This window comes from Equus quagga, chromosome 11, assembly GCF_021613505.1.
Source record: "Equus quagga isolate Etosha38 chromosome 11, UCLA_HA_Equagga_1.0, whole genome shotgun sequence".
In the NCBI taxonomy this organism is placed as follows: Eukaryota; Metazoa; Chordata; class Mammalia; order Perissodactyla; family Equidae; genus Equus; species Equus quagga.
The window spans coordinates 91,387,873-91,530,438 of record NC_060277.1 but is presented as its reverse complement, the minus strand read 5'-3'; the positions used below and the strand labels follow the sequence as shown (position 1 = coordinate 91,530,438).

The 142,566-nt window shown below is 46.9% G+C and overlaps 5 protein-coding genes across 12 annotated transcripts in view; 2 read left to right on the top strand and 3 right to left on the bottom strand.

Annotated features, from left to right (window-relative positions):
* Positions 1–5,222, top strand: part of ABI3 (ABI family member 3) — a 9,893-nt gene extending 4,671 nt beyond the window's left edge. The window contains exons 2-8 of one of the 2 annotated variants that reach the window (XM_046676809.1): positions 45–212; positions 1,276–1,452; positions 2,877–2,962; positions 3,146–3,241; positions 3,427–3,581; positions 4,114–4,251; positions 4,549–5,222. In XM_046676809.1, the coding sequence (XP_046532765.1) occupies positions 45–212; positions 1,276–1,452; positions 2,877–2,962; positions 3,146–3,241; positions 3,427–3,581; positions 4,114–4,251; positions 4,549–4,712 (984 nt within the window). In that variant the 3' untranslated portion in view covers positions 4,713–5,222. Of the gene's footprint in view, positions 1–44; positions 213–1,275; positions 1,453–2,876; positions 2,963–3,145; positions 3,242–3,423; positions 3,582–4,113; positions 4,252–4,548 lie in introns of both variants that reach the window. The other variant, XM_046676808.1, reaches the window with a different exon arrangement.
* A 168-nt stretch (positions 5,223–5,390) lies between these two features.
* Positions 5,391–12,353, bottom strand: PHOSPHO1 (phosphoethanolamine/phosphocholine phosphatase 1). Of its 4 annotated transcripts, none has more exons than XM_046676811.1 (5): positions 12,053–12,353; positions 10,818–10,903; positions 8,874–8,985; positions 7,909–8,021; positions 5,391–7,106 (listed from the first exon to the last, which is right to left on the bottom strand). In XM_046676811.1, the coding sequence occupies exons 3-5, from the start codon at positions 8,916–8,918 to the stop codon at positions 6,224–6,226; spliced, it is 1,041 nt and encodes a 346-aa protein (XP_046532767.1). In that variant the 5' UTR covers positions 8,919–8,985; positions 10,818–10,903; positions 12,053–12,353; the 3' UTR covers positions 5,391–6,223. The 4 variants fall into 4 exon arrangements, with proteins under 4 accessions (XP_046532767.1, XP_046532768.1, XP_046532766.1 ...); XM_046676812.1 differs by having other exon boundaries at positions 12,074–12,353; XM_046676810.1 differs by having other exon boundaries at positions 12,184–12,353.
* LOC124247237 (cuticle collagen 34-like) lies at positions 12,273–27,855 on the top strand. The gene is made up of 2 exons (XM_046676311.1): positions 12,273–12,556; positions 27,381–27,855. Exons 1-2 carry the CDS (start codon positions 12,273–12,275, stop codon positions 27,853–27,855), a joined length of 759 nt encoding a protein of 252 aa, XP_046532267.1.
* A 20,179-nt stretch (positions 27,856–48,034) lies between these two features.
* ZNF652 (zinc finger protein 652) lies at positions 48,035–100,228 on the bottom strand. Of its 4 annotated transcripts, none has more exons than XM_046675128.1 (6): positions 99,901–100,228; positions 63,915–65,073; positions 61,314–61,461; positions 60,841–60,956; positions 60,232–60,376; positions 48,035–52,217 (listed from the first exon to the last, which is right to left on the bottom strand). In XM_046675128.1, the coding sequence occupies exons 2-6, from the start codon at positions 64,815–64,817 to the stop codon at positions 51,706–51,708; spliced, it is 1,824 nt and encodes a 607-aa protein (XP_046531084.1). In that variant the 5' UTR covers positions 64,818–65,073; positions 99,901–100,228; the 3' UTR covers positions 48,035–51,705. The 4 variants fall into 4 exon arrangements, with proteins under 4 accessions (XP_046531084.1, XP_046531085.1, XP_046531086.1 ...); XM_046675129.1 differs by lacking the exon at positions 99,901–100,228 and adding an exon at positions 98,961–99,882; XM_046675130.1 differs by lacking the exon at positions 99,901–100,228 and adding an exon at positions 96,697–96,715.
* Positions 100,229–127,320: 27,092 nt separating this feature from the next.
* Positions 127,321–137,987, bottom strand: PHB1 (prohibitin 1). The gene is made up of 7 exons (XM_046677247.1): positions 137,921–137,987; positions 136,616–136,730; positions 135,090–135,251; positions 132,432–132,574; positions 132,154–132,270; positions 129,810–129,905; positions 127,321–128,470 (listed from the first exon to the last, which is right to left on the bottom strand). The coding sequence occupies exons 2-7, from the start codon at positions 136,701–136,703 to the stop codon at positions 128,258–128,260; spliced, it is 819 nt and encodes a 272-aa protein (XP_046533203.1). The 5' UTR covers positions 136,704–136,730; positions 137,921–137,987; the 3' UTR covers positions 127,321–128,257.
* Between the last annotated feature and the right edge of the window lie 4,579 nt (positions 137,988–142,566).

Genomic DNA, 142,566 nt, shown 5'->3' with positions numbered 1-142,566 from the left:
CAGTGGAAGATGCTGCCCTCAGACCAGGGCTGTGTGTATTTCAGGCCACAGACAAGCGGAAGGCACTGGAGGAGACGATGGCCTTTACCACCCAGGCCCTGGCAAGCGTGGCCTACCAGGTGGGCAACCTGGCCGGGCACACACTGCGCATGTTGGACCTGCAGGCGGCCTGCCTGCGGCAGGTGGAAGCCCGCGTGAGCACCCTGGGCCAGGTAAGGGGCATGGGAAGGCTTCTTGCATCGGCTCCCAGCTCTTCAGCCCCAGCTGAAAATATCTTCGGATATTTTCTCTAGCAAAAGTGCTTTCCCGCCTTTCTCCAGATGCCTGAGTGCAACACAGAGGCTTGGCACTTCCCAAGCATTTTGAGCCTTCGTATCTCAGCGGCCATGTCTCAGTGTTGGGCCTTGCTGCCCCACCAGATTAGGAGCTCCCTGAAGGCAGAGCTTTTTCTTTCTCTGAATCCCACCCAGCATGGCAGAAAGCAGGTTCTACCAATCACTGTGGCTGCAGAGTAGAGGAAAGAGGCACATGGATCCTGTTCCCAGCTAAACACAGGCGGTAACTTCATAAATGCCCTAGACCCAGAGTGCTTGCTTGGCAAGGTCCTCTTCAGCCCCGGAAGCACTGCCATCACCATACAGTGCCCCCCACCCATTTAGCATACACACCCTCCTCCTTCCTTCCTGGATCCTTGGCCGAGGAATCGCCCCATGAACCACATGCACAGATCCAGTTACACATGGGCCTGGCCTGCACATCATCCACGTGTTCAATGTGGGGTGTGTCTTTTCCTCTGGCCCCAGCAGGCCAGCGTTCCCACCCTCTCTAGGCTGTACGTTTCTCCACAGAACATCACAAGAGGAAGTTAATTCACTTATTTGTCCCCCAAAAGAGAGAGCTGATCCAGCCACGAATCCCAGCCACCTCCCTGTCACCCGCTCTGTTCCGAGCCAGCCGAGTGCTTGAGTCTCTTCCCAGCCCCCCCCCCCCCCCCCCGGGATGCTGTGTTTTCTCTTTTCCTCTGGTTCCTGCTCGGCTAATAATAACCTTCATTTTCTTCCACCAGGAAGTTGCTCCAAGTAGTTCCATCCTCTCCTGGCAATTCTTTTCCCAAGTGCCGTGTGTGGCCTTGGGGACAGAACTCACTCTTTGTCTAGACCTCACTGCCTCCCAGGGTCCCTGTCCCCACCCCAAAGTCTCTGTCCTCTTCCTCCCTTGAGGGGAAGGGTGCTGTACAGAGGCTGCCCCACTGTTACCCCAAACCCTGTCATCCAGATGGTGAACATGCATATGGAGAAGGTGGCCCGAAGGGAGATCGGCACCTTAGCCGCTGTCCAGAGGCTGCCCCCCGGCCAGAAAGTCATCCCCCCTGAGAGCCTACCTCCCCTCACGCCCTACTACAGGAGACCCCTCAACTTCGGCTGCCTGGACGACATTGGCCATGGGATCAAGGTACAGAGATGAGCCCCTCCCTTCTCCACAACGCGCCCTCTTCTGCCTCATGGCTCCCTTCTCTCCAGCTCCCCACTTCTCTTCCACATCCATTTTCTTGTCCTAACCTGCAGCCCCTTTCTTTCCTCACTCCCTGAGGCCATCACCCTAAGTCTCCCTTACTCTCCAGGTCCTCCTTATGGGAGGAGCCCCTCCTCCTCCTTAAAAGTCCTCATGACCCTCTCCCCCACCCTAATAACTGGCCTTTACCCTGTACTCAGACAATCTGCTGAGTGACATTTGAACACCCCCGCCCTGTGGGTGCTAGGCGTGTGTGTGAGGGGAAGAGAGGGAAGGGAGGATGTGGGGGTGTGCATGAGAATGGCTCCCCAGCCACATGAGAACAGCGACTTCCTCTGTCTGGAGGTTTGAGGTCACAGCACTGAACAGTCACCCCAGAGCCCCTGTTGGGTGGGAAGGGGCGGGGATGCAGCCACCCAAGGGGACATAGCGAAGAGAGGGGAGCATAACTCTGGCATTCTATCCTCAGCCCACCTCCCTCTGAGAGGTGAGAGAAGATGCACACACACAGAGACACACACACTGGATCCCATTTTGTCAATTCCTGTCCTCACACTGCAACATTTCAGATTAGACTGAAGCTCTCCTGTATCTGAATGACCCTCTGATATCTTCAGCATACCATCTCCCCAAAAAGGGGGCACTACACTCCCTCCTTCAGTCACCAGGCCTCCCCACCAGTAAGTTCTTCCTATTGTCCAACTTAAATTCTTTATGCTTCAGCTCAGGTCCCGCTTGTCCCTAGTGAAGTATAGTGAACAGGGAACACCATTCCCCCTGAACCCACTCTTGGGCAACCCCATCAGTGACAGAGGTGCTGTCCCGCCTGGGGGTTTGCACCTGGTCATTTCTACACTCTACTCTAAATGTTCTGCTCCTCTCTGTCCTGAACTCCCAGAGTCAGTTCCACAGGCCTGCAAGGACAGGTGGGACATTTCTAAGCACCGCGGTCCTCTCCTTTCCCCCACTCCCTCCTCAGCCTGCGCTGGGGTTGAGGTCTAATCAGATTAGTGACCACCAAGCTGGGCACTGAGAAGCTTGAGAAGCGGGGTGGGGATGCTGAGCCCACTCAGCCGCTGAGGCTATGCAGAGGAAGTGGCCTGCAGACCGTGTCTGTGCTCCGAGGTTTCCGGGCAGATTTGAGGCCCAGGCCCCAGGGCCCAGGCGCGGCAAGAGGGGGTGGGGTGGAGTGGGGTGAGGTGGGGTGGGGTGGGAGAGGGGGCTGGGAAGTGGAAGTGGGAACTTGCTGTGCCCGCCCTCCCCCTCCCAGTTCTTGTCCGCCCCTCCCCCATTTCCTCTCTGGGATGAGGGGGGCTATTGGGGGGGCCCCCATAGACGTCAGCCCCGCCCCTGCTCCCCCTCAGGATCTGAGCACGCAGCTGTCGCGGACTGGGACCCTGTCTCGAAAGAGCATCAAGGCGCCTGCCACACCCGCCTCTGCCACCCTGGGGTGAGACCCCACCGCGATCCAAAGCAGCCCTACTCCGTCCCGAAACTCGACTCCCCCACCCCCTCAACGCGGGCGCCAAACTTCCTCTTACACCAGCTGCCCCCTCCCCGCACCCGACCCCTGCTGCCCAGAAGCCTTCCTCCTGCCTGACGACACCCCGCACCCCACCCCCCCGCCCCCCAGGAGACCGCCGCGGGTTCCGGAGCCCGTGCAGCTCCCGGTGTTGCCCGATGGCAAACTCTCAGCCGCCTCATCTGCTTCTTCTCTGGCTTCGGCCGGGTGAGCCCAAGTCCAAGTGTGGGGTGGCGAGGGGAGGGGTTGAGAGGGGCCTCCTGCCAATTGTCATGGTGACTACTAGGGTTGAGGGGACTCCGGATCACAGGGGCGGGGCCAGTTGGGGGATGCTGAATTAGGGATGTTGTCCTCCAACCTAGCTGAGCCCCGCTTTCTCTGGTCTTCAGCAGCGCCGAAGGTGTCGGTGGGGTCTCCACGACCAAGGGGCAGGCAGCACCCCCACCCCCACCTCTCCCCAGCTCCACGGCCCCACCTCCTCCACCAGCTGCCTCTGACATCTTCCTGCTGCCCCCTCCGCTGGAGGAACTGCCCCTGCCCCCGCCAGGTAAGGAGCTCCGCCCTCTCCTCCTAGCTCAGCCTTTCTTACCTCCCCATACTCCTCCCCACCCCACCCCTCTTGGATCTAATCGGACCCACGTCTATGAAAGGCTTGTCCACGGGAGAGAAAGGAGAGGAAGCCGGCAGAGGAACTAACATAACTTGGCACCTGCTTTATACCAGGCCCTGGATTTGAAGCTTCTCATCCGTTTTCTCACTTAAACTTAACACCCTAAGAGGATCTTCACATTCCCATTTAACAGAGGAGGAAGCTAAGGCTGAGAGGTTAAATTCAGTGACTTGCCCAAGGGTCACCCAGCTAAGTGGCAGTGTCTGACTTACACTGTTCAACGTTTTAGTGTTTACTGAACACCTGCTACTTGTCAGAGGCATTGTGGGAGGACCAGGATGGGCAGGGCTGGAGGAAGATTACATAACATGGGGAGAGCCTGGGGCCCTGCTCTTGAACAGTCAAGTTTCCTGGGGCTGGTGGAGGGGTTCCCTGTGTCCCACTCACAGCCCCTCTGCTTCCCTCCCAGCCCCAGAGCTGCCCCTGCCCCTGGATCTGCCCCCTCCTCCACCTCTGGATGTAGATGAGTTGGGGCTGCTGCCTCCACCCCCACCAGGCTTTGAACGGGAAGAGCCCAGCTGGGTCCCTGCTACATACTTGGAGAAAGGTACCTGACTCCTGGGAATGAAGGGCACCAGGGTTCTCCCTACTCTTCTACCCTAGAGGCATTCAGCCCCCCACCCCCGCACATATTTTCTCATGAAATGAGCAAGTTGAGAGCCACTGGCCTGGTAGATATTAAGTGAATTGGGGAGGGGTCCCAGGACTTGGGAGAAGGACCGTCTACCCCACTCCCTGCAGCCTTCTCCCCTAGATGCTCGCTAGAGTCCAGTATGCGGGCCCCTGCATCCCTACGATGGGGCAGGACGAACATCTCACAGCAGCCTCTCCTCCTGTCCTGCAGTGGTGACACTGTACCCATACACCCGCCAGAAGGACAACGAGCTCTCCTTCTCTGAGGGAACCATCATCTGCGTCACCCGCCGCTACTCCGATGGCTGGTGTGAGGGTGTCAGCTCAGAGGGGACTGGATTCTTCCCGGGGAACTATGTGGAGCCCAGCTGCTGACAGCCTGGGGCTCTCTGGGCTGCTAACCCAGGTTCTGCCCTGAGCAGCCTCTGGAGCCCCAGGCCAAAGCCAGCTCCAAGATCAAGGCTGGACTAGGTCTGCCTGCCTCTTGGGCTGTGAGCTGTGTCCGCTCCTTCCCCCTACTGCGGTGGGAAGGGGTCCTGGGGAGAGAGAGGAGGTACCCAGAGGCCTGCTCCAGACAGGAAAGAACTGAAAGCCAAGGAGTTTGGTGACCTTGTCCACAGAGGACCCCCTACTCTGTGCAGGGCGGGGTCTCCAGCTGCAAGTGCCAGCTTTGAATAAAACTCTGACCCTCTTGATAATTGCCCTGCAGGGCTAGGGGGCAGAGAGGAGGGATTGAAAGGCATCCCAGTTCTAAGGCTCCTGCTAATTACGGAGCCACCCTCTGCCTGCCGCTAGCAGCAGTGTCTCTCCCATCTCTTCGGTCCTCATTAAGTGCCCTCTGCACTAGACCTCTGATGCCCCTCAGCAATGACTGACTGCACCTTGTTCTTTTGCCTGTTGCCTGCTGTGTGTTATGTGTTCAGTCTTGGTTCCTGAAGCCGGGCACTCTCCAAGAGTGGGGACTAACTCCCTCACTTAAGTGGGGCTCTCTGAGAGCAGAGACCACCTCACCCTCACCCCTTAGACTGCGGCGCGAGAGATCTCAGTCACCTCTTCCCCCTTCACCTCCTTTATAGCTCTAAAACATCAAAGAGGGAAGAGGGGCTTGGGTTTTGCTGGCTCTGCTTTAAAATATCAAGGCCTTCTGACCCACCGCGGAGGTGGGGGGCGCAGAGGGCCCAGCCCGCGAGGCGACTTTGGTAAAATCCCTGGTCTCTTGCTGCATAGACGAGGCTGGGGTGCGAGGAGACACTGTCGCACGCTGCGAGGTCCCTTGCTGGCCGGACAGTGTGCTACCTCGTTCCACCACCAGGAGGCGACTGTTCCCTCTGGCTTTTTTTCCTTTGGGGATGCTGGCGGGGTGGGTGGGGGAAGAGAGGCAAGAAGAAAAGGGATAGAGGGTGGGGTCGCGGTAGGTGAAGCAGGATCTAGGCCTGGGGCCTTGGGCGGGGAGCCGGGTGCAGCCGGGAGGATTTCGGGATCTGGAAGAGGGGAGGTTACACGGCCCGAGGCAGCTGTTAAAGCAGCGGGAGACGTTTCTTCTCTCCCCTCCCAGGGAACCCAGTCCTCCCAGTTTGGAGGACAAGGTTTTTAGAAACACTGCTGCCTTCCCCGGTATGCGCACCTCCCCGGTGGGGCCAGACTCCAGAATAATTGTTTTGCAGAGGAACTGGGCGGGGCAGCCGAACTGGGTTAACTGCATAGATAGGGGCTGTCCGAACTCCCGCCCCCAGCCCCCAAATGGACAAGCCCGGAATTCCAGAAATTCCCAGAGGGACACACCGAAGCGAAAGGGAAAAGGGAATTAAAAAAACTAGGTTTGTCTTTCCCGATCTCCCCACTCCTCGCCCCTTCCCCGCCCGGGCGCCCCCCGCAGGCCGCCGTCCTCAGGACGTCTTCAGCACCTGCTGCAGATGCACGCGCACGTCGGCGGCCGTTTCCCAGGGCACCACAGTGGCGCGGAAAGAGCTGGGCTCGGCCTTCTGCGCCTCCTGGATAAGGCGGTGCATGGGGTACCCGCGGCGCGGGAAGGCCACGTCGCCGCCCGCCAGCAGCCCCGTGGGGCAGAAGTCATTGGCGCCGTCGCCCACGTAGAAAAGGCGCTCGAAGTGCACGCCGTCGTGGGCCCGCTCGCGCAGGTAGTCGCTGAGCACCTTGTGCTTGCACATGTTGGCGGGGCAGCGCGCGCAGCTGTGCGTGTGGAAGGGCCGCAGCGTCAGTAGCCCCCGCGCGTCGGGCCCCGCCGGGTTGCTGAAGATGCGGCGGAACAGGCCGTGGTGGCCGGCGGCGCGCAGCGCGCTCTCCACGCCGAAGGTGTTGGCATCGGAGATGAGAATAACCTCGAAGCTGGCGCCCTGCTTGGCCACAAACTGCAGCAGGTCGCCCATGCCTGGCGACAGGGGGATGGCCTCGTAGATGGCGCGCAGGTCCCGCGGCCGCACGCCCTGCTCGCCCAGGTACTTGAAGACGCGCTGCATGTACTCGTTGTAGAAGCCCTCGCGGTAGGTGGCACGCAGGCTCTCCGGCAGCCGCTGGCCCGGCGCGGCGCGCACGATCGAGTCGTCGCTGTTTTCGTCCACGATAGTCTCGTCGAAGTCGAAGGTCAGGAGGAAGCGCGGCGCGCCCTGCGCGGCCATCCCGCCGTCCTGGGAGCAGGGAGGAGAAGAGCAGGAGGAGGAGGAGAGAGCAAGCGAGAGGGGGCGCGGCGGGAGCCGGCCCGGGAGAGGCTGGTTAGCGGGCCACGGCCAGAGGCGCTGGCACGTCCAAGACCTGAGGAGGACCCAAAGCTGGTTAACCTAGGCGGAGTAGCCAAGGCCGCCGCCGCCCCCCGCCCAGCCTTCCCTGCCGCCCCTGCCCCCGATCCCCCTCCCTGACCTCCCTTCTCGGCACCTCTTAGTTAACTGCGTTGGAGTTTATCCTCAGAGGACCATCCTCCTTCCGAACTCAGAAGGGCATCCTTGGCACCTGTTTCTGCTACCCTCATCTGGGGCCATTGGGGCTTAACAAGGGTCAGCTTAAAAATGGGGAAAAGCAGCTTCCAAGGGGTCACCCCTTCGGGGAGGTTTCTGGACTAGACTGTGCTAGAGACTTCTAGTGACTCCTGTTGTTGGTGTAGCTACCGGGAGGGTGGAGGGAGCTCTCCACTCCCTTCTTCCCTAACATAGTCAAGGGAACCACCCATTCACCCAACCGGAGCAGCCTCCTCATTCCCCTCTGGACCAGGCCGAGCTGATGGCAGGTGGGACTGTGGTGGACAATAAGAAGCCAGGCTCCAGGGAAGTCTTGTTGGCACCGTCCAAGACATGTGGACGATGAGTGCCGGGTCCTCAGGCCTGGATAGGAGCTAAGGGCTGGGCCTGGAGAGTTAGGTGCCTGGGTGTCTGTCCTGGCCAGACAACTGGATTTTAGCTCTTGGAATAACCAGGTAAGTGAATTGACCACACAAGACTCAGGAAGGCTCTCTGGGAGCTGCTTCTAGCCAGATGGCACTGGGCAGGGGTCTAGGGATGGGATACAGCTTCTCTGGGGAGTTTTAGGACCCTGTGCTGACAGGTCATCACTAGTCACTTGCCAATTCCCTGTGTCAGCGGGTGGGGTTTCTGCCAGAGTCCGAAGCAGGCGGGCAGCAGGAGAAGCAGTGGGGCTTGGGAAGGTAGGAGCCTCCCGCACCAGGCGGCGACATACCTGGGAGACAGGTAAGAAAGAGGAAAGAGAGCAGCAGTGGCTGAAAAGGCAGGGGAGGAGGGAGCAGGTAGTGTAGACATGCAGACATGAGGCAGCAGTGGGGAAGGAGGGGGCTAGGAGGAAGTCATGCTAGGGGAGCGCAGAGACAGACTGGACAGGAAGACGGAGTGGGGGTGGGGAGCTCCAGGAAGTGTAGATCTTGGGCCAGAGTCATGTTGATGGGGGCCATGGGAGAGGACGGGGGACAACAGGGCAAGTGTGAGGGCACGAAGAAAGGCAAGCAAATGGAGACAGCAGAATCCCTCGGCAGCCTGTCCCTCCCACCTTTGCCTGACAGCAGCTGTAGGGGACAGAGGGGCAGAGTGAGCAGATCAGGTCCACCTTCAGCATATCCATCACACTGCCTTTCTCCCTCCCAGCCTCCCACCCCAATGATCTGAGATGGAACCACTCTTCTTTCTGCTTTCTTCCTAACTCCCTCTCTAATATTCCTGTGATGTTTATGGCCGAGCACATCTTGTGAGACAGAAGTCCAAGCTCCTCATTTCAGAGTTGGGATTTGAACCTGGCTATCTGCCTCGCTAATAGAACCATCCCTTTGACCTCAACCCTAGAGACGCTCTCTGCTCTCACCAACGTCCATCTGGGTGTCTCAGTGGCCCAGCACCACTGGAGTTGAGGATGTAAAGTATCAGGACCCCACGCCTGGGAAGGAAGCTTCCAGGGATTAGTGGAGGCCCAGTAGAGGGGAGGGAAAGCCTAAAAGGGGCTCAGCAGGGCTCTTCCCACTCCGGGATGGGAATGTAGGGGCTGAGGCCTCATCCTAAGAGACCCCTGGAGGGCCCCACTTACCCTAGACAGGCATCGGAGGCCAGCAACTGGAAAACACCCACTCATTGTCGGTGCATCACCCTGAGCAGCACCTGTAGGGACTCCGTTGGCCTCCAGGCGTCGTCCAGAGCTCCTGACAACCACACAAGGTCCGTGTGAGGGTGCCCAGTCATCTGGCTCTGTTTCCACTACTAATGCCCACCTGGCCCCATCCCCTCTGCTGAGCCCCAGGAGCCACTCCCAGGGGCTCCGTAAAAACAACCCCTCAAACAGGCATAGCACTTACAGACCACAAAGCCCTTGCTAGGCATCCTCTTACAACCCCCTACAATGCTGGAGAGGTTAGGGATGATATTGATGGAGACCCAGAGAGGGACACCGACTTGCTCAAAGGTCACCCACTGTAAGTGGCAGAGACAGATCTCAAAACCAGATCTCAGAGTCTGAGACCAGAGCTTTTTTCTCCAGTATGACCACTTCCCCTTTCTTGTATGCGGTACCTCACAGTTTACAGATCACCTTCTTTCATATTCTCTCAGTGCCCGCCACAGTCCCATGAATGCAGCAGATGAGAAGAGCTCAGGGAGGCAGAGCCGGGTTCATGAACACCTGGCCACAGCCTTGCCTGCCCTCTGCCCTCAAAAGGGAAGAGGCAGATGACCAGGCTCACTGTACCCCAGCTGGGGGGCCAGGACCCCTGGGCACCACAGGTGATCCGGGACTGGCCTCCCTGGTGCTTTCCGGGGCCCAGGAGTCAGACAGGAGAGTCAGGGTGAAATTTCTGCCCGACTTTGCTGTGTGGCTTTGGGGACAGGTTTGGCTTTGTGGGCCTTCACCAACTACAAAGGACACACCTACAGCCCCTAGTGCCTCCCTACACACACCCCACCCTCCACCCTGGGGTGACACAGAGACCTGAGGCAGCTGGGACAGGTCTGGAAAGAGCCAGGAGACTAGACCAGGGAAAGGAGCAAAGGTCTGGCTGGCTGCTGCCCTCTGGTGGTGACAGCAGGTGACACTGGAAACCCCTCTGACTTTCTCAAGGTGACACTCTCCCCAGAGCATCCCAGGACAGCAGAGGGAAGCTACTGCCCACAAGACAGAGACTGGGACATCCCAGGAGCAGGGCACAGGTCGGAGGGCCTGTGGGAGGGCCTCTCTCACCTTCCATCTCGAATTACCCCCTCCCTCCCCACTCAGACCACCCGTGCATTAAACCCTGTGGTAAGGATGGGATGTGGGTCTCAGCCTTTGCACTAAGAATTTTTAATCTAGGAATTGGGGGAGGTGGCCAAAGCTGAACGGGGCAGTGGGCAAAAAGGGAGAGGAGAGACACGTCCAGGAGAAGGTGGGAGCGAAGGGGAGCGAGGCATGGGACGCGGGAATGGCATGTTTTGGAGGGTGGGAGGGCTATCCCCAGGCCCCATCTGGAGGCAGTTCCAGCCTTCCAGAGTCCTGGCTAATATCACACGTCCGCCCTGGGCCAGGTGAGTCTCAGGAGAAAGGTCAGGGGATGCCCCTCCCGCTGTAAAAGCAAACAGGACGGACACGTGCCGGGCACGGGGCACAGCGAGGGTCAGATGCAAAGATGCACAGGGCCTCTGGCGCCACCCGGAGAGCAAGCTTCCTTGTTTTGCCCTTGTTTCTTTGTCTTTCTTTTATTTGGTGGAATATTCTATTGCAATATCATGCTCAAAACTTCCCATTTCTCATAGCAAAACACATAAGTTATGTTTTTTTTTCATCTAACAATAGTATTTAGGGAAATCGGTTAAACATTTATTGTTTGGTGAGTTGCCCTTGTTTCTTTCAGTCCCCAGAGCAGAGAGCCAGGCATCCTGAGTGAGTTTCTTCCCCTGGAACCTGAGAAGGCCATGCTGTGACACCCCACCCTTACAGTATAGTCAGAGGGACCCGGGGTCCCGTGGGAATCTGGCCCCTGTGACATTCAGAAAGGTTACTCACCTCTGGCAGCTTTGTCCTGAGTGATCAAATCCTTTTGTGGTCACCAGAAAGAGTCCCTCAGAGAAAAGGGGGACAGGATCTCCGAGCTTCTCGCACAGGATAGAGCAGAGGGGAGAGCGGGTTGCTTAGGGGCGGCAGGCAGTCCCTATTCTAGTCCAGTCCCATCTAAAAGTGGCGCCTGCCTCCCTGACCCCACACAGGATCACGAATTCCTCCCTGCTTCCTCCTGCCTTTTACACAAAAGCTCCTAGATGACATCTATGGGAATGGGCTGGGAGGGTCCCCTGGGGATGGGGGAGGGAAACGGGCCTCTCTTTGGCATCAGCCCTAAGTTTGAAATTCCCCTCTTAATGGATGGAGCCCTTGAGACGGTTTGGAAACAGTTTTCCACCGGAAATGTGCAGGATGGGGATGGGGGAGAGGACCCCAGAGATACCACAGGAACAAGCTGTCTACCCAAGACCAAGTCTCCTTGTATCAATCACTAGAAATCAGATTCAGCCACTAAGCTGGAATTCTCTCCCTCCCTGAGATAGCACTCCCAAACTTCACCGTGGTCTCTTCCCTGCTCACGACTGCCAGCAGCAGATAGGAAAAACAGAGGCCCAGAGAGGTCAAGCTAATATCCTGGGGGTCACACAGCATCAGAATCATATTTAGAACTCAGGGGTCTCTGGTGCCTCTTGGGAAAATCGCAGCCAGAGCTTCCTCTATTGCCCTGGAGACTCCCTTAGGCTGTGAGCTTGCTGTCCTGACTAGCTGGTGGCGATGACCCGCAGTTATGGGGCCAGCGAGGAAGCTGGGACCAGGAGTCACCTCCGGGCTCGCCCTGCCTGGGTGAACAAGCCGGGAGGGGATCCTCACTGGGCAGGGAGGTGGCAGCTGCCGGTGGAGTTGGGGGAGAGATATTTTTAGAGGTGGCTGGAAAGCAGGCTCTCTGGCACACCCCCAGCTGGCGGGAGCTTCGCTCCAATGCGGGGCGGGGGGTGCGCAGCTCGGGGAGCCGAGGGGAGCCCAGGGGACTCGTGGGTGGCAGGGAGCAAGGAGGCACAGATTCCTTCGCTTTGTCCGAGTACGGGGAGGGAGAGATACCCGGGCACCACCTTCCTGGATAGGGGAAAGAAGGGGGACTCATTCCTCCGCTCCAGGGACGCCCCCGCTGACACACGCGTGAAGGAGCGCCCTCAAACTCCACACAGCCCCCACCCCACACTGGGACCCCAGCCCTCCCCTACCTCGGAGAGCCCAGGACTCACGTGGGGAGCGGCGGCGGCCGAGGTCTGCCCCGGCTGAGTTTGGATTGCAAAGAGTGGGAAAAGGGGCTAGCTGAGGTATTTGGGCGCAGGATGGAGCTAGGGGTGCTTACGGGAATTGGGGGGGACGCGGTGTCTTAGCCACCCCCGTATTTCTGGGCTCCGGCTCACGAGTCCCTCCAGTCCCAAGGGGCCGTGGATGATGTGCGTCTGGGCCGTCCTCTCCGCCTGCCCCCCATCCCCCCGGGCCGCCGCCGCGTCCCCTTTAAATGCCCGGGAGCCGGAGCCGGAGCCGGAGCCGCGGCTAGCGCTGCGGCAGCCGCAGCACCCGGGCCCTCCGCAGTCCCCGCACGTCACAAGCGACTGTCCAATCACGGCGGCGCCGGCGCACATCAAAGGGGCGGGCCGCCCGCGGGCCACGCCTCCCGGCTGCCCCGGAGACTCCCGGAGCGCCGGCGAAGGTGGGATGGGACGCAACGGGAGAGGGTAGGAGGGCGGAGAGGGGGCGCACCCCTTCAGAGGAGCGTGGTGGGGGCACCTGCCTTAGGGCGGCTGCGGGGCTCTCCAGAAGTCCCCGCCCACACACCTGGAAGTGCCAGGGCTGTGGACTTTCTCAACCGCCGCCTTCAGGGCTCTGATCTCTGAGATTTGCAGAAATGCACCCCCACCTCCAGCCCCTCGTTCCGTTCTTGGCTCCTGAGCCAGGTGGTAAGCACCGGTTGACCCAGCCCAGGAAGGGCAGTTCCTCTGTTTCTCTCCCCTGTGTGCCCTCTGCCCTCCAGGCGGAGCCACAGCGCCCCGCCCCGCCCTGCCCTTGGGACACTCCCCGGCCCCCCACCCCCACCCCCGCCCGTTACAGGTTACAGAGGACTGCCGGCCGGGAAAGGGACTCTCCCACTCCCCTACTCTGTCAACAGGGTTGGGCGACCGCCCAACAGTTTGCCCCTTTGCAAGTGGGGTTGTAAATAAAAAACCCACTTTCTCCTCTGCTTCCTAGGAGTCCGTTCCCAGCCACACTCCCCTCCTCCCTTTCTGCCCTCCCAGCCTGGTGGGGAGGAGAAAGAAAGGCACACTGGACTCATGGGGTCACAAAGGGGCTGTGTGGGTGGGGAGAACGGAGGTGCCCCCAGGCCTGGGTCGAACTTCGGTCCTCCCTTGGTCTCCCCGTGCTCCACTCCTCGAAGAGAGCCAGCGAATTTCAAGGCCCTGAGTGATCTGGAAGCTGATGGGGCTGGAAACCAGAGAGGGAGCCAGGGTCAGCAAGGAACTACCCTCATCTCTGTGCTGGGGGCTAGGAGGGCATTAATAGACACGACAGATGTGTGCCGTGTTTCCACATGTGCACAGGGGAACCAACGCTTTAAAGCTGCAAACCTGCTCCTTAAAACCCTTACTGACAAGTAACTCCCAGCGCCCCAGCTCCTGAAACGGGCTCGCTGCCCCCCTTCATCCCACAGCCCTGCCTTCACTCCTCACCCTTTCTTCCCACTCTCCAGCACACCCTGCTCTCTGCTCCGGACCTCCCTCCTCAGGAACGTGCCCGCCCCATTTGCTGGGCAAGCTCAGCCCCCACATCATCTCTTGCCCTGTTACATATCCGCAAGCTCCTTTTATTACACTGATCACATGCGTGCTGCCAGAGGACACAGTAGTGATGCGGGGTCGGCGAGCCAAAGAGTCGAAAGAAAGATTTCTTGGACTCTCAAGGTCTGGCAGTGGTGCTCTATTATTTAGAGAATAGTACGGGATAGCATGGGGACAGGACCCATGGGCAGTAAAGAGTTGCTGCATAGGGACAGGACCCATGGGCAGTGAAGAGCTGCTGCTGCTGCCCTGAGTTGAGGGTTAGGGCTAAATTTATAAGGCACGGGTACGTGACTTATTTTTACTGGAAAAAGAAAAGATGATGTAAAAAGTCATTAAATGATTTCAGTGCAGATGGGGTCTGGTTATTGTGTGGTCATATAACTTTAGATACGAATCTGGTCATATAGATCGGCATGTAGGCGAGGATGCCCTGGGCTTCTCTCCCTGGGGCAGCCCTAATTCATACTATAAAAATCCACCGGGTCATATAGTTGGGCATGTAGGCCAGGTCACCTTGGGCTTCTCTACCCGGGGCAGCCTTAATCCACATCAGTAGTTGCTGTAAATACTTTTCCAGGTGTCAATTCATGTAATCCTCACCACCCTCTGCAGTGGGCATGGCTCATTTTACCGTCAGGAAATCAAGGCACAAAGAGTTGAGCTAGCCCAGGGTCACCCAGCTGGTAAATGGTAGAGCTGGGCTTCCAACCTGCTCGCCTTAACCATTACCCTACACCGTCCCTCTCATTCGGTGTCTGCCACCCCTCCTCTCCTGTAAGCAACTTGAAGGCGGAGACCATGGTGATCTTATTTATTAACGTCCCCTTAGTCTCTAGCATATAGACCCTGACACACAGTAGGCCTTAGATGTTTTCTGTTGAATGAAACAAGTCCCCTGCTGGGTTCAGCTCCACCTTTGTGCTGCATTTGTGTTCCCTCATTTAACCTTCACACCGCCTGGGTCACTCCAGTATTATGCCCATTTTACAACAGGGAAATTGAGACTCAGAGGGATCAAAGACTTGCCCAGGGCCCCACGCCCCCAGGAGGCACTATATTCAAATCCTTACCCTTTGATGCAATTAGTGACCCTTTCAACCTTGTTTCCAAATTCAGTGGTGGGGGTGGGGGAGGGGTGGGCAGACGATGTCGTCGCTGCCTACAGCGAGTTCTTACCGCCCAGCTCTGCCTTCCAGCGATGGGAACACCAAGGCACACAGGAGCGCCATTGTGCGACAAATGGAGAAACTCCTCATTTCCCCTACACTAAGATTTGCAGGACACAAGCCTATCTCTCTTTAAACTTTCTCCTCTCATCGTGCCAGTGAGTAAGCAAGTTGGGTGATCAGCCATGTGCCTAAAGATGGGGACAGAAAGAAGGGGAACCCCACCTCCCACCCCCACCCCACCCGCATCCTAGCCCAGCAGGTTGAGGCCTCTGCCCAGCACACAGATTTCCTCTCCTCCCCTGGGGTTCACCTTCACACTCAGTTCTGTCATTCTGGCAGAGAGCTCGTGGGGACAGAAGTCATCTGAGGTGACAGGGACAGGAGTCTCTGCTGAACCCTGACTCAGGCACCCAGGGATGGAGCGCTCCAGCTGGTCTTCACAAAGAGGGTGTGACTCTTGCCCAAGGTTTTCAGGTTAGAGCCAGTGAGTCCAGGAATGTGACCTGGTGGTGGGAGGGGCAGGGGTGAGAGGGAGGGGCAGGGGCGGGCAGGGGGCAGATTGCACAGTTGGTCCCTACACTCCACCTGGGGAAGGATTGTGTTCAGAGCACCGACTGGGTGTGTAATCCCCACAATAACCCTGGCAGATGGGGTTTTACTCTTCTCATTTTTACAAGTGAAAAAGGAGAAGCTTGGGGACATTAAGAAAGTGGCTTGCCCAAGAATGCTGTGTAGCAAATGGCAGTCAGCCCCAGATGTCCAGGTCTGCACTTCTCTGTCTGAAGAAGGCAAAGGTCCCTCAGGGATCTGGTGACAGTTGCAGGTGGGCTTAGTGGAGACCACCAGGAGTGTCCCCATTCAGACAATCCTGCAAGATCTGTTGTAGGGCCTTTGGGTCTGAGGCCTTGTGCTGGGACTTAGCGACCAGGGCTGAACAAATCTCTTTCCTGGTCACTCACATGGATGGAGCACCTGCTGTGTGCAAACGGTGTTTTAAAAGGCTCCACTCTTCATTCTCACATCAACCCTATAATCTATGAATTCCCCCACTTTACCGATGAGAAAAATGAGGCACAGAGTGGTATGTCGTTTGTCCAAGCTCACACAGCTAGGAGGTGGCAGAAGCAAGACTTGAACGCAGGCAGTTGTCTGCAGAGCTACATTCTTAACCAGAACATCACATGGCCTACCTTTAAAATTTCTCAGTTCTGAGTTGCCCTTTATTGGATCTGAATAGGCTGCCCCACCCCTACCTTGGTCCTGGGAAGAATGTGACAGTGACACAGATCAAGGCTCAGATCTTCAGAGCTGGCTCCAGCGGTAGCTGGGGACAGTCTCCTGCTCTCTGCGCCATCACTGCAATGCAGTATTCTTTTGTTTGTGGCGTCTTCCATTCAACAAATGTTAACTGCCTCAGGCACCGGGACATGTGATACTGAACAAGACACAGATCCTGCCCTCAGGGAGCTCACATTCTAGACCCAGCCATGCAAACAGGTCTTCCCAAAAGAGCGTCAGAGAACAACTGGCAGATCTGCCTGACCTGTGACCGCCAGGGCAATTCTGTCTCGTCCCTCAGCAGGAAGGCAGCTGGGACCTGAGGTGCCTCCAGGATAAAGAGGAGACTCATAATCCAGGGGCCGGGTCCCCCTGGAGATGCCCCATCCTGCCCACCCTCCTTTCCTGTCCCACCCCGACTCCTGTTCTTGGTTGCTGCTGCCTGCCCGGCCCTCTCCTCTCCGCCTCCCCCCCGAACAGCCCAGAGACGCGGTACGGTGCTGCCTTCTCCCCTCTCCCCACTCCCGCCCGCCGCTCCCAGGCCCTCTCTACACGGCTCTCCCTTACTGACAGACGGACGGAGCTGGCCACTGTCCTCCCCGAGCCCCAGCAAGGATGGGGAGTAATGTGGCAGAGGGAACAGGACAGAGCAGGGAGTGAGCAAATCTTTTCTGCTACCTGACTGACACAACAGGTGACGTAGAGACAGCAATGCCCCAGAGCCCTTTCTGGGCCAGGAAGTCCTTGCGATCTGACTCAAATTCCACTTGCTGGGGTTTTTCCTCTCATTTGGCTTCTGAGGCACACTTCTTCTGTGTAAGAGCTTTCAGAGACTTGAACTCTGCCACTCCAGTTCCTTTGTCTTTGCAAATGTCACGTCGAAGAGAACAAGACGATTTAGTCTCCCCTGCCTTGTGTCCCTGGTTGCTTCTCTAACTGCATCTCATGTCCCTATCGCCCTCACTCTGTGTGCTCCAACCACACCAGCTTTCTTTCAGACTTTCAAATGAGCTACCACAGGCCCCTTGCACTTGCTGTGGCCTCTGCCCAGAGTACTTCCCACCCCATCCATGGCCCCTCACTGAGTTCAGGGCTCAGCTCATATGTCACTTCTGAAAGGACACTTGCCTTGCCCACAACCCCCGTCCCACCCTGAGATCAGGACCTCCCTTTACACATCTCCACGGCACCCTGTACTGCTCCTGGTGACGGATTAATATCCACATCCCATCAGACCGTCAGCTCCAAGAGGGCGGGGCCCACAGTGGGTTTGCTCCCACGCTCCTAGCACACACATTGACCTAGAGTAGCTGCTCAAGAAGTATGTGTTGCCTGAAGGATCCTGTGATTCTCAATCTCGTCTCTTTGTGCAGGGCGTGGCCTCAGGCCTGGAATGAGACCAAAGCAAGCTGTCCCAGCCTCAGTTGTGCTGAACCTGGCTATCGGACTGTGGATATGCTAACAACAGACAGGGCTGGCAGCTCAGGGTGCTTTCACACCTTTCTCTGAGCAAACCACCCCACCCAGGAATCTCCCCATCCCCAAGGCCAGTCTGTGCTGACGGGAGCTGGTTGATATGAACATTTAGTTCCTTTTTCCTAAATCTAGATGCGTCCGCCAGAATAAGAATCCTACCAAAATAAGAGTGCCTCCTGTTTTCAGTAGGCATTGTAGCTTACAGAACACTCTCTGTAATTCACATTATTTTCCTGATGAGGAAAATGAGGCTGAGAGAAGTTAGGTGACAAGTCCAAGGTCACACAGTTGGAAAGGTGGTGAAGGCAAAACTTGAATGCAGGTCTCTGGAAGCCACCAGTTCCCCTGAGGCAATGACACAAGGGGAGAAGATGTGGGTAGCAAACCAGCAAAGATGCCAAGATTCTGGCCTTTTGGGCAGTTGACTCTTTTTTCTTCATTCATTCATGCATGCATTCATTCATTTGTTCAGAACACACGCTCCAGTCATCGCCTTCAAGGAGGCCACAGTCTATGGTCCATCTGTGAATGGCCTGATTATATATACTTTTTTGTGTTTACGTCCAAATGTTTGTTTCACGTCAACTTTCAAAAGGTTGTGACACCACCTCCCCACCCCTCCCTGCAAAAAGATTAAGATCCACTGGTATGACGCATGCTACTCAGTGTAAATAGACAGCAGTCGTGTGCTCATCAGTCCTGCCTGTCTGCCAGTCTGTCCTGCCTGTTTGGATGACTAAGGCCCCAGCACGTGACCGTCTGTGGCTCAAGTGATAAACCTGGTATCTGGACCACATGATCCATCCAAGGCACTGCCAACATGGGACAGCTCCTCTGAGCCGCTGCTCTCAGAAGAGCAAACCTATATAGAAACACACAAACACACCCTCACACACCTCTCAAACTGCTCCTGACGCCACGGAGGAACTTTGGTTTTTCCCTCCCGTATGAGTACACGGTACTAGCACACAGTACTGCCCATGACGGGCATTCACTGAGGGCTTGTGTGTGTCAGACACTGTGGTGCTTCCATGCTCCTCTCTTTTCACACCCACAACAGGCCTGTGAGTTGGGAAACTTGCCCAAGGTCCCACGGCTGGGAAGAGGTGGAGTTTAATTGTAAGAGGGCGCTGTGGAGGCCGGGAGGGGTGTGAGGAAAGCTGACCGTGTTTGGCATCCTGCAGGGATGGAGCAGTGGGCAGGGCTGTTAGCTCCCCATGAGAACTGAAGCCCAGACCACGCATTCTGCTGAAGTCTTTCCTGCCCTTGTTCATTCATTCTACAACTATTTCATGGGTGTCTTCTACGTGCTGAGTATGTATTGGGAATTGTGGTAGCCAGCCTCCCAGATGGCCTCGATGATGCCTGCATCCTGGCGTCCACACCCTCCTGCAGTCCCCTCCCACACTGTATCAGGGTTGGTCTGAGTGACCACTGGCATTGGGCAGAAGCAAAGGGACATCTCTTCCAATATAGGTTATAAAAAGACTGTGGCTTCTGTCTTGGGGGCTCTCTCCCTCCCCATCTTTTTCGGATCACTTGCTGCAGGGGAAGCAAGCTGCCATGTTGTGTGCCCTGCAGGGAGCCCCAGAGGCAAGGAACAGCGGTCTGCAGCCAGCAGCCAGGGCAGACAAGAGGCCTGGCACCAACCACGTGAGTGAGCTTGGATGCAGACCCTCCTGCCCCATTCAGGCCTGGAGATGACTGGAACCTCGTCAGGATTCCTGGCTCCCAGAAACTGCGGGAGATAATATAACGATAGTCTTAAGCTGCTAAATGTTTAAGGTCATCTGTTATACAGCAGTAGAGGACTAAACCAGAGATACATCTGTAAACACAATCAACATTACACTCTATAGAAAGGAGACAGAGAAGAAGGAAGGGAGGGAGGAAGGGAGGGAGAAAGGGAAAGAACCCAGTATGTCAGATAGCAGTGAGTGCTCTGGAGAAAAATAAAGGAGGAAGTGGGATGGGAGTGAGGGAGGTTCAGTTTAAATAGGGCGACCAGGGGAGGTCTGACTGAGAAGGGGCCAGTTAAAGAAAGACCTGAGAGGGTCAGCCCGGTGGCGTGGTGTTTAAGTTCAAACGCTCTGCTTTGGCAGCCTGGGGTTCACGGGTTCTGATCCCGGCGCAGACCTACACACTGCTCATCAAGCCGTGCTGTGGCAGTGTCCCATGGCACAGATGTTAGCTCAGAGCCAACCTTCCTCACCAAAAAGAGAAAAAAAAGGACCTGAAGTTCAAGCCCTGTAGAAATCTGAGGGGAAGAGCATCAGGCGGAGGGAAGAGCAAGTGCGAAGGGCTAGAGATGAGAGCATGTCTGGATCATGTGATCCACCCAGAACGCGCACTTGGTGTATCTTGCTGCTAGATTGATTGTCCTCACCAGGCCTGGCTTTCTTTGGCCACCTCGTCATGTGGCCTCCAGGAGCAGGGAAGTGGCGTGCTGAGCCCCCACTGCTCTCTTGTTCTCTCCCTAAAAGCCCTGGGCCCTAGCCCTTGGCTCCATGGCTGTATTCCTGGGCGTGAATCACATGCTCGCAGGAGGTGGAAGGGGCAGCAGTGACCATATTTCCTACCCTCCATCTGGGGCAGATGATCTGGCACAAATTCAGGTGAAGTTGCAGGATGAGAGAAATGATGGAGGAAAGGCAATTTGGATGCAGGAATAGTCAAACTTCAGCGGCCCTCCAGTAATTTATGGGGATAACGGGGACTCATCTGCCGCCAGCCTCGTTGCTGTAGTTGTAGGTTATTCTTCTAGATTTCCCTCTTTGGAGCCAGCAAAATACAAAGCATGTCTCCGTATCACAGCAGAAAGTGCCAGAATAAGCACTTGCCCTGCTGTGTGCGATGCATACCCGCCTTGCCCCCCAGTCACAGATTTGTTGCTTGTAAGCGACCCATGGCCTGAGGACTCTCTCTTTCTGTGCTCTCCTCCCTCTCAACCCAAGGAGGCCTGCCTTATCCTACAGAGCATCCCAGAGCCCCTCAGGATTCCCTCCCAGCAGGCCTCTGGCCCTGGCGACCCTATTTTTCAGATGAGGATGGACAGACAGTGCAGCAAGCCTGAAGTTACGCTTAGAGAACAAAGGGACAGAACTCTGAACATGAGGCTTTCTGGGAAAATGAAGGGCACGAGGTAGCAACCCCCCTCAAGAGACCCCCTCATCCTGGAGGGGCAGAGGAGCCATTCATTTATTCATTCATACATTCTTTCAACAAATTTTTCCTGAACACCTGCTGTGCCAGGACTGGGCGAGGTGCTGGTCAAACAACATAAGCAGACAGAGTTCCTCCCGTGGGAGGGCTTATAGTCAGCTAGGGACATAGACAGGTGCATAGGCAAGGGCCTCGTGGTTCCAGCGAGCAGGGGAAGGACACCCCTCCCAGTCCAAGGAGAGGACCAGGGAGGCATGAGTATATGTGGTGATGTTGGGGGAAGGTTCCATGAGAAGTGACTTCTAAGCTGAGACCTGCAGGATGAGTAGGGGTTCGATGAAGAGGAGAACTGTGTCCAGGCAGTGGGGAGGGCTTGTGCAAAGGTCCTGAGGTGAGAGAGGTGGTAGAAAAGGCAGAGGGTGGAGAGTCTTGTGAGTTTCATCCCTAAGGGCCATGGGGAACCACTGAAGGTTTGGAGCTCAGGAGTCACACAGTCACACTTGTGTTTTAGAAAGATCACTTTCGTTGCTGTTATTGACTGCCCCTCTTTTCATGGCCCTGTGGCTGAGCAGGGGCCTTTGGGGAGACCACAACCCAGGCAGACCCAGTCCCCAGGGTGTTGGGGGGATAATGACAGGCTCTCCTCTTCTCTGCACCCTACCTGCCCTGGCCAACTTCAGGGGCAGGTCCTGAGGGCTGCTATATTGGGCTCCCATGGGTTCCATCCTGCCTCTGCCCACATCGGGCCAGCTTCCCCCAGCACTGAGGGGTCATTTATATCTCCAGGGTGGCAGGGCCTCCTCCCCAGAGCCACGGCGCCCAAGATAACAGGGCAGCCTGGGAGCTGTTTACAAAAAGGCAGTCTAGCGGGGGGTGGGCAGGGCCCCTGGGAACAGTGACTGCTGCCACAGATAGCAGTTCGGGTAGGGAAGCCTGTCTAAATTACAGCTCCCAGAATAGAGGGGCCCAGAGGGAGGGCCGGGGCATCCTACCAAGGAAGCACTGGCAGCCTGCCAGGCTCGTCCCGGCTCCAGGCCCTGCCGCAGGCGGAGGCAGGGTGACCACACGCGGCGGGCGGGCGACGGGGGATGCCATTCATCCGCAGCCAAGGCAGCAGGGCAGCTGAGAGGCGGGCCAGGAGGTGGCAGGGAGGCTCCTAGGGGTTGGGAGAGAAGCAGCCCCGTGTTACCTTCTGGATGGGGTGAGGGTGCGGAGGGGAGGGAGAGGCTGAGCTGAGGGAGGGGGTGACATCTTGCCTGTCCCTGGAGGAGACTCTCTGTCACACGTCTCTGTGGACATTTCACATAAGAAGTGTGAGATACTGTAAAAATAACGAGAATGACAGGCATAATAATAGCAGTGACGTGTCAGGCGCTGCTCTGAGCAATAACATCCATCACTTAGTTCACCCTGCAGCTCCCCAGCATGGAGGTATTATTATCCCATTGTGTAGATGAGGAAACCGAGGCCCACAGGGGTCAAGTACGTGCCAAGTAGAGCTGTGAGGGGTGAACCCAGGTCACGAGCCCACGTCTGTCTGACTCCAAAGGCTGGGCTCAGAGTCGGGATCTGTCTGGAGCCTTCACCTCCCTGGGTCTCGGTTTCTCATCTGCTACCTGGATCATAGCTCTGGCCCTGCATCAGCCTCCCAGAGCCGTTCTAGGAATCATGCGGGGACAGCGTGATGTGCTGGGAAGAGCTTCAGGTCCGTAGGCCCGGCTGAACTGTGTGACTTACCCACTCCAGGCCTCTGGTTTCTCATCTGTAACACGGGGATCATTATAGGTACCTCACAGGGTCCTCTGAGAATCTGAGGAGAGTATATATGGGAGAAAGTATTTGTGTCTTTGAAGGCAGACTATAAATCAGGGAGTGCCACATTGCAAATGGTTGTTATGTGGAAGCTGAGTATTTACAAAGGCAATGATTTCCAGTTCACATATGCACAACGTCCCCGAGGAGCAGCCTTCTCTAGAATGAGGAATAACCCCATCGTTTCTCCTTGGTGGCTCTTCACTCTTCCTGTAAGTGGTGGCTCAAAACGGGGCACACCTGCGTCCATTTTCTATGAGGATTTGCCGCCTTGAAACTGTATTTCTTCAACTGCTTGTACCCGAAGTGCTGATTTTCAGCCAAGTCTGGGAAGCACCCCCATCCCCAAGTTCCCAGCGCTAGCTGGGGACTGGGCTGGGGTGTCTCCACACAGAGACACAGGCTTGGCCCTCGATGACCCTTGTCCCAAGGCTGCTGCTGGCTTTCTGAGCCTCCTGCACTCCCAGGTGCGTTACTTAATGTCTCGCAAGATCCTCTAGTCGGCCCAGGGGAAGTGTCGCAATGAACCCCAGACACTAGAACTTGCTGATTCATCTGGGAAGCCAAGGGCAGGTTAAGGGCACTGAGTCTGGGGACAGGAAGGGACACCTGGCTGGCAGCCTCACCGCCACTCCCATCATGCATGATTGCCTCCTCTCTCTCAATCCCCAGCCCAGTGTCTGTGGTGACTCAGCACCATGCAGGGAACCACGTCTTCCACCTCCTCCTCCCAAGCCCTGTGGTGCTCCCTCTCCAAGGGACCTCCCCTCCTGGGGGGGGGGAAAGGTCTTCCCCTCCCCCTCTAGGATCCTCATCATCCACCCTGAGGAGCCGGTTCGACTTGACACCTGTACCTTCTAGCGAGATTTATAATTGTGCTGTTATGATGCTCATGACACAGTGAAATTGCACCAGGACGTAGCCGTCCACAAAATCAAAGCTCTGGGCCAATGTGAGCACCCCTCTCCACCCTAGGGAGGATTCTGCAGAGAATCATTAAGAGGGAGTCACTCATGCTTTCATTCATTCAACAAATGTTTATTGCGTACCTACCACGTGTCTGGTGCTATTCTAGGCACCAGGGGCACAGACCATGATTGCCCTCATGAAGCTCACATCTAATGGGAGAGGAAACCAACAAGCAAATATATAGAATGCCAGGCGGTGGTATACGCTATGGAGAACATAAAGCAGGCACTGAGCGTCGGGCCAGGGGTGTTATTTCACCAAGGACAGTTGGAGAAAGCCTCGCGGGTCAGGTGTGGGGCAGAAAGATCCAGCTATGCAGACACCTGAGGGAAGAGCCTTCCGGCAGAGGGAACAAGCAGCAGGAGGCCAGTGTGTGGATGGAGTCCAGCGAGCCAGGGGGGCCACTGGAAGGACCGAGTTGTTATTCATGGAGAAGCAAGTCTGAAGGATGGAACTTCTTGCTGCGAAGACCTAAACTCTAACCCAAGTCCCTTAAGGTAGTTAAATTAACGGGGGTTAAGGGTTCAGGTCCCGATCTGGGGCTTCTTTGACTCTGACCGAGTCTCCAGTGAGCGGCCCAGCTTCCCCTGGAAGGCAGTGTCTCCTGCAGATCCTTTCTGCCCAGCCCCAGCCTTTCTCCCGCCTCCACCCCAGGCCTTCTCTCACCACCGCCCATCCAGAAACCACTTACCTGCCTGCCCACCTGCCTTTAGCCCTCACCCGGCACACAGCTGCCCAATGTCCTTATCATTCTTTTTATGTCTTCTCTCTCCAGCTATATTGAGAGCAAAGGGAGGGTGGGGACTAGTTTTAAACCGCTTGGAGTTGATTGCGCTGGACATGTTGGAGGGATCCAAGAATTATGCTTGAATTGATGGGGATGTGGATGCTCAAAGCAGGTCGGCCACCTCTCTTCTTAGAGACACGTGGGCTCCAAGCAGCCTTCTCCATGGGTACAAGAGCCCTCCATGGGTTTGAGGGTCACGAGGACCGGAGTTTACCAGGCTCTGGGGGTATCCAGGGTTGACACGGGGACAGCTGAGCTGGAACTTCCGATTCCTTCCTCCCACCTTAGATTTGACCATCCAAATACCAAATTCCTGTCACCTCCAGGATGTCACCTAAGATGAGGCTGTGGTCTTTCAACCCCTGGGTTCTAAAGAGGTGCCACAGGGGCCGTCATAAGGCAGGGGAGGCTTGGTGAGTGCCCCCACCCCACCCCTCCCCCACTTCAATAGGAGGAGGAACTCTGCTTTGATTTATTTCACATGTGTGTTCCCAGGTGTGATTTCATTTCAAAAAAGGATGTGCTGCTAAGGGCACACACACTCGTGCACACAGTCTGCAAAATGTTAGTGTAGCTGAAAGTGTTGCAAACTCTGGTTCTAGATCTGGCGTGAATTTGATCAGGTTTGGCCTCCATCTCCTCTTCTAGAAATAGGCACATACAGAAATATCTTTCCAACCACAGGATGATAGCTGTCAAATTCTTCAAAGCAATGTTCTCCGGCTTTAATGTTTGAGAGCTGGGCACCGGCCTCTGGGTTCTGACTGCAGTGGTCTGTAGACCATGTCTTGACAAACATGGCTTTTTAAAAATTCCTGAAAGAGAATATTTGTTTTCTGGGAAGATATATAAAAAATGAAAACAAATGGTTACCTCTGGGGACGGGGATTGGGAGGCGTGAGGGCAGAGGAGGGGAGTCCTTACTTTTCACTGTCTTCTCTTTTGTACCTTTTGAATTTTGTACCACATGCACGTGTATTTGAACCATATACATGTATAAATAAATGTAAATTTAATTGAAAATAAATTGAAAACATTTAGAGTATTACTCAAGTACAAGGTAAAAAACCAAACACTCCGAATATGACCACTTGCTGTGTTTCCAGTGAAGCTGAGCCACGGAAAGCCAGCCAACTTGTTCCTAAGGCCTTTGCAAAAAGTCACGCAGGGTGACCCAGAGACCCCAAGAGAAAGGGACAGGGGAATTGCTCGGCTGACTTCTCCCTTAGGTGCAGCACCCAAGCTGGGTGAAGGGTGGCAGGTCCTGAGCTGCGCATGTTTCCCTTAAGGGAGACGCCAATGATGGCAGAGATGTTAAAACCAACCAAACCAACCAACCCACTACACCAGACGGGCAGTGTGCCGCCTCTCCACCTGAGCTCAGGCAGCATGGCTGTGTATGCTATGAAAACCGCCTTGAGGTGTTGTGCTAAGCTGGGTACTCGGCTCTCCCCTACCTGCAGTGCCCATTCCTCCACGGCAAACACCATGTCTCATTCATCCTGTGTGTCCGGTGCCTATGCCCAGCCCTGTTTATGGATCGGATGCAAACACCTGAGGAGAGAAAGGCTTCTCCTAGCTTGATGCTAGACTCCAGTGTTACTGCTGCTACTGCAGTTCACAGCATACAGATAGCCTCCCCTTCTACTCCAGCCGAGCTTCCTACCATCCTGGAAAACAGTACTATTATCTTTATCAAACAAACAATGAAATGGTCTTGCGTCTACCATCTCACATTTTGTTGTGCGCTCTTGGCCAAGTCACTTCACTTCTTTGGTTTTGTCATCTGTAAAATGGGAGTCATTGTTTCTGATATATCCATGGACCAGGGAACACTTAAGGATGCACAGGTCAAAGAGGCGACATGGCCAGGAGCAGTAAGGACGCGGCAGAGATCAAATTCCAACCCAGCTTGTGAACTGAACTATTTCTGCTGCCTCGCCAGCCTCACCCAGGGCATTGCAGGGGTACTTAGAAAAGGTTGATAAACATTCATTTTTCTCTTCTTGCTTTTGGTTATCATTACGAATTTGTTAGGAGAGAGGGGACAGGCAAAGGCGTATCTTTATACTTATTAAATAAACCGTCATTGAGTTCTATGTGTACAGGTTCTGGGGAGGTAAGTATAATTATAATACAGAGAAAAGGAAGAAATGTACCTGTTTATGGCAGGCTGTTGCCTGTAGAGAAAGTATCTGAATTAGAATCCTGGAAGATCAGTGCTGGAAGGCTTCTTAAGGGTTCAAATAATATGGATGAGGAAACTGAGGCCCAGAATGGGAAAGGGGTTTGCCCAAATGAGAACACTGAATTGGTCTTTATCCAGATTTATTAACGAGACAATAGAACTATTGGTCCTTAGCCTCTGATCTTAATGAAGTGATGCAGCGAAAAGTGGAGGTGAGGAGAAGACAAGAGGGGAAAGGTGGAGTCCTCTGTAAAAGGAAGCTGGGGAGCCCAGAGCAGGACGCAGGACTTTGGTCCTCCCTCCCTCATGGCTTGGAGATGCTTGAAGCCTGCCATTCCCTCACCAGAGGACGCAGGCAGAAAAAGAGGGAGATTGGCCTGTCGCATTCTGAGCCCACCAACGGAGGGCCTCCCAGAGCTTCACTCCAGGGACCGACAGCGGAGCGATAGGAATTCTCTCGTTTCTATGTGTTGTATCTCGCGATGTGCTTTTGGCCAAGTCACTTCACCCATTAGTTTTGCCATCTGTCAAATGGGGTCATTGTCCCAGCCACATCGCAGGCCAAGATGGCATAAGAGGATCAAAAGAGAGGAGCGCAGAGGCAAAGTTATTTGTGCCTGGCTTTTCCTGAAAACAGAGTTCACCCCCGGCCCCCAGGACCTGTCCCAAAGAGGCGTCTGGAAATTCAACAGAGCCAGCCAGTCTGGGAGCTAAACAATCGGCAGCCCCGACGCGGGGATCCGCCGAGACAGAACAGCTATTCAAACGGCGGGGGCGGTGAGTGGGGGCCCGAGCAGCGAAATGTGGAGAAAGAAGCGCTCCACACGCGTCCCCTCCCAGCGCACACGCGTTGCCATGGCCGCCCCCCCGCCCCGCGCTTAGCTCGCCGCCCCCACGGGTCCCCCAGCCTCGCACGGGCCTCGGCGCCCGCCGGGCGTTCCCCTCGCTTCCTGGTTTGTGGTCGGGGAGCGCGGAGCGTGTCACGTCCAGGAAAGAAGAGTTCGTCTGCGGCGGGGACCCGGCGTCCGGCAGGCAGCGGCCCCCGCCCAGCCCCGGCCACGCCCCTGCAGGCGCCACGTCCCGGGCCGGGCACAGTCGCCGGGAGGGACGCCCTCCCCCGGGCTGCGCCGGGCCGCAGCGGGGCGGGGCCGAGGAGCTCTGCGCCCGCCACCTGGGAGCCCACGTCCCCGCCGCGCGCACGACCCAGGAGCGGTGCGCCCGCCACGCCCGTGATCCGGGAGCCCTGTCCCCGCCGCGCGCACGATCCAGGAGCGGTGCTCCCGCCACGCCCGTGATCCGGGAGCCCCGTCCCCACCACGCCTGCGACCCTGGAACCGTGCGCCTGCCACGCCCGTGATTCGGGAGTCCGCCACGCCCGCGCCCTTTCCCTGCCAGACATGACGCTACTCCGAGCACCAGGCGTCAGGTCGCAGTGGGAGGGCGCATTGTCTTCCACTGACCTCCTTTACAGCCCTGGACACTTGCTCAACTGAGTTGGCAACTTGAGGGCCAAAAGTCAACGAGGGGGAAGGTGCTCAAACAACTTCAGCTGGGTCCCCGCCTCCGCTGCCTCTGGTCGGGGCTGAGAGCTTTTCCTCCGCACTTGGGTAACACTCCCCCTGCCTCTGTCTGAGCCAATCCTACGACTATAGGATGACTTCCTGTGGCGGAGGGAGTGTGGAGAGCCTACGGGTCAACCGTGTGCATTTTACTGATGAGCAAACCGAGGCCCAGAGACCTAACTTCGAGGTCAGGTCCCGCTGTAAGTTAAGGCCCAGCCTGACCCAAGCCCGGCCCAGGGCCCATGCTCCAAACACTCTCCTACCTTACCTCAAATTAAATCAAATCTGCTCTGGGGCTAAGGATGGCCAGAGTTTTTGCCAGGAGTGGTTTGGCTAAATTAGTGAAATGCCAGAAAAATGGAAAATTTCTACTAAAAGCTTCCTCCACGGGCCCAGAGTGTTATAAGCGTGCACCTACTGGCTCCCCAAATCACCTGCACAACCTTGTTTGACATTTGCAGCCTGGCAGCAACAGGCCTCCCTGCGTGCCCCCCTCCCTGCCCCCCCCCCCCCCAATGGCATTTTCTTCTCTGGTACCTGGAAGGAGCAGAAATGCCCGGAGACCTGGTTTGACCTCCTGTTTCCTGTGTTTTTTCTCTGCCTTTAAACAATGCCCAGAGCTGGGAGGGTGGGCGTGGGAGGGGGATTTGATTTTTCTATCCTACACCTCTAGATGGGGTGCTTCCATTCTCCCCACAGGCAGATCTCAAACTGTGTCTCGTATTATATTTAGACATCCTTCGTTCCCAGTCTTTCTGGAGGACTAATTTAGCCACTATCCAAACACGCCATGGCAATGATCCAAACCACACCTAGGAGGACCCTCTGCTTAAAAATCCCACATCAAAAGTGTCTCTTCCTAGATCCCTGCCCTGCCCCTAAACAGTTCAGAGAGGAAATGGCCAGCTGCACCAATGGTGGTAGATTGCAGACCTTAGCCTGGTCAAGACTTTTTTTGGTCAAGATAACCCAGAGGGGGAACTGAGAAAGCCAGCCAAGAATCTGGGCCAACCTTCAACTTGGGTGTGGTTGAGCAAATCACTCAACTCCTCTAGATATCCTTTGCCTCCATCCTCCATTCCCTTGGAGACCACTCCATCTTCTCACCTATTAGAAAAACACCCTCTCCTAAGGACACTGTAATGACAGACCTCAAAATGCTTTCAGATGACTGATCTACGCTCATGGAAGGAAGAGAGTCACATCTAACCCCCAAATCCTTGTCATACCTGTGTACATGATGTACACACGCAATTTCTTTTTGTCCAACTCAGAGACCAACTAGGTTGGGACGCTTGGATCAAGCATGCTTGGTTTGAAGGTTTAAGAATCCTGGGTCTTTCACCTCTCTCTGCCTCTCAGGCATCAGGGCCCTGGAAGTGAGATTGGAGTAATCACAGACTCTTAAATAAGGAAGCCACCTTCAAGATCACCCAACCTAACTCTCTCATTTTGGAGTGATTCCATAATTGTATATTGAGTACTTGCCATTGTATAGCTAGAAAGATGAGATGATCAAGACAATTCTCTTTACTCGAGGAGCTCACAATAGGACTAGGAGACAAGTCTGCCACTAATTATAAACAACATGATAAGAACTGCGACAGTTACGTGCAGAGTGCAGGAGTGACAGAGGAGGAGGGACCAGCTCTGCTTGGGGCAGAATCAAATGCGCGGAGGAGGCGATGCTTGAGCTGGGTTTTGAATGATGAACAGTTGGCCCAGAAAGGTGGGTTGGGATGGAAGCCGAATTAGGACTAGAACCCCGTTTTCTAGGCTGATGTTCTTTCCATACGTGGTCACTATTTCTATCACCCTGAGGTGACTTGCTGGGGAAGCTGGAGGCCTGAATTCCCAGCTGCCTGAAGCGGGCCACTGGCACAGCAGTCTGGGGAAGGCCATTGTTATGCTCAGCCTTGACTCAGCATCCGTCACCAAGACCAGCCCTGCCTGGGCAGGAGAGGGAGGCAATGAGAGACAGGCAGACAGACCATGCTGGGCAGCAGCCGTGAGGATGTGAATCCTTCAAGATCTCGGCATAGCCTGGAGGGAAACCAGGGGCTATTTGTTCCGTTTATCGTACTCAAGGGGAGGAGAGGTGGTTCCCATTTCTCTCTCCATTCATAGGCACCAGAAGTACAGCCTGGTGAATCTGAGCATTTGATTCCCGATTCTCTTTGTGTAACTTATCCACTAGTGAAGAAACTGCTTCCCAGACTTCCTTCCATCTGGCATGGGGTGCTCAGAGGATGCACAAGACACACTCAACCCAGAATGGCAACTTGCTGCATTAAACATGCCGTTATAGAATGAGTATCCTTAAAAATGAAGTTGGCACCTATTGCTCTTTTTTGGATCAGCCTTTAATGTTGCTTCTCCTCCGTTAAAATATGAATGAATTAGAATTTGTATATTATTTTGAAAGACTAGAATAAGAGAAATACTAATATGCAAGCAAAAGGATGAGAAGGGAGTGCTTGCAGGGAGGTCCTGGGACCGACTTCCTGAGGGATGCAGCCTCAGCTCTGCCGTGAACTTGCAGTGTGGCCTTGGGTGGTCACTCCTCTCTGGTAGTCAGTTTACTCATCTAAGAAATGGGAGGTGAGACTCCAGGGAATGTGAATCACGGAGTTTTGACTTAGAGAGTTCTGGTTCTTTTTTTTTTTTTTTGAGGAAGATTAGCCTTGAGCTAACATCTACTGCCAATCCTCCTCTTTTTGCTGAGGAAGACTGGCCCTGAGCTAACATCCATGCCCATCTTCCTCTACTTTTTATGTGGTAGGCGACGCCTACGACAGCATGGCTTGCCAAGAGGTGCCATGCCCGCACCCGGGATCCGAACTGGCAAACCCCGGGCCGCCGAGAATCGGAATGTGTGAACTTAACTGCTGGGCCACCGGGCCAGCCCAAGAGAGTTCTGATTCTTGAACCTAAAGCCCACCTGCCTGACTTTATCCCTGTCATGTGGAAACGAGTGTCTCCTGGTGATTGTCTTGCACGTCAGTCTAGAACGCCCAAGTGGAGGAACGAGGCTAGGGTGGAGGAGAAGAAGCGTGCGCCCAGGGTCCAGGCCTGGGTGAGGACGTGGAGAGTGAGGACTGGGAGGGTGGGGGACAGGCAGAGGGGCCTTATGATGGTGAGAGGGCTGGTCTGGAGGAAAGCAGAGGAGGCAGGAGGGGCTCTCGACTGGTCAGGTGGCCTTAATGGAGCCTGTCCTCCTGTCATTCTCACAAACTGTGCTTCAGCTCGTAGGGCAGCTCTTGGGATCCACTAGAGTGTGTCCCCGAGTTTGCTGGAGGTTTCATATGCTCCACCATTGGTCTTCCGAAGCCCCAGCTCCCTCCTGACCCATCCTTGGGGTCTAGTAACTTGGATCATAAAGAGGTGGAAAAAACCAAATCCTTTGAAAAGAGCCCTGTTCTTTCGTTCGGGACAGTGGGTGTGAGTGTTAATAGACCCAACCCAAACATGTCACATCATCCCCAAATACATAATTCTATTCATTCTCCTTGTGGTAGCGACCTGGGAGGAAAGATGTGGCTCTCTGAGGGCAAGGAAGGTAAATAAAAAAAAGTCTTAATTTGTAGCTAACTGATGTTTGAAGTTCTAATTTTGTAGCTCTCCAGGACGAACACTCTTCTGTGGTCCAGGATCGTCTGGGGTATTATTTGCTAACCCAAGCCACCATCATTCACCTCAGCCTGCCTCTGTTCCTGGCCTGTGAAAGTTCTGCCACTCCAGGCCTGCACTGGGCTGGCATGTTCCCCATGTGTTTGCTGGATTTTCATCCGCCACTGTGCTGGCCCCAGGTAATGAACATCCTCTCACCTGGGCCCAGCGTGAGACAGAGAGAACCCCCCAGCTGTGAAATCCCTGCATCAGTCAAAGAAGCTCAGTGGTTTCCTAAACTGATTTTCACAAAGTCACAACCAGAAAGCAAGAAAAGTAATTTTCACACACTGGATACCAACTGTTCTCATTTTCCAGTTCAGCATTCCTGACTCCAGGGGAGCATCTCATTACTCTGACTGCTCAAGCTATCATTTCTCTGCTTTCTCCCTTTCAGTGTTTGACCTGGTCACTTCACACATAAGGGAATGTAGGGGGCTGTGCTTCTGCATTCTTCCTACAGGGACCCCTGACCCCCACCCCAAACATCAACACCTCTCCGTTTACCCAATGTCAGTGAAACTTGTCAGCGAAAGTCTTCTTCGGATTAATCTGTATCCACCCACTCAGGCTGGCCACACTCTGTGGTTACCATTCCTGTCATCCATTGGCAACATTACAAAATGTGATTTACCACCATCTGTGGTTATTAACACATACTGGGCATCAGTGGGCAGCACAGAAGACTGGCCCAGAGAGTTGAGAGCCTGATAGTTTCCTTCTTCCCCAGTCTTGTCTTTAACATCAGGTCCATATTAATGGACACCACACAGCAGGTGCTTGGGACCGGTAAGCTGTGGCCTTAAGTCAGGTTCCCTATAAAATGGTGATTTGGAAGCAGGAGGCTTACTGCCCACTCCCATTCCCCCTTTTTCTTTATAAGCCCGCAGATAGTGATGCTAGCGCAGGCCCTGTATCAGTCAGGGCTCTGCCAGAGAAACAGCGGGAGATGTGTATGTGTGTGTGTATATAGACATAGATTTCTTTATCTATATCTATATCTATATCGAGAGATTGATTTACTGCAAAGAACTGGCTTCCACAATCGTGGGGGGCTGGCTAGACAAGTCCGAGATCCATTAGTGGGGCCAGCAGGCTGGAACTCTCGGGCAGGAGCTGATGCTGCAGTCCACAGTGGAATTTCTTCTTCTTCAGGGAAACCTCAGTGTTGATCTTAAGGCCCTTCAACTGGTTAGATGAGACCTTCCCAAATTATCAAGGATAACCTCCTTTACTTAAAGTCAATTGACGGTAGATGTTAAATAGCATCATAGCAACACCTAGATTACCGTTTGATTGAAGAAGGGGACTATAACCTAGCCAAGCTGTCACATAGAAGTCACCGTCACGGGCCCTGTGGCAGGAAAGACACACCCACACCCAGAATATGTGTTGATTCCAGTCAAGATGAATTGTTACCTCATTCAGAGTGGAAGGGATCCAATGTAATCAACTTGTCATCAAGTGGCTAGTTGATCTCTGAGGAATGATGGCGCCATATCAGGGGCATGGCGCTGGTCTCTTACCAGCAGGTTGGTTGGCGGTAGCTAGATGACTCTTGGTGAGTGGCAGCCCATGCTACTTGGTCCAGTTATAGTTGTCATTCCCTACCACCATGGATCTCCATTTGGGCACTGGGTTGACCAATGACAGAGGCTGGCTGATGTCGACTGGCCCGGTTCATCTGTCTACTTAGCTGTGTAGTGCATCTTCCAGGGTGGAGGCTCTCTGATAGGCATTAATGTGTAATGTGAAGATTTCACATTTCGCGCCCATTCCCGGAGGGCCTTCTGCATGTCTCTTTACCATGCCCCTGAGCTTCCAAACTTCATTTCTCAAGCCCCTGGACAGCTAGTCAAGCCACTTACCACTGTGCATATCTTTGTTATATTGTTACCTCAGGCTGCTTCTCTTTCCACACACAGCGAATGTCCAGGTGCACTGCCCAAGCTCTGCCCACTGAGAGGGTTCTCCCTCACTGCTGTTTTTCAGGATCACCCAGAGAAGGACCATAGGACAGCAGTAGTCTATTCCCAGCTTGCATCCACCAACCAACTCATCTGTGACCCAAGCTCTGCTTTTTTTCTTCTTCCTTTAAATGACCATAAAGGACCCCTACCTAGCCCCTACTCCCATGTAGCCACCATACATGTAAGCTAAAGGAGAGGAACCAGTGTAACAGTGTGGGTGACACAGGCATCTGGACCACATGCTTGTGTAGCTTATTCACACCTCTTGCTTGTGCCCTCTATTTTTGCTCCAGTTCAATCCTGGAGATATTCCTTGCCTCTTAGAGCACTGCTGGGCCCACCTGACCTTGTGAATTGGTGAGTCTGACAGAATCGAGCTCGAGATGGGAACACGGATGGCCATGGGCAGGTGTTCTGTTTTTACCAGGGGCAAGTGGCATTCCAGGAGCGATTTTGCAAAAGGTTTGTAATGATCTTATGCAGATGGTGTGGACCTGCTCCAGACCCTATGTGTCTACATAATTCTCCTATTGAGGCTTGCCATAAACTCCACATAATTTCGTCACAGATACCTCTAATGCCATGGTCGTATGGCCCTTATCTGCCAGGGGGTAGGCCTGCTTGACCATGGCCTGGACCTGCCAAAGAACCCTTTCTTACCCTGGACCCCACTCAAAGTTGGCATCCTTTTGTGCCATCAGTTCTATGAGTTGAAGCAGCATTACTAAGTATGGAAAGATGCCTCCAGAACCTGTAGAGGCCTACAAGGCATTGCACTTCTTTCTCTGGGGTGGGAAGTGCAGGATAAAATAATTTGTCCTTTATTTTGGATGCCCTAGATCACTGGACCTCTAGACACTTCGCTGTTGTGGCAGGCCCTTGAATCTTCTTAGGACCTTCCACCATCTAGACTACACATGTCTTAGCAAAGCCTCTGAAATACTTGCTACTTCTTGCCCATACAGTCTTATTAACATAATTTTATCAATGTAGTGGATCAATGTAATGCTTTTCAGGATATCCAGAGAGTCAGGACCCCTTGGACTGTGTATATTATATCAGAGGGCGAGAGGGATAACACAGGTGGAAGGGAGGGAGAATAAGACTGTATGTATATTTTTTAATCCATCTAAAGGGAATGTAAGTTTTTTCTGATTCTCTTTGACGGGGATGGAAAAGAAAGCATTCAATAGAATCAATAGCCATAAACCACGTACCCGAGGCCATGTTAATCAGCTTTAGCAAAGATACCACATCCAGCACAGCAGTTTTAGTGGGGCTGCTACTTGTTGAGTTTGCAGTGGTCCATTTTAATCCCCTAGGCTCTGTCTGGTTGTGCAGGGGCCAGCCTGGCGAGTTTAATGAGGATACACTGGAGACTCCCACTCCTACCACGCTCTGTTAATCAGCTCCACAGTTCGCTACAGATCAGCCACCTCACTCCCCTCAATGGACATGGCCGCTCATTATGATGATTGAACCCCCCTTGCTTCTGATGTTTACGTGCTACCGTGTAGCCTCTATTATGTAAGGACCCTGTCATCCCCATTGCTATTAGGGAGTCTAATTCTATAATATCAGCTCTGGCCCACAGAGGACAGACACATGGAGCTTCTCAGTTGATGATGGTGTCCCCCTCACCGGAGATTTCTTATCCTTTTGATAAAACCAGTGTCCTCCAGGCTCTCCTGTGGAATACAGTTAGCTGTTCAATTTGCTGACTCTCCATAGCATATCCACCAGAGCACACCCACTCCTCTGAGCCTTTATTTCTTTGTCTTCCATAGCAGTTTCAGCTTTTCTTCTTCTCTTAATATAGACCATTGCTTTCTCCCAACTTCTGACAGCCATGCTACTATCATATTAGCATCATCTCCTGGGGTCTCTGCTAGGGTCCTTTACCAGAATGTTCCCATGTTAATAAACTGTCACTTATCCAACCTTATACCACCCTATACCCCTTGATCCAGTCCTATAACATTGTCTTGGCTTCTGTCAGTCCATGTTGGCTAGGTCCTGAAACTTCAGAATACAGAGCCTGAATCCATCCAAGTCCAATCAAGAAACAGAGATCACACAGTAATTTGAAAAGGCAAAGTTTAATACATAGACTAATGAACTATATTAGGGCATTGGAGTAATGAAGGATTGGCTAGTAAAAAACAAAGAGAACTTGAGAGAGAGTAGAGCAATAGCAGATATAGGGAGCAGCCACTACCCCTAGTGCTGAGATAGAGTCCCAAGGAGAAGTCCACCCCAGGGCTGAGATCCAGATCTCGTAGAGAGGACATAGGCATGGCTCACTGGATGGCAGGAAAGTTACTGTGGTGCTGAGCAGGTGGGACTTGCTGGAAATTTGCCCTGCAGAACTCATCAAAATCTGCCCTCTGGGATACCTGGGAAAGCCATGCATGAGGAAGTGTGTCGCTGGAAGCAGTCCACTGTGAAATTCCCTGAGGGGAGTGCTGGGGAAGGCTACTGACCTCTGGGTGCTGCCCACTGCCAGGCTCTAGAACTGGACAATCGAGAAGCTGCCTGTGCTGCAGAAGCCAGGAGGTGGACAAGCTGCAAGAGGCTGCCAAGAGTAGCACACTAGAACTTGGAAGGAAAACTCCTTTCTCTTGCACAGTTTCTCCATGGCCCTCTAGTGACAAAGGTTAACATTGTGCCAATTGGCAAAGGAGAAATATTTAAAGGGCTTAGATCCATTCTTACAGAGCAGGCGAAGGAGGGCATATTTGGAGCTAAGAGGCAGACACTGACAACAGGCACAGTCCTTCTCTTCCTTTAGCGAGGCCAGCACTTCCCTGGCTAGGTTATGTTGTGACTTGACTAGTGATTGGTCTGGTGGACAGGAGAAGAGGTAGGGTCGATCCAGAGAGGTGTGCAGTATTGCGAGGTAGAGGCCTCTGCGTCTTCTTTAAGCGAGAGGGGAACATTGGCCTCGTGCAGGGAAGAGTGAGCCACTTCTGCAGGCCCAGAGGGTTCAGGGGGATCTGGGACTTCCCGGACACAGATCTCCCTATTACAAATCTCAGGCTCCCACTCCTTCCCAGCCAGGCCCCTAACCTTATCATAGCAGGCCTGCAGTGGATGAGGATTCGACTTTATCTGGAGCCCTGCTACGCTTATAATGAAGTCCTGCGCCTGATCCTCAGCTTTTCTGCTTTCTGGCTGCAGGAGATGAGAATTTCTCCTTTTGTGCTACCAAGGCAGTTCGTTTTCTATCGCTGCATAAAAAACTACCACAAACAGCTGCTTAAGACAACATCCATTTATTATCATGCAATTCTGTAGGTAGGAGTCTGAGCAGGGTATCAGGCCAACTGTGCCATACAACATAACATCATCATGGGAGCAGACTCTCATCAGATGAACAGGCTCCAAGGGTTAGGGTGTGCAATCTTGGGGGGCCAATTTTAGAATTCTGCCCACCACAGTCCACCGTCTGACCCCTAAAATGCATCCTTCCCAAATGCAAAATACATTCACACCCCCCCCCCAAGGTTCTCAAGGGTCTCATCCTAGGATGAGAATTTGAATGAGAAATTCAAAGTCCAAAATTTCATCTAAATATCATCAGCACAAAAGTCCAACGTTTTATCATCCAAATCAGGTGCACATGAATCCCGAGTATAACCCATTAAGTACAGCTCCTGGGTGCAATTCCTCTCCATCGATGGACTTGGGAAACTAAAGAAATAAGTCATATGCCCCCAACACTCCCAACAAACAATGGTGGGAGAGGTATAGGACAACAGTTATATTCCGGTTCAAAAAGGGGGAAATCACCAAGCCAAAGCAGTTTCTGAATCTATTCAAGCAAACTCTATTAGGTTTCAAGGCCTAAGAATAACCTTTCATGGCTCTTGACTCTGCCTTCTGGGCTCCTGGATCCACCCTCTGAGTCACTCTTCCTTTTCCATGAAAGATAGCACGTGTTTGCAGCTGAGAAATTTTATTGACCTTCTCCCTGCCAGTAAAATTTGGGGGACCCAAAAGCCTTCTTTCGTTCTCTGTCTCTTTCAATCCAAGCTCATGGTGTTTCTGCAGGTATAAATTTCTCAAGAACCTTGTGGGCTTTGCATGGATCGCACCCCAGGACTCACTCCATTACACAAAAGTCTCCCCCACACATCCTTCTGGGACAATCCCTTCTCTATATTTGCTTCTGCTGAGAAGGCTAAGGGGCAATACCCATTAAGGTTCCTGGAGGCTCCCTGGTTTGATTGAGATCTATGAAGAACACCCTTGATATTGAATGGTGTTCCCCCAAAATTCACATGTTGAAATCCTAAGCCTCACTACCTCCAAATAAGGAAATAGGGTTGTTGCAGAGGTAATTAGCTAAGATGAGGTCAACCTGGAATAGGGTGGACCCTTAATCCAACATGACTGGTTTCCTGATAAAAAGGGGAAATTGGACTTAGACACACACAGGGAGAATGTCATGTGAAGATGGAGGCAGAAATCGAGGTGATGCTCCTACAAGTCAAGGAATGCCAAAGATTGTCAGCGACCCACCAGAAGCTGGGAGGGAAGCATGGGACAGATGCTCAGTCTTCAGAAGGAAGCAACCTTTCTGATGCTTTGGTCTTGGTTGTGTAGCCTCAGGAACTGTGAGACGGCACGTGTCTGTTGTTTAAGCCACGAGTTTGTGGTCCTTCGTGGGGGCAGCCCCAGCAAACTAACGCAACCCTTATCTCTGTGACTGGCCTGTTGATCTTTCCAAAGTTCCAGCCAAAGGTTGCCACATTCCCGGGCTTTTTTCTATGCTCGTTTTGGGCAGCCATTTCTGAATTTTAGTATCTTTTGGAATCTGGACAGGCTGAGAATTTCCCATATCATGAAGTCCTCGTTCCTTTTTGTTTAACAGTTCTTCCCTTAATTTCTATCACTCTTCTTGCATTTTACTGTAAGCGGCAAAAAGAAACCAGGCTTTCTTCGGCTAAATAACCTCGGCTAAATATCCAGGTTCACTGCTTCTGAGTTCTGTTTTCCACATAACAGCCAGACCCGATTCTGCTAAGCTTTCCACTGCTCTGTAATAAGAAGCGCCCTTCCTCCAGTTCCAGTAACATATTCCTCCCTTCCTCCTGAGCCCTCACCATCAGCATCTTAAGGTCCAGGTTTCTACTAACAGTCTGTTCATCAAGATTGAGGCTTTCTCTCAGGCAGTTGAGGATGTCTCTGTAATTTTCCTCACGTTCTTCTGACCGGCAGAGTCTTTAAGGTATATATTTCTACTAAAGGCCTCTTCAAGGCAATCTAGGCTTTTTCTATCACGCTCCTCAAAATTCTTCCAGCCTCCACCCATGGCCCAATTCCAAAGCCATTCCCACAACTTTAGGTATTTGTTATGGTACCCCCACTTCCAGGTACCTGCACCTGTTTTAGTTTTCTATTGCGGCATAACGAATGTCACAAATGTGGTAGCTTTAACAACACAAGGCCTGCTGACTTTGACACTTGCCTTCTGTTGGTGATTAAACACCCTCGGCCATTCATTATCTTTCCCTAATGCATCGATGGTGCTCACCAATGGTCTTTAGAGTCCACTGTGTTTAGAATTAGTGCTTCCCCTAACCTCTCAAAAGCCTGTGATGTTGCACCACCCCACTTCTATAGGTTCACCACTAGTGAGTTTGGACAATCGTACCACTTCAGCATGAGAGGGCTGTCAGTTCCACCTGCCACTAGTGATGGGGTCTTCGTTACCAGCTACCCAGCAAGGGGCCAACGTCCCATTTTGGAGTCTGCTTCCCTGAACCAATCCTGGCACCAACGTATTAGATCAGGTTCCCTGGGAACTGACTCGAGTATTGAGCATCAAGACCTGGAGAGTCTTCCAGGAAGTAGGATTAGGCAGAGGTCAAGCTGGGCACAGAGTTCAACTGTGAGGCCTTCACGACAAAGGCCTCAGCTTGTCTCACAGGGAGTTCAGGAGAGGGTGGCGCTTCACAATTGCCCCGCCTCGAGACAACAGGTCCGGATCTTTATACATCTGCACTAACAAGTCATTGGACGGTGGGCTTCCCTGGGGAGGGGAGGAGGCGTGACTTTGGGGGAGGTAACTCTCTTCAGCTGAGAGCAATTCCTGGAGAGGGACTCAGCTGAGAGCTGTTGGCACAAACACTCTGGAGCGGCTGGGAGAATGAGCGCCTCACCCATGAAGAGGGGAGAATCTGGGAGGCCCGCCACAGCATCCGCCACAATTATTGTTTTCTGGAACTCCCAATAGTGAATATTTGTATTTTGTATTAATTGTCTGCATAATAAATTACTCTCAAACTTAGCAACTTCAAAGAACAGCCATCGTCCCCCATTTTCTGTTGGCCATGCATCTGAGCTGGGCGTAGAGGTTCAGGGTCTCTCATGAGGTTGTCATCAAGGTACTGGCTTGGGCCACAGACGCTTCAAGACTCTGCTGTGGCTAAAGAGCCACTTCCAAGCTCACTCACGTGGCTGCTGGCAGGCTTCTGTTCCTGGCCACGTCCTCCTTAGGCTGCCTCACTGTTTTCGTGACATGGCAGCTGGTGACTGTAGAGCGAAAGACCACGCCCAAGAGTCTTTTCGAAAACTAATCTTGGAAGTGACATCATATCACTTCTGTCATATTCTATTCCTTAGAGCATGTCACTGAATCCAGCCCAGTTAACGGGGAGAGCATTACACAGGGGTGTGAACCCCAGGAGGCGGGGATCATCAGGATCATCGGAGCTGCCTGTCACGAATGCTACCTGCCAAACACTGGGCTGAGCATTCTCCCTGCATTGCTTTATTTAATCCTCACCACGACCTTAAGGGAGCTGCTATTAATATCCTCTTTTGCAGATGTGGAAACAGGCTCAGAGTGGTTAAATAACTTGCTCACAGCCACATTAATGACTGTGTAGGAGAGAAAAGATTGAGCCCAGGTTTGTCTGTGAATGAGCCTGTGTGTTTGTAACACTTTGAGTGTACTGTCTCCCTCAGTAACATCTGGGGAACGATCAAAGTTGTTGCAGAATATTGAGGCCAAATAGGGTGCTACTACGCTTGAGGACAGGGACTGAGGGCGAGATGCACCAGTCACAGGGCTCTGAAAGCAGACCCTTCCTAACTCAGGAAGTTCAGGAATAAGCCTGGGAACACGGAGGAGCAGGCCAGAAGATGGGGTGGAGGGGAATTCTGAAATGGTTGCACTGTTGGTGAAATCAGCTGTGGACATGAGGAATCCCTCCATCCTGTCCAGTTCATAGTTTCTAAGTATAGATTAGAAATAGAGGTATCAGGCACCTAGAAACAAATGAGCTAAAACTGTTACTCGGTTATGGCCAAAAAGGTTAAGATTCTTGCCTAAGGGACTGTGCAAAGCTACAAGCTCTCAGGAACTGTTAGACCTAAATCTGAGGCTGTTCCAGGTTATCTACCACAGTGTAACAAATCACCACAAATCTCAGTGGCTTGTAAGAATAATTTATTTCTAGTGATCCTCTGGGTTGGCTGGGCAGTTACTCTGCTGGTCTTACCTGGGCTCCTAAGCATGTATGTAGTTGAGGGCCAGCTGAGCTGAAGGGTCTGGGATGTCCTCATCCGCGTCCGGAGGCTTGGCAGGGAGAACTGGGGCTTCTCTCTCCACGCAGTCTCTCACCGTTCGGTGGTCCAGCCCGAACTTCTTCACTTGGCAGTCATGTTCCGAGAACAAGGGCAGAGGCCGCGAGCATCTTGAGGCATAGGCTCCAGAACTTGCACATCATTTTTGCCACATTTTATTGGTCAAAGAAGTCACAAGACCAGCCCAGATTAAAGGAGATGAGAATGGCCACCCTTACTGGGAGCTTAACAGGAGGAGGGGTAAAGACACCCTATAAAAGGGTGTGAACACAACGAGGTGGGAGCTGAGGGTCATTATTATTACCATTTACCATGGAGACCTTGGAAAGGGAGTTTGTGTTTAAACTGCAGGGAAGGAGTTCTCTGGGCTCGGTAGCGGCACTGGGTCACAGGCCCTTCGAGAAAGGGCTGCCGCGTGCCTGGGACTGGATCTGTCTCCACTGCAGGGCGCTGGAGTGAGCAATGGCCAGTCTGTGCAGGGAGCGTCCAAGTCTGGACCCAGTGAGCAGCAGAAACACGTAAGAATTAAGATGTTGGAAGATCCAGTTAAAACAACCAGATTCTACCCGAAACTGAACTCAGGCTGCTGTTGGAATAAAATAATACATATATATAGTACTCTAGAACAGGATTCTTCAATTGCAGGTAGGACTTATTAGTGGGTCTTAAAATTAATTCAGCAGTTCATGATCAATATTTAAAAAAACAGAATAGAAAATATGTTGGATAGCCAAGGAATGGGAAAATACATTTCTGACTATGGGTCCCAGTAAAAGTTTGAAAGCCACTGACCTAGTATATTTTGGGGTGAGGGGAATATCTACTTTATACCTAGGAAAAAAGTGTTAATATCAATATCCAGTCAGTTACAAGACAATGGAAAATAAGAAAAGTAATTCTATGATCTAGGTAGCTTAGTGCCATTCTAAGAGGTTTTAAACAAATGGAACTTTGAACAATAAGATTTCCTTTCTATATACTTAACTCCCTCACTGGAATCCTTACAACAGGACAGGATGGAGCCTGAGCTGGAAAGGCTTGTGGCAGAAAACAGCTGATCTTCCAGTTGGCTGCAGTAATAGCTCTGAGGGCCAGCCTCCCACAGGATCTCACCAGCTGACGTTCTACCAGATAATTATTTGTTTAATGTCGAGTTTCCTCCACAGGAACACATGCCCCACGAGAGCAGGGATCCCGTCTTGTTCACTACCGAACAAGGGGCTAGGGCAGCGCCCAGCACATACGAAGCCCTCAATAAACATCTGTGGACTAAACAAATGAGTGCCTGAACGGATGGGATGGGGGCAGGAAGAGGAACCTCACCCCAAGCGCCCTATTTCAGAATTACAGCTCCTCACTGAATGTACTTTGTAAGCTATTTCCATCTGTTATTACTTTTCTTCAGACGGGTTCAGACCCAGTCATGACCCTCTTCTCAAACAGTGTTTTCGAGGATCTGCTCAGATTATTGCTCAGCTGGACGCAGCACTGTTACTGAAAGCAATCTGCACTGAGCCAGGCAGCACTGAATAAAGAGAATGAATCACTGATCTGGCCAGCAGCCTCGAAAACAGGTTATCCTTCAGAAACAGGTTTGCGGGCTGGGCAGCCTCTACCAGGACTAGAGACAACCGATAACACCAGATCAGGATTGTGCATTTTACGAGAAAAAGATAACACTGAGCATGGAGACCTCAAAACGTTGTCAACTGAGGATAAGGAAGAAACGAAGTGAAGAAAGACACACAACAGAGATGACTACGTTTTTTTTTTTTTTACTTCGAACATTAGCATTAAGGTGGTTACCGTACACATCCAAAGGCCCAGCATCTCGGAAATAGCATGAAGTGGCACACCTTGTACCAGAGTCTCACAAGAATAAAATAGACAATGCTACATCGAGTGGTTAAAAATACACAAAAAAGTAGTTTTAACAGTCTATAAATTTTTTATACTTAAAATCATGATTGAGTTGAAATAAAAAAGTGCATTTCAATTGCTAAAAAAATAATATTGGTATAGTTAACACAAGGGGGGAGATCAGTACACTGAGGGATCTGACAGGATGCTGGAGAAATGGTGACTCAGGGAAGCTAGGCTAGTTTGGGGATTGAGGAGGGGAGCTCGGTTCCGTCTCCCTGCCGTTCCCTGGGGCCACGCAGCCCTCCTCTCCCCACCATCGTTCCCATCTTAGGAGATCCTGTCCTACCTACCTGCCACCTCCCCGACTGAAAGACTCCTCTAAACTCCTCTGCAGCGTGACAGGTACCTGTCCTACACACCAGTCCAACTTGCCCTTCCGTTGCGTCTTCGCAGAGGTAGGAGAGGGACACTGCCCCCTTCTGGACTTGACACAAGTACCCCAGCCACATGGCCTTAATCCTTACGACCTAGCAGGCAGAACAGGGACCAAGCAGCTTCTGTTTCGTCAAACTCCTTTGGACAAATGTTCAACATTCAACAACAAACTTTGTAAACCTAACCCTAAACAACTCCTGGCAAGCAAACGGGATTTTCTTTTCTTTAAGAAATGAGGAAAAGTGCAAGTGATTTCAGTACTGTCGGGGAAAACAAAAGTAAAAACAAACACGTTACACCTAGCCACCTGCTACCCAAACCAGTCACAGCTTCAGTTTCGCTTTTTGTCGAGTGTTAAAGTTACACGTGGATACCTCTCTCTACCTGTATAGCTCGGGGCCAGACGTGGCTAGGAAAAGGAGCCAGGCGGACATCCGTTCAGAAGGCCACTCCAGGCGCAAACGCCTCCTGGCCCCCCTGCGTCAGTAGGTGCAGTCTGCTATTGCCCCTTAGCTGATTACTGACCCGCCTATTGTGAAGAAGACGCTGCAAGGAGCACCAACGAAGCTCAAGGTCAGAGAGCTGATGAAGGTTGGGAGCCCAGGACAAGTAACTGACAGAGAGGGAACACAAACTGAGTTCTAGCCTGGAGAGGTGGTGCTGCAGGGCTCCTCCTGTGGATCAGGACACAGGGTCTGGCCCAGGACTTGCTGGGCCAGACATCCATCTGGAGCAGAGAAGGTGAGAAGCGTTTCCTCATCCGTGCTCGACTTACCCAGGCAGCTCTTAAGCTTCTCAGAGATGTGAGGGCCCTGTGCTCATGGTGGGGTCTGGAAAAAGTAAGGATGGTCCCTTCCTGCTCTGCGTTTAGCACACAGTGGAGCCCCCATGGGAAGGTCCTGGCTTCCTCTCAGGGCACCGTTATTTTCAAAGGCTAGTGAAGACGCCTGACTCACCCAGCCCTTTCTTCATTTGCATCATGAAGACTGAGCAACTACTGGACTTAGTAATAAGGGAAAATGGCTTAAAAACCAAGATCTATAAATAAGCACTGAGCCAAGAGAGGATACTCTATAAGAGACTTAAAAGGGGGATCTTTAGAAGGTTGAGAATAAAGAAGCTAAAGTACTTTGTTGCTCCCTTGTGGACAAAGCCAGTACTGCTGATGGAATAGACACACAGCCTGGGTCAAGAAATGAATAAAATATATATTCTAACCTGTAGAAGATTGAGAATTCATCTGATTTTGAGAGGCTGCATATATATCCTTGAGGATGGAAGTTCAGAAGTAAACACCAAAATTATGCCACACACTTTTCTTACTTTTGAAAAAATCAAATGAGTTGAATAATCAAGCATAGAAAAGATATTTGTAGGAGGATTAGAGATTCTAAAAGAATAAAATATTTCCCACCAACTTTCCAATGCAATTAAACACAGCCTTGAGTCTTTTGCAGGATGTAAGTTGGCGTCTCTGTCCTTCTGATCACAAGGTCCCTTTTCACCTGTAAAAGACAGGCAGGGAGGAAGCTGTGTTCCTTCAGAGGAGCTGGATATTCAGAAACAACTTGATCCTTTGGCACATCCAGTACAGAGACAGGCTCTTTGGTTGATCAAGACCAACAATGCAAGTGTCAGATTTCCTTCTGAAGTTAAGCAAAATTCAGCTTCTACCCCTTCTTGTCCCATCCTCATTTTCTCCATGTCCCCAAAAACGTTCTCAAGTGACTTATCCCTGATCTCACCAGAGAAGCTCAAATAGTGTGAAAGGAGCCTGGAGCTAGAAAGTGGAGGAGACCTTGCTCGGGGGCAAGGGCCCTCTGATACTTGGGCCAAACGTCTCCTATCACCGAAGACATGAAACGAGCCAACGGTGGGCGTCAGGGGGGCGGCCCCTCTGCGCGTGAGCACATGCGGCTCTCCACTGTCGTGCTGCCTGCGACTCTGGAGAGAAAAGCCACGGTTTCAAAGTGGTTACGATTAGGAAGCCAGTTACTTCCTAAAAGAGGCCAACTTCTAGGTCAATAATGAGGACTATCAAGGCAAATTAAAGCGAAAAGTATTTAAAACAACAAGAAACTCTTGTTCCTTATTTCTATAGAAATCTACCATTTGCATTTTGTAAACTAGTCTTCCCGTTCCAGCCAGTGAGCCCTTCAAATGTCTTGAATTTACCCATTATCAAACATGGCCAGTTCTCACAATTTTGCTGTCTCACCAATAACATACTCTTGCCAGACCAACAGGATTATGAATTTATTAACAGCTGCCTTCTCAGACTCCCACTTCATGTGGTTATTAGCTAGTCTTGAAAACCTGAGTATTAGTAGTATTAACTTTAAGGAAAGAGGAACAACATTTTAAGTCAGAAAGGAAAGATTTTGACTAAGGCCAAAATACTCAACTTAATAGCTTTCATTCACTTTAAAAAAATGCAATCTAATTTCCTAATTTTAGAGAGTTCTGTTTGTCTTCAGTTTTGGAAGAGAACTGAAAGAGAGCAGGCAACCTGTGTGAGGCATACACTTCAGTTCTGACTGTGAAATATTAGCCAATTGCTAAAACAGTTTCATCAATAAGGTGCTCGTATCATATGGAGAACACACTGCAACCCCCTTTTTATTAAATCCTTCATATGTTATGTCTCAATCTTATTTTTAAATTAATTAGATGAGAACAAGTAGGAAAGAAAGTAGCTGGAAGTCTCTGAGGGACGGGAGCCTAGGGGGCAGATGAAAAGTCAGTAAGGACTTCTGATAAACCCAGAGAGAGATTTTAAATTAATTTGACTACAATAAAATTATGGGTACAACCTTGCAAAACGTTTCTGGACGAGAGAAGCAATATAGGAACAGGGGATGGCAACAGCAGCATTCAGGATCCTGAATCAGAAAGAGGGGGCCTTCGAGAAGACTAAGATGAGAAACACAGGCTCACAAGAGACACTCACTGACCTTTCATTTTAAAAGAACTTCTAGCTTCTGGTGAAAGACAAGAAGATGAAGAGTAAGATAAGGATACAATCTTTCATCACTAAAGATACAATATGTGAAGAAATAAGATATAAATAAAAGTTAAAAATGTAATCTAAAAATGACATGGGGGAACAAAACAGAAATATGTTCAAAATTCTCAGCCAAGGTTTTAGCTAGTTTGTAGAGCCAACCCAATCGGAAAAAGGGTGAATTCCAATACTCACGGAGAATGAAATAATCAGAGGTAGGATTTAGAGCAGGAAAAGAATGTTCCAGGATGCTGGCTTTTTGAAGGCACTCAAGAGTAGAGTGAGAGAGATTGAAGCTGTAGTGAGATACTAGAGGATTAGAGGGAAGTGTATACTCACTTGTCTGTCAAAGGAAATAAAAACAAGTCCAGGGACATTGTGACAACACATATATTACCTAGTAACACACCGAGGAACAAGGTAGAAATCCACTTTATAAGTAGTTTCTTACAACAATATAGCTTCTACTTGGGGAACAAGAAAGAGAAGTTTGTTTTCCAGATACGCAACTCTGCAAAATAGTTTTGACTTAAATGAAGAATTTGATAAATGGTACATTATCTGGCTCTTTAAACAAATTTACTGAAGCTAAAGCTTCAAAGTTGGGACAACCAAGGAGTTTGATTTTCCTTTGAATCTTGCAAAACCTATCCTCTAAGACAAAAAGATCTGCTCACAAAGTCTATAACAAGTCTGGAGTATAAAAGTATCGCTATGAGAGTGGGTATATCGATGGCAACTTTTATGGCTTCCATAGAAAGTGTAGAGAGGATCTCTAGTTTGCTCTATCGAGGTAGTGTCCAGGGTTGGAAGGTCATCGTCATTTAGTACAAATGCTACAGGTGACAGAAGCAGGCTAGCTCGGGTATCATTATTGCGTAATGCCACTATCTCTAACGGCTAATGACCTTTCATGCCTGAAAAAATGATCTTTTGGGAAATTTCCTGTCTTGGTTCAGGCAAAGGAAAATTAAAACCCAATATTTGTTTGCTCAATTTTATAGCCTGAAGAGTTCCAAGTGAGTAGATTTTTGAAATGGTGGATAGGTGATAAAACTCTTAAATGTCACTTATCCCCTTTTTCATTAAATACTTCCCGTACAGTCTAAAACAGCATCGAAATGTTCATCACGTGGACCAGCAATGTAACAAAAGTTGTCTCTTCTATACAGTAGCTCAAACAGAAGGGTTTCTCTAACTTCAGTTTTCCTTTCCTTTTTTTTTTCTCAAACAATAAAACCCCACCTATCATTCTGTGTTTCACTAACTGAAATCTGCAAGATGGAGTAAATATATATACACCTACAACGGATTTCTATTTCTGCTGATCTCCTCAAAATTTAAAACTTCCAGTGAAATCAAAAGTAAGCTAAACATACATATCCATTCAACAAACATAAAAACTGAAAAAAACTTTAAGAAGCAGAAAATTCAAAGTTTACAAGCATCTCTTCAAAGTATTTTGCCTTCAGTTAGTACACTAGGGACAATCAAATTATAGGGAGCACTCTAACCACAATGAAAAGGTACTTCCAACAAATGCAGTTTCTAGAAAGGTGGTACGACTATGGTAACGTCCATGCTCAGTCGTTAGTTTAGAACAGTTAATGTAAATGGTGGACTATAAACGTATGTGTAACTGATTTGCAAGGGTTTCTTTGAACTACTGTAAAGTTTTATGTGGAGACCTCCTTGCTTGCTAAAAATAAGACTCAAATCACAAACATACGTGGAAATGAAGCCACATGCCTTTAAACTCTTCATCTTATTTTCTTCATTCAAATTTAAAAATCTCACTCAGTCGGAGCCTACCTGACTCAATCTGAGAAAGCAGCAAGCAGCCTTTCATTAAGGATAAGGAAGAGTTTCTATTTGAATGATAAGACTACGAGAAAAGAACAGAAAAATGCAATACAAAAAAAAGCAATGTCAACTCAAGAAAGTCCTTGGGAATTTTCCTTAAGTAGGTCTTAACCCTAGTAATCATACAAGCCTTTCACCACAGTAAAATTAAGGAATGCGAAACCACCTCAATCTGACATGTATATAATGCTGAAATGTGGCCTTTGTTGTCTTTAAAAGACTTGTTTGAGTACAGATAAGGGCTGAGAAACTGAAAACTCCTCCAGAGTTCTTTTTTCATAAGCAGAGAGCAAGTAGGTAATAAGTTCTGACGACGTCACGGGGTGCTGTACTGTATATGGGAGGGAACACACCACGTAATGCAACTTTCATTTTGGCAAAGGACCCCAATCACATTTTCAACCCTGAGTTTGAGTCTTAAGCATGTTAAACCTGATGCACATGAATGTTTAAGGCTTAATCCTGCAGTTCTCATATTCAGAAGTGTTAATGTTACGGATATTCTTAACTCATTTCATTATTCATATGTGATATGACACTGATGAGGAGTCATGTTCTGAGCAGTCTTCCTGAAGACCACAGATCCCAAGACAGGGAAGGTATACTTATCTAGGAAAAAAAAATTGCAAGGTTCCAGATTATTCCACAAGACATTTCATTAAGAACTGTATTGTATGACAACGCTGATTTAAAAAAAAATAATAATTCTTTTTTGCTTCTGTTAAGGGTGGTGGTGATTATTTGCTTAATACTGGTTTTCCTATGTAGCAGATATTCTCTTATGGCTATATTCACTTGAATGAAAAATCAAAGATGACTACCTGAATTTTCCAGTGTATAATTATAGTACACCTCATAAATGGTTGATTCAATGGTCTCAAGTCTAGAATTCAGAATTGCTGCCTGATATTGTAATTTAATTAGGACAAGATAAGGTATAACCAATTAACTAAGCTGCAATTTACATCTTTAAAAAAATCATTTTAATAGTACAGGCTTGGCCATGAAATAATAATATGCCTACATAAAGGTACAGATCCACAAACTTGTCATGGAATGCACAGGAGACTGGGAGTAAGGGGGAGCAGCCACTAAAGATATAACAGTCATAACAAGGAATTAACTTTCCTTATTGGTTTGGGTACCGGGGTGTTCAAAGAATGTGTATATATATATATATATATATATATATATATATATATATATATTTAAAATGACATTCTTTAGAAATTACATCCAAAAACAGGAAGAAAAGTATATGTCTTGAGATACTTTTCTGCCTCATTCCAAAATTTTCCTATGCTCATTATAAAAGACAAAGGCAATAATCAAAGGAAAAAATTTGGAAATATTAAAGCAAAAAGCTAGCAGAGAATGCGATATTTTTAAAATAGGGACTAAACCTCAATTGAAAGAGTTCCATTTTTTCCTACCACAGAGCTCATTAGCTGGAAAAGTGCTTGAAGTATATCTGCACATTTAATATAAAAAATAAAAAATAAATAAAAGCCAGGGTTCTGATTCAGGCAATGATTTAAGAGCCTGAGGAGAGAAAACTAAAGAAACTTCAAGATTAAAAAAATAGAGAGGGAGGGAGGGAGAGAGAAAGTAGGCGAGCTTTGGAACTCAGTTCTCTCAGAAGAAAAAATACAAAATTTTTAGCTATGCTGAGTCCAGATAAATTTGATCAGTTAAACATAACCCATATGTTAGCCCTTCTCTTCAGCCTTTCTATAATAAGCTCCTGATTTATCGTGCTCTTTAGAAGTTCCCCAAACTTGAAAAAATGACGTGCCTAAGGGTACTGGGGATGCTGCTCTCACCACCCAGCAATGCTGCTGTCATGCAACTATCTGCAGGGGACGGGGCAGCAAAATGCAGGAGCTCGCCTTCCCTCCCGACAGCAAACAGCGCAGAGTGGTGGACACATCCACTGATCTCAGAGACATTTTAAAACTCATAACCAATTTGCGTTCTCATCCAAATTTCTCAGCCACCATCCACAACATCATGTTTGTGATTTTAGTGTGCTATTTTTTGATAACAATTCTAGAAAAATAAAGCAACCTCAAAAAGAGCAGTGTATTATGAGACTTCGATGTGTCATCCCATGAAGATTGGACACGAACACAGTTCTGAGGGAAGTGAGAGTCAGACGTGACGGAGATGAAACAATCTCCATCACTTCCTCCTCTTGACAGCGACTGGCTTTCCCCAGATTTTCAAAACATGCAAGCTTTAGGTGACTGCCCTGGAAAAGGCCCAACCCTCTGCAAATGATTCCACTGAATGGACCAACTGAACCAATGAAACATGGAGGACAGAAGCATGTCAGTGAGCCTAACAGACACTTGAGTGTTAAGTAGAGATTAAAAAACTACCAAGGACTTATGCCAAGTTCTGAAAGCAAAACCTCATTTTTGCAGTAACCTGGTCTGGAGACCCTCCCAGATACATCTAGTCTCTGAAGCACCTTTGAGTTGTACGGATGTAAGAATAACTTTGAACTACAGAAGTTATATGCATCTTTAAGAATCACATTTTGATGATTATAAAAATTTTTTCTATTTTACAACATAGGTCCAGCTACACTGAAAAAATTACACCGCTTATTGAAATACATTTCATTTTAGAAACAGACTACTAAAGAAGTCTATACAAAAACTCTAAAATAATTTCTGTAGTAAAATAAAGAGTGCGTTAGGAGAGCTACACAAAGAAGAAAATTTCTGTCTTTCTCTATAATGCTTGATATACTGTGAAATGTGGCTAGCTCAACTCTGAAGCCAGCACCAAAAGCTGAAAAGAATTCATTACGATACACAGTGATACAATTAATGCTCTGGATTAATCTCACAGCCTTCCCGATTAGTACAAAGGAAACCGGGCCTGTCCCCTCTTTGAGGAGAAGTCCAGGATATAAAAGCAAGCATACCTCATCAGCTGATATGAAATTATAAAATTCCACAAGTCTGAGTATCTGAAATTTATAAAAGTCACCAGAAAATGCAAGCACATTGGGCTTTAGTTCGGTGGTTCCCCTGGTTTGGACGGCAGCCCCTCTGTGAGCTCAAGGTGGTCTTCTTGTTCATTCCCTTGGATGCGTTGATTCCCCAAGACAATGACAAAGCTGTTGGTGGAGGCCGAGAAGAGTCCGACAGCTGCAGAAAGGCTCACCAACTCCCTCTCTGCAAGCTCACATGTGGGCACACGACACGTGGAGAACACACTGAAGGAGACGGATGTTAATGATGCTGTGCTGAACTGTTCTTCTCTGCCAGGTGCCGAAGAAAGTTGTCCTCACCCTGGCCTCTGTGATTTAAAGGCTCGCTCTTAAAGAGCGCTGGAGGTGGGGGGAGGTGTGGGACCGGAGGGATAGGAAGGTGGTGCGGGTGGTGAGGGTGTGGGTGGATGTGGAGGTGAGAGAAGGAGTGGGGGATGGGCCGAGGGGGAAGAGTGCTTATAGGATTCATATTGATTGGAGGAGTTGGGGTTGTGGGTGTGTTCACTACAGAAGGAACTGGGGTGGCTTGGGAAGTTGTAAGTGGGATCTGGACAGCAGGCGGCACATTCACGGGGCTGGTCACCCGAAAGCACTTCTCCTTGTGGGCCTTAAGCATGTTGGAGAAGCGGAACCGCTGGCCACACACATCGCATGGATAGGGCTTCTCGCCTGTGTGAGTTCTGCGGTGCCTCTTCATGTTGGGGCGGCTGGTGAAGCTTTTGCCACAGATTTCACAGATAAAGGGTTTCTCTCCTGAGATGAACACAGACACAAAAAAATGATTAACATACTGGGCGGTAATTATGTGCTCATGTTACTCTCCGTATTAAAAACGGAGATTACCACTCCTTTCCCTTATGATATCTTATACTCTAAGAGTCATAGAAGCATCTCCCAAAGTTGGGACTTAAATAAGAGCGGACACAAGTCAAACTTACATACAACCTACCATTTGGGCTTGGTTAAAAAAAAAGGAAGGCCCCTTCAGGAATGATCCTTCCTGTCCTACATGAAGAACTGTTCCAATGGCTTTCCTGTGCTCAAGGGAACTAAAACCACAGATGAATCTCTGTCTCTACATTTAGGCAAAGTTAATCTGTAAGCAATTTCTGACATTTCAACCAAAAGTAAGACTTTGCTGAAAATGTCCTGTGGAACAAATAAGTCTCTTCATGTCCACTCACACATAATCCTTAGCATGTGGCTCGCTCTTTGGTACCAGACTTGGAAAATACTGGGCTGACTCACCCCACAACACAAATTTCACACTGCACTGTTTCTCCACGGGAGTGCTGCTGGCATTTCTGCAGACAATTCTTCATTATGTGGGACTATTTGGCACATTTGAAGAGCACTCAGCACTCCTGGTGCCAGCCTACTAAATGTCCCCAAAAGACTCTGACAACCAAAAACGTCCCCACACCATTTCCAAATGTCCATGCGTGTGGGGAGGGTTGGGGGAGGGCTACTCTTCTGGGTTGAGAACCACTGGGCCAATGAGTCAAAAAGGAGACAGAAATCCCACAGTTCTAAGGGTAACTTAGGGAGGAAACTAGCTTTGGGTTCTAAAGGTTCGATTTTTTTTGAGGTAACACTGGTTTATAACACTATATTAATTTCAGGTGTACATCACTATATTTCGACCTCTGTATACACTATATCATATTCACCACCAGAAGTCTAGTTTCCATCTGCCACCAGACAAAGGTCTCCCCATTTATGCCTTCTGCCCTCCTCCCACCTCCCTTTAAGGACTTAATCTTTCAGCCTCCTAACTTTCCTTCAGACTTATCACTTAGTTCCATGCTATGTCTGTCTGGTTCTATACCCAGGCTATAGGGGGGAAACAAAATGATTTTTGAACGTACTTGTCCATTAATCACTTCACATGGACTGCTGTGGTGAGGTGTGGAGTACCACGCACGTGTGCCTCAGTGGCCACACGCTTGTACTTATCCACCCCTTCCTCCGTTCTCAGCGTGCAGAGCTTGTGTCTTTACTGTGGCTCCTGCTACAAGAGACTTTGCTCTCACTTCACTTACTGCCCCCCGTCTGTCTAACAGATGTCCTTATTCTACTCTGGATAACAGAACTACTGTGTACTGAGTCTCACTGTGCGCTCGGCACTGTTCTAATCACTTACATCTAGGAACCTTCGGTGATCCTCACGGCGACAAGCCACAGACCACAGACAGTATAAGGCAGGTATGTTATTATCCCTATTTTACTGATAAAGAAATTAAGAAACTTGCCCAAGGTTCTACAGGGCGTGGAGAGCCAGGATTGAAAACTCTGCAGTCTGGCTCCAGAGTCTGCGCTTTGACATGGAAACCATAGCGTTTCCCGCCTCAACACCCTGTACATTCCTGCATACACAAAGGGATGTTATTTCCTTACTGTTTTCCTCCACTTTGGGACCCGTTCTTATACTAGCAGCAAACACCTGTTTACCTGTACCTAGTCGTTATTTCCTCTCTCTGCCTTTGCAAACCGACATCTCTTGTTGCCCTCCTTCCATGGAAGCCAGAATAGCCCACGCTTCCCTGAGAGACTGGATTAACAGTCAGGAGGGAGCCGTTTTCTCCAAAATCACCAGGACTATTTTCTATCATATTTTTGTTCTCTCTCTGCTTTTCATTATTCAGTAACTGCCGCTGCGAGGATCTTCACTGTGATTCATACTCATCCTTCTAGATAAGTTCTGTGCCCAGCTGTTTTCCTTCCTTTTAATCAGTTTCCTCCAACTACCTTAAAAACTTCAAACTACGTTAAACGGAGTTGACTAAGTCAATTATGGTATACCTATCTAACGGAAAGTGCCATTAAAAATTTATAATATTTTTACACTTTTATAAGATTATTATACTTTTATAATAAGTATAGAAATGTAACAACATGAAAATCTATAATCTATTAAGATTACAGTCTATTAAGTAAACAAGCAAGCTATGGAAATGTACGCAGGGAATTATCCACTTTTAATGAAAAATATAGAGAGAAAAAATATGGAAAGAAATATAACAAATGTTACCAGTGATTATCTCTAGGTAATGGGATTATGAGAGATGTTTTACTTTATTGTTTATGCTTATATGTACTTTCTGTTTTTCTAAAATAAACATGACTTACAGTACAATAAAACGTTTTCAAAGCACACCTGCTTGACAACCTATCCACTCCCTGGACCCCTCCCACTTTGACTTTCCAGAATTAGTATTCTTCACTCCCAACAGCCCTAGGAGACAGCGTGAAAGAACCTAATCTTTGAATTATTAGTCTAACGTGAGCCAACACTCTACAGCTGATTCACTAGTCACTTCTTAGGTGCACTAGACGCTTTATCTGCAAACGGCATGTGTTCATTGAAAGTTTACTGAATGTATGGACACTTAACTTTCTGTTATGTGCTCAGATCTCTCTAATCATCTCTCATTTGTAGCCTTCTAGGCTATAATGATTTGCCATAAAAGGACCAAAAACTCTAACTGGCCTACCAAAAACCTATGGATTCAAATTAAAATGGATCCTTTTCACTGCTTAATAATCTTTTACTCATTTCTTGATGTCTTACTAAATTTTCCACATTTGTTTTGCCAGATGTAAAACCACAATCTCACCTACCTCTAACTCTCATTATTCATTAGGTCCCATCTCCTAATTGTGCTAATAATTAATGTTAAAATTTCCCTGAAACTTCAAGGTAAGATTACAATGAGGCTATAATAAGGAAAAATCAAAATGTAACATTTGAAATCAACCACCTGTACAATGGCCCACTTTAAGGAGGAGCAGATAAATGGGTGGCTGAGAGATATACTAACAGCTAACTCCACCAAGCTAACTAGAAAAGGGCGTCTATCGATACATTTGAAGATATGACCTGCTACATATAGATAAGGCTAACCTGATTGTAAGAAACTGTATTGTAATGAGCCTGAAGAAAGACCATTATAAATGAAGACAGAGAATCTGCAGGGAAGATAGAAAAGAGCGAGGATTTGGCTAGTTAGTTGTCTTTTGCACTGTTCAAGGGAAAAAGCAATCTGGCCAATGCACACAAGCATTCCAGTCTGCTCAGGACGAATCTCCTTGAGCAGCATCAGAAGTCCATATATCTATATATCCAGCCTAAATCTCTCCAACCAACTACTGGATATTTCCACTTGAATGTCCCATAGATATCTCAAAACTAACAAGTGCAAAATTAAATTCATTATCCTTCCTGGCAAACCTGCTACTCCCTCCACTATTCTCTATCTTGATAAATGGTATACAAGCCCAAAATCTGGGACTAACCCTTGATTCTTCCCTCCTACACCACTGATATCCAATCAATCACCAAGTTCATTGACTCTACCTTGTCTATCACTGTAATTTCATCCACTGCCGTTATCATAGTCCATATCATCACAATCATTCACCTGGATTACTGCAATATCCACCTGACTAGTTTCACCATCTCTATTCTTGCTCCCCACCCTCCAATCCACACTGTAGCCAGAGTGAACTTTCAGATAGTTGTGTTGCACTGTGCTTAAAACCTTTCAAGAACTTCCCACTGTCCTTAGAATAAAATCCAAACGTTTTTACGTGGCTTCTGTTTTTTGTGTGTGATGTGGTACCAGCTTTCTGCTCTCCAGTATCTCGTCTTATCACACCCCTGCCCACCCCAGCCCCCAATCCATGAAACTCTGGCCAACTTCATTTAGTTCCACATGCTTACTACGCTCTCATCACCAAACCACTGCTATGCCTTGCTTGTCTATCACCCCAACCTGACTATAAACTGTGTGAACCTAGGGACCATTTCAGTCTTGTTAACTACAGTAGCTCCATTTAGTAGATTACTAATTAATATTCAAAAATTAATATTTGTTAATTCTAAGACATGCATTTCCCCCTACATATTAACATCTCTGAAACTGACAAATACCTTACTATGAATGGCACATCATTGTTTAATTTGCAGTATTTCCTTAGACGTATATAAATTAAGTTTGTCTTACAACTGCTGGCTTCTTGGATTCAGTGAAGTATGGTACTCATTAAGGTCATTCAGTTACTTCCTTTGCTATAATTCCCTGTCCCTGACAATTTTCTGATTATAATTTAGCTTCTAATACAGATTTTTCTTTAGGCAAAGAATATGCTCACCGAAGAACATATGCGTTCAGAACCACTTGCCACTCAGCCTTTTCACTGTAAATTGATAAATTAGCAATTTTATTTCTGTATCATTAAGACTATTTAGCACAAATCAATCCCTCTGATCCTGATCTGCTTGAGTACAATGACAAATTCTGGAAGCTGAGAGCGACATTCTGGGATGCCGCTTTTTGCCCTCATGATGTCCTGTGCATCCCTCCATTTTATTACTTGCTACATTAAATTTACATCAGAATCATTAAGTCTGTGGTTCTGGAGTCAAACTGCCTTGGACAAGTTACTTAACCTCTGAGCTTCAGTTTCCTCATGTGAAAAATGAAGATAATAACAGGTTATTGTGATAAGTTGAAAAGACAAAGAAAGTGCTTAGAACAGTATCTGGCACATAGCAGACACTCAATGCATTTTAGTGCTATTATTATTATTATTATTAACGACCATCACTATCATTGGACTTTAACCTCCTTGAGGGCAAAACCCTTAGCCTGGTACACTAGCACTGTGCCTGGTACAAGGAGAATCAGCCATTATTCTGTGTTGAACTCACCCCATGTCCACACCATCCTAGGAAACCCTGCCTGAGGGCTGGTCAGCTTCCCTAGATAAGATCTGCCTCACTTCTCTTTAACTGCAAGGAAACAGCCCAATCAATCTCAGTTTCTGCAATGGCCTTAATCCCCGCCAAAACACACTCTAAATGTGGTTTCATCCAGTCTGCAAAGAGCTATCCCTTTTCTTCTTTAAAGCTAACCCTTCTCCTTGTGTCTTCTCAGGTACTGCTGTCATCCTTATTTAATACCGAGAAACCAAGCAGAGGCCTACAGAAGCTGCATAATTCACTTAAGGTCACACTGCTAGTGGGTGGTAGAGCCAGGTCTGTCCAGCTCCATCATCCAGCTGCTTTCCCAATTTGAGTATTATAAACAATATTAAAAGGCAGGTGACAAATCAGGGGAAAGTATTTTAATATCAGTGTTAAACAAGGTGAGTATACATAAATATATATAAAGAGCTATTATAAACAATAAGAAACAGTCAAACACTGAAATGGAGAAAGATGAAAACAGAAAAGGCACAAGCAATTTGGAAAAGAAAATATATTGACACCCAACAAGCATATAAAAAAAAGTTCAAACTTACTTAGCAATTAATTAAGTGCAAATTAACACAGTAAGAAACCATTTTTCACCTACCAAATCAGCGAGGACTTTAATATTTAGGCCTGGAAGGGGTTGGGGAAATGGGTATTGTCCTGCGCAGCTGGTAAGAGTGTCTGTGGACAGCAGTTTTGTGACACACACCACCACGTCTTAAAAATGCGCACATTCCTTTGCCCTAATAATCCCATTTCCAGGGATTTATCTTAGGTAAATAACCATGGATGTGTTGGCCACAAAGTTGTTTATGACAATATTATTTATAACAGTAGAAAAACTGGAAACAGAAATAATCTCAGTGTCCAACAGGGCACTGATGTACAGGTAACATTGATGAAATGAGACAATGTATGTGAAACACCTGACAGTGCCGGGCACACGTGTGCATAATAAGTGATGGCTTTTATCACAGCAAATTTATAAGAAGGAATATTATACAACCATTAAAGTGATATTGCTGTTAATGATATAATACAGTAAAATACAAAGGTTACAATAGAGTATAAAGACCCAATTTTTGTTTTATTACTATATACATGAGCTCATAAATACTCACGCATAGTATCTACCTATATGTGTATTAAGAAACTAAAGTTTTTAAAGAAATGTATGCCAAACTGTTAATAGTGATCTCTCAGTGATAAGATTATGGACCATTTTTATTTTGTTTTCAATTTTCTAATATACTTTTTAAGTATGTACTAGTCTTTTAACGAGAAGGATAAAAATTTAAGTGAATTTAGGTGGCAGTATTCCTTTAGAAGATCTAGGAAATGTTCAGCTTGCCTAATTGGTAAAATGAAGAAGACTTATTTTATTCAGCAAATACGTTAATCATGAAATATACACTTTAGTTTTATATTACGGACATTTAAGGGTCTGAAGAAAGAAAGACAAGAAGGAAGGAAGAGAAAGGGAAGGAGAAGGAGAGGGGAAGGAGCAGGGAGAAAGATGCACAGGAGGACACAGAGAAGAGAAGGTGAGGGCAGAGGCTTCAGTGGCTGGCGGTTCCTTCCAATCGTGTGACAAGCATTTGCTGGCACCACTGCGTGCCAAGCGCATGTGTAAATGTGATACAGCTGCCTTCAAAACACTTATTTTCTGTACTTCCATAGTCTCCTGCTGAATAACAAAAAACTGAATCCAAAAAGGAACTCAGTTAGAACTAAGAGCCTATCCAAGAGGAGACTTTGTCAAATACTCTGCCACAACCTGCTATGTGTTCACTTAAGCCTCAAAGTTATCATTACCTTTTAAGGTGTAATTTACTGAATGAAACTTCTCTCATGACTCTTCATCCAGCCTAATCCTTAAAATCTGACTGGGAAAGCAGCCCATCACAAAGGCATTTTTCTTTGGACTTCAACAGAGAAATGGAACTAAAGAGATCCAGCCATGGGCAGAATTTCCTCACCATTAGTCAAGCAAAAAGAACAGCGGGCTAAGCGAGATAATCTCTCGTGGTTCTTTCTAGCTCTGCTACTCTGTAGACTAAAAGAACCAAGAATCCTATGATTAGATTTTATTTAGAAACCTGAAAAATGTTTCATACTGTTCAATGTGTGCAAAGACAGCTAATCCCAGGACAATGCGACGGAGCTGAATGATACGGTGTTTCCAGGGGGAGCTACTATTTTTAGCCAGCTCCCTGGAAGCAGGATAGTCAAACGCCTACAAGATTCAAATCCATGCAAGGAAGCACACACCCCTGAAAACACAAAGTGGTTCAAATATTATTTAACCTCATTTGATGGATGTGTTCCTGAAAAGTAGTGAATTTTGGCAAACCGAGTCCAATCAAGTTTTCAGAACATTGGGGAGGTATTCTACTTGAAGCAGTCAGTGTCTTCCATTTTTTAAAGGTCCAGAATCCTTTCCTTAGAAAAATAACATATGCACATACACAAAACAATTTTTATATAATTTCAGGAGATCTTGTGCCCCAAGTAAAAAGTCCATTGTCTTAAAGGAACCTGCAGTCAAAAGGCACTAACAAATAATCCTTTTAAAAATAAACAGGGGCTGGCCCCGTGGCCGAGTGGTTAAGTTCGCGCACTCCGCTGCAGGCGGCCCAGTGTTTCGTTGGTTCGAATCCTGGGCGTGGACATGGCACTGCTCATCAGACCACGCTGAGGCAGCGTCCCACATGCCACAACTAGAAGGACCCACAACAAAGAATATACAACTATGTACCGGGGGGCTTTGGGGAGAAAAAGGGGAAAAAATAAAATCTTAAAAAAAAAATAAAATAAAAAAATAAACAGAGTTACGAAAGCCTAATTCTTCAGTATTATAAATATGTGCTTTTATACATCAGGTTTACTTAAAGTGTAATTTGCACTTAGAATGCAAATTTGTGGTTCCGATTTTTACACAAACAGACTCACAGGTGATCATCGACGAGTGCTTGAGACCCATCCGTACCTTCCCCAGGGAAGTCTTACCAGTGTGTGTTTTCATGTGTTCGTCGAAGTACTGCTTCATGTTGAAATCCTTGCCGCACCACTGGCACATGAACTGCTTGTGCCCAATGTGGATGCTCATGTGGGAGCGCAGCTGGTACTTGTACTGGAACCTTTCGTCGCAGTTCTGCAGTGGACAAGGCAGAGACGTGTGAACACCGAGCGAGCAGCTTTACTTGAGCCCGCCCTCCATAGTCTCTGGGGCTAGGGTTATTTTCCAAACTCAAAATAGAAGCTGTTGGTGCCAACTATTTGGCTCTGCTATACTTCTGCAGTTGAGTTGTTAAAAAAAGGGAAGTTTCCCCATACAGTTATCACTGAAGTATACCCAACTTATCTGAATTACTGAGAAAAGCAAAATAACTCATCCTGTGTTATTTCCAAGTTTAACCTAATCTAAGAAAGTTAACAGTGTGTTAACAATGACAGTTCTCCACCCAGCAGGGCCGTAACACACCACTCAGAGCACACGCCTGATGGTTCTGGGGACGGGCAGCTGCGCCTTGGACCGCAGCACACCTCCCTCACTGCTTCCCCAAGGACACGAGAGCTGGCCCCGAGGCCTGAGCCCGCTGGCAGCACAGTCCTTACCTCGCATCTGAAGGGCTTCTCTCCGGAATGCTGCAAGGAGTGCACCTTGAGTGACATACTGCGTTTGAACGATTTTCCACAGGTCTCACATGTAAATGGCATGTCTTTCGTGTGTGCTGCAACAGAGAACACACTTACACTCTAAGTCCGCCAAAGAGCTCAAACTGAAAGAGACAGGTGTCCTACAGTAGGGTAATTATGCCATCTTAATTTCCTACACTCTAATTTGCAGGCTTTAATAGAAATGTTCTGAAGAGAAAAATAAATAACAACGTTGAAAAGAATCCTGGGTGTGGAAGGCCACACCATCCAATCTGGTGCTGCTCACTGAAGACATGCGGCATTTAGTTTCGACGAGTCAAAACCGATGGAAGTCAGGCAGTTCCTCACCTCCTGCCCAATCCAGAGCATCAAACACACCCAAGAACAAGGGGGATTACAGGTGTGAGAGGAAAGCAGCGGCAAACACTTACCAACCATGTGTTTCCGCACATGAGCCATGGTATAGAACTTCTTCTCACAAATTTCACAGGAAAACTTCTTTTCTGCATATCCGTGGACGATCTTGATGTGTTCATGAAGGGACCAGAGTTTCTTGAATGATTTGTTACAGGAAACACACTGAGCAGGATAAATAGAAACACTCTTTGTTTATAGGCGCTTGCAGAAAGCCATACCTGCCTGCTGGCAGATGAGACGGACGTGCTTTAGATTCGCGGCACAAGGCCAGAACCCGAACAAACGCTATTCCTCCATGGAGTCCTGATTCCAACACCAGCGTCTGTATGTGCTATTTTCCAAGGGGTGTATTTTAGAGACACTTTGGGAGTATGAAAACAATGGCAAAAAGTAAGACAAAAAGAACTGAGAAGTTCCACTAGTATCAAAGAACTGTCCGCTCTTATCAAGGTAGTATTCTATCTATGAAAAGAATCTTCCGGCTTTTTTTAATATACAGATAACCAAGAGCGGCTGCCTCCCACACATGAGTCACAACGCAATCAGCAGATGTTTACCAGAGAATACAAACTAATGTTAAATTGGCATAAATAAAAACAAGATAAAACAAGGGACTTATTAAATGGTTATAAATCTGTAGAAGTACAACAACGTTTCTGTACCTTAGAGAATGCATTTGGAACCTTCACCAACACACACTACTGAGGTTTTATTACATTTTCCCGAATCTCCTTCCCCCGGCAGAATTTAATATAACCCCTACACTGTTCACTTCCTTCTCCCTTTTCCCTTACAGCCCAGCGCCAGGTCTCCCCCACAAGCATCTATAGGAAACACACGCAACACTGCTCGTTCCTTGTATTACGACTCGTTAACAGTCTAGAATATCAGGCATAAAGTATATCAAAACGAAATACTTCTGATTAAAGTAAAACAGTACTAGAAAGTTCTAGGTAATCATCAGACTCTGGGATACTTAAGGGAACAAGTTGGTATTCACCATAAATAAAGATCGCTGAACATCACTGTCACTTCAGGAAATGGACTCAGAGAAGAGTTAAAAAGACAGACCTCTGGTTGGATGTTGCTCAAGGAAAGGGAAGACTACTCCCATAAGCCAATTTTTAGGGAAGGATTTTAATTTTTACTTGCTCCTAGGTCACCAGGATTATTAGGATCTATACAGAAGAACAAAGCAGTGTTCTTTAGGAATGTAGAGAGAGATCATTTAGCAGAATCCACAAAACCTAAACACAAGTTTAAACACATTTTGGTGAGGAAAGTCACAAAAAAAAGGATTTACTAAATGTTTTCTTTCCTGTGACTTACTAAAAAAAACTGTATAACTATAGAAACCGAATAACCATAGAAAGATCAAGATCCACCTTTTCAGCAGACTCATTAGAGCACCCAGGTTCCACCCCTAGGGGGCAGCACCACATCACACCCCCTTTGGCCTGACCTGTTGCAACCAATTCACAACCCAGCAGAGCACTGGCAGTGACTGGAGGGGACGGCGCCAGGACTCAGTCGTCTTTCATTTACCCAGTGTGTGCCAGATCAAGTCACAACTGACAAATCAAAAAGCAGTGAAGTTTTAGCCAATGTAATTTATACATTTTTAAAAGTCACTTTAAAGTAAAGCAATGATCTCAGTTGTTGATTAAAAGCAAGAGGAAAAGCGACAAATAAGGAGCACTCCAAATTAGGAGCACGCCAAGAAACAAAGCAAATCAAAACAGTTCCATCTTTTAAAAGAAGTATAGCTCAAATATGGTACAAAATATTTCTATCGTACACATTTTATAGAGATATTAATAGACTTACCTTTTATGAATACTCATTAATATGCATTCACATGTGCAAGCAAATGCAGCTCAACATAACTCACTCAATATAATATAATTAGCACACCTCTTAACCTATCACAACATAGTCCTTCCAAGACACCGGCCTGATTTGAATATCATGTTCTGTTACCTTAACAATATGGTACAAAGCTTTATGGAACCCTCCTGCCAGGTGGGCAACATTTTCAACCAGCTCAGCCTCTGTTTAAAGTTTGCATATTCCCATGGGCTCAGCCTCTTGACAAATTTAGTGTTGTCATCTCTCCACTGGTAAAAGCAAACTCACTCCTGGAGATCTTCCATTTCCTCCGGTCTGAGTCATTACGGTTTTTGTCCCCATCAGCTGCACTAGAATCTGGCATCCTTTTAAACCTAGAAAGGGACCTCTCTCTACTCCTGACCTTTGCTCACTATCTCCCGCTTTGCCAGAGAAGATGCCAGAATGAATTATATTACATGTCCTACAACAGTGAATCTCAGTGCAAAGTCGGTGTTGACTTTACCTCCTGGGCAATCACCTATAACAGATCCCCCTTCTAACGTGCCTGGGTTCCCGCTAGTCCAGCGTCAGCTAAATTTAATGCTTTGAAATAGAATGTTAAGCCTGGGTTTTGAAAAGACCAAAGGAGGAGCTCTTAGAGAGATAAATTGATGAAATCTGTCCCTTCAGCCTCTATCGTATTTATTTTCTTGGGCAGATACCAGGTGAGTCGGAACAGCCAGGTTCTATCCTGGGAAGTTTGCCCTCTTGGTGATGAAACCTACCTGAATATTTTTTTCACAGTCTGTTTGCTGGTGAAGGGACAGCTCACTTTCCAGGACAAACTTCTTGCCACACTTATCACAAATCTGCATGCGCCTATGAGTAACGTTCATGTGCTTCTCCAGGTACCAGCGAGTATTAAACACCCTGGGGCACTTCTCACAGGTCAGAGTCTCTTTCTCTTCACACTTAGCTTTCTGGACTGGTGCTTTGGGCTCCTTTGTGGCCCGCTTCTTACGCTTAGGTGGCTCTACACTCTTCCTACGACCTCTGGTAGTTCTGGGAGTAGGGGAAGCGGCAGCTGCAGCAACAGAGGCAGCTCTCCTCGTCCTCCTTTGTGTAACGCTGACTTTCTCCACTATCTTCTCCTTTTTCTTCTGCCTTTCGTTCTCTCCATAGTCATTGCTGTCATCTGTGGCCTCTTCCTCACTCTCTTCCTCTTCCTCCTCACTGCTTGTCTTAAGAACAGGAGTCTCTTTGGACTGAGAAGAGACACCCTTTTCCCCTTTAGACACATTTAACGTTTGATTATTAAGGTTTACCTCCACTATGATCTGCTCCCTTTTGTAAGAGACCTCTTCGTCGTCCTCCTCTTCTGTGTCATCAGAGTTCTCCCGGTCGCCTTTAACAGCATGCACCTCAGACACTGCTCTTGTCTCCCTGAAATACGGCTGTTCCTCTGTCTCGTGGAGATGTGGTTTGCTCATCTTGGTGTCCACTAACACAGAATAAGGACTTCCCGATTCCCTTTTGTACACTTTGGTGGACAGGTCAAGTTCCTGGTTGGCACCATGATAAAAGGTAGATGGCACTTGACCACGACGGCTATCTTCTTGTGCCATCCCTGCTACATGCACAGCACAGTTTTCAACCAGCTCCTGACAAGAGCTGGCTGTGTGGCTCATTGGTAAGTGGCCCAATTTATTAAGCGGTGCAGGCTCTAGAGAAATAGCTTTAAAACAGGGTAATTATTAAGACTCAAATATTTTTCCATCCACAAAAAATCACTCAAATGAAAAAAAGGTATTCCTGGAAGCTGTGTGCAATTCTTCCAGTGTTGCAGCACCAAAGCATAAGTCAAAAGGTTTGGTATTACGGCAAGAGCAGAGCACTAGTGATTTTTCTTTTGAAGAGAGCTGCAAGTGACTTGGAGCATCTTACCTACAAAGAAAAACAAAGAGGACAAAAGATCAGATATCACTGTTTCCTTCTTACAGCATGCACTTACATCATACAACAAACATAGCTTAACATGATTAAACTCTGCATATATGCAATTCTTTAAATGGTTCAGTGGGCCATTATGTTACTGAGTTACATGAATTCAACAAACATTTGTTAGAATGTAAACTCTAAAACAGCAGGAGTCATCATCTGTCCAGTTCACTGAGATAGCCCATAGAGCTCAGCACAGTGCCTAGCACTTAGAGGTGTTTGGTATGTATGTGATGACTATACAAATATCTACTACTGCGTAGCATTCATTATCCTAGATGCTATGGGACATACTGATATGGCAGAATATACGCTCTTTATCCACGAGGAGTTTACAGACTAGTTGTAGAACATGTGTTGTCCGTGAGACACTCAAGAGCTTTGTGCTGGCTGGCTTTCTTTTCAACATCAGTCACCACCATCCACCACAGTGAGAGCTCACAGAACAAAGGGTAGGGAGCTAGGCACTGTGAACCAGGAAAACAAAGCTGCTAATTGACACAACTACAGAAAAGAGAGAAAATGTCCCTAGCCTTAAATAATTTAGACGATATTATTATAGATCTTATTGTTTTCAGGTTTACTAAACTAATTTCAAAGTTGCCAAGTATTTTAAAATTTGTTCTATGCATAGCTCACTAGATCCACTCAATAACCGGGTGATTTTTCATGTGTCAGTTGCACAGAAGTCTAAATTCTAAGAAACAGAAACCATCAGGTTGATATGGTTCCAAGAAAAATAAAACCATCCATTAGAAAAAAAGATTAGAAGGGCACATAATTTGCTCTGTGACATAGCTCACACTGCTGCTTAGTCAACCACCTAATCTCTGAGTCATACGAATATTAAAGCGAGCACACACGGGGCCTAGCTGACAAGGGAATGACACGAGCACTTACCGAAGGCCTGTTATGTGCACAGGCACTGCAAAGGTGCTTTTTATCTATTATTTCTATTTAAAACCCTCCGCAAAACTTTGGGGTTGATTTTTAAACTCATTTTAAATTTTTTATCAAAGTGATTACTTGGGGGGAAAAAAAGCATACGCAGTTTTCAAGTCAAATGTACTGGCAGGTTTATAACAAACTTCTGCCTGCTCCATCCCACCTAAGTCCCACGCCAGAGACAAAAACATTCAACTATTTTAGCTGTCCCCCGTCCCCTTCCCCCAGTATTTGCATATTTCTAAATAATGTGATGTTTCTATTTCTTGACTTTTTTTTCAATTTTAGATATCACCACTTGTCTCCCACTATAGTTTTCTCACCTTATTGTTCCCAACTCCTCCTTCATTCTCCCAATATAGTTGTTTCACAACTTTTTGCTGTATTTATTGCTTAATTATGACTGTAATTTGTAGTTCCCAACTATTTCTATCATTCCCTTGCCACTGTTTTCTCTTCCATTTTCTTTGTCCTTATGTATTTATTCTTTTAAAAAAAACTATTTTGCTTTTATTTCAGTGGGATTTCAGAGAGGAGTGGTGATAAATGCCCCCATGTTTTACTTGACATCTGAATAGATACATTTATACTTTTTTGGATTTATAAATGAGAAAATTATGCCTCTAAGAGGTGAAATAATTTGTCTGAGACCATATATCTATGTCTGACCCCGGGTCTGCCAGACTCCAATGCTCATGATCTTTCTATTTCTGCTGTGACAAATGACACTCCAAAATCATTTAAACTCAATTACTCCTGGTACTACACATCTTTTTTCATCAAATACTCTCATACCTCATATTTTAAGTAGGGAAATCCTAGTAACTTTATTTTGCATGTGCCAAAACTTCTGACCCATGGCAATAATGTAAACTACTACAGGTACCATTAAATAAACTTACTCACATTAATTATCTCAAATTAAGCAAGGGAAGAGAGACAGTAAAATTCAATTAACCAGCAAAAGCTGGGAATTAAAAATCAGGAAGACGAGAAAAATAAATGAAGGGCAATCCTCTGTGGCAGTCACTACAGGCTCCTTCCAGATGCTTCTGGCCCTTGGCCTTCTGGGCATGCAGTGGGACTGCACTTTCTAACCCTGTCCCCTCCCCGACAGCTGGGTGGGGCCACGTGACTACTTCTGGCCTGTGCATCATGAGTAGAAGCAGAAGGCCACAGCATTTTCTAACCCATATGAGACCCCCCCCAGATCTCTTTTCCCTCTGCCACAGGGACCAGCAATCTTCGAGGTGATGGCTACTATCACTGCTATCCCTGGGTGACTAAAATGACCTACAGGATATCAACAGTGCAGTGGATTTTTTTTTTTAAAAAATTCTTTTCTATTAATTCTACAGAGTGTGTTTTTAAAGCCACTGAGATCTTGTGTTGCTTGCTACTGCAGCATGATCTGGCCTATCCTAGCTGATACAGGTAGAGTCCAGAAGTGGGGTGCTGCCTCATCAAAAAACCTAAAATATATGACAAAGGCTTAGGAGCTGGGTGGAAGGAAGAAGGAAACAGTTATCGGAGGCTAAAAGGACAGCAACTTATACTATGCAATGGTGAAATTACTGGTGAAACTATCAGCTACTTATCTCAGAAGGTAGACAATATGCCACGAGAACTTACAGCTCTAGTGGGAAAACGGGCTATTAAGAGAGGGTGTTGGCTACTGTTGGCTGCATTAGACAAATTATTACATGAAATAGATGACTTCAGAAAAGAATTGATCAGTTTACAATCAGGAATAAAAGGAGTCCAGAAAAGTCAGCAATTCATAGGGGTAGAAGAAGCAGGTACCTAACATGAAACTAAGAAGGCCTCTGAGCCACAGATGCTGCTCAGAACTCAGTCTCGAGGCAAGGGTCACGCCAAAGATTTGGCCTTCACAACCACTGATAAAACCTCCCAATTGATCAAGGTGGTGCCAATAAAAAAGCTGGACCAAAATGAGGCTCTCTTACCAGAGCAGTGTCTCAGTCTACTTTGCTACAAAGTGTATTTCTCTCACGTGAATTAGTTCAAATGCTGGTAGTAAAGAGGGAAACGACATCTGTATGCAAAACAAAAAGTCATGTTGGTTTGTACGAGATTCTCCCCTGCAAGGTAATGTTTGAAGTGACCAGGAGAAGGCTTTCTCACAATTAAAAACAAAAGCTTAGCAATAGATGAAGACCTTAAGAAAAAAGCTGAACAGCCTACTTCCGTACCTTCCTTCAATGCAAGTAGTGGCCGGCTCAGCTGCTTCATGAGCCACTACGCACACTTTCCACTTTCTGTCTGGTGAAGCTGAGGGTATATGTTTCCCTTCCTGTGTTTAAAAATGAAAGCTTTTAATCGCTGAGGCCCACATCGTACCATACATCAAATTTTTTATTGTAATGAAACTGGTCTGTACTGTAAGCAAATGTCTTCAAGACCCCAATCTCAGAGCAGGAAACCACCACCCAGGGGATTATGTCTGCAGAGGTTCAACGGACTGATGCTGGGTGCATATGCAGGTGGAGGCTTAATATGCTATTTTTATTATAATTATTGTTGTTTTTATCAGTGCACTGGTTACAGCGTTACACAGATTTTAAGTGGTCTGTCCCAACCCCATTTTTCCCATAAGCCTGTTTACTTTAGTGTACAATTCTGCAGAATTCAGGAAAGCATACACGACATTATAGCAGAAATACCTGTACTCAAAATTAAGTCAAGGAAGAAGCATGGGACGAATAAGACAGAGCTATACAGCAAATCTAAGACGTAGGTTTAGAGAAGAACTGTGGATGTGGTTAGGGCACATGGAGCTGACTGGAAACAAATAAATAGAAAACCAACTAAGATTTTGAGAGATGTACTGCCAAGAGAACCACCAGCCTGGGCTACAGAGGCTGTGACCATGCAAGACTTAAAATGGCCTTTGGGTCCCCAAGCATCTATGGCAAGAAGTGGGCTAAGGAAGCTGTTTACCCCCCTAAAGAGGCATATTCCTCATTGTCCACTTCAGATACAGCCAAGGAACATAACAGGAAAAAAAAGGAGGAGAAGACGGTCCAAGAGGATGAAGCTAGGGAGCAAAGAAAGAACAGACGGGGAGTTAATTTCTAAGAAGCCCAATCAGGACCCATTCGAGACCATTCTTGTGGCCGTCTCAAGGAGTGCTCAGAGGGATTTCAAAACCTGTTGCAGTCCGTTGACTGCCATATGTCTCCTATTCGTCCTCCCTTCAAATGGGAACGTTTAGGTTTATTATCCTGTCACTACGCACGATTGTACGGTGTACGTGGGGCCAGCAGATCATTTGTCAATTTCTTTCATAGGTCTCTGGATCAAGAAGAGCAACATGTGCACCCGGTGCAGAGTCTACTATGCATCATCTCATGAAGAGACCACCAACCATCACCTTTGCATCCCCCAGAGATCCTGGACTTGGACCTTGATGTCATGATCAGATAGGACCTTGGAGTTCCCTACCTTGGGGAGGAAGTGAGTGCATTGTGCCTGTGAGAGAGTAGACTGACTATCTGATGACCAAAACAGGTGCTGTTTATCAAGTATTTTCAGCTCTCTGTCTCCCTGGTACAGGCAATGCTGTGTGTCCTGGCCTCCCGTAGTTACTTGAGATTTTGTGACTAGTTCTGGCCAGGATGTTGTGAAATAAGCAGTATGAGTCACTTCTTTCTGAGCCATGGAATTTAATGCTAATGAGAGACCCTCTGGACCTCTTCTACCTCTTAGCATCGTGATCAGTAGTGTACAAGAAGAGCGGTTATTCCATCAGCCTGGATCACTGAGTGACACAAGCAGAGCTCCCCTGCTGATCTATCACGGCCACATAGTAAAAAAGAAATCCTTCACTGTTTTAGGCCACCTAGACTAGGGGGTGGTTTGTCACTGCAGCATAAGCAGCTAATGCAGTCCTTTATGAACATGTATATGTACACATATTACATATGTCAGTTACTAAGTGAAAAGTTATAAAATCAGAAAGACAAAGGGCTGAATTCACAGGGCAATTCTTTACTTAATAAATTAGAAAATAAGACTATTTGTTCTTTTAAAAAATTAGAATTAAAGTGCTTTATTCTATTTTACATCATGTGCACATATATGCATTCCCATATGAACCTAAAAGTGACATCTCACCACGATTAAAATCAGGAAAATTCACAGAAACACCAGTAAGTCACATGGTCACAATAGAAGACGCAGTCTAACTGTTCACTCTGAAGCACTCTTGGGCTTTCCGCCCACATTTTACTTCCTTCATTTGATTTTGGCACCTTTTCCCATATGAGTTTTGGTGATAATCTTCTTTTATCCTCTTTCCAAAGAACTTAAAATATCTCCTAAGGGCACAAAAGAGTAACCTTTAAAAAACCAAAAACACGGTACGGAAAGTACAACCTCGCATGCTCCATTTTCCAACTCCTAATGTGTACCCCCAGTTCTAACTTACTTAGTATAAATCATCGTAACTTAGCTTTTTCGAAGACTCTCTAAGCGAATACATTGAGCTCTAAGAACCTGAAAACAGAAGAGTCAAATAAGAAATAACCCTCGTTGATATAAAGCTGTTTAAATTCATCTCTCATGACATTAAAACAACCCAAGTTCATTTGTTTTTAGAGATCTTTTACTGTTTCATAAAACAAATTCCAAAATAAAGTGGGTCATTCCTTAGTGTCTTGCTATAACTAATGCACACAACTTAGGAAAAAATGGAGTGTGTATGTTAGGGGGTATACAAATTGAGGGGCAACCAGTCCTGGCACTCTAAAAGCTTAACCAGCTACTGGGAAGAAAACACAATTTTAAGAAATGAACTAGAGAAAATATGACAGCACATACAAAGAGAGTAAAATACTGCTTCCAGAATGTGCTTTCAAAGCCATTTTTTCCAAGTGAACTAGAAAGTAAGTTTACACAGTTTTCAAGAGTGTTTATTTAGTTTTAACAGTAAAACAATTAATTTTGTTCCCTGAAAAGTTTTCATAGTTAATTTTTGATAAAATCAACAGGTTTTCTTTTTCTATTAAAATAAGCACCTATGCATCCTCCTCATACGTTAAAAAGATTCCATTTGGGATGAGTCTCTTCCAGTAGAAAGGGCGGCCTTGTAAGGCAGGTCCATCTGCTTGGTCCACTTCCTTCAGAACCACTTCCACCGACCCGTTTCCAGAGCTCAAACTACACATGCGCCGCCAGACCCCGCTCCTGCTGCATGGAGCGTTTTCTAAGGCATACAACCATCTATGAGGATCAGGGCAAAAGTCAAAATGCCAAGGAATGGAAAGGAACAAGGAGGGAAAGATAAATGCAGATCAGCAAAGTTCTTCCAAAAAAATGATCCTCTAGGAAGAATGGCCAGGATGACATTTGGGTCTGTGATAGTAACGGTCTGATACTTGATTCAAAGCTTTGCGGCTTCTGCAGGAGGCTACTCACTTCTTTCTCATCAGGAAGCTATGTTTGTGACACATTTGCCAAATAACAGCTAATCTCAAAGTCTGTGGATGGTCAAATAATTATTTACCAACTACTATAACGCTTACTATGAGTCCAAAAAGAGCAGAAATCCGAAAGTTTAGAAGAGAGAGAAATCACGTCTAGTTGGGGAAATCAGGACTGTTTTGTGAAGGACAGAAGATTTCAGAAAAGCTTGAAGGACAGGTAGGTTTTAGACTGACAGAAATGAAGGCAGAAAAAGTCACTTCAAGTGAAGGAAAATCAGAAGTGGGTAACAGTGGGGTATATTTCTGAACAAGAAACAGTTTATGTTGTTTAGTTTTGCTGGAACATAGGGCTTGTGGAAGGGCGAGATGGCAAGATAGCTGAATTACTGCCATACTGTGGTCAACTTTGAAGGCTCGGCTGAAGAGTTTGTAGTTAATAAGAATGACAAGATAGGGGCCGGCCCGGTGGCGTAGCGGTTAAGTGCGCCCGTTCCGCTTTGGTGGCCCAGGGTTTACCGGTTTGGATCCCAGGTGCGGACATGGTACCGCTTGGCAAGCCATGCTGTGGCAGGCGTTCCACATATAAAGTAGAGGAAGATGGGCACGGATGTGAGCTCAGGGCCAGTCTTCCTCAGCAAAAAGAGGCGGCTGGCAGCACATGTTACCTCAGGGCTAATCTTTCTCAAAAAAAAAAAAAAAAGGAAAGACAAGATAGAGCATCAAAGGTTTTTAAGGAAAGAATATGACTAGAGTTGTGTTTTAGGGGTCAAATTATATGACGGCAAACAATTGTAGGCCTATATTTAAGTATATCTTTGAAACATATATAATAAACATACAATTAAGCATGATAGAATAAAGTAAAATACAGTAAAATAAAATAAGAAATTGAAGTAGAAAAAAATAAAAGTAGTAGGCCAGCCCCACAGCCGAGTGGTTAAAGTTTCATGTGCTCTGCTTTAGTGGCCTGGGTTCACAGGTTCAGATCCTGGGCACGGACCTACTCAACTCATCAGCTATGCTGTGGGGGCATCCCGCATACAAAAAAGATAGAGGAAGACTGGCACAGATGTTAGCTCAATGCTAATCTTCCTCAAGCAAAAAAAAAGAGGAGGATTGGCAACAGATGTTAGCTCAGGGCGAATCTTCCTCATCAAAAAAGAAGTAGGAAAGTAAGATAATACCAGGAATTGCGACAAAAACAAAATAAAAGCACATACCATTATATACTAAATCCTGTATCAGTACTGACTAAAATAAAATTTAAAATATCCAAATTGTAATTTTTAAAACATTTTTTACAGGAATGTGCTCCTTATGACATAATTACTTAATTTCTCTACCTAGCAATTGAGTTTAAAACTCATGTCCACACTAAAAGCTTTATTTTTTTCTTAATACAGTAGGTTCCACTTGCCTGAAATGACTGAAATCTCACCATGTCCTGTCATTTCCTTAAAAATAACCTCTAAGTACAAAACCTTTCAGTATACCTTATGGTGTACACCAGAGGTCCAAATTACCTCCCACGCTCAACTGCTGTGTAATTTTAACAAGTGTAATAAGAATCACTTAGCCCCTCTGATCTTGTCCTTTTACATAAAACAAACCATATTATTATGGCAAAGAGTGTTCGACTAAACAGGCTTAATGATGGAACCAATAACTAGGATTCATTTTTAACCTAAGTTCTGGTACTGTCAATACTTAAACTTGACCAATCTATACCTCCATCTGTCAACCTGAAAAGTGGGAGCCAAGAAAACAAACCGCAAAACTGGAAAGCTTGATAAATTCTACTCTCTGATCTACAAAATGCATATGGTAGAGGTAATAGTAACTTGCATTTATATGATGCTTTATAGTTTACATAAAGCACATTTATCATTCATTTGTTAAACACTCATTAAGTGCCTATTGTGTTAGGCATTGTAGGAAGCCATCAAGGTGTTCAAAGATCTAACTGGGGAGGCAGACAGGAAAACCAGTAATCACAATACAGTGTAATAAGGACAATTGCAAAAGACAGCATAGCACAGTGCTTAAGAGCACAAATTCTAAAGTCAGAGTACCTGCATTAAAAATCTGGCTCTGACACATCCTAGCTGGCTGGCCTAGAGCAAATTAACCTTGCTATGCCTCATTTTCTGTATCTGTAAAATGGAGATAATACTATCTACCCCATGGGATTGTTACTGGGATTAAATGAGTTAATATGTGTAAATGCTTTCAAGAGTACTTAGCAACAGTAAGCACTATAAGTGTTTCTTAAATAAACATACCTAAACATATCATGGACAGAGGCCATGTGGAAAAGGAGAAGACTAAATGGGATAAAAGGTGGTGACCATGTCAGAGGAGCTTTCAGAGATGAGATAAAGCTGGAGCTGGTCTTGAAGGATAAGCAGAAGTCAGAGAGACACAGAGAAGGGAGGTAGGCAAGTTGCATACGAGAAACACTATATAAAAAAGACAGGAATGAAATCACATAGGTTTTGTTTATCTTATTTAAGCATCACTGCCCTACAATGACTCGGACTGTAGCTCCCATTTCACAGCTGAGGCTCAGTTTAAAAACTTTCCCAGAGGCAGCCCTGTTGCCGAGTGGTTAAGTTCGCGCGCTCCGCTTCCGCGGCCCAGGGTTCACCAGTTCAGATCCCGAGCGCGTACCTGTGCACTGCTCATCAAGTCGCGCTGAGGCGGCATCCCACATAGAAGAACCAGAACAGCTTAAAACTAGGATGTGCAACTATGCAATGGGGCTTTGGGGAGGAATAAACAAAGGAAAAAAAGAAAACCTTTCCCCTTTCCCATTGTCATTGCTGGGTGACGGTGATGGAGCAAGAGCTAGAATTCTGGTTTTCTCACTCCTAGTCCCAGTTTACCCACTGTCTCTGGTTGAGCTAAATGGTAAACAACAATTATCTCAAAAGAGGCACTTAGGCCTTGAACAAAGAATACCTATATGATACAAAGCAAAAAAATAAAATTCCAGACTAGTTAGTATTCAAGGGTCTAAGTTTTATCCTTAGCTAGTGAAATCCACATCTCCCTTCAAGATGCCCTGAATGTCAGATTGATTCAAATAGATATATTTCAATCTTCAATTTGATCCACCTGAAGTTTGCCTTTCACAGTAACCACTTCTGACACACTAAAGACTAAAAATTTTAATTGTTTTAGTTTATCTTTTAGTTCATTTTCTTGCAACAAAACTGTTAACTTTCCAGTGGATGAAATCTAAATAAATTTGTGGACTTTAAACTTGGTGTGTAATATGGAAGCTATAGATAGAAAATTTACAGTGAAAAACGTTCTACATCCCAGGATCAGCAACATACTTAGAAATATCCTTCAGTGCCAAAGGTGCTCCCAAAATCCACCGGGGACGCACTAGAAAAGCTACCAAAAACAACATGTAAAAGTCACCTTTTCAACAAACAAAGCCTCAAATGACATATACCGCTGGGCCATATTTTAGATAAACATTATGAAGTGTTCTCAGAGGCCTATATTGTATATAGTTGAAAAAACATGAGATTTAACACACTATCATCTAATAAAAGTTAATATGTCAAACAATTCTTCTTTAAGCAGTCCATCTAATCTATTATCTGTGAGAAATGCCTGTCACCTTCAGTTTTAGACAAAGCTTTTATAAAAATAAAATTTCACTGTAGTTTTTTACACATGCATTTAAATGAGACTGTCATTGTGTTTCTTCAATAACATGCAAGTGAAGCTAGTAGAAGAGGACAAAGGAGAGGTCCTCCTCCTAGTACTACCTAATTACCTTCAAGCATCAGCAGTCTCCACATTTCCATATAAGACAATAAAAACTAACGTGCATTACTCATCACACAGTTGGCTTAAGCAAGCTTAACTTTCACCAATAATCTCCTGGGGCCAAAGAAGAAATCGAATACTAAGTAGGCTACACTGTAGGACCTGGATGATCACAATGTACATTCAAAACATCTTTCTATTATTCAATGCAATTCACCAAAATCATCTACAGACGGGAGAAAATAATTTAAAGTAGTTAATTTTAAAGATTTTATTTTCACTTTTTCTCCCCAAAGCCCCCCGGTACATAGTTGTGTATTTTTAGCTGTGGGTCCTTCTAGTTGTGGCATGTGGGACACCGCCTCAGCGTGGTTTGATGAGCGGTGCCATGTCCGCGCCCAGGATTCAAATCGGCCAAACCCTGGACCGCCAAAGCAGAGCGCACGAACTTAACCACTCGGCCACGGGGCCGACCCCCTAAAGTAGTTAATTTTAAAAGAAGGGTAAGAGTTTTCAATTAGTTATCTTTTCCGCTGAAATCTGACAGTTAAAGTCTAGGCTTCATGAATGCTTAAATAAAATTGAGTGCCTTATAAAAACAACTAGAAGATATCTACAAGGTACATCATCTTGGAAGGTCTGTCCAGCCTGGACCAAAGCGGTTTTATGGAATCCAATTATTTAATGTGTTAGTTCACTTTCAGAATGTCATTATTAATTGATATCCAGCCAACTAGCTTTATCAAAAAAAAAAATCAGCGACTTAAAAGGGTTTCTGAATGTTCCCTTTCCTAATCTCCTAAAAGTAACACCTTAGGTTAGAACTTGGATATACTTAGCAGGTACGGACATTCACGCTGTGGCTACCCATAATGTAAACCATACAAGAGGCCTGTGTCAATTTGACTAGATCATTGTGACCTTGAATTAAAAACCCATTTAGAAAATGAAAATAATTGAGAAATGCCCTCATTACATTCCTATATTTTACAAAAATAAAAATCACAAATGCTTTAGATGTATGAACGGTATCAGGGAATGCTGGAATTTAGTTTATCTATTTGATCTACCAAAAGACAGGATTTATTGTTTTCTCATTAACAAAAAAAATTTGGATACTTCAAAAATTAACAATTGGGGGAAAAAAGTTTAACTGAACTAGTCTTAAACCAACAGGCATAAAAAAAAAAATAGTCTAAAACAAAAAGACTTGAGACCAGATGGGCAGATTTAACCCAAACCATAACACACCCAAAACACGGCCAGTGGAAGAAGAAAAACTGCCAACACGCCCCCTGCCTGTTCCCTCCCAGAAGTCTGTATATGCCTCTTCTTAGCAGCAATTCTTAAACTTTTGAGAATTTTTGGAAAACTACAGATCTTCTCTCCCAGAAAAATGAACACACAAAAGTTTACATGCAATTTCAAGGGGTCTGCCCTTTTCCAGAAATCCATCCATGCATCCCGTAGGGGTCCAAACCCCAGGCGAAGAGCTCCTGTGGGAGGGCAGATTGTACTTCTCCTGATTCCTAATGTACCTTTAGGCTACAATTGCATGATCCTATTTATACGAAATGGTCAGAATAAGCAAATGCATGGAGATAGAAAGTAAATTAGTGACTGACAGGAGCTGGGGGTAGGAACGAGCAGGGAGTGACTGCTACTGGATTCCATGTTTCTTTTCGGGGTGATGAAAATGTTTTGGAATTAGATACTGGAGATGGTTGCACAACCTTGTGAATATACTAAAAACCACTGACCTATACCCTTTAAAATCGTGAATTCTATGGTAGATGAATTACATCTTAAAACAAAAATAATAAAATGAAACAGGCTCTCTGGACATAATAGTCCAAAGGTGGTCTGAAGCAATAAGATTATCTGAGAATTATGATATTTTATACAAAAATGGCATTATTGATTCACTGGCTAGGACATGAACTACGAACGGGGCTCTAACAGCAGGGATGCCATGAGCCTGGGTGGAAAGTAGAAACACCTGCAGTGCTGGGAGTCGGAGGATCTGGACGGGCTCTCTTTGGGGCTCTTCCATGCTTCTTTTCCTCTATTTTCTCAACCACACACTTAACACCACTGATGTTTGCTGTGTGTGGTGATTGTTTCCACTCTCTTGCCTAATTCATCTGGTCACCTCCCGCCACACAGTAACTCCCAAACTGTCCGACATGAAGGGCTATCATATACTCCCCTCTCCTCCTGTCCAATCCCCTGCCATGTTCCCATGGAGCACCGTCTTTAAAAAACTGTAAGCATTTGCATTTAGGTCATACTTTTTAATTTTTACTAACCAAATATCAAAAACAGGCTATCATAACTTTTTTGGTTAGACTGTCCAGCTTTACCATAATTTCTATTTGACTTTTTGAACACTAAAATTAGCTTATAAATCTCAGGTTGGGGACACCTGGGTTAACGGAACATATTATCTACAGTTTTGAAATAAGGGACTGAGCCCACAACTTTAACCATGATATAGGTAAGTTTTTCCAAAAACAATGCAGGGTCCACCATACTTTCTCAGGGTGGAGAGAGACACAACTACACTTAACACCATTCCTTGAATGAATCTATTCAATCTTCTGGCTTAAGCAGAGAAAGTATTCAAGGCAATACGCCAAGTGGGATGTAGAAGAAATCCAGGAAGCCTCAGATAGCTGCCATATCTATTGCTATCTTACTTTTTTTAATGGTCCTTTCTTTTAAAACATAAGTGTAGGCTAAGTGAAACAATACCAGGTAAGAATGCCACAACTGTGTCAACATGAAAGGCAGAAGTGCCCACCTACTCTTAAAGTTGTTGCATAGAGCACAACTTCACTCAGCAGAGACGTGCTACCTTGGATGCTGGCAAACTGACCCAGTGCATCCTCCCTCCCTTTTGGGAAGCACAGGTGAACTCTATAGAGAAGAGGTTGGTTACTGGAGTTTGGGTTGTTACTCAAGCTGTTAACCACACTGAGTTACGGTTAATGAATCTTCGTGAGACATCCAGTATACCCTAGTCTTGGAAGTGATGGGACTCTGTTTACTGAAACTGCTGTACTCAAACGTGGAGTTTATTTGTGAATGCCCAGATCTCCTTTTTCCCTCCAAACACCTTTTTAATTTTTTCTGTCCATAAAGGTGAAGTCTATAGGTCAAAAGGGTTTATATACTAAGCACTTCGGTCCAATTCCTATACTCTACTCTTCATTCACAAGCTTTGACTAGCACCTACATATAAAGTACCAAGAGTCTAATGTAAGGAGAAGATACTTACTTACTCATTCCTTCAAATAATTATTGTATTGGCTCTAACCTTCACAAACTTAAAATTTGTTTGGGGAGCAAGAACTCTACAAAAAAAATGTAACAATTGGCAAATAAAACACATGGCATTTTTTTTAAAAAAGGTGCCATATAATTATTTAAAAGGGCAAGAAAGATGTAGAATGGATAGGCTACGGAAGCCCCTGTGAAGAGCATGAGATCTGAGCTAGGTCCCGAAGAATGGGAGGGATCTGAAAAGACAGAGAGGAAGTTAAAAGACATGTTGAGGAGAAGGCTATGTGAGTAAAGCCATCATCATGAATAAGCACAGTATACCCAGGAGGGGATGAAGACGCAGGCCTAACCAAAGGAATCTTACTGGGATTAGTAGGTGATAACACTATAAACACAGCATATGGACAGAAAATGGAGGGGTTTGACTGGAGGGCTAAGAAATATGAGCAGCACTGAAGGTGGCAGAGAGAGCCAAAAAAAAGGGGAAATCAACAGAATTTGTTCATTAGATGTGAAGGACAAAGAAAAGGATCAAAGATGATTTAGACAATCTGAATTTCCGTTCCTGTATCTACTAAGAAAACACAGGTGGGAGAGATGAGAAGGAACATATTTTTTATTACTGTTAAGATAATCAGCCTCAAACTCAAAGATAGTATCTAATTCTATCTTTTGCACAGTGACTAGATAAGGTTTTGGCTAAATATTGCTAAAACTTCTTTACAATGACAACTACTGCCAAAACCTTAAATCTAAACCTCCTTCAAGATTAGACTCCTCACCTTATCTTTCTAACCTCATTTCCCTCCACAAACCCTATGCACCAGCTTTAGGGTCTACTCAATGTTCCCTGGGCACGCCATATAATTTCTCTATGCGAGTCATTAGTGTATTCTGCCATTTTAGCAGAGAATGCCCTCATCTCCCTCCCGAACAACTGAATCTCACTAATCTTTCAATATTCAGTTCAAACACCAGTTGCCTCTTTCTGAAATTCCCCAGCCTCTTTCAATTCTCCTGTGTGTATTTCTGCTCTACTGCTCCTACCTCTATTATACTTATTTCATTCTATTTTGTATAAAAACTGCTTTATGTTCACATTCCCAGTGCCAGTGATGGGTTTGGAGGTGGGCCCATGACTAAGTTCTGGACAGTGAAATTGAAGTGGAAGTCTGCTGGAAGTCTTCTGAGAAAGATTTCCACTCTTAAAAAGCATAAGAAAACAATAACCACCACCTTCTGCTGGATGTCATCTTGTCTGGATACGATGCCTGGAACTGTGGTACCCATCTTGCATCCATGATGAGAACTGACCAAAGGATAAAGCAGACATGTCCAAGATGGCGGAACAGACAGGTGGAAAGAACAGGAGTCCTTGATGGTGTCGCTAAACCACAGATTTAAACCAATCCTGGACTGAGGCATCTTGTTACTTGTAATGATACATTTTCCTTATTTTCAAATTATTTTAAATTAGACGGCTATCATTTGAAGCTCAAAGCATCCTAATTTATACTGTCATGTTTGAGATGCAAATTAGACATGTAAGTAGAGATGTCAAGTAGTCAACTGGATAGAAGAATGTGGAGATCAGGGGAGAAGTCAGGACTGGAGCTACATATTTGGGAGACATCAGCATATAGAAAGAATTTAAATTTGGGGCCTGGGAAGACAGGATCAATAGAGAGAAGAAAGCTTTAGGGCACTCTAAGGGCAGAGAAGGAAGATCCAACAAAGAAGAGAGAAGAAACTGACAGTAAGGTAAGGGAAGCACTAAACTGCAGTGCACAGAAGCCAAGAAACTAAACACTTTTCAAGAAAGAACTGGTCACCTGTATCAAATGCTGCTAAAACACTGAGTAAGACAGAGAAATGTGACCACTGAATTTAGTGACTGAGTAATTCCTTGACAGGAAGCCCCCCTTGTCCTTCCAGCAGCCTCCTTCCTGGAAAAACATGGGTCTTGAGTTAGTATAATGGCTAAGGGCTCCGACCTGGGCTGAGTTCTGGAGCTCCCACTCACTAGCTGCGGGGCCTACGCAACCAGCCAGCCGTAGTGTGAAGGGGAGGGAATGGAGGCTGAGGAACAGAAGCTGGAATGGCACTCGAAATAGAGAAAAGGTCTGAGTTTGGTTTTTAAAGATGGGAGAGACTTGAGTCATGTTTAACTGCTGATGGGAGGGAACACCTCTTACCACAAAGAACTCCATCACAAGAAAACATTCTGGAATTCATTGTACTAGGAGGTTAGTTCATTAAGCTTTTAAAAATTATATACAGAAGAAAAGTATGATAAAGCCACAATCTTAAGCTCCACCTCATTTCAGAATATTATCAACCAAAAGAAAAAAGACAATACATTACAACATGTAGTAATAGCAAACGGTAAATGAAAAGTGCCTAATTTTCTCTTGTCTATACTATAAAGACGATACCAATACTACAACACAGATTCAAAGCGCTAAGCCACAAAAGCCCAGATATTTTAAAAGGAAATCTATAACACAGCTACCTAAAACTACTTGGAACATCCTCCTAAAACATGTCCTTTCAGTCTTCAATACTTTCTCAAATCTGAAGTATTTTTGCCCTTTGGTCTTATTGAAGAAATATGTTGTCTGGAGATAAGCTCTCTATAAACTTGGGTACAAGAACCACATAAGAAAATATTAAAACATTTTTATGTTCACTTCAGGAAATTCTAAAACTTAAAACCACTCCAAATTAAAATACGACCACTTCAAAGAAGAAGGGATAATTTCAAAGTTAAGACCAAAACAGCTTTTGATACAAACCACTTTAGGCTGCAGAAACAGTAACCTAGTTTCATTTTGAGTGTAGGGTTTGTTGCCCTCAAGGGATCTGCAACTTTCGAGAAAGATTTTTTCATTAAACGCCAGATAACAGGTAAAGCAGAGGGGGGTAAAAGAAATCAATACATCTTCATGCTACAACACAGCTCAACTCTTCAGATTAAAGGAAGAAAACCACGGTCCTTATGAACAACACACACACACACACACACACACACACACACATAGATGTATCATACCGACAAGCCTCTGTTAGTTATTGGTGACATAACACTAAAATTTTAACTCAAGGCTAAACTATGGAACATACGGCAATTTAACGATCTGCTTGTGAGAAGGAAAAACCCCTTAGAATCACACAAAATTATTCCTATTTGCTCCCTGGCCTGACAACTGGTCAGTAGTAACCCTAGCAGGGAAAGCTGACGGAAGATGTTCAAACATATAAAGGTTTTTTCCACATAGAATTCTAAATTACCTTCTCCCAGAATATGGTTCTCTATATTGAATTGAGTGACCGCATATTTCAGTAAGACAAAAATCCCAAACATGCACTTTCTGAATGAACAACCTGTTTCAAGACGTTATCTCCCCATAAACTCCAGAGAAGTTACTTTTAGGGTATAAAATAAATTAATTAGTAACAATACACACTTTAGATGTATATTTTAATGGCACTGGAATGTTTAAAAAACGAACCTATGAACAGCAAGGGCACTGAGCCCAAGAGGAAGTGAACAGACTCCTTGGCTTGTAGACAGATGAGTAGGTGGAGGAAACATTTATGTGGGGAGGATGATTTTTATACAATGCTTTTCTTAATCTAAAGAAAACCACAGCTCTTCACAATGTATGTGCTATAAACAGATGCAACAGGTCAAAAACCTGAATAAACACTTGTTTGCTTGCTTGCTTTCTGTTTTGTTTTCAATAACTTTTGACATAACCCAAATCCAATGAGTAGTCAAGATAATCAAGCCAACATGACCCAGCGGGTGGCCCAGTCAGAAGCCTGGGGACACATGACTAAGTGTAAGTCCCTTCACCCATTTATGCTGAAGAAAAGATTTTAATTAGTAATGTGGATTTTTATGTCATATCTTTAAATATACTTCCTTTACCAAAACCAAAGAATTTTCACACTAGTTTACATCAATGCAAATTTTCTATCACCACTTTCCGCAATATCTTTAAGAAACACGGCTACGGCAACCAAAGATAGTTCTGATCACAGAAACGTTGTTCAAGTAGTTTCTCCCTCCTCCCTCAGCTCCTCCCCACTAAAAAAACAAATTTACCTAAGAATCCCAAAGTTCTGTCAAATAAGTAGTAGTCTTTTATAAATGGACAAAACTACGGCCCACTAGTTAAAATGTGAGTCAGAGGGACTCTGAGCGAGCAAGAACTAGCTGGGTATATAACTGCTGTGCTCTTTTCTCCTGTAAAATGAAATCCGACCAGAGGATAGGCGACTTTTTTTGGAAGTGGAGGTGAAGGTTGGTGGTAGTATCTAGATATTCTAATGTTTTTACAAGGAACATGTGTTATTTCTATAATAAGCAAAACAACCAGTCCTAAACGTAAAGAATAAATGAACTCAAATTCATTTTCAACGTAAAAAGATCATTTAGATGCAAGTGTTGATGAAAAAAAGTTGAAAAAAAAGTACAAGCATAATGTAAGCATAAAAAACACTTAAAGTCTGCACCAAGCCTCAAAATATCAGCAGACTTTTGGTAACATTCAACAAATATTTATTGAACACCTACTGTGTGGGGTGCCACAGACATAACTGTGAACATGACAGATACGATCCCTGGTCTCAGGAGGCTTACAATACTGCAAAGTAGTTTATAAATAGGGTGACCATATGTCCTACTTTGATAGGCAAAGTCCTGGTTTATACCTGTTTCTCCCAGAGCAGTTACTAATAATGTCCCTACCACGTCTCCCAGTCTGGACAATAAATTATATGGTTACCTATTTAGGTGAAAACAAACAAACTACTGTTCCTACGGGGCTACATGTCTGTAAATGTATTCCTTTCTTTATTCATTTTATTCTTATTACACATTAAATTTTCTTAAATTATTAAAAACAACTCATTTTAGACATTCATCTCACTTTCTTTTTTTAAGATTTTATTTTTCCTTTTTCTCCCCAAAGCCCCCCGGTACATAGTTGTATATTTTTAGTTGTGGGTCCTTCCAGTTGTGCTATGTGGGACGCCGCCTCAGCGTGGCCTGATGAGCAGTGCCAAGTCCGCGCCCAGGATCTGAACCAGCAAAACCCTGGGCCGCCGAAGTGCAGCACGCGAACTTCACCACTTGGCCATGGGGCCGGCCCCCATCTCACTTTGATATATACCTTTTATACAATGAAATGAAAGATCTGCCTTAATCAAATAAGAGGAAATCAAAATCTGATTTTTTTTGAAGATTGGCACCTGAGCTAACATCTGTTTCCAATCTCGTTTTCTTCTTCTTCTTCTTCTTCTCCCCAAAGCCCCCCAGTGTGTAGTTGTATATTCTAGTTGTACGTTCTTCTGGTTGTGCAATGTGGGATGCCACCTCAGCACGACCTGAGATCTGATGAACGGTGCCATGTCCATGCCCAGGATCCGAACTGGCGAAACCCTGGGCCGCCAAAACAGAGAGCACGAACTTAACCACTCAGCCCCGGGGCCAGCCCCCAAAACCTGATTTTAGCACATCACAATGCAGAAATAAATCAAATAAGTAAAAAGTAAAAACCTTAAAGAATACAAGCCCTTTGAGGGCAGGCAGCTTTTTCTAAAATAGTACTTTAACATTCTAGCCTGTGTCTAGCTCAGTACTGAGAACATATTGTGGTTTCCACATATTTTCCCACCAAAAGGAAATGCACGAGGTGAATCTGGAACATCTTGTCACAATGGAAAGCAAGGAAGCCATCAAAGACTACCAGGGTTGTGTCAAAGAGACTCAGGAGCCAGCCTGATAAGCTCCTAATGGACAAAGGTAGGACAACTGAGTATCAACAAGGATTAGTAACAGTGGTGGAATGAAACACATCAAATACACTTAAATCCACTGGTCATTTTTAGAGGACGCTAAGAGAACCAACTCAGTCTCTCGAAAACTGCTAAGTGCAGGGCAAGAATCAAGCATTTGGTCTGCCATTCCTATCAGTTCTGTACCTTAAGGAAAATACTTGTTGAGGGGAAATTTCTTTCTGTAGTAAGCATTCCAGGTAATAACTGAAGAAGAAATTACAGTATTAGACATCATTTTGAAACCCCTAATGAATTAACAGACATAGGCAAAGATCATTAATGGCTGCTAACAGTACCAAAAAAGAAGCCACCAGCACTGTATGTCTCCTGGTGGAATTACATGCCACCACCTATTAAATAGTTCTACCCTACACCCACAAGAAAAACTGAACCTTAATCTGATCAAATCAGTAGATCTAAAGCCCAATTTACAGGAAATAAAAGGGGTTGAGGAACATATTAAATGACACCACATAGATGCAATTAGCAAAATCCAGACCATGGGAAACTATACAACAAGTAATCTGGATTCGTCAACAAAAACTGCAAGGCAAAAAAAAAAGAGAGGAAAGGAAGGAGAACCCATGGATTTAAAGAGACTTAACAGACACATTCACCAACTACCCTTCTTCGGATCCTAATTCAACCTTCTAGCATATGTCTGAATGTTAAAAAAACAAACAAAAAACAATTATGAGTCAGCTGGGAAACATAAACACCAAATGAATACTTAATGACATTCGGTAAGACTTTTAGAGTAACAATGGCATTGTTGTCTTTTTAAAAAAGAATTCTTATATTTATAAAAATATATATGTATATATGTATATATAATATGACGTCTAATTGCTTCAAAGTAATTGGAAGGAGGGGAGCGTAGTGAGGATGGATATATAGGAAACAAGATTGGCCACGTATTGATAATTGTTGAAGCTGGGAGACGAGTATACTAGGTTCATCATACTTTCTTTTTTTTTGTATTTGAGTATTTCTATAATATAAAAAGATTTTTTTCAAAAGCAGTATTACCTCTTTGGAAAGATCAGAAAGAATATCATAGTTTAGAAACATACAGGACATTATAACCTGATAACAATGAAGAGAAAAAGTATTTTATAACAACTACAACTAAATCTAAGTTAACTTTTTGATATGACTAAGGAATTACAGACAAAGTAAAACAAAGTGAAAAATCCTTCCGTATTATGACTATATTTAATTTTCTCTTTATGCAGCTTACATTTCATATCTCTAAAACTATAATGTAAGCAATATGGTATACTTATGATTTAATAAAACTTTAATCCCAATTATGCTATCACATAATGATCAAAAGTATAAAAGAAAAATTAAACATGTTAGAAGTAAAACAATTTGCCTAGTAAGACCATCACTCAGTCAAGATTAGAGTCCAACCTTCTGGACAGTAGCCACTACTGTATCCCAGACACAAATTCAACCTTTAATTTTTCAAGGATGGAACAATAAAACCAAACCAAAACTTCTTTGGTTTTCATGTGGAACTCACTATGTAGATCTGGCTACAGGTAAGGTGTTAGATCTGTATTGCTCGAGCGCATAGCTAATGTTTCAGTAGGCTCTGGTATAAAAGCTGCTTTCTATGTGCTCTCCAGCTAAAATACTACACATCACGTTCCACCACCCTCATATACATAGGTCCAACTAAGAGACCATTATCCAAAGAATATGTTTAGAGAGAGAGAGAGTTCAGAGCGAGCCGAAGACCGTTTTAGATGGTTTTCTGAATTTGCTGTACCATGGAGTACCCAGGTCTCTCTTCCTCCTCAGCCAGCGTTGTGGTGGTGGTGTTACCGTAAGCACAATGGTCTGAGGCATTTCACTGAATAAAACTCAGACGCACGCACAGGCCACAACCACAGCTCTCACCGTTAAACGAAAACCATCTTCCTCCTTCCCTGGTTTGCTCCCTCCATCCTGAGTCAGCAAATATCATGTATCCTCAATTCTAAACTGCACGTTTTTTTCTAAAACAAGAATGCTACATTCTTCTCCTCAGTTCTAGGATGGTATTGATTTGAAGTTCTTATTTTATGGCCAAGTCTGTGGAAGATCCAAAGAAAGCAGCTACAGCCTCTGACTGAGGCACCGAATCTCATGTTCACTTCTGGCTGTTCCCTCTACCTTACCCCAGTATCTGATGAACCAAGCCCTGTTTTTAAAAACTGCCCCGCCCTCCCTGTTCCAACTGCTAACATAACCTCCCAATACCAGGCGCTCATCACCTTATACACAGATTCTAACCTTTCTGACTCCCTCTTTCAAACCACTTTACACAGTGATCTTCTGAACTACATTTTCCTAAAGAATCTGGATCATGTAACTCTCTAGCTACAAAACCTTTCTTGGTCTCTGGAGCCTTGGAATAAAGTACAACTCCTTATTAGCAAAGCATTCAAAAACGTCCCCCCATCTGAGCCCAACTGACTTCTTCAACAGCCAGCTGACGTGGCTCCCACGTCCTCCTCTCCCACCGCACATCCTTGGCTTTTTCTACCTCTAAATCTTTGACTATGCCATTCGTTCCTTCTACCTGGGACACCCCCTCCAACCCCGCACACACAATTATAAAATCCTAGACATCTTTCAAGAGCCAGCTCAAACGCACCTTCTTCTTGAAGCGTTTCTTGATCACCATTTTTGTTTCCTAGAATGCTTAAGGATTTCTTTTCTTTTTAAAAAATATGGTACGCTAATGGAAGGAATACTTAAGAATTCCATTTAGGCTGGGAGGAAAGTGATTTTTAAAAATCCATACCTACTTGATGTTGCCAATTTCTTCCTCCTCTTCCATAAACTAAACTGTTTCAAGGAATGATTCAAATGCACATAGTGGGTTTGGATGCCATCGTTTGCCCCAGGAGGGGTTCTTTACAGTAGCGAGTGCTGAGTGAAAAATACCCACGTACGACTCTATCCTTAACAGTATTCTGCCTCAAGGCCAGAATCTTCCTCCTTCAAGAACCATATAATATTTAAAGTCCCTCAGAGCCAGAAATTATGGACAGTGAAACCATCGGCATACTAGACTCGTGACCATTACTTAAGATTAACAGTCCAGTTCATTCCCTAGTAAATAAAAGGTGGCTATTTTCCACATGCTCCTGGAGACAGGGATTCGTAACTGTGCTGAAAAGGGTACCACTGGTGAAGAGCTACACTCATCAATGTTATAAATGTTTCTGCACAGAGCACAAGAAGGGTGGGGAAAAAGATCTTCAACCCTACCCCAAAAGGGCCTTGGGCAGAACTGTCTGTGAATGTCAAAAGATAACTTTCAAAGGTAACTTAAATTTGTTTAAACAAATACAGAGATCTTGATATATTATAAACAGTATATACATATGTACAATGCATGACTAAAATTTATCTATGAACAGATAGTCAGTCTTATTTAAGTACAGAATTTAAAAGCCTGATTTAGGGGCCTGCCCTGGTGGTCTGGCAGTTGAGTTTAGTGCACTCTGCTTCAGCAGCCAAGGTTTGGTTCCCAGGTACGGACCTGCACCAGGGCATGGACCTGCACCACTGCTCCATCAGTGGCCACGCTGTGGCAGCAGCTCACATGCAAAATATAGGAGGACTGGGAACAGATGTTAGCTCAGGGCAAATCTTCCTTAGCAAAAATGAATGAATGAATGAATGAATAAACAAATAAATAAATAAATAAATAAAACATTGATTTAGGACATTTCCAAACAGGAAAAGGATATTAGTTGAAAAACTACTGAAATCTGAGTTAAATTTGGGGTTAAGCTGATATAGCAATATTGTAATATATTGGTAATATACCAGTGTTGGTCTCTTAGTTTACATAAGACTTTACAATAAGGGGAACTGGATGAGGGGTATTCACGTATTCTCTTTGCAACTTTTTTGTAAATCTAAAACTATTCCAAAATTTAAAATTTGAAATTTTTTAAGAAGAGAACCTACTGGGATAACACAAATTAAGTTATAACCACTTTAATTAAAACATTTTATTCGAATTTAAAAAGTTGCTTTATCAGTTTATTTTTCTCAAGGCATTGTTTTTAAACTGACTTTTTTTAAGCTTTGAAGTTTTCTCAGGTTTACGTGGTAAGGACTATCAATTAGCAAATGGGCTGGATTTTTTCAGCAGGATCCACATACAAACATGTAGATATGTTTTCTGGCTTAAATCCCCAACTGGCTAATGCCAAGATAAGCTAACTGACTTCTGACACTAACTGGCATGGCCAACTAGAGCTCGTAATGCTATGTGAATATGGAATAACCTTCCTTGGAGCAGTTCAGTACTATTTTCCTAAGTGTGAAATGTGCACATTTTTGGATCTCGTTATCAAGAATTCAGCATTAGAACATATTAGCAGAAACATAAAAAGATACGTATACAAGGGCATTGATTACAGCACTATTTAATATAACAAAAAACTGGAAACATAAATAACACACAGACTTACTGGCATACTATGTAGCCATCCAAATCATGATACAGGTTTATATTAACTGACACAGAAATATGTCCAGATGAAACAAAAAGACTAAAGAACATGTGGGAAGGAGATCATGCAATCTCATTAGGTAAAGCCATGCTTGCACGTATATGCACATGGACATGCATGTTGAGAGCTATCTCAGAACAGGGCTCAGGGTGGGGAAGGAGACACTGCTATTTTTTTCTTTATATTTTTCTGTAATCTTTAAATAGTTTTAAATAAGCATGTAAATTTTTAGAAAAATAATAAAGCTATTCTTTTTAATGCTATATAGAAACAATTTCTTTCTCACTCAAATGAGACACTAAGGAGAAGTACCTAAACGTGTAATCAAAAAAAAAAAAAATTGATCCCTATTATGACAGAAAATGGCAAAATAGTTATTAAACTTACTGTAAACTATAACCCTAGAAAGGTAAAAACATCAGACACTAGCCAAAAAGACTCTAGGTTGTCGATGTTAACTGCAACATTAGCTACACAATTTTAGCATATAGACATGACACACACCATCACAGTATTATTATGTTTAGCTCCAAAGGATAAATTATAGTTATAAATATCTAGTTATTTCATATGGATTCTGTTTATAAATATGTATACTGCTTACAACGTTTGCACTTTAGCTGACCAGATGAGTCAATAGATTTTTTTGCACAAACACTAATCTGTCCTCTTGCCAAGGGTGTCTCTTTCCCTACCAAAGAACTCGGGAGCTGTAAGAGAACTTATAATGCATTCAATATTGTCTATTATATGAGAGATGAGAAAACAAGAGGCTCAGAAAAGTTAAATGGCTTCTCTAAGGTCAACAGTTAGCTGATGGCAGAACTGGGTCTAGCACCCAGATTCTGGTCATAAGTCTCAAAATAAATTATTTCTACATACCTATGAGAATGGCTAAAATAAAAAATATTGACAATATCAAGTGCTGACAAAGATGCAGAACAACTACTGGAACTTTCATATGTTTCTGGTGGGGGTGCAAAAGAGCAGAGTCACTCTGGAAAACAGTTTGGCAGTTTCCTCTAAAGTTAAATATACACGCCGCATGACCCAGCAACCCCACTCCTAGGTATTTACTCTAGAGAAAAGAAAACTTATATTCACCCAAAAACCTGTCCATGAATGTTTATAGCGGCTTCTGTTCCTAATCATCAAAACCTGGAAACAATCCAAATGTCCTCCAACTGGTGATAATCTGTGATACATGCACACGATGGAATATTACTTGGAAATAAAAAGGAGCAACTGTTGATACACACAAAAACTTGCATGAATCTCAAAGGCATTATACCCAGTGAAAAAAGCCAGTCTCAAAAGGTTACATACTGTATGATCCCTCTTATATAACTTTCTCCAAAGACAATACTGGAGTAATGGACAACAGATGAACGGTTGCCAGGGCAGAGGATGGGGAAGGGTATGAATGCAAAGGGATGGTAAGAGGGAGTGTTCTGGGGTGATGGAACTGTTCTGTATCCTGATTGTGGTGGTGGTTACATGAATCTATACATGTACTCATATTCTTAGAAATGTACACACACGAAAACGTCAGTTTTACTGAATGTTAATTTAAAAATTAAAACAAATGGGGGCCAGCCCCTTGACCGAGTGGTTAAGTTTGTGCGCTGTGCTTCAGCCCGGGTTCATCAGTTCAGATCCTTGGCACAGACCTACACACCACTCATCAAGCCATGCTGTGGTGGCATCCCACATAGAAGAACTAGAATCACTTACAACTAGGATATACAACTATGTACTGGGGCTTTGGGGAGGAAAAAAAAATTAAAACTGACTTAGTCTCTGGTTTCTAAACCCAGAAATATTTATGAATTTTTAAATTCTATTTTTTAAAATTAATTTTCAATTAGCAAAATAAAATGATCTAATGGGTCTTTTCTTACAAAATCCCAATGCCAAGAAAAGAATACATTCAACTTGGCAGGTTACATAACCTTACTTTGTCTCTATTTCCCTGTTGGTAAAATGGGGTAATAATACCTACTTCAAAGGGTTATATGAGGATTAAATGGTAAATGCTATGTAAGGGTTTGTTAATAAACAAATAGACATATACACTATATCTAACTTTGGGTATAGAAACGAAAGACACCTCCAATCAAGTAACTTCTAAAGTTCGTCTCTGGAGACTGCTTTCCTGATAGAGCTGTCTCTGAAATACAGCCCAGCCCAGAGTCTGATTTTCACACAGGGGTAAACTACATTCACTACAGAGTCCTTGCTGTATTTTTATTCTGTAACCACTCTACACAAGTAACTTATTGTTTAAACCAGGCTCTGTGTTAAAGAAGGTTAGACTATAGAAAAGTCTGTCTACATATTCATTAACCCTCTCAGTTCTACCTAACTTAATGAATAGACAGGTAGACAGTGTATGCATGCGTGCATGTGTGTGTTTATGAAGCAACAGTAGGTGTACCACCTATTAGAAGACCATAGCTTAAATGCTGGGCAGGAGGAGGATCCAACCTCAATCCTTCCAGAGGTTCGAGTAGTTAAGACTTACCCGTCTATATGGAGCAAGTAAGGTCATATATATATTGATTTCCTTCATGCCACATTTCTTTGCTCTCTACCTCAAACTCATACCTCTAAGCATAGCTTTTAATTTTATCACTTCCCCCACCCCCATTTAACCCAGTAAGCATTTGCTTAGCACCTACTTCAAGAAAACGTTTTTTGTTAAGCACTATATAAGGCAGTGATTTTCAAACTGCCTGTCCCAGTCCAATCTTTAAAAATGAAACAGAAGAATGAAAAATAAGAGACTGCCTCACAGATAGTAAGGGTCAGTACTGCCTCACGAAGCTTGTGTTTCGGGTGGGGGTGGGGGTATGAACGTGAGTGACACCCTCGGGCACACACACGCTGCTTCTTACTGTGGATCATGGTCAGAAAGTCTGAGAAACAGTGCTGCGGGGAATTAAATAAACAACAGGGCTCGAGCTAGAACAGTCTGACCCTGCAACAGCTGGCCTCTGTGGACACGTCTCGTACTGCTCGCCGCACCACCTGACTTTAGAGACATAAGTCATCTCTAAAGGAAAAGAAAAATCTGACTTTCCATTTGAGGTGACCAAAAGGTTGAGGAGAGGCTGGAAGGCAGAACAAACTCTCTGTTGAATACTGCTGTGATATCTGACAAGTTGGAATAGATGCAGAAGACCATACCTTCTTTACTACTACCTGGAAGGAAGAAACTAGCCTTTTGAAATTAGAAAATAGTTTTTCTACTATGCATATATTTTCCAAATTTAATTTAAATATTTTCTCACTTAGCAATATTAAGGATTTTTTTAACTTACCATATTATACAAGATTTAGACATATTTTATGTCAAACAACCAAATATTTTCTTTTAGAGCAGAGTAAGATATACATTAGGATCATAAAAGTAAAAATGTATCTGCTTTTGAAAAAACTACACCCCTAAAAGTCTTTGCTTTGATAATATATATAAAGACTTTCTCTTTGTGAATAGCCTTTTAGATAAGAGTTATATTCCAAGATAATCTGGCTTTACTCACTAGGAGACTATAAATAGCCTATTTTTAAAAAGATGACTCCTCCACTAAAACTATACCAAAATCAGTCTTCATATTTAAAATCCACTACTATTTAGAAAATTATGTAGCTTATTTCTTCTCCAGACTAGATAAACTGAGTTTCACGTGCTAAATCTAACTAAGTCAATGCTAAAATTGCTACCTGTCCAGTAGCATCAGTTTAGGCAAGCTGCTTTATAGCAGGGGCTCTCAGCCTCAGCACAGCTGGCATTTTAGACCAGATACTTCTCACTGTGGGGCACAGTTCTGTGCACTGGAGGATGTTTAGCAGCATCCTGGGCTCTACCCACTAGATGCCAGCAGCACACCCTGGCCCCACTCGTGACAATTAAAGATATCTCCAGACATTGCCTAATGTCCCCTGGAGGCAAAATCACCCGTGGTTGAGAACCACTGCTTTACAGGTTTATACTTTAGTCATTATTTCCATGTTTGGGCAAAAAGAGGGGGGAAATGACATTACTGCAATTAAAGCAAAAGATCTGATCAAATGCAGTTTTTAATAGAAACGACAATGCCTTAGCAGTTGTTAAAGTGCAGGGGTACACACAATTACGTACCACCAACCAACCGGTTGACAAGTCTAACAAATTTCAAAGTACGCAAAACAAGGTTCACTATATTTAAGTAAGTTCTTCATGTTGCTATTTGCTTAAAACTTTGGGTTTCAAAAAGTTTGAATATACAGCCATTATAAAAAGTACATTAAATAAAAACTTTTAATAATTAGCAATGCAAGAAGGATTGTGATTTCAATCTTACGAAATGAGTCAGTAAAAGAAATACTCAGCAGTTACAAAAACAAATCTCTCAAGAGTTGTAATTATTTTTAACACATTTTCCATCATTTTTAACCCCTCTTTAATCGAAGGATAAAAGAATATGGAGTTTGCTCTTAGGTTGACTGGGGAATTCTCTTAATACTGTGAAAATTCCAGCTAGATCTTTGAGAATGTACTAAAAAAATGGTTTGAAGTTATTTTGCCCCACTAAATATTTCAATATTTTCTTTAAAATAGGACACTATAGTTTTCCTATAGATCAGCTAGGGGATACTTTTCAAATTAAAAAAAATTATTTAATAGGTATACATTCACATGGATCAAAAATGTTAAGTACAGAAGAGAACATAGTGACTAGAGCAGCATTACTCACAATAGCCCAAACCAGAAACAACCTAAATGTCCATCAATGGTAGAATGAAAAATAAAGTATGACATACGCATATAATGGAATATTATATGAGAATAAAAGTAATTATTGTTACACCAACAAGATGGGTGAATCTTATAGTTTTGAGCTAAGGAAGCACACACGAATGAGTATATACTGTATTCCACGTACATGTCGCTTAGAGAGTTTCCATAGCAATCCATCAAGAGTTTCCCTCATTCTTTTTGTACCTATATAAAATGTATTCTATTGTATGAATATACTCTAATTTATTTAACCACTTCTACATTGATGCACATTTAGGTTTTGCTGAGTTAACTTAAATGAATATATCCTAAAAAGAAAACTGTAGGGCTCTCTCCCAGGAGGCTCCCTCAGGCACGGTAACGTCAAACCCCAGCTCTGGTAGTGTATCAACACAGGAAAGATCCCTGGGCATCTGAGTCACAGTCTTAAGAGGAATTGGGAAAAAATACAGATTTATCCACAAAATTGAGCTCAAACGCTCGTTGCCACCCCCTTAAAAAAAAACAAACAGAAACACTTTACCATGTGTTTCAATACTCATAGGCCACTAATATTACTTCAGATATACTAAAATGATACATTCAAAACAGTTCCTAAGGGTCTAGTTATCAATCTCATTTTGTAGGTCACACGGTCTAATTAGGAAGTTACATTCCATCGCATCCCAAACTCAATCAAAATTCCAAAGCTGAAAAGCATAAATGTGTTACAGACTATACTCCCCACTAGCATCAAAGATGAAAGGAATCACCCAATGCCGTGCAAACGCCATGCATCTTTGGGAAACCCAGCTAAGAGTCATAACCCCGTGGTGCCACATGCACAGTAAAGACAAGAAATCAGACTTGGGAGCCGTTCTCCGCATCATTTCCATTTCTGTTCTCTTCCAATGATCCCTTCTGACCACGCACTGACTGGGTTATCAAGAAACTGACAGAAGCAACTAGCTATCTGCTAGACCATTTAATCAGAAAAAATAATAGTTAAAAAAAAAATAGCACCCACCCCCCCCATCAAGAAAAAGTTTACTTAGCAAAATGTACTACAGTCAAGAAAAAAACAGATAACTCAATCATCTAAGTTTTGTTTAGTCAGCCTGGGTCCACATAGAATAAGTGCTGCTATTATTCTATATTCTGGCCAAGATTACGTTTTTTCAAGAGTCCTGCAGAAATCTAAGGCGAGTCTAAGAACATTATTTGCCAATCCCTCTTTATCAGCAACCCAATACTAGCGACTGATTCCAATGATGGGCAAGCCCGTAGGTGGCTCAATAATAAAAGAAAATAAGGATTAGCAGATTCCCTTGAAGTAAACCCCAGTGCATTACTCATGTGTCTCCCTTATCTGAAAAGTCTCTAGGTAACTCTAGTGGGTTCACAGACTTATCACAGCGATATCCTGCAAAAATGACAGAAGAGTTTAATTCTATAGAACTCAAGAAATCCTACTTTAAAAACTCTATGCACTGAATAAAACTATATTCATGCCCTTGAATCTACTTTTCAAAGAAATCGATCTCTTAAACTCTGTTTAAAAAGGAAGTAGATAATGTCATATTTTACCTTAAAACTGCCTTTTTGGCTAAAAACAAGGCTAGGAACTACACACACAATCCATAAGCATAGGTCTAAAGTGGAGAGTCGACAAAATCTGACAGGTAAAGGGACCTTATTTTCCTCTCCTTTACCTACCAAAGCGAAAATGTCTAAGGTACTCAAACCTGCAGCCCTAGTAACAGTTTATGATCTAACCGCAGAGGAGCAATGGGAATTCTTGAAGAGAAAACATTCACCAGAGTTTTTAAAAATCAAAAATAACTGCTATGTAAACAAACAGATTAACTAAAATAAGCATCTGATGTCTTCACTGATTCTACCAAGCACTTTACGGATTGCATTAACCATGAAAATTTATACAAGGCTTTGCACGTGATTCATCTCTGGACACAGAACTCATTGAGATATGTTAATGTACTAAAACACCCCTTTCACCACATAAGCTCTGAATAGGCTTAAAACAAGCACAGCCTGTGGGTAACACTGTAGAATTTGGAGCTAAGTTTTATTGTCTCCACCAAGTTCAGCCAGCCATAGAGCAACAAATCAAAGTTCCAATAAGCACACTGCACCTGCAAGACTTAGGTATGCTCCAAGTCAAATATTTGCAATTTTTTCAGCCCAAATCTGCACAAATGAAAGCATGCAGATCACAGTGCCAAACTTCTAAATCTTACAAGCCAAAATGATCCGTAGTTTCACTCCCGCATCACCCATGTCTTAGCATTTATTGAGTCCTTAATACGTCCATGTGCCAGGAACTGTGCTAGAAGCTTGCAGGTATTATCCCTAATCCTCATAACAAATCCCATTCTGCTGACGAGGAAACTGAGAACGGAGAGGTCAAGATGACTTGCCCAAGCCCATAAAGCCAATAAATGGTGGAGCTGGGATGCAAACCTAGTTCTCTGCCTGGCTCCAAAGAACTGTCTTCCTGATCTTCTTTCAGCTAAAGTCACTAACTGCAACACCAGTTCACCTCTATCGAAGTAAATTCCAGTGCTGTCTGAAATGATGACAACAGCTGAGAAAAACATCATACCTAAAACCATAGCACAAGACCCAAGAGGTCCCAGCAAGGAAATACTGTCACCTCCTTTGGAATAACTAGTTCCAATGGCTATGATTCAAAATACAAGAGAATCCACAAGTTTTTTCTGTTGTTGGCTGTCTCTCAACTGACTTTTTAGAACAAGGGAAATGAAACTCAGGAGTACATTCACATTTTTGGTGAAATTAACCAAAACCCTTGAGAAAAGGGTGGGTTTTTCTTAACAATTCACTTTTACAGTTTACTTCTTCGACAGGCTTCAGACACTCAAAAACAAAATCACATCAGTAGCATTACTAATCAACTTTTTTCTACAGACTTGAAAAGTATTTTTCTTACCACACTACAAGATTACTTCCCATATTTAAGAGCAGAAATGGAAACAGCTCCGGGTGTCACGAATCAGATCTTGAGGCCACAGTTGCAGAAAGTAGGTGCTGTTTCCCTTGAGTAGGAGCTGCTGAGCTGAAACCTCCTAAGGGAAGGGTGTCTGAAGAAGACTGCTGAAGAAACTAAAGCAAGCTTGTATTAATGAGAGTGAGCTGCTGGCACCACTACTCCTTAAGCGTTTCATTGCTGTGCAATTGTTTTCCAGTTTCCAAGTTCTGAATCTGGCAGAGAGAATGCTGCTCTCACAGCCATCTGTGTTACATGATCAGCTGTTGTGTGGTGTGTGGGTGTTTAAATAGGTAAGCGACTGGTTAGAAGAGGTTCTGCAATATTAAATTAAGGAAGCACAATGTCCCCTGAGATTTTAAAGATCTGTCACATTCAACGCTGACAAAGAAAAGTAACATATTTGCAACTTTGAAAATGGTTTGGGTTTAGGATAGGCAAATAATTTCCGACAATAAAACTTCAGGCATGACATGAACAAAAATATAACCTGTAATGTAAGCCACTTCAAGCATGTTTATTAGATAATAAAAATACATGTTATTTGCAATCTCAGCGTGCTTTCAAACTCTGTAGCATACACAGCATAATTATTAGAATGAATGCTGTTCTTCAGGTGTGTGGAACAGGTTCCATGCAAGATTCCAAGGCTCCTTTGCCTCCCAAAAAGCTGTTCATACCATGAACTCCTTAGCCTCAGGACCCCCAAAATGCAAAAAATATGAAGGTCTCGAAGGATTCTTTAAGTGAAAAATATCGTCAGAACCGTAAGCTCCTGGAGAGCTGGGGACTGTGCTTCCTGAATGCCACTGCCCATCATGGCTCTATCGCAAGGTGGAATAAATGTCTCTTGATTGAAATATGATCAGAAGGCAAAAGCTGGGTGCAGAGTGATCTAAATCAGAATAGCTGATATGTATCCCCTTGTTATTGATAGAATGGTGTCACCTCCCTAGTTCTAGATTCTAAACACAGGGATTGACTGCCCTAACTACAATGAAAATGCTTCCATTGAAACACAATTTAAAAATGGATGATTCTGACGGTAATTCCACCCGGAATATAGACACGAAATCACACTTAACAAAGTTGAAAAAATCTTCTTCACAAAGGAGGTGCTCTACTACAGGAATCATAAAGTCTTCTTTTAAGAGATCAGATCAACCTCAACCAACACTTAAAGATGCCAGATAGGCATCATGAAACAGACCACTGACGCTGCTGTTGAAATCTGCTACGTTTAGAAAACAGTGCAAGGAACACTATCACTTGGTCAAATTTAGACAGATTACTTTGACTCCAATTTTAAGTTTTTCTGAAACTCACATATATCTCCTTCACAGGAAGACAGGGAAAGGATACCTAACAGTTACCTAACTCACTGTAATCAAAGAAGAAAACACAAAGATACATATATAATCTACTTTGTTGCTTATTGCTCAGGAGCCAAGTAATGCCAATCCTTAAGAGGAAACAAAACAAAACAAAGTAAAACACAAAACTCAAGTTCCTTTCACTTTTGCATAAGACAGGTCTTACCCCGAGGTCTCAGAACGGGCTTCAAGATGACCTTAAATGCAGACAAAATCACGTATGTCTATTTCAGGGAGAACAGGGCCCCAAAGAACGGCTAAGAACCGCTGAAGCAGACATTTCCAGGATCACTAAAACTCATCCGTGAACATTTTAAACAGAATTATACTACAGGTAGTGCCTATCTGAACGCATGTGCACAGTCCTGATACAAACCACCAAGCTGCCTGCCAGCACTGCCCATCACAGTACAGCTCACCACTCTCAAATCAGCCCCACAGGGGAACATCACCTGCGTTCGGCACGCGCACACACACACACACACACACACACACACACGCCAGCCACAGCAGCTCTCCATTCCCTAAGCATACACATGTTGTCAACAAAGCATGTTGCTAGTTGCCATTCCCAGAACAATACGGGCCTGGCCATTTCTGGAAAAAAAATACAGACATTCTTCCCAAAATATTACCCTATTTATTTACCATGCCTTGACCAAAGATGTTAAACATTACTACAAAACAAATAAAATTCCCACGCACCCTATGTACCTCATTAACCGGGGAAAAAAAGCATCACTCAGGTATTACTGAGGGTACACGGGAGATGCACATAAGATTAGTACTATGAGAATGAGGCTTGAACATGAGGACAATCAAAGATAGACTCACGCAGGCACATCCTGAGAACATGGTTGTGGAAAGCACCCTTTTCCAAAGGCAAAAGCACATTCCTTTGACTGGCACAAGCCATTCCTGACAATGGATTCGCGATGACAGGGGTTGCTCTGCTCGGCAATCAGGAAGTGTGTGTGTGTGTGTATGTGTGTGTTGTGGGGGAGGGATGTACTAGATGCCATCAAAGACTGGCCCTCTTCAAAGAGCATATGGGATCTTAAACCGTGAAGACAGACTTCGAGGGTGAGGCAGGGGCATTTATCATTTCTACTGGATTTATCATTTCTACATTCTCTCGACAATGAACAGGTTATATGCAGATATAACGGGGGTGTCACTACCTTTAATGTCTCTCATCTAACAATCTTAAGTAGAGCCTGATTGGAGGGGAGGAGAGGGTGGGGGTGGAGAAAGGTCTGCATTACCCTCTGGGGTGAATGTTGAGCGGGTGTACACTAGATGCATTTTATCTCGGGCGGCACAATACTCCCGGGGGCTGGAGGTTTGAGCACAACCGCAGGGCGGGGGAGGCAGTGGGTGTAAGCCACCAGCTGCAGGGCACGAGAATGCTCGCAGGAGGACCGGTGCAAGCCTCCCCTCGGCCCGCTAACCCGTGCAACCCCAGCCTCCCCTCGGGCCTCGGGCGAGCAGACTTTCTCTGCAAAACTGGAGCCCAGCCCGGGTCCGAGAGAGAGGGCGCGAGGGGGCAGAAGCGGGCGCCCCGGGCCCAGGCTCGGGGCCAGAAGAGCGCAGCGCCCCGGGCCTCCGCGCCGGATGGGGGCTGCTCCGGCCTAGCGCACGCAGCTGCCTCGGCGAAGGGTTATCCCGGCGCCCAGAGCCCTGGCCGGCCCGGCGGGCTGCAGAGAGGAAGGGCTGCGGCGAGGGGCGCAGCCGCGACGCTGGCGTGTGCGTGGGGGCAGGGGCTCCTACTCACCCGGGCCGGCCGCCTCCGCCTCCGCCGCCCCGACCGCCGCCTCGGCGGTCCATCCCTGCGGCGGGGCCCTGTAGCCGCGGCGCTCGAGTAACAACCGCCGGCCGGGCCGGCCCCTCCCCCCCGCCCAACGTCTGTCCTCAGGGCCGCTCCGCAGACCCGGCCTCGGCCGCCGCCGCCGCCGCCGCCGCCGCAGAGCTACGTGGCCGCCGCTCCGACGTCTCGCGACTCCCTTCCGAGCGCGCGAGGGCGAGCGGGGCCGGCGGGGCGGGCGGCGCGCGGGGAGGGAGGCAGGGGAGGGGGTGTGCGTGTGTGGATGTGTGTGCGGAGAGGGGGCAGGGAGGGAGGGCGAGCGGCGGCGAGAGCGCGCGCGCGCCCGCGGCCCTTTCCCTCCCCGGCCCCCCCCGCCCAACAGGGATCCCGACACCTCCCTCTGCCCGCCCCCCTGGCATCCCGGCCGCTGGGCGCGGCGGCGCGCATGCGCAGCCCCTCGGGCCGCCCCGGCGCACCTTTTCTCCCTCCTGCCACTGTGCGAGCGCCCCGCCGCCCACAGAACCGCCGACTCCCGCTCCACCCCCGCCCTCCCCCCACTCCGCCCACTCCCGAGCGCCCAGGTAAAGGCGTGGGCTGCGCGTGCGCACCGCTCTCCCGGGGTCTGGGGGCGTGGTTGCTGAAAGGAAGGCAAAACCGAGAAGGGGAGGGAGCTTTGGGCAGGGGGTGTGGGACTGCGCGAAATCCGGGGCGGGTTAGGATTAGGGAAAGGTAAAGAGAGGAGAGGAGGCCGAAAGTAGAAAAGTAGGCCCAAGAGAAATTGAGCAGTAAAAGAGCCTTTGGTTTATGAAATAAAGTAAAACAAAAGTCTGGACTGTGGTCTCCTGATTCCTGGAGGGCAGTTTGAGTGACAGAGGACAGAAATAAAGGAGGCAAAATATGAGCAGTGGTGGTCATTCGCCAGATGAACGAGACAGCCGATAAAAACGAGAAATTTAGAGATTGGCAGAGTGGTCAGAAAAACAAATTTAGAGCGGCGCGTGCTCTGCGGCCAGGAATAGGGAAGGGGATGTGTGCGCTTGAGACACAGAGCTGCTGCAAGAAAGGAAGCCTCCACTGTAAGTATTACAGCATTATGACTAATTAGCTATTAATCATTAATATAATTAATGGTACTATTAGCTAACAAGGTAGCATTTATCCAAGTTCAGAGCCAAAAGAGGCTGTCCAGAAATGAAAGTGCATGGAGTACCGAGAGGGGGAGTGAACCAGGCAAGGTGAAGGCCTAGGTGGAGAAGACCCAAGGCACTGCCTGAGGTTAGCATGACCTTCTCCCTGCCACAAACCAAACTGCCCTAATGTTTTCCAAATCTTGTCTTAATTGGAACTCCTTATCCTCCTTCCATTATTAAAAGCACACTTTACAAATGCTCTCACACTAAGGCTGACCTCTCTAAACATTTTCAATACAGATGCAGCTACTTCTCCCCAAAATAGTACCTCCACCCCAAAAAAAATTCCTGCAGGGAGTAAAATGACCCAAGTCTGGGACAAGGTTAAGGAAGAGATGCAAACTTTATAAATAAAGGGGTTCGAGGGCTAACTCTGTCCTTGGTCCCTTCCAAAAACAGATACTCCGTTTTTGTTACACTTGAACTCTAGAGTCCTGGGATTGTAATTTCGCAACTTTGGGTCATGTTCTTCAATAGTGAGTGTCTTCAGTGGATAAACACTAAAAATATCAGAATTTAAGCAGGTAGAAAGAAAATCTTCAGGCAGAACAGGAGGAAATAAGCATAAGTAGTGAAAGGAAAGACTTCAATTTGATGTAGGGAAGAATTTGACATCCCTGGGGGCTGGTGAGCCCAGAACATCTGACTGAGAGGTCTAGCTTTGCCATCTAGGACGCTTGATCCATTCCCCACCCTCTGCCTGTCAGAGCTGTCCTGCTTGTGCAGAGTGATGGCTAAAGAAACGAGGAGACCTTCCAAGACTCTGTGACTCTCCACCCACAGGCCAGCCCTCTGAAGAGCTCCTAGTAATTAGAATCGTAATATTATTACCTTCCATTTGAGGAGAGCTTTATGATTTTTGCAGGGAGGTTATGTCCATTAGCTCATCAGATCTTCCAACAACCCTGTGAGGCAGGCAGGACAGGTATTATTCCCAATGAAGGAAATTCAGGCCAAGGTATGTCTAATGGCTCAGCCAAAGTCACCCAGCCCAGTGAACAGTGGGGCCAGAACAGGACCGAGGTTTTCTGACTTCCAGTGTGCTGTTCTTTCAAAGGGTCTGACAGGCCCACTCCGGAAAACTCCTACATATTCCTATGGTGTAAAAACAAGTAGCCTTGGCACGTGATGGAGAATAATTCTCATGTTCGGTTCCACGTCTGCATCTCCTTTATTTAACATGTTTTTCCTTCTTTCTCTCTCCAGGACCCTGGCACTTGCTGCTGTGTATCTGAAGCCTTGGTGACTAGTAGTTTGGAAGGCCTTGGGCCTCAGGGCAGGCAAGGAGATCCCAGTTCCTCTGCTGTCTCTTAGATGTTCCCTTCACAAACCTACCAAAAGAAGGGGGCTGCCAACCAATGTCATCACTCGACCTGTCACAAGAAGAGGGCATTTGCTCTCAGTCAGACTGCTCGTTCTGGTGCCTCCTTCTTCAGTGGCTGGCACTGCAGCCTGGCAGTCATTGCAACATTTAGCACCCACATCTGGCCTTATTGGAAAATCAGGCTTCTCTTATCCTGGTTTCCTGGACTGGGATATTCTTCACTAACTTTCTCCTGAAGGTACTGGGCAGAAAACAACAGAACCCATTTTTAAAATTTATTTATTTACTTCTTTTTTTTTTTTTTTTTTTTGCAGTGGAAGATTTGCCCTGAGCTAACATCTGTGCCAATCTTCCTCTATTTTGTGTGTGGGTCACCACCACAGCATGGCTGACAAGTGGTGTAAGTCTGTGCCTGAGATCCAAACCCGTGAACCTGGGCTGCTGAAGCAGAGCTTGCCAAACTTAACCACTACACCACAGGGCCGGCCCCCATTTTTTTAATGTAAAAGTTTTAACAAAAAGTTCTGTACACTTTGACAGTTCTGAAAACCTTGAAAGATTTAATTTAAACAGCAGGCCATCTATCTGGTTCCTGTAAAGTGAGCTGGACAGCCTGGTACAAACTCCCTGTTCACCGCATTTCTTTGCTCCCCAAGTTTCCAGAGATGTGCCCCTAGTCCGTAATAATTCTTACCAACTGTACTTATTTAGAGGCAGTGGCTGTGGCTCCTTGCCCACCCATTAATTAATATAACCCTGTCTTACTGCACCAGACTTGGGGCTGAGTCATGGTCATGGTCATCAGCCTACTTGTAGTGCTGTGACCTTTGCTCAGTCACTTCACCTTTTAGACTTTGTAAAAAGAGGGGATTTTATGGCTCTTAGAGCCTTCCAGATCTGATACCTAGGATTCTACTCTAGAAAGTTGACCGTGTTCGTTAACACCTTCTAATTCCACTCCTTTCCTAGGAATTACTATCCTGTTATCATGTCCAAGCCCTTCCTGTAGGAAACTGCCCCTTTTATAGAATGGATAAAACTGTCCTGGGCTCCCCTTTTCTATTCACACTTTTTTCTCGTATCTCTAAGTGGTAGTGTTTAGAGACAGCTCAGAAAGCTGGACTTTTGGCTTTTCTGCCGTAGGGCTTGTATGTGGATGTGCACTTGTGCACATGTGCGTATATGTATATGTCCCATCTTAAAGGGACGTGGGCCATCGGCACTTTCATTCTGTGCCCCCTCCCCTCCCACCACCCCGACTTGAGTTCTAGTGTAAAGTTAAAATAAATGCCAGGATGCTGTAGAAGAGAAAAAGAGGATGCACTAAAAGGCCAGGCATGTGAGCGGAGCAGTTTTACCTTGGGGACAGAGATGAGAAAGGCTACTAGGCTAGCCATGTCACTTCAGCCTAACGCTTGGTTGTAGCTGTAGCATGGCCTTGGGACCGTCATTTGGGTCACAGCTCCCTACAGCTATGGTTTGAAACATTTCAGAGCTTAGACTTTGGTCCGGTGTCCTTATCATCAAAATGCATTTTGTAATTTTTTCAAAATCAGATTTATGTGATCGTTTCTACAAATCTTTCTTTCACATTACCTCATTTAATCCTTCCCTCAACCCTGGGAGGTAGGAAGAGCAGAAAATGTTGCCCCCACTATTTTTTTTTTTAACAGTGAGTAAAAATGAGGTCCGGATTTTAAGGGTCACATGGCTAGAATTAAAACCTGGGTCTCCAAGGTCCGAGTCCAGGCTTCTCTGTGACACCACACTGTAGCCCTTTGCTGGACATCATACAAAGCAAATTGAACAGATGTGGTCTCTGCTCTGTGGAAGTTTGGACTCAAATGGACAGCCACAATTCCAGCAAACATGAAAGGACAACGTGATTCACAGTCAGCTCACATCCGCCAATAAATAAATGAGTTAAATAGATAAGGAAAGCCATGTTTACCTGGTCTACTAGCGTTTTTTAAATTCCAGTTGGGTGGAAAGGACAACATTAACAAGGATAAGGTTTAGGCCAGTCCCATCTCTGCCTGCTTGCTTTGTACATAGAAAAATATTTGTAGCTACACTGCGTGCTCTTTCCCCTCCTAGTCTTCAACATTTTATCAACCTTCCTGGAGCATCTACCGAGTGTTGCACAAGGTGGGAATCAAGGACCATTAAGAAACCATCTCTGCCTTCAAGCAACGTCTTCAACCATTTTCCTAATTCAAAGCACTGTGAAAGCATCAGTTAACCCTGTGTTTGCCATCTCTACTGATGGAGAAAGGACAAACCAACTTGGTCCCCATCTTATCATTAGAGAGCCTGAGATTCACCTTTATCCATGCAAGACGTCCAGTTAGGACAGTAGAGAGGTGGACTTTGGAATTTGAGGAACGTTGGTCCTATCCCAGAAGCCAAGCCAGCACACCGTGACCTGCAACAGCTTAGCTTCCTGGATATCTAAGCAAAGGCAGAGAGGAAACTTGGGGTTAGGGATTTTGGGCAGCTGAGGGCAGGGACCCCAGCAGAACATCCTCTTATCTCTAAGCGACTGTTACAGCCCAATTTCCCCCCCCCGGGGGATCTGCCCCAGGGTCTGTCTACAGCAGAGTGATCTAAGGCAGTTAGGCCTGAATTGTGTTTGAGACTTTAAAGAGGCTCACAGGTTCTTTTAAGCAGCAGGCTTAATTGTTGTCTGTAATTGATGTGACATATGCCCCAGAGGCATGCACTGAGGTCCAATCGAAGACATGGTTTTTAAAAAATCGGAATTAATTAATTAAAGAAGGAGCTACATGGGGCTGTGAGTTAGTGCCAAACCCTGTAACCCTAAACCAGCCAACCCACCCAACCGGCCTCACCACCTGAGGAATAATCCCGAAGTTCTCACGGAGGTGGGATCAGAGACCTGGGATGCAGTGCAGGAAATGGAGGCTGCAAGGGGGAAGGGTGGGGCTCAGGGTGGCTCTCTCAGCTTTCACGATCTCTAAAAGGCTTGGCTCTGGGCAACTGTTTGGGTGCAAAAAGAAACGTTTTGGGAGCTAGGAAATTGCGGAAAAGGGAATGCTATGACAAAGGAGGTATGTGAGATTATGGGGAGGGGCAGCAAAGAGAGACAAGTGTCTGGAGCTGGGGGCTGGAATGGGATGGGGAGCTGTTGGCAGGTGTGAAGAATGGTGGAGCCACTCAGGGAGGGAGGGACTGGGAAGATCTGGGGGTGGTGAGGACCCTGTGGGTGGAGCTCAGAGGCAGTGGGGCCCGGATGTCGGGGCGGGAACATGATGCCTGGGGCCTCCAGCATTCCGAGGAGGTATTAATTAAACCCCTGACCTGAGGTCATTAACAAAACAGTGGCAGCTTTTCGTAAGAGTTGGGTTTAGAACAATAATAACAACAATAATAACAATTAACCATAATGAGACCTTATCTGCAGCAAGTTGTTCCTAGAGCTCAGTAGGCATTAACTCATTAATTCCCCTGGCCCCTCAGGGCCACCTTTTTCTAGAAGTCAAGGAGGTGCAAGGGGACACAGGTAATCCTTGTGCAGTTTGGCCTGCTGCCATTGGTTGGATGGGTTAGCTCACTTGCAGAGGCATAAAATCCAGGGTTCCCTTAGGGTTTCATAAACTGTTACAATCTTTTGCTTTTATTTAGAGTCTCTGAAATGGTGCTTAAAAAGGGTGAACACAGAAATGTAGAAGTCAGCCACCACAAGATGTCTAACCAATTTTGATGTGAAAACTCAAGTCCCACCTGAGAACACCAGGCTGAATGCTGTGCTGCAGAGGAGAGCGGCCTGGACATGGCCACCTCGTGGCCATCTGCATAAAGCCCCAGTTAGTGGCAAGATTGAGCCTTACCCTGCAAACAAGGTAAAGTGGAAGACTTCAGGTGTCTACCCTCCACAGACCAAGGAGGGAAATTTAGGACAAGGGCTCAAGGCAAGTAAAAAGAGGGGCATCATTCTAGAATGGAGGAGTCATATGGGACGGACAGAGCCTGGGAGCCCGGACCCTTGAGCAAATCTTAGTGCCAACAGTGACTAGAATTACAGATTTCAACTGTTCTTTCATTTATGTGTTTTTCATGTAACAGTAATTACTAAAAATTTTACACATTCAATCCGAAGACAGATTTTCATTTGCATCCCATAGATGGCGAGTCTTCATTGTTATCCTAGTCAAGATCAAAGCCAACAAAATAGACTGTGCATTGTATAGCACCTTTTTTTTTTTTAAACAAATAATCCCAATATACTTAAACAGAATGGGTATACTAGTAGTCTACAAGGTGGATTTGTATTCAAGCAGGGATGATGCTCCCACTAATGAAGCGGGCAGGTGAGATCCAGAGCAGGAGCTGAGCTTGTCCAAATCTCAGAGTTGGGCAGCAGCAGAATTTGTGCCACAGTTGAAGAACCATCACCATTCATGTCAATGACAAAGGAGAGTCCAGTCCTCAGTACTCTGACCCTCTCCAGCCCTCTAGAATCAAAGCCTTCCTTCCTTTCCCTGTGTCGCCACAAAGAAAGTCACCCATAAGCAGGTACTAGAACTTTCATAGCCCGAATACCAATCTACCTTGTAGATCGCATCAAAGGACATACCATAAAGTGTGATATGGTGAAGCTGGGGAATGGAGTGTTCTGGTTAATCAAATAATCTGCTTAACAGGGTAGTACTAAACATATAGTAACATTTGAGACATACTGAAGTTATTCATTGTTTATCTAAAATTCAAATTTAATTGGGTGTCCCGTATTTTATCTGGAAACTCTACTGGTAGGTAAACTGCTAGGAGATTCGTATCCACCCTTTCGGAGTTCCTTAGAGAAAAAAGCACCAGGAAGGAGAGAGAGACTTTGATAGCTTCAGGTTCATTGGTACTAGGAAATGGAGACAGAGAAGAAGGCCACAGATGTCTTAGGGAAGCAAGGACCCAGAACCAGGTGCTCACTCCCTCTCTCTGTAAGCACACGCATCATCACCCTGGGGGCCTGGGTGAGATGTCACCAGGTCTTCAACAGGCCCCATGTCAAACTCAACAGTTGTGTCAGAGCTCTCAGGGAAGAAAGCTTAAGAGAAAACATCACCTACTCTTTAATATTATCCAACACCCAGACAGAATCCTACCATAAGATGGGAACAGATGTGGGCAGCTTCTTTCCCTCATTTCTTTATACCAACAGAGAGGATGAAGGTGGGTGCTCCGATGAGCAATGTGGTGCCGTTCAGAAGGGCTGCATGTTTCCTCTGTGCCAGGGAATCCTCTGGTGCCTAAGTACCTCCTTCCCTGTTGTGCTGATGGTCCTGGGGAAATGGCCCCATAGGAAGCTAGGTTCTGCTTTGCGTGGCATTCACTGTGAATGTCTTTTTCCTGACCAGGTTGCTGTTCTTAGCATGCACTGAGCGCCGCGATGTTCCCAATTGATTGAGTGCTTTTCACTTTCTTAAGTGTTTTACCTCTATTGTCTCATACAGTCCTTCCAACTGCGCTTTGAGGCAGGTGGTAGGAAACAATACAAGCTCACGTAACTCTTAATGGCAGACTCAGGACTGAACTCAGGTAGATGGACTCCTAAGTCTTCTTTTTTAACCACAGCGCTCTACTGCCTAACGCCCAAACTCACTCACACCACTCTCCTGGGCAGAATTCTTCAATGGCTCCATGGTAAGCAGAATAATGGCCCCCTAAAGATGTCCACATCCAATCCCTGGGACCCATGAATATGTTACCTTACATGGCAAAAGGGACTTTGCAGATGGGACTAAGTTAAGGATCTCAAGATGGGGACCTTATCCTGGGTTATCTGGGGTCCAGTGTAATCACAAGAAGAATCAGAGAAGACGTGATTGCTGGCTTTGAAAATGGGAGAGGGACATGAGCCAAGGAATGTGGGCAGCCTCTAGAAACTCAAATAGGCAAAGAACGGGTCTCCCCTAGAGCCTCCAGAAGGAGCACAATCTGCCAACACCTGGATTTCAGCCCAGGGAAACTTCTGACCTCCAGAACAGTCAGATAATAAATCTCTGTTGTTTTAAGCCACTACATTTGTGGTAATTTGTTACAGAGGCAATTGATACATACAGCTCCCATTGCCAAAAGAGAACTCTGAATTGCTTCACAAGGCATTCAAGGGCCCTATGTTACCATCCCCTGCCTAGCTGTCCCCTTCCCCGTGCTTTACATGCTGAACGTCTCCAGGCTCCTCCACAGGCCGTGCCCTCTCTTATTTTCATGCTTTGCATGTGCTGTTTCTTCCACCTGGAACACCCTCTCCTCACTTGTTTGTCTGGCAAAATCCTCATCCTTTATGTCTCAGCTCAAACAATAACTCCTCTGTGAAGCCTTTCCTACTTCCTCCCAAGGAACTTAGGGCTCCTTTCCTGTGCCTCTGCTGCATTCCATAAGCACTCCCGTTAAAGCAGTCCCCATATTTCAAGGACCCTCCCTAGACTATAAGCTACCTGAGGGCATGGACCTCTCTTTCCACCTTTGGTCTCCCTTAGCAAAGCATGGCCCCTGGCACATCAAAATAAAGGCCCCCAGAGACCAGAGCTCTTATCCTGACTGCCAGTGTGCCCTGGACCAGCAATGCAGCCCTTCCGGCCCCATCTCTCTATCGATAACAAGCGTTGCGAGAATCATCCCTTCCCTTCCCTGGTGAGAGATGAAGATGAAGGAAATCAGGCATGGAAGTGTTTCAAGTCTGAAAAAGAAAAAGGCGTTAATCCAAGTTTTGTAATATTCCAGTTGTACCCACAGTATATAATGCTTCCTCTCCAAGTCTCCATTTCTTCAACTGGGAAATGCCTCTCCATGTGCTTTATAAAGACAGGAGCCACATTCCTTCCCGCCCATTGTATCCCCTGCGTCCGCACTGCCCTTTACTCTCAGGTGGATACTCTGGTGGTGGGTGGTGAAGATCTTAGGGGAGGCTTTCCCACATTCTTCAGATTCATGGCTTCTCGCTAATGCGCATGTCGATATTGGGTATCATCTGAGCAAAGGGTTCCCCACAGTCGCTGCATTCATGTAATTGAGTCCCATGATATTGAGTCAGATGTGCCTTCCAAGCCTCCAGACTCGCCCCGCGGGCTCTCCCACAGACACAGCAGACACAGGTTTCTTTCCTGTAGGAATTCTCTGAGGTTGTATGAGATGGTTACTCCACCCAAATAAAGGCCTATTCGCATTTATTATGCCTATGAATTTTTTTCTGTATGAATTCTCTGATGTTTAATGAGAAGTAAAAGGCAAATGGAGGTCTCATAAAGGCCTATTACTTACCCAGCCCTGTGCCCAGTGTTCAGAGGGACTCCAAAATGTAAGGATTGGCCTCTGCCCTCTAGAAGTTTACAACCTAGTCAAGGAGACAAGATTTGTGTAGAGCCATGCCCCCATAATGATGTTTCAGTCAACAATGGGCCACATGTACGAAGGTGGTCCCCTAAGATTAGCACCATATAGCCTAGGTGTGTAGTAGGCTAGACCAGCTAGGTTGTGTACGTTTCACTCTGTGATGTTCACATGAGGACAAAATCACCTAACAATGCATTTCTCAGAACGTTTCCCGGTTGTTAAGCAACACATGACTGTAGGTGAAGCAGCTGGGGAACACGAGGCATCGTGTAATCATACCAAGCCACAGAGTTTAATGGAATTAAATGGGAATTCAGATCAAGGGGTGTTCAACCAGAGATTGACTAGATAGGAAGGGTGGCATGAAAAATGTTAGACTTTAGCTCAACCTGAAAGGATGGTAGAATTGAGGCTGGAAAAGAGAAGAGGAAAGTATTCAGGATGTGGCTGAACAGCAGGAGCAAAGTCATCCTTCTGTAGGGACTCGCTGTTTTAGATCCTGCAGGAGAAAGAGAAGGGTGGCGGGAGGGAAAAAGAGAGAGAGAGAGGGAGAAGGAAAGAGAATGAGGGGGAGAGAGAGAGAGGAAGAGGGAGAGAGAGACGGAGAGAGGGGGAAAGAGAATGAGAGGGGGAGAGAGAGAGAGAGGAAGAGAACGAAGTGGTGGGGGGGGCAATAAAGAGAGAGAGAATGACAGGAGGAGAGAGAGGAAGAGAGGGAGAGACGATGGGGTGGGAGAGAGAGGGTAGGAAGGAAGGAGTGAGGGGAGAGAGAGGAGAGAAGGAGAAAAAGAGAGAGAGAAAGAGAGAGAAGGAAAAAAGAAAAAGAGAGAGAAAGGAAAAGAAAGAAAGAAGGAAAGAAGCCCATTCCAATGTAGTGATTTGCCCCTTGATTTAAGAAATTCCCACAAACTTAGGACAGCAGCCTTTGAAAATTTTATTTCTCTGATGCTGTTCTCATTTTAAAGCTCCAGCCACTTTCACCTTTACCGGGCACATCTAAAAAGGAGCGCTTTACCACAGCACTTCATATGCACAGCTCTACCCCACCCACCCTCACCCCCAGCATTCTTGGGGCCCATTCCAGTTCCAAGACCAGGTATGTCACCCCCCAGGGTGACAGAGGCACCGAGTGGGGAGAGAACCCCACTGGGGAGAAGGCCCCAGGAAAGCCCACATCCCCATCACATCCTTTGAAAAAATTTCCATATGGGATGTTGACATTTAGAGAGAAGGAGGGTCACCAGATCCAAAGTCTTTTACTTTTGTCAGTTTCATGGAAGTTTCTTGAGAGAATTCCGAGTAGGGAGTGCTTTATAACATTTCCTTGTTTTCTCCATTCCCCAGGGCAAAGGAGAAGCAGGAGGGTGGAATTTGCAGTGTCTCATCTTGGTGAGATAGTTGGAAGACTTTTCTACCAATTATAATGGTTAAACACTGACTCAACATCCAACGACTGCATGAGCGGTCAGAGCGTTCATTCATGGGCAAGTTTCAAAATGAGACCCGGAGCACCACCTGTCATGGACAATGGAGCCAGAGAACAGAGGGGTGGATTTCACACCCAGAAAGGTGGCTGCTTTCTGGAGAGTCTGCAGGAGCCAATACTTCCTAACACGGTGACATTGGGAAGTGCCTTTGCAGCCCTCCTCAGTTTCATTGCCCAAAGGGTTTGTTTGTACTGGGAATTCTTAGGCTCTTAATTCTGTCCCTGCTTCCTGTGCCACTTCCGTAGGAGACTGGATTCGGGAAGGGAGGGACCTCACCCCCCGGGGAGAACAGATTGGGGGCTGGTGCCTTTCAGATCTTACCATGTGGACATCCTGTTGGAACATTCTCCACTCCTCCCCAGCAAGGCACACTCCACTCTGTGAAGAATTCAGGCAGGAAGTAAAACAGATCTATGTGGCTGCTGTGGAAGTGCAGCCCAGACTCACAGGGACCCCAGATAGGTGTCTACCTCCTCTGCTAGTTCAGGGGCTCCTCCAGGGCAGGAGGCTTGTCTGTCCTGGTCGCCGTCAGAGCTGCCTCAGTACCTGTCACAGTGCCTGTACACAGCAGCTGTTCAGTAAAGGTCTGTTGAATAAATCAACTATAAATGTGGAAGTGATTCCCTTAAAGAGCTCTTTGCTCTTGCTGAGATGTTCGAGAAAGCAGCAAGAATTCTAGTGAGCATTGCTCCTGTGTGAACCCAGAGAGCTGGCGGTGGGAACAGAAGCAGGAACCAGTGCAGTCATGGCCAAAAACAGCTAGGGAGGAGAAGATCCCTCAGGATTCCGGTGTTGTGTTGTGTGCAGTTGGGGTGAAACCAAAAGGAAGATTTGTCTTTCTCCAGAGAGCACCTCCAGAGGGCAGAGGCCATGTCTTATGCCTCTACACTCATAGCTTCCAGCAGAGTACCTTGCACCTAGTAGCTGCTTAGTAAACACTTGATAAATGCATGCTTGTCTGGTTGGCTGGCTCTGGGAGGCACTGAGGATGTGAGAGCTTGTGGAGTAAACAGCAAGTTCTGTTTATGGCCTTCTCTGCTCCAACTTCCTCAGACTACTTTTCTATGTTGTCTCACCTCTGCTTTAAGCCAAAAGATGTCCCCAAAGATTGCTTCTCTCTAGGTGGACAGCAGATAGTGGGGAAGATGACTCTAGCACTTGCCAACTGGGTCTCAGGCTGTTGGGCCATCCCCTCCCTTCTCCTTGGGATCCCCTCTGCCAGACAGGACCCATGCATTTTGTAGGGTTCCATTCAGCCCCCCCAACCAATCATCAGGTTGTCCTTCACATTTCCATCTAGTCTTTCTCCCTTTGATCTCATCTCGGCAGGCAGGGACATGTCACCACTGGAAGCCTGGTGTTAGCAAATGTGCGCACATACGCACACACCCTTTCCCTGTCTCTGAGCCATTGTCTGGCCCTCTGCCTCTGGGCCTGGCCCATCTTTACGAGACTCTTCCTCTCCTGGGATGCTGAATGTGGCCTCTGATGCAAGAGCACTGGGCACTTTGCATGTCTGCAGCGTTGGCCTCCCTCAGAGGCTTGGGGAAGATCCATTCATACGGCAGGACCTTCCAGAGAGACATGAAACCAGGAGCCTGACCTCATGGTGCCCACAGTGCCTGGCAAGGAGGGTACCAGCTCTGCCTCCTGGCCCCAGCCCAGTTCTCTCTTCTAGAAGCCACACCTTCCCTGGCTCTCCTCCAGGCCGACCAGATCTGCCCCAATTGGGGAGGGATAATCATGGTCTAGTGAGTAGGGGAGGGAGGGGGTCTCTACCATAGGTCAAATCGTTCCCCTGGCTCTGTGCCTCACTTTCCTCCTTGAGAAATTCTGCCCATGCTTCCAGGGTTAGGAAGTTGCTCAGCACTAGGAAGTTCCCTGAGCTCACTGGGGAAGAAACCCACAGTCACGTGTGTTCCCTTGGAGCCAGGAGACACCCATCCCGCCCCACCCCGGGAGGCCTTGCTAGTTGGTGACGCCAGGCCAGCAAGGCAGGGTCCTGCAGGATGAAAGCTCGGAGAAACCAGAGCAGGAATAATAATGATAATCATCAGCTGCTGCATCTTAACCATCCAGGAATGCAAGGCCCCACGCCCTGTGTGCCTCACACCCCAGGACAATCCAAGGGCTCCTCTCCCTTCATTTTATTGCAGCGATCCCACACTCTGCCATTCCCAGCCCAACCCATTTGGGTTCCCAAGGACTGCAGTCCAGCCACTGGCTCATCCACCACCCAGGTTCCATGGGAAGACTCAGCTCGGTGAGACCCAAGCCAGCAGCTGGGTAGGACGCCCAGCTACTTGGAAACTCAGGCTCCAGGGTTTCCCAGAGAAGCAGCCTGCCCGCCACTGGCCTGGAGCACTTTCCCACAGACCCATCTATGTCTGGTCAGTGTGAGGTCCTGGAGCTTTACTTGTGTCAATATAAATCTGAAATCATGTCTTGACTGGGCCACAAACTAACTCACCATGGGACCCTGGGCAAGATTTGTTTTGTTTTTAACTTCTTTGAGTTCACTGCCTTGCCTGCCCCGAACTTTGCAAGGCTCCTAATGCTCCCTGAAGATAAACTCTGGCTCTCATAGTCCATCATGTGGCTATTTGAAATCTGATTCTAATCCACCTTTCTAACTCCACTCTCCTTCTTCACCCTCCAAAGACCAGCCGGAAGTAAGTACTCACTGTTGGTCATACATAGCTCACACTTTTCCATTCTGGGGCTTTGGCCCTTCTTCAGGAATGTCATTTCCTCCATCTCCACCTGCCAGACTCTCCTAGCCTTCAAGGCCGAGGCCAGAGGTCATCACCTCCATGACTGTGCCTGACCCTTGTCCCACCTTGGAACACTGGTTCTTGTTTGTCTCATCCTGTCAAGCCCTCCCACCCCATGGGATGGTTATGTGCATCATCATCAGTGCACCACTGGATCATCAGCGTGCTGAGGTCTCCATCTTTGTGTCCTCATGGTCCCTAGGACAGCGCTCTGCACACAGGGCAAGCACTCGATAAACAAGCATTGGGCATCAATTGTGGTGAATAATCATCTCCACCCTATTAACTTCCCCACACAAATGTGCTTTGAGAAAGTAAAAATAATTCTTTCAGTGTCAAATGTTACCCATGTGTGTTCTGCTCAGCCTCCTCTGGAGTTGGATGTAAGTAGCCAGGTCTCCAGTGAAGGCGTTGGCTCCCTGGCTTTGGCTCCTGGGCTGACATGCGGAACGCCTTCCTCAACCAGTCGCAGGTCCAGTTGGACCTGGACTCTGTCTAGCAGGAGGTGAGCTCTTGCCTCCTCAGAGAATGGCAGCCCCACCCTTTGGGGGCTTCAGTTCTTCTAAGCCCAAGCAGCCTCCATGCCCCATAGGACTCAGACACCAGAAGGTTCCTTGGATTCACATGGTGTAAGAGATGAACAGTTGGACATGCTTTTAGAGACCATTCCCCTAGATCCTTATGAGAACCCCTTGGAGCAGTGTTCATCACTGCTGCCCATTATTGTTGTTAATAATAGTAACAATAACTTTGGCAACGCCTCATATTTACTTAATGCTTTTCTCCAGGGAGCTCAACTAATCTTTCCCTCATCTCCAGAAGGAAGAGAAGGACCAAGGTGATGGAAGAGGCAGCCACGCTCTAGAATACAAGCATCCATTGTTCTCAGAGGTGAATGTGATACACAGTATTTCAGATGTGTGGAACTGATAAAGTAGGAAACCGGTTCATGCCCTGGGACCTGAAACCTGTGACTTCAGAATTTTTGCCCAAATCAAATGCCATGTGCGATGACAACTCCCATCCTGACAAGTTATGTCTCATCAGTAATAAAATGTGAGCATACACCCTTAATATATGTTCAATTATTTACAAATTGTGTACATGGCCTACTATTATTAGTACCTCAAGACACAATACACACTTGGGGTGAGGTTCACTTTTAACAATGGTAGAAGTGTAAGGCCACATTTGAAATAGTCACCTTGATCATTAGAGATTACAAAAGAGTTTTGTGGCGTTCTTCATGTTAGACCTGATCAGATCATCCTTGTTGTAACCTCATGACGGGGCTGACAAAGAGCTCATGTGAGAAGTGCCAGCTTTGGCATCTTCTCGTGTGCTAGCGCTTGCTGAATTCGGTCTTTAATCTGCAGTGTTTGTGCTGAAATCTTTTTAATCCCTTTGCCAAGTTTATGAAGTTTAATTTAGTTCAAGTTCGACAACATAGGTCACAAAGTCATTTAACCAGGCAGTGTAAACTGTGACACTTCGCAATTTTCTGGCCATGAGCTAGAGTGAGGGGGCCCTGTCAGCCCCTCTTGTATAATTTCGTGCTTCCTCCAGAGACCCTATGTGTCACACATGGTGCATGACTCAGTGCCCATCCACATGTGAAAATAATCGTGAAGCTTCCTTGATTCAGTCCGAAGGATCTTCTGAACCCCGCCTCATTTCCCTCACGGCACCTGCCATTTCTGCTATCTCCAAGGCCCGCCTGGCTATCTCAACCGTCTCAAGCTCATGCTTTCTAAACCTTCCTTTGTATTGTAAAGCCCACTTCTCTCCCTTTATTCCCAATTCCATTAAGGATACCACTGAGTGTTCAGTTGCCCAGACGAGAAACCAAAGAGTCAGTCTCCCCTCCTTCCTCCTTGTCTCCCTTCCAATTAGTCCACTTTCTAAGGCCCCTTTCCTCATCGTCTCTGGCCCTGACCATTGCTGGGGTCACTTAACCAGCTGGCCTCCCTGCCACCATTCTCTTCCCCTCTCACCCCCCCACCCCCCATTCTGCCCCGAGAAATTTTTCAAATAAAGTCTGATTTGGATTTCCCCACGTCCTAGTCTCTCCACTTGCCTCATGCCAACAGGATAAGGTGTGAACTCTTGGCAGAGTGTTGCCAGGCCGGGCCCTGCTGACCTTTCCAAATTGGTCACCCCCAGTCAACCACACAGGAGCTGCTGCCCTGAATACCATGGTCCCTCTTGCTTGGAGAGCTTGTCATGTTCCCTCTTCTGGGCCTGCTGAATTACGTTACTTACCCTTCAAGACCAGCACCCAGGCATCTCCCAAACACTGAAGGCCGAGAAGGTTCCTCCATCTCTCTGTACCCTAGCGCTTGTATGAAACTCGCCTGTCTTATGCTGAAATGTGGTTGATTAGCTGTTTGTATCTTCCCTAAGATAGTGGTTCCTGAACACTTGGGCCCATATCCTATTTCTCTCCATACCCTCCTTTCCCCACTCACTCCTAGCCTGGTGTGGTGGCAGGCTCTCTGTGAAGGGCTGTTCCATCCACACGAGGAGTTAAGAACTTCTTTCCCACCCCTCACTTGTACTGCCCCCTACTCCACTCCCGATAGCTACCACTTAAAAAGCAATTACTAGGTACCAGGTACTGTCTTGGCAGCCCTGGGTGTATTAGCTTACTTAATCTTTTCTACAACCCATAAGGTTGGCACTATTGGCATCTCTATTTTACAGAAGAGGAAGCTGAAGCAGAGAGATGTTATGTGACAGTCCAAGGTCATGCAGCTAGTAAGTGGCAGAGTCAGGAGTCAAACTCAGCATCCAGGACCCACAGCCCTGACCATAGCCTCTGTGGCGCAGAGTCGGTGCTGTGCCACCTCGCTCAGCCTTCTCACTGTTTTCCCTTTCCTCGACAAGAGCTGCTGTTTCTGAGGCCCTCTGAAGACCCTTCCACCTGCCCAGGGGTGGGGCTGAGGGTCTGGTGGCTCTGGTGACTCTCTCCCCCCAGGGAGAATGACAGGCATGCCAGGCTGCCCTCTGGTCACCAATGCCCCACTCTCCGTAGGGGAGGCTCTCTACCTGCCCACTCCTTTCCTGGGCCAAGACTCCTTGAGGGGATCTCAGTCCTGGTCTCCAGGGGTCCAAATCACTTCTCTGGGAGGGCCTGCCTGAGCCATGCTCATGACCCCATCCCTGCCTACCAGCCCCTCAGGCACCTGGAGGGCGTTGCCCACCTGGTCTACCTGATCAGTTTCCGGCCATTAATAACATCTCATTCTCCTTCTCTGGGGCTTTTTGCCTATTCTGTCTTACCTCCCCACACTTCCTTCCTGTTCTTTCTCTTTACAACAAGACTGGGTATTTTTAACCTGAGGTTTCCACTCACCTCTCACTGTCCGATTGGGACTGGGCGGGGCTGCTGGTGTGCGGGGAGGGCTGGGAGCGTTTTGCCAGCCTTGGTGGCTACAGTTTGTGTCCCTCACTGCTGGGCCCAGCCTTTGCTCTCACCCTGAGCCATCTCTGTTAAGCTTTTCCTTCTCTGCTTCTGGAGTAAACACTCTAAACTGGGTTTTTACACCCTAAATGAGAGTTGAAGCTTTGGAAACTGCACAGGGCACAGAGGGAGCCGAACTCCCCCCAGGTGATGCTGTGAAGCCTCTCTGCGGAGCTAGGTGAAGATCAAGGAGCACTGGAACCCCACATGTCCCCGGAACAGCCACCAGGGTCATCTCTTGGTCCACCTGCGTGACCCACATTATTGATGCCCTTCGGAGGCGTTAGGGGACTTTCAGAGCTGCTGTTTCATGGCTTGTGCCAGTCTCCTTCGACTTTGGAGATGCAGCTCAGAGAGCTCCTCACTCCCTCCCAGCCTCCTCTGACCTTCCCCCAGGGCTTGGCTACCCTCTCTGCTTCCTGTTCTCCCACCTCAGCCCCGCCTGGCCCACCAATCCTCCTCCACTCCATCCCCGGCTCCCACGGGTCTCACGCTGCTCTGCACCCAGGTGCTTAAGAGGGAAACTTATTTGAAGCCCAGACAGCTGCAAAGAGGGGCTGACTGGGCTTTTAGGGTTTCACAGTTATTGTTGTTTGTTTTTAAGTTTGGTTTCTGTGCCCAGCTTTCTTAAAAAAGAGAACACTCGCAACTAAACAAGTTGATAGAGATTTTTTTTTAAAGCAACCGACAGTGACTCACTGAGGGCTGCTGGGCCCACAGCTAATGTTCTCTAAAGTAACTGATAGTCCTAATGATTGCCCGAAGCGCTGCGGCATCCTACTGTGCTCTGAGTCACTGCAGAGGATTAAATATACTCAGCATTGTTTCTATGTTGATTGTGTCTTAAAAATTCTAATTCCTTAAAAACGGGCACCCCCTGTATAATGTATATGGTGACTAAGGAGGGAGCTGATTTTCCACGTGGCCTAGCGGGCATTCGGGACTTGTTGACTGGAATATCTGCAGTCCACATCTCTGGCCTTGGCCCCAGCCACATGTCTGCACTATACTCTGGTGACTGTTCCCAATACTCCCTCCTGTACAGCTGCCACACGGTCCCAAGGAGCAATGCCTTCCGGCCCCACCTTGAGCTGTGGCTGCAACCCTGTTCCCTCTCCTTTGTCCCCTGGCACCCCTTTTGGAGCTGGTCAGTTATTCAGACTACAAACATTTATTGGGCATCCCCTATGCACAGAGAGAGCCGTGCTGGGAAAAGACAGAAGAAAATATCTCAGAGCTGTCTGCAGGGAGAAAACACTCTCGCACCACAAACACCTAAAGAGCTGCTTACTACAAGTTCAAAAGAACTTCATCTCAGAACTAAAGGAGCATGGGGCATCCAAACAGGGTGGGGTGTATCAGAAAAGGCTTCCCAGAGAGGAGAGATCTGAGCCTAACTTGGATTGTCAGTAAGGCTGTCCCAAACTGGGCAAATAGGTACAACAGCGCTGGGAAGCCCATCCTGACGGCGGGACCCAGAATTCCCCGGCCACCTCTGCCAGGAAGCTGCCTTGTGAATCCTGGGCTGCCCTTTCCCCTCTGGGCTAACTGAGCGATAAGGATGGGGGACCAGCCCCAGCAGAGGAAGTGGACTGGCTTCCTGTTTGTTTGTGAATCTCAGAGCATGTGGCCATGAATACCAGCTAAGCAGAGCAGCCTAGAGCCCCAGAGAGCCCGTCTGCCAACCTTGCAAGCCCCCAGCCAGCGGGGACTCCAGGGCAGGGCCTCCATCCCAGGGCAGCCACGCTCAGACGGCCAGCCTGGTAGCAGCCATGCCAGCTTGGCAGTGACAGGAGGTAGAGTAACAACTTCCCCAAAGAAGTCGGAGTCACACATTCATCATATGAAACCTCTGGGCAGCTCCAAGGGCTCGAGCATTGCCACCCCTCCACCCCAAAGATTATTTCCTAGGACGCTGGGCACAACCCTTTTGCCCTGTAGGGAAATCTCGTGCAGAGATCACCGGGCCCTTAATCGGGCAGCATGCATTGTGGTTTTGTTTGCAACAGCAAAATGCATAAAAACCACCACCAAGTCATCCAAAAGCTGACTGGTGACAACAAAACATGATAGATCTCTACCAGGGAAAACGATGTAGCCCTTAAAAAAGAACGGGGTGGATCAATATGTGTATTGTGGTGAGATGTTCAAGATATTCCAACAAATGAAGACAAGGCGCAGAACAGTGTGATCCCTTTTGTATAAATAATTAGAACAGCAGAGAACCTGTTCACATAGGCCTGGAGATACGGGTGCTGCTGAATGCATGACTTTTTTTCTGGAAGGAAATTGAAGCAACCTAACAGTGCTTATTTTGAGGGAGAGAAACTGTGGGAGAAAAGTGGTGGGAAGGCTTTCACGTTTCATTATTTATCTTTCCGTCCTGCTTGCATTTTTTAGTGATGTATATATTTTTAAAATATTACCTGTGGGCCATGGGATTATGGTCCATTCTGTTTTATTTTTATGCTTCTCTGTATCATTTAAAATAAAAAATATTAAACCAATAGGTATTATTATTATTATTATTATTTGAGGAAGCTTGGCCCTGAGCTAACATGTGTGTCCATCTTCCTCCACTTTATATGTGGGACATCACCGCAGCGTGGCTTGATAAGCGGTGTGTATGTCCGCGCTGGGGATCCGAACCGGAGAACCGCAGGCCGCCAAAGCAGTGCGCGTGAACTTAACCACTATGCCACTGGGCTGGACCCTAATAAGTATTATTTTTGAGACAATTTAAAGAATCGGGCAGTGTGCACTTGCAGGATGAAACAGAGTACAGTGAGGATCACAGATTCTTCAGGAAAATTCGTGGGAGCAGATGGGAAAATGCTGTGCTGTAAGATCTGTACACAATAACAGACAGTGTAGCTGATTCTGCACTCCACTTTGTGGATTCTTTATGGCAAATATTTGAACTGTCTCTGGCCTCCTTCCAACCACTCCCTTTCCCTGTTTCTTCCCCCATTTCATGGCCTCATCATTTAACTTTTGATCTGAACAAATAATGAGAAACAGAAATCTGAAGGGAGAAGAAAAACAGTATAAGGCATTTCAATACACATGACCTGATCAGCTGTCATTTGGACGAAGTTGTATTAGTCTCTCGATAAAGGACCTGTGTTTAATCCCTTGAAGCATCTGGCCCAGGACTGCACACAGTAGGTACTCAATAATTGTTGCAGGAATGAATGGACCCACTTGTGTATATAAGACTTGTCCTTTTCAGGTCTCTTCATTCACAGGGAACATCCACAAGGTGGCAGGTCAGGCCTTCCCCATGTGCTTATCAGCCCATCAGATTTAATTTTGCTCCTCCTCATGACTGTTTAGGAACTCAGAAGGAAACTCCTGGGGCCTCAGAAGGAGAATCTGATGTCTCCTGTATGTCTTATTAATTCATTCACAACTGGGTGAGCTCCCCAAACTGACTCAGGCTGGCTGCAGAGCCTGAGTACCCAGCGTGCTGGGTGCCTCCCTGGTTTAAGAAGGAGTTAAAGCTGAGCTGCGTGGCCATCTCCCACCTGGCAGAGAGAGGGGTAGCACCAGTTTGGCTGGTGGTTGGGGCAGGACACTTGGTATATTTACAGCCACTGATGCCCAGGGGTTCTATATCAGGAAGTCGTCTGCAGAGGATCATCTTGACCTGTTTACTCATCCTCTGCGCTGGTGCTAACCTCCTTCTAGTCCCTTCCCTGGGATCTTTCTCCAAACATCTTGTAATTGTCAACACAGCCTGGCACCTGCAGCAGCAAGCAGGGTGCTGCCATCTGGTGGAGAAAAGAGGCCACAGCCTTGCTGGGCTCTGTCTGAAGGGAATTTGGGAAATGAAAGGAACCTTTGAGAACGACTTCCAGAACAGCGGATTTCAAACTTTTGCAGCCATGGAACCCTTCCTTCAAATGACAGCCGTGACTAAGGTCCTCATGTGGGACTGAGAAACTCACCACTGCTCTGGCTGCAGCAGGGGAGGGAGGGACCCAGAGCCCCAGCGGCCCCGCTCCACACTCCTCCAAGCTCAGTTGGCAAACAGCTGATAGACTTACCCCTCATTGAAAGGATGGGGAAACAGAGATGAAAGATATGGAGGGACCAGTGCAAACAGTGGTATAACAAAGACTAAAGCGCAAATTCCTTGTACAAACAGACTTTGGAATTTAGCCAGCCAACCTCTACCCCCAACTTCAAATAAGGACCAAACACAGCTTCCTGAATGCTGGGTCAAGCCACCTATCCTAACACATCTGGGCCCCTGGGAAGGAGGAGCCTGGAACTTGATCCGTCTTGCACCTCTTTGTTTGAATCAAACCAGGGTGGGACCCTTGAGGGTCCGCATGCTGCCTTCTCAATAGCCAGCTTGGAATCAGGGGCACAGAGATGCCCACTGCTAACTCAGGATTCCAAAGAAGTTTGCTGGTCTCTGACATTCGGGAGGAGCAGACAGCCCCCTAGGACACAAATAGGGAAGAGAACGAGAATATTCTGAGCATCAACTGTGTGCTGAGCCCTGTGCTAAGCATTTTCACATCAGTCATCCTATTTACTCAACAATGCTGCCATGTGCATATTCATAGCCTTAGTTTTTTAGAAAAAAAAAAAAAAAAGAGATGCTTAAAGCACTGAAGTAATTTACCCCAGGTCTCCCAAGCTAGTCAGTGGCAGAGTCAGAATCGAAACCTAAATCTTTCTAATTCTGGAACCTGTGTCCTTTCCACTGAACTGAGTTGCCTTCTGGAGTGAGAGATCTGGGAAGTCCAGCCCAGCTCAGGGTTTCACGGTGTCAGGAAGGACCACAGCAGTTCACTGACGCGAAGGGGCTTGCGGAGGAGAAGACATTGTCTCTGCCTCCCACCTGCCATGATCTAGCTGGGGATGAAAGCGGGCTTATGAAAGGAAGGAAGAATACACATGTACCCACCCACTGTGAGCGTCAAGGAAGGATTTCCAGGACGACGAGCCCCAGATATAGAAGAGAAAGCTGAGAGATGGGATGGAAACAGCACTAGACAGAGAGTCTGGGGACTTGGATTCCAAGCCCTGGCTTTGCCGCCTGCATGCTGTGGATGTTGGGCAAAGCTCCTCACCCGCCTCACTCAGGGGCGTTCCTGAGGATCTGAAAGCCCCCGGCTCAGGTCTGTGCTGTTGTGATTTCAGTGGGGGTGGAGCTAGACAGGAAAGGAGGCTGAAGGGAGCGCTGGACAGGCTCATGAGGAGGGGAGGGTCACGGACACAGAAGAGGGAAATGGCATTGCATGCTGAGAGGTTGGCCAAGGCAGGCAAAGAAAAGAAGCAATTACTAGCCAGAGACAGCGAGCTCATCTGTTCTTAAAAGCTTGGTAAGGACTAGATTTGGCACAGTCCACAATAAGGAGCATCTGTAGGTTCTTTTAGGGTCTCTGGCTGTCCAGGATAGACATGGCCTTAACCAAGAGACTCCTCTGCCCAGAGGCGAAAGCTCCCAGAGGCCACTCCTGGGAGTCATTGCTGCACTGGGCTCCCTTCCTTGGCTGTGGCCTCCTCTGGCTTTGGAAAGAGTCCAGCAGCAAATCCTTCCTGGAGGGCAGAGGGGTGGAAAAGAGGTGGTTTTATCCCGGACCTGGAGATCCTCAGACCTTTGGGGGACCATCGGGTTCTTCCTTCTTAACTCCCACCTGCTTGCCACCCCCAGTCCCACCTCCTGCCTTGTTCAGAAACATGTGCAAGCCATGGAGAACAGCAGGTGCTATAAATCTGTGTCCCAGGGTCCCAACGTGACATTGCTTCCCCCATCACCACAGCCAGGGACACAGTCAAGAACTCTGGTGACCATTACCTCGTATCTGACTTACAGTCCTCAGCCCCCCTCGGTGCCTGAGACTTCCAAATTCCAGGGTTCTTCCCCTTCTCCAAGCCTATCTAATCCCCCACATCAGGGTCAGCAAACTTTCCCTGTAAAGGACCAGATAGTAAATACTTTAGGCTTTGCAGGCCATATGGTCTCTGTTACAGCTATTCAAGTCTGCTGCTGTGGTGCGAATGGGCATGGCCGTGCTCCAATAAAACTCTACTTAGGGATGCTGAAGTTTGAATTTCATATAGCTTTCATGTGTCACAAAATAGTATTCCTCTTTTGATTTTTTCCCAACCATTGTTAGCTCGTGAGCTATACAAAAACAAGTGGCGGGCTCTACTTGGCCCACAGGCCATAGTTTGCCAACCCCTGACCTAAGTGTTCGCAGCTCCTTCAGCCAAACTTAGATGGTCCAAGCCTTTCAGTGATCAGGCTTTTCGGGCTAATCCAGGTGGTTTGTCTTGTCCTCTAAGGATGACAAGAGCTTTAAGCTCCCCTAAAGTAACCTTGCTCTTTCAACTTTACTCTCTCTTACAAAGTAGTTTGATTGGAGAATGCTGGAAAGACCCCCTCCCCCCATCCACCCAGTGTCCTGTGCAAAGGTGTTCTCTTTCAACTCTAAACTCGCTTCCCCGGGCGCAGTACATTTCCACTCAGTCTCTCTTCCAGCTATGCACAGCTGGGCCCGGCCCAAGCCTCCCAGCCTCTGCCGGCCGGGGAGGCCTCATCACTCTTTTCTTGTTCAATTCTCTACCCTGTTGCCAGAGTTCCAGAGCCAACGTCCTTTCTCTAAAGGGAGACCTGATATACGGGGAAAGCCAGGAAGAGGTGAGCCAGAGGCAAACTCCAGGAGAAGGGAGTTTAACGCTGGGCTTGAGGCAGGGCGACGGACAGGGAGAGGAAGACGGAGGAGAGAGGAGAGGCATTCCAGACAGAAGCGGGAGACGGTGAGCTGTGGGCAGGCCACAGCAGGGGAGTGTCTGCACACGGAGCCCACATGAAGTGAGAGCAATGAGACGGGGGAATTGGTCAGGGTGGGACTTAGGGGATGGGTTGGCCTGCTAGACCCCAAGAACTCTGATTCAGAGTAGCTTGAGATAACGTAATGACATAGGAGAACTCATGGGTTGCGACTTCCAGCCCTCATTTCTAACCTCAGCCCTGCACTCTCATTCGACAAACATTCAGTAACTCCCAAAACAACAGCCAGGCAGTTTTGGCTTGGGGAAGATATCAGGGGGTGGTTGAGGAAAGAGGAAGGGGGAAGGTAGAATCATGTAAGTGTCCTGCCCTCCATAAATACAGAGTAGGAGAGTGTGTGCATACACATGCACACAACTATACCCCAATGAAGAGAGTGCTAAATGCCTTACGGCAACACGGATAGGGAGGTCAGGAGATGGATGGGGGAGGAGGCTGTCGGCAGAAGTTTCATGGAAGAGAAAGAACTTGAGCTGGGACTCAAAGGATAGAGGACACGTGGACCTGTGAAATGTGGGGAAGGTCTGCCCAGGAAGAAGCGACACTGAGAAGCGGGTGCGGTGAAATGACAAGGGGTATGCAGACAAGAGCAAGGAACTCGAGCGGTGTGTGTTTTCAAGGGGGTGTTACTGCAATACTTTCGGGGCAAGTTTTTGCTGTGTCGGTCTGTCCCTTATAAAGTAGGTCTTGTAGCATCCCTGCCACTCCCCTCCCCTGCCCTCCTGCCGGTAGCCACTGTCCCTTTCCTTGCATTTTCAAACAACACTCCCCACCCCGTGGGAACCACTAGGTAGTGAGGCGAAGGCAAACAGTAAAACGTAAAGTTGGACCAGAAAGGTAGTGAGCGAGGGTTTTCAGGAGGGAGGGGATGAGATCTGTTTTAGGAAAATGAAGTCTGGAGGGGTGTGCAGGATGAACGGAAGGCCTGGGAGAGGCAGGGAAATAGGTTACAGCCTCTGCAACCCTCTCACCCAGGTTGTTTCCACGTGGCTGGGCTGCTTGTCCCACAATGACTGGCAGACGGCAAAGGTCACGGGGAGGTCCTAACTGCGTGTCCCCCCAGCTGATTGCTGGAATGGCTTAGGAGAACAGCATTTGCTAAGTCAGGATTTGACTAATATTCCATTGTCTTTCCTTGTCTTTCAATTCAACCCATCTGGGGATGACCAAACACAGCTCCTCCCCCATCCATCCACACTGGCAGGATTGGTGTAAAACTAGCAGAAGGAAGGAAAATGGCGACCCTTTGAGGGTTTTTCTCTCTCCTCCCTGTCCAAGGTCCACTGCTTTCTTAGTGAGCGACCCCTCAGAGCCCAAACAAGGGAACTATTCAGCCTGACCAAAGGAGCCAGAGGGGAGAGTCCCTGTTCTGTGCCTTCCCTGGCCAGGACAGGACACAGCTTTTGATCCAAGGCCCAGAGAATCCCGAGCTGATAAAGGCCCATTGTGGCAGTTTCTGGAGAAACCCAGAGGCCGTGAGGGGACTCTGGGCTCAGCAACCAGTTAACAGCCCTTGAACATTTGTGAAAAGAATTACTTGGCGGAAATCAAGGCAGAATGAGGCCCCCGGCTGTCACTGGCACCATCCGTGGCAGGCAGGCTAAAGGCAAACCCAGCAGGAGCCTGGCCTGCCTGCTGCTGAAGGGGCTGCCCTGAGTCAGATGGAACCAAGGAGCTGTGGAGGGCTCCCCTACAGACACCTATGAAACCCAATCTCCGCCAAAAGCACGAAACACAACTGCTCTTTTAAAAAGGGCCTGGGGAAGAGGAGCCTCTCGCCCCCCCAGCCCCCGGAGGGTGTCCAAAGCAATAATAACCAGCAGGAAAGGAGGACGGCGGCAGAGGGGAAACCGGTCTGGAAGCCATTTAGGAATTACGCGCTTTCTGCTCCAGTCTTTAAGGCGCTTTGTGGGTCCAGGCACCTCATCATTTGCAGGCCTCACTATTCTTACAGCAAAAAAACAAACGTAGGAAGAGAGCTCCTGAGATAAATGATGCCGGGGAGGTGGTGGGCAGACGGGCTAGATGGGAGGCTCAGGGGAGTATCAACCAGATTGAGGCTTTGGTGGGAGGTTTGAGGTTCAGCCGGCGGTCAGGAGCCCATCGCACACTTGTCTGCACGTTCACAGGAGGATGGGAAGGGACCAGATCTCTGCCGAAAGGCCCTGGGAGGAGTGCAGGGATGGGAGAACTCAGTCCACAGTCCCACCCCAGATCTATGCATCAGTCCCTGCCTTTCCCAGCTGACAGCTGATCCTGACACTCTGGGAGAGGAAATGCAGAATCTGAGGTCAGAGACCAGCCTGCAGAGTGCTCTTAGAGACCGCTCTCCTTGGCCAGGTGGTGAGCCCGGGGATTAAACGGAGAGCAGGGGTTAACGCAGTCAACGTGAGTGCTCACAGCTCATCGCTGTTTCCGTTTTGTTCCTAATAGGATCTGAGGGGGACGAGTGGCATAGTTTATCTAGGTCCGCTTTCCCTCCCCACCATCCAGCATGCGTAAACTTGGCCCCGTCAAATGCCAAGTGACTTCCATGTCAAAGCAAAGCAGAATAAGCAACATAAACCCACAGCAGGGCAGCCGAAGCCATCTAATGCATATAAAAATCAAAGCAGAGGGCACTGAGGGCTATCGCACATGTGTATTTTATGTCAGTTGCTTCCCTCCCATCAGGAGAAAGTACTGCTGACAGTTGGTGGGCAGTCAGGAGCAGTGGTAAAGCCGCGGAGGAAAGTGAACTAACTCCTCGCCTCGGAAGAGTCCATCTCCGACAAACCTCACCTGATACGAGGCAGATTCGCTTCAGGCTGCGGATGGATCTGGAACGCAGCACAAAGTGTTTTCTGAAACCAAAGCATTTTCTGCCTTGCTGGAGATTCTGTCCCAGCTGGCGATACAAACATGTACACACAACAATTGCTGGAATGCTCTGTTCTGATCCCACGGCTCTCACAAACAAAAAAAAACAAACCTCAAAGACTGAGCTGGAAGGTCTGGGTGTCATTTATTGACAGCAGTTTACACACATTTTTCTTCCCATGGTTGTTTCCTCAAAGCACAGGCACAGAACCCTCTAGAAGGGCAGTCTCTGAACGAGGGAGCAGGAACGCAGGATGCACACGTCTTTGGCAGGCATGTTCAGCCCCGGCAGGATGCAATCCTTCAAGCTGGAATTCCACCGGGTATTTGAGACACCAAGGTGGGGGTAGAGAGGAAGTCTCCAGCAGGACTCAGATGGTGGTCCAGGCCCGCTCTCTCTCTATCCAAGTCCATCCCAGCTTTCGGACCCTGCGGGGGCAGCCAGTCAGGCCCACCCACCTTCACAGGGGCAGCTTCTTCAATCCACGCCCTGTTCGTACACACCTGCTTCCGCTGGCCCCACAGTTAGAGATTCAGCCTGATGGTAAGAGACAGACTACTTCCTCTCTGACCCTCCCCAGCACCTCACTTCAGCTGGGTCTGTGCAGGAACCGCTGGAGAACCCTGAGTGAGGCCTGCAGTCTCAGCTCAGCTGCCTGGGCCGTCTTCCTTACGTCTTGAATAAATGATAGTTTGGAGGCTACAGGTTTACTTGGCCAACAACTGTGCTCCCCAGCCCGTCACGCACATGGCCCTGCCTTTCTTCTGCCAAAGTGCCAGTACCTCGGCTGGAGCTCCAGCAGGCCCTGGAGACAGGAGCCAAGCCGGTCTGCGTAGGCACTTGGCAATTTTGGGGAGGGAGGTGGATAAAAAGTTGGATGGAAATGAGAAGAATGAAAGAGCTCTATCTGATAATTAGAGATCTGAAGTGACTTTGCTTTTATTTCCTTCACTTTAAGCCAATCATGAAACTTCACAGTGATTTCTGGGGTGGGGGGCAGAAGGAAGGTGGTGCTAAGAATCATCGGGGCTGTGGCCCAAGGAGGTGCAGGCAGGGCAAGCCTCACTGGGGCAGCTGGAGGAGCACTGACTGCCCGGAAGGCAGGTAGGTGATGTTCCGAGAGCGCGACAGCTGGTACGCGATGTCCTCGGCGGCTTCCAGCTTGCGCAGCTCGATCAGGCCGTCGCCCGCAGTGGCGAGCGAGTTGGCGATCAGCTCGGCTGCCTTGGAGTCACCCTCAGCAGAGATGATGGCCGCCTTCTTCTGCTGCTCAGCCTAAGAACGGACGTGGAGAGAGACCAAGATCACACCTCAGGGCGTGGGATGGCAGGCTACAGCCTCCAAGGACCAGGTGAGGCACCTTCTTTGGTTCCTGAAGGCGCTGCGGGAATTTACCGCCTCCACTGGGTGGGGTCAACAAGCACCGCCTACCCAATCCTCCTCTGTACTGTAGCGCCCACGTCTCACCATTGGAGGGATACATTTCTGTTGGCTGCATAAATATCTGTCTTATTCCAAAGTCCTCATTAATATTAATAGCAATCTAGACTGGCCACCCTACTCTGAGCCAGGAAAACAGGAGAGAAGGAAAGGCGGAATCAATCCTCCGGCTCATCTTTCCCACCAGTCCCAAGTCAAAGTGACTTTCATGAAAACCAGCACAGCTAAGAAGGAGCAGCAGGCACTTCCTAGAGTCACATCTGTGAGTTGAACCGGTTCCCAACCAGGAACCCAGCCACCCAGAACCAACTCTCCTGGGCCTTCCCTACCCGCATCACGAGCACGACATCTATCTGCAACGCATGACCTTCAGAAGTGCAGGAGGAGAGGACAGTACCAAGCCCTTCTGAAATTAACAGTTTTGAAACTGCCGGGCTCTGTGACTCTTCGCTCAACAAACATTACTGAGCACCTGGGATCCTCAGGCACAGTCTTAGATATGTTCTAGGCTCCAGAGAAAAGCAGAAAAAAGTAAGAAAAGTCCCCGCCCATACGGAGTTTACATTCTCTAGAATTAAATGTTGGTCAGCCATGTGTCCCTCTTTTCCCTGATTCCAAGGTCTAAGGGGTCTTGGATCAGGAATGCTACCCCGAGACATTGAGTGGTGGGAGAAGGGGACAGCAAGAAGTAAATACACCTTTGTTAAGACCTGAAGACCAGGCTGCTATGCAAATATATTGTGTCCCATTGCACTCTGACACATCTGGATGGATTTAATGCTTGAAAAAACGCCAGTGACGATAGCGCATCTGGTGCAATGTTTGATCCTTCCTGCTGACAGCTTTCACTGTGTAACCCTGGTTAAAAATGGCCTCTCGGTGAAGCTGAAAATATTGCAGGAGAAATATTTTTATTTGTAGCAGAGTGTTTTTGATCTTAGCGAAGTAGAAAAAAAATGACCCTTCAGCGATTTAGGAACATAACTTCACATATCCCTGGACTAGCCCCCAAAGACTCTGGAACCAATTGCAGGAGTGCAGTCCCTTCAATCCCCTTCCAATGATCCCGGAAGAAGAGATGACAGATGATGAATTTCCAGGCCACCCAGCAAACGGGGAGGCTGAGCACAGGAGAGAGGGGAGGGAGGCTCCTGCCATCTGGTTGAGCGCTCACCTTCTCCACCACAAATCTGGCCCTCTCCGCTTCCTGCTGAGCCACCTGTTTGGCTTCTACCGCTTCTGTGAACTCCTTCCCGAAGGTCAGATGTGTCTAAGGGGAGAGAGGGAGCGCGAGATGAGGCAGTGTAATTGCTTAGACAGCGCTGCTGTGAGGCCTCCACGGCCGCTGAAAGGAAGAGGCCAGGAATGGCTCTAGCAGCTGGAGGCACCGTGGAGCCAGGACACCCTTCCACCTCTCTATCTTTGTCCAAACTGAGTTCATACCCTGGATTCCTCGGCTGCCCAGATTGCTCCTGTACCGCATTCTGTCACCCTCAGTGTGATGATCTCAAGTAGAAAACACCCCAAAGGCACCAGAAGGTATCTACTGGACTGACCACCTTCCTAGGGGAGCAGACCTATGGGTTCGAGGACCCCCACTGACTAGCGCTCTTCCAAGGTCCTTTGATGGCCTGTTTGCAGCCTCCGGGGAGGCCAGATGGAAAACTGAGCCCCTGAGAGTGGGGGAGGCAGCTGGTTCTCAGGGATTCACGAGCGTGACGCTCTCTGCTTATGGAATAACCAGTCCACTTCTTTCTCACATACCTCCAGCACAGAGCAGGAAGAGGAGGAGAGAGAAGGTGGAACGCACATCATGGTATTCCCTATGTGTGAGTGCTTCTGGAAAAGGGTTTAAAAGAAACAGAAGGCAGGTAAAGCTATTGCTTAGGGAGAGGGTTTAAAATTCTGATTACCCACAGACTTTCCCTAATAACATAAATCACTGAGACTTGGCTGAAGTGACTGTCTCTAATGACAGTGCAAATAATGGGAACAGACCTCAGAGCTCCCAACAGCCTGGTCTACAGTAATTTACTTCTTCATCCAACTTTTTATCAAATAGGAAGAAACAAAGGGAAGAACAGTGTTGGTTTTGCTATCAAATTCTACTTGTTTTACGTCCTTCACCCTTTCAATCTCTGCTTTTTTTTTTTTGTTTAATATAAGGAGCTCAAAACTTCTCCTAAAAAGTAAATCCTAGTCCCACTGTCTTCTAGAGTTTTTAACACTCCTAATTCTTAAACTATAGCTGTCTTACTTTGCCCGCTCCATTCCTGGACTCTTGTTCAAAGTCTGGGGAAGAAAACACAATCTTGAGAAACGAAAAAGGAAACGTGGAATTAAGGAATAAAATTTCTTTCTAAAAGGGCCAGCTGCGGGCAGCAAATTCTCCATGAAATCTAATTTTCTCCTCACACCTCTTAGATATGGTTTCTTGTGGTCAGCCCACATTTCCCCAGAATGGAGTATGTGGTTAAAGTCTAGCAAAATGCCAAGCTTCTCCTTAGGTTTTTACTTAGTATTTTCTCACGGCCAAGGTGTTCAGGTCAACAGTAAGCTGGAGAGCCTGAGGAACGGCTCTCGTCAGGGGAGCGCAAAGGCTGCAGCCCGGCGTCTTGCCAGCAGAGGGAGCCCGCAGGCGCTTCCAGGGCGGGCAATGCTGCAAGGTGGAGCAGTGCCCTCAGGTTTGCGCCGGCTGTGGCAAAGCGTGACTGTTTAAACAGCTGCACAGATGCTGACGGCAAAATGGTGCCTTTCCCTAGCAATGCACAGGAGAGCTAAACAGGAAACACGACCTCACTACCCGAACAAATCACTCCAAATGATTTTTCCCAGAGACTCTAGAAACACGACCCCTTTCCCTCACCCACCTCGATCTGAAATGCTATCCGCCTGTATTGCTTTCTGTCTGAGTTATGGCATTCAATGCCCTATAAATACACAGCCTATACAGTCTCAAGAGGATAGCTTACACCTCAGAGATGTCCCCTGCCCCCCATACCAGGCTTTGGGGAACAGAACCATTCACTTACACTCTATCATCTTTCATTGGGGGTCCCCAGAGCTCCCTTCACTGAGCTTCAGCCCCTAAGTGTTAGGAAACGCCCAGGGATCAGGCTGGGAGGTCTGCACTAGGGAGAAAGACTAGCCGAGCTGTTCTCTAGTCTCCACCAGGCAGTTTCTTCCTGTGTCAAATGGTTAACAAGACATCACTTCCTGGGGAGCTCGGGGAAACAGTTTCGGGAAGGTGAAAAATCTAGTGGTTAGGGATCATCTGGGTAGGGCCGGAAGTCAAAAGAAAAATGTGTGTGGTACAGGGAAGGTAAAAGAACCCTCATCTGAAAACAAACCCAAGGAGACTGCCTCATACCGTCAAGAAGTTTCCATGTTTTCATGTCTCACATCTAGGAAAGTCAAGTCCTAAGAACGCAGGACCAAACAGTGTCTACCCAGAAATGGAGCCAGGCACCGAAACAAGAACCACAGCCCCTTCCCCACAGGCTCCCCAAGGATCTTACCAAGGACACGTCATCCAGGATGAGCCCAAAGGTTGCTGCTCGCTCCGTAAGGTCATCGCTCACCTGCCTGGAGACCAGCTCTCTCTGGGTGATGAGTTCTCCAGCATCAAAGCGAGCCTGGCTCCAAGGGAGGGCGGAGGAGCTGGTTAGCATGAGGAAGCAGAAAGGGAACCAGGAAACTACGAGCGACATCCCAACCATCCACTGCCAAGCTCTCCCACCTAGCGATCTCATGGGGGCGGTGCTCTAGGCTGGAGGCTGAGGCCCTGTTCACTCACCACCACTGACTTGAGGATCTCTGTAGTGATGGATGGCAGCACGCGCTCGTCATAGTCCTCTCCGATGCTGGTGAAGATGCGGGGAAGCTGGCTAGCAACCGGCCGGAAAAGGATGCGCAGGGTGATGTTGACATTCTGTAAATCTTAGCGTGGGAGACAGACAAATGCTGGAGTTAAAAATAAAAAGCCCAGGGGGGAAACAAGTGGCCTTTTATATCACCTCTCCTACTCTCAATTTGCTATAATTTATAGGTAAAGCTGCTGATTTTAAGACCCTAGAAGGCAAGGAGCACACACACATGGTTTCATTGGTCAAGAACCAAGCACAGCACTAGAGGTAGGAACTTCTCAAAGGCTTCTGGTCATGGCAGCTTTTCAGTACGTCCTGAATGCCCTCTAATATAAGCAATTCAGATTATAAGTCTAACAGGTGCTGTGAGATGTTTGGAACACTGAAGATTTTAAGAAAACAGGCCAGTGCCAAGAATTCTGGGGTGAGGCCTTTGCAAGGCCTGCTGACTGTGGCCCACGTCAGGGGTCTGCCTTGGAGAGATTATCACGGGGCCGAGGGAAGGGTCCACCCTGGACTCACCAGCAGTCCCACTCTCCCGTTTACTAATCACGTGGCCTCAGCCAGCCTTAGCCAATCTCAGCTGCTCCCTCGTCTGTAAGAACAGGGACGATTTCACCTGCCTTCCAGGGAAACCGAAGGAGAAAACAAGATACAAAAGCGCTCCGTCGAATGCACACCAGCCGTAAGGGGTTCTTCCTACACAGCCCCGTCGAAGGACCCCGGGAGGGGATGACAACTTCCCCTGACAATTCCTGTCTGCTTGGAGCTAAAGCACTGTCACAGCCTGCTTGCAGTCACCAACAATGTGGACCGTGGCCTGGGAGATGGTCCGGAGCCAGCACAAGAGCAGTGGGAATGGACCACCCAAGGCTCTGATCTCTGGAAGTTCTTACCAATAGTCTTGAAGACGGGTATGTAACGTAACCTTAGGACAAATGTAAAACAGCAGAGAAAGAAATCCAAAAGAGGTGAGGAGTTTAGAACTAGGTTTTTAAGATTTTGTTTCTCGGTGAACCACACCCCACCTTTGATTTCCTCTGTTGTAGTAGGCAGGCCAGACTCCTTCTGGGAGGCTCCTTCCTTGCCCAGCCAGTAGCTACAGAGTAGACGATGCAAGACCAATTTACCCTTCCCCCTCCTCTGCCCAACACACTTCTCACTCCAAAGTCCCAGCTGACTACTAAGTTCCTCGCAGGAGCCTGCCCAGCCGCCCGTGGGAGCTGGCTGCTCTCTTCTCTGCTCCCCTATGCTCTGCCACCTTGGCTTCAAGGCTCACCACACTCGACTCTAACTGCTTGTTCACACGTCTATCACTCTAGCTAGCCTGAGCTCCCAAAGGCCCCTGCTTAGGTCACCTTCGAATTATCCCCACCCTCTGGCACAGCACAAAGCCGGGCATGGTGACAGTCAGTAAACATCTGCTGAGGAACAGCACTGAAGACATCGAGGGTTACCCAGATGATAAACCAACATCCACACGACCCTCTGCTCTTGCTGCACAGAAATGTCACTGCTGAGCCAACATCTGCTATTCCATTTACTGCCCATGCCCCTCTTAGAGCAGGATGGAGAACAGTGAGAGCTATTCATTTCAGGCTTCAACTGGAAATCCAGTGGCACGTCAGACACCAGGAGACTGCTCCCAGGTACGTGGGCCTCAGCCTGTGAGATAACAATGTGAGGTCGTCATTGCTGGAAACAGAGGCCTTGGAAAGTAAGGCAAAGGTTAAGTCAGCCATGAAGGCGAATGGAATGGCTAGAGATCGGTTTATATGGCCACTCTGGGGAAGAAGAACCAATGGTAAGGGTCAACTGAGGGAACAAAGGCACATGTACATTTCTCTAAAATTGGATCACCGGGGCCGGCCCGGCAGCACAGCGGTTAAGTCCACACATTCCACTTCTCGGCGGCCCGGGGTTTGCTGGTTCAGATCCTGGGTGAAGACATGGCGCCGCTTGGCAATAAGCCATGCTGTGGTAGGCATCCCACGTATAAAGTAGAGGAAGATGGACACGGATGTTAGCTCAGGGCCAGTCTTCCTCAGTAAAAAGAGGAGGATTGGCAGTACTTAGCTCAGGGCTGATCTGCCTCAAAAAAAAAAAAAAAAAAAAATTGGATCACCATGTAACTCTTGAAATATACCTTTTGTATTTCTCTAAATTTGTACTGTTGTTTGTGTGTGTACTTTAAGTATATATTTCTTTTTTTTAACACCTGAGCTAACATCTGTTGCCAATCTTTTTTTTTTTCCTTCTTCCAAAGTCCCCCAGTACATAGTTGTATATTCTAGTTGTAGGTCCCTCCGGTTGTGCTGTGTGGGACGCCACCTCAGCGCGGCCTGATGAGCGGTGCTAGGTCCGCGCCCAGGATCCAAACCAGGGAAACCCTGGGCCGCCGAAGCAGAGTGCGCAAACTTAACCACTCGGCCACAGGGGTGGCCCCTAAGTGTACATTCCTATAAACCCATATAAAACCCTCCAGGAAAAACATGCTAGGAAGTCTTATTACGTGAAGTTCAATCTCTTCCAGATCCCACAGCGCCCCTTCCACACTCTACTTTACCTGACCCCCAGGCAGGACTCACCTTTGCTACCAGTGATTACTGGCACGTTACGTGGTCGAGAGCGGCAGTCAAAGATAATTGGTTTCTGTACCCAAGGGATGAGAAAGTGAGTCCCTTCCCCTACCACAATGTCTTGCACTCCACGGAACCGGTCAAAGATGACAGCTCTGTGCCCAGCATCAACTAGGAATGAAGGATAATGACGGGTCAGGAAAACCCCCTCGCCCTTTAACCAGAAGGACTGTGTCTTCGAAAGACCCCTGGTGCTTTCTGTTCATTTATTAAGTCCCCCTGTCTTGCTCTGTCTTCCCAAACTTCTGGTCTCTAGAAGCTTCCAAAGAGCTACAAAACTAAGCAATCACTTCCTATTCCACGTGTCTTCCCAAGGACTTCAATTATAGATCATCCTCAGCGTCCTTTCTCCTTGAAACAACTGGCTGCTGGTTTTCTGATTAACCACCCCGTCCCCGAACTCCCACCATTACAGTTCCTGGAATCACCTCCCAAAACTGACCAAAGTCTTCACTGTGACTGCATTCCACCCCGGTTCCAATTTAACCCAGTGTTCCAAGAAGCAGCACTCTCACTAGGGGAATCCTAAAACTTGGAAGGTCCCACTCTTTCCTTCAAATAGCTTGGTTTCTCTAAGGTTTTAAGGGCTTAGAGAGTTGTCTTGTTGGTTCAGAGAGAACTTAGTGATGGTGATTACTGTCTAGCTGTGCAAGGGTAGCCAAAAAGATCAGAACATGGAACTGCGCCATACAAGCCAAGGCTTTTCTGATCAGCTGTTTCTGCCTCTGCCATTTTGGACTTTAAAATTGGTCCAAATATCTTCCCTCTGGAAGTACTCCTCCTCTTATCAGACAGTCACACACGAGGTGGGTCAATGCACTGCTGCTTTCCAATAGGGAAAGTCAGGGACTATCAGAGCTGGAGGGGGTCTCAGAGATGAACCAGGTCAGTTGCATTTCTTGACCAATGAGGAAGCTGAGCCCTAGGGAGGGGGAAGTGACTTGCCTAAGGTCACACAGGAAAGTGGGAAAAAAGCCAGCTTAAACCCCTGCCACACTGTTAAAAGCTGGGCAATGTATCTCAAAGATATTTTTCTGGAATGACCAGACTGCGGCAGAGGAAAAGCTCCTGCTGAGGACAAGGTCACCGACGGTCTAAAGCCCTTGCTGAGTCCACGCACAGGCAGAAGGGAACAAAGGAGACCTCCCTTCCAGCCAGCCCATGAAACCCCACACTCTGCTGAAGCACTCGAGTCGTGTAGCATCACTTCAAATTAGCAAGAGCAGCTGGAAACATCCAACGGCAACTGGGCTCAGAGGCGCTTTGTGAATAAAGGCTCTGAGCAAACCTATGGCTACAAGGACAGAGGTCTAATGACAATGCAACCACATGGTGTGGGATGGCAGCAGGTGAGCCCTCTCGGGCACAAACACATTCACAGACAGCGGCTACCATCAGGAGTGTCACATGGGCTGTGCAGACCAACAGACATCCTCCGGCAACGGGCAGAGACCCACCACCCCTCAGGGCCTCACCGTTGTACAAAGCAGAGTTCACCACGCCTCCCGCAACGGCTAAGGCCAGGCCGAACTTGCCAATGGACTCAAACACTTTGGCAGCCATGTCTCCTTCTGCTGGACCCACTCACACCTAAGGGGGTAAAAACAAAACAAAAGAACTTGATCCCAAAATCCTCAGAGAAAGCTATGTGTGAGGCATATTCACCTCTCAAGCTGGCTATTTACTCCCCACTCTGGAGTTCTAAACCATCCACTCAAGGACACCTGCTAAATGACACTCCACAGCTTGGAAAAGGGTAGTACCAACTCCTCTGCTTGTTTCTTTTTCCATTTCTTTCTTCTTTTTCTACTACTTAAGAAAAGGGGTCTGGGGAACTTGGTTCAATAATGTGAATGAGGCACGGGCTTCATATCCAAGAAGAACTCAGTACCACACGAACCCACGCTCCCATTTCCTAGACAAGCAGGCCCCAAGAGAGAGGCTGTGTGGTTGGTTCTTTGCAACTTTGGTTTGGAAAAATAACTCAAAGAATGTGCTACATGGTAATTCCAACAGCAAAAATAACACTAATAGCTAATCTTTATATCTCGCAGTCTTCTAACAGCAATTTATTTAATCCTCACACTAACCCCTATGAAGTAGACTAATACAGATGAGGAAACTGATGTACACAGAGAAGTTACATGAGGAGCCCAAGATCACATAGCTATTAAGAGGCAGAACCAGAATTAGAACCTAGATGTCTAATTCTAGAAGGCACAACTTAACTCATCATCCTGCTTCTCAACATCAGGTATTAAGAATGACCTGTTATCATGGAAGCAGGAGCTAGATGACATTCTGGGATCAAGATAGCTGAAGAAGCAATTGGGCAGAAAGGCTCTAAACAGCTGCGCTGCGCGGGAGAGCCCTGGAAGGAGAGGGTAGGGCGGAGAGGGGGTGGCGGGAGCAAGGCTGACCCAACCAGAATCTACTTCAGCACTTAACTTTTTAATGCCCCGCCCACCGTCGTCCACGTCAGTTTCAACTCCTGAGACTACCTTGACCTCTCCCCGTTCATTTAAATGTTCCTTTCTCGAGGTCAGGACGCCCAAGTCCTGACCCCTCGGCCTTTCCATTTCTAACAGCTTCTGCATTATTCCTCACCCTGCCCCCAAACACCCCTCCCTTACTCTACGCAACCCCTGGCTCGTCCCGGGCTCACCCCCTTTCCCCTCCGACACGAGGCGGACCCACGCACGCACCCCGCCAGCCCAGATCACGAATATGGGTGCAGAGACGCCCGGACGCGGGTCGCTCGCGCTCCCCTGCATTCTCACCTGCTTCCACACTGACCTCCACATGAATTCCCCAGCCTCACATACTGCGCATGCGCTGGCACCTCCGTCTCTTCCCCGCCCTCCTTCCAAGATTCGCGCCTCTGATTGGTGAGGAAGAGCGCGGTGCGTTCTGGGAAGGGTGGCTTGCAGCCTGACCTGGCTTCTCTCGCTCCTCACAGATGAACTACAATTCCCAAAGAGCCGTGCAGCGGCTGGCCCGCGCTGAAAAGGCTTTTCTCTTTGGTGGTAGACGCCGAGATGTTGCCGCAAAGCCTTTTGGGGGCTGTAGTTCCTTGGGGGATAAATGCACGTGCCCATCCTGAACCGATGCTACAGCCTGCGGAGGATGGGCCGGATGGCGCTCGGGAAGAGTGGCAGGGACAAGTTTACGGGTGATGAAAGAGGTCGTATGGAAAGTTGTGAAATAACTGGGGGGCTGAGAGATCTTGAGGGAAGTCGAGGGACCGTCTTCTTTCCAAAGCTCTGTCTGCAAATGTCCTGAGTCAGACGTTGCTTGCCAGAGTTAGAGAGAACCTTAGAAACCATGTGGACTAGAAAACTGAGGCCCAGAGAGAGGAGGGGATTCATTCAGGGTCATGCGTCGATTTAACAAAGGGTCTCGGCTTAGAGTCCGGGTCCGCTGGATACAATTTTTTTAAAAAGTCTTATTGGGAAAAGTTACAAGAATAGTACAAAAAACACGCGTATCTTTTACTCAAATTAATTTATTGCTAACAATCTCCCCCTCTTTCTCTCTCTATTTTCTAAGAATAAGGACATTCTTTTATATGACTAGAGTAAGTTTACCCTCTGCATTCCAATTTTGTCCATTGACCCAATAATGAACTTTATAGCAATCTCCACCCTCCCCCATACAAGATGCAGTCTAAGATTAGGCACTGTATTTATTTTTCATGTGTCTTTAGTCTCCTTTAATCTGAAAATTGTCCTCAGCCTTCCCTGTCTTTTATTACATTAAAACAAAACCAAAAAGAATGTTTCTCATTTTGAGTTTGTCTGATGTTTCCTCATGATTAAATTCAGGCTCTGCATTCTTAGCTGGGGCATTACCTAACTGGTGTATGGACACAATTCTAACAAAACCAGGCCCATTTCTGGATTCTAGTAGGATTGGATTCTTTCAATTTCTTTTTCCTGCATTTCCCCCCTCTCCTCTCTGTCCCCCTTCTTTGTCCCCACTTGGCACAATCAAACGATCAGAGATATCCATGGCAGTACTCTTCAGGTGGTAAGAGCTTGCCCTAACCAACCACAATTTTTTCCCCTGACTACTATGATGCAAGCTCTATGAAACTGAAAGTTTAGTCTGCTTTCTTCATTGTTCTATTCCCAGAACATACAACAGTGCTTGGCACACAGTGGGCACTCAGTCAGTATTTGTTGAATGAATGAATAATGAAGGGCGTTGAAGTGGCTGGTTAGGCTGTGGCCGGGAAACACAAACCAGGCTGCTCCAGAATCCTGCAAGAATAGTCTTAGTCTTGTCTGCTTCTATTCTAATATCACTAGCAGGAATGCTGAAAATATTAGAAGAAATCAACTTTTGTATAGTGTTTTATAATCTTCAAGTCTGCATATCTACAGCATCCCACTTGCACATCATTACAGCCCATTATCCCTGTTACACAGATAAGGAAGTTGTGGTTCAGAGGTTAAATGGCTTGCTCAGGGTCACTCATCTAGTCAGAACAAGACTGGACTAGAACACAGGTCTTCAAGGTCTAAGCCTTGTATTCTTTCCACTTGCCCGTATCGTGCCCTGGGAAGCAAAGGCAATGGGAAAGCTCACGTGACGGGAGGGCATCATGTGGACCTGGGCTGGTTATAGGTGGAGAGATGGGGAGGATGAAGGATAAGGACACTGAGGAGGGTATTTGGGAATAATTTAATTGTGGTGAAACAAAGATTAGGGACAGAGTCGCATCAGTGCAGCAGCTTTAGGAGTGGATCCGAATCGCTGCTACATAGAGCACGCTCCCCTTCAGCCCGTGTCCCCGGCCAGACGCGCACATGGAGAATAAGAGCAAATATGTCTTGAACACCGACTGTGGACCAGTTGCTTCATAAATATATAACCTTATTCAGCCCTATTTTCATATCCATTTTGGAAATGAAGAAATGGAGATTCAGAGAAGTCAAGTAACTTGCTTGAAGTCACACAGCTGATAAGTGGCAGATATATGTCTGATACCATAGCCTGTGCTTTTCCAAGCTGTGGGAATGGGTGATCTGAAAGGCATATCCAAAGACTGATTCTGCTTCCTAGTTCAACGCCAAAATGGGAGGAGTGGTAATTAAAGCAAACAATTAGACAAGAATATCTCCATTTCTTCTCTCATTTAACACACATATATTGGAGGCCTATCATGCCCCAGACATCATGCTAGACAATGGGGATACAGTGACGAAGAACGTGGAGAAGAGCCCTGTCCTCATGGAGTTTACATTCTGGGGTGAGGGGAGGGTGGCATACAGACAAAGGCAAGTATATACAAAAAAATAAATTATATGAAATTTTGACTAGCTTCCTGAAGAAAACAAGCAGACAATAAGAGGCGGTGTGACCCAGTCAGGAAGGGCTTTGACTGGAAGAACAGAAAGGTGGACTCAATTGGCTTAAACAAAAAGAATATACCTTATTTCAAATAACAAGTCCCACAGTAGGGCAGTGCTGGGGTTGGTTACCTTAGTGGCTCACCAAGGCCATCAATGGTGCAGAGTCTTTCTGTCTTTCAGCTCTGTCATCTTCAGGTGCGGACTTTTGTCCTCATGCATTGTCCTCTCAAGGCCACAGATGACTGCAGAAGGTCCAAACTTGACGTTCCCGCAAAACAATAACCAAAGGCCAGAAGGCAGGAAAAGGGCAAGTCACATTTTGGGTCCCTTTGTTAGAGGTAAAGTTTCCCAGAAGCACCCACCAGATATCCCGTTATGTGCCATTGGGCAGAATTTTTATCATCTGCCCATTTTTAGACCAGTCGTTTGCAAAGGAATAAAATTGCCATGTTGGAGCTCAACAAATCAAGAGTCGTCTTCTGGGACTGGGGAAGGGCCTGGCTTCTCCCCAAACCACATGACTGCCTAATACCTTAACAAATCAAAATGGGACTTCTTGTTAGCCAGGAACTGGATGGAAGGGAGAATGGATGTTGGAATTGCACGCAACATCTGCCACAAGGGGTCTATTTTGGACAAGCTGGTCAGAAGGTCTCGTGAGGAGATGACATTTAAGGCAAGATCTAAACAGGTAAGAAGTGGAAGAAGTTGGGTGGGATGGAAGGAGAGCTTTCAGCAGAGGGAATAGCATGTGTGTGACAAGCACAAGGCAAGGAATGACGGATGGATTTGGCTAGTAAAGAGACAAGGAGCTTTTTTTAGATTCAGACAGTTTATTACTTACATAGACACCAAAAGGAAGAGTGGCCAAAGGTGCCAGCTCCTAGTGGCCCTCAGGTAGGGCAACACTGAAACAAATGGGGCCAGATGACTGCAACACAGATGTTAGGACTCCCAGCTGAACTGTGTCGTTGGAGGGGTGAGACAGAAAGCCTCAGAGCTCCCCACAACCTGGAGGCTATGAGAAACTGTCTTATGACAACCTTCCCAGTAGGTACGGAAGTGAGTGAGAAATGGCCTTGTAGAAGCTCCTCAAAAGCCTCCTTTGTGTTCCAGGAGGATCGCAAGGCGTTCTGCCAAGACTTAGATTCAGCTGAGCTTCCAGCCTTGCCTGTGTGGACTATGTGGAGGCGTGTAAGGTTGCCAGAGCGCCATGGTGGAGCCACTTCCCTACAGTGCAAAGACCTTGAGGCAGGTCAGAGCTTGGTACATTGATGGAACCAAGTGAAGATGAAGATGAAGACGAACGTGTCCCAAAACATGATAAGTGAATGGCAGAGTTACAGAAGATTACAATAGCGAAATAAGCAAGCGCCAGATGTTGTAGGCCTTGCCAAAAAGTCCTTCAAAGTTTCTGAGCAGAAGAGTGAATAATTCTTCTGTGGGGAGAACAACCAGCCCAAAGGAACAACCTACAGATCCTAACAGTTGGAAATCCTCAGTGAAGGAGCCCAGGCAGGTCACCCTAGTGCAATGGTTCTTAAACTTTTTAATCTTTGGACCTCTTTATATTCTTAAAAGTTATTAAGTACCCCAAAGAGCTTTTAAAATATGGATTATATATATTCAAAATTAATATGAGAAATTTAAAAAATATTTACTCATTTAAAAGTAACAATAATAAACTCATTACATGTTAACATATTTTTATGAAAAACAACTAGAGTTTCCCAAGCAAAAATATTTAGTGAGAAGTGTGGCATTCTTTTACATTTTTTTCAAATCTCGGGTTCTTTATCGATTCTGTTGTGCTATCACAGGTCATATACCCTCTAGAAAACTCTACCGTACACTCAGGAGAGGGTGAGAGTCAAAAAGGTAAATAATGATTTAGTATTATAATGAAAATAATTTTGACTTCAAGTACCCCCTAAAAGGACCCCTCAAGGACCCCAAGGGTTACCTGGACCACATGTGGAGAGGCATAATCTTAGAGTGAAATCTTCTCCAGTAGTGGACAAGCACTCATGCACGTGAAGCTTCCAACCAACTTTTCAGTGCTTGTATTA

Coding starts and splice junctions, on each gene's coding strand:
- PHOSPHO1 (XM_046676811.1), bottom strand. CDS start 8,918: ATGAGTGGGTGTTTTCCAGTTGCTGGCCTCCGATGCCTGTCTAGG. Junction 8,022..8,873: donor GCCTCCGATGCCTGTCTAGG/GTAAGTGGGGCC, acceptor CCTGTCTCCCAG/GTATGTCGCCGCCTGGTGCG. Junction 7,107..7,908: donor CCCGCTGACACAGGGAATTG/GCAAGTGACTAG, acceptor GGTCCTCCTCAG/GTCTTGGACGTGCCAGCGCC.
- LOC124247237 (XM_046676311.1), top strand. CDS start 12,273: ATGTGCGTCTGGGCCGTCCTCTCCGCCTGCCCCCCATCCCCCCGGGCC. Junction 12,557..27,380: donor ATGGGACGCAACGGGAGAGG/GTAGGAGGGCGG, acceptor CCCCGCGCTTAG/CTCGCCGCCCCCACGGGTCC.
- ZNF652 (XM_046675128.1), bottom strand. CDS start 64,817: ATGAGCCACACAGCCAGCTCTTGTCAGGAGCTGGTTGAAAACTGTGCT. Junction 61,462..63,914: donor ACTGTGAAAAAAATATTCAG/GTAGGTTTCATC, acceptor TATCCTGCTCAG/TGTGTTTCCTGTAACAAATC. Junction 60,377..60,840: donor AGAAGCCCTTCAGATGCGAG/GTAAGGACTGTG, acceptor TGTCCACTGCAG/AACTGCGACGAAAGGTTCCA.
- PHB1 (XM_046677247.1), bottom strand. CDS start 136,703: ATGGCTGCCAAAGTGTTTGAGTCCATTGGCAAGTTCGGCCTGGCCTTA. Junction 135,252..136,615: donor GAACTCTGCTTTGTACAACG/GTGAGGCCCTGA, acceptor CTTCATTCCTAG/TTGATGCTGGGCACAGAGCT. Junction 128,471..129,809: donor CCAGATTTGTGGTGGAGAAG/GTGAGCGCTCAA, acceptor GTCCGTTCTTAG/GCTGAGCAGCAGAAGAAGGC.